At 35.8% G+C, this 144179-nt stretch overlaps 1 protein-coding gene and 1 long non-coding RNA gene across 3 annotated transcripts; both read right to left on the minus strand.

The window, feature by feature from the left end:
• Window positions 1–34178: 34178 nt before the first annotated feature.
• Window positions 34179–53811, minus strand: LOC129881632 (uncharacterized). The gene is made up of 4 exons (XR_008765651.1): window positions 53753–53811; window positions 53516–53589; window positions 53038–53097; window positions 34179–34417 (listed from the first exon to the last, which is right to left on the minus strand). It is a non-coding gene; the product is annotated as an uncharacterized LOC129881632 (long non-coding RNA).
• A 3913-nt stretch (window positions 53812–57724) lies between these two features.
• LOC129882555 (ABC transporter B family member 25, mitochondrial) lies at window positions 57725–107404 on the minus strand. 2 transcript variants are annotated; one of them, XM_055956912.1, is made up of 20 exons: window positions 106983–107404; window positions 106678–106902; window positions 105945–106131; window positions 105680–105741; window positions 104115–104158; window positions 102959–103061; window positions 102716–102823; window positions 102437–102520; window positions 102280–102340; window positions 98741–98886; window positions 98535–98651; window positions 97000–97085; window positions 79558–79646; window positions 78813–78868; window positions 75970–76050; window positions 75815–75880; window positions 75620–75712; window positions 72621–72685; window positions 71406–71541; window positions 57725–58550 (listed from the first exon to the last, which is right to left on the minus strand). In XM_055956912.1, exons 1-20 carry the CDS (start codon window positions 107244–107246, stop codon window positions 58410–58412), a joined length of 2214 nt encoding a protein of 737 aa, XP_055812887.1. In that variant the 5' UTR covers window positions 107247–107404; the 3' UTR covers window positions 57725–58409. The 2 variants fall into 2 exon arrangements, with proteins under 2 accessions (XP_055812887.1, XP_055812888.1); XM_055956913.1 differs by having other exon boundaries at window positions 58441–58572.
• Window positions 107405–144179: the final 36775 nt, after the last annotated feature.

Genomic DNA, 144179 nt, shown 5'->3' on the forward strand with positions numbered 1-144179 from the left:
AAATATATTCCCACACTAAAGAATTGACCTTAACACATATTCACAATTAAGAATCATTTCCTCTATGAGTCGTAGACCCATATCGTCAAACCCAAGCACATGAAATAATAGCTACTAGAAATCACCTTTGTCTTCTACGACTCATCCTTATGATTCATCGACTCTCCTATAAGTCGTACAAATGACTCATCAACTTTCTCCTTCACTTAGTCAAAAATTATAACTCAGGACCCAATCCTATAAGTCCATTCTACGATTTGTCAATATTTCTATGACTCATCTTGTTGAGTCGCAACAAAAATACCGAGGCTTGTTATTTTTATCAAGAAATTTGAGATCTCATCTATGACTCATATTAGTTTCTATGACTCGTAGGTCAACTCGTAGGCCTTGGCACAGTCCATTTTTCTTGGAATTTTCCTTTGTTCTGACTTTTGAACTTGCAGGGTCTCATAAGTTCTGAGGTTCCTCCGACTACTATGACCGAAGTTTATAATCATATTGTTGCTGATAAGGAGTCAGAGCCACCTGATATAGATGAAGAGTATTTTGATGATCCATATCATATGATGAGGATACGTACGAGGGCCTCCCTGATTTAGAAGAGGTCCAACTTCAGATTTTCATGGCACACTCACTCCATGACACCTCTACTATTGGCCCAACTACGGGCCAGTCATCAGCTTCTAGTCCTTCAAGAGAGACACCAGGAACTGACTCCCCAGTTGAGGATGTTCTAGCATTCCAACGATCTCCATAGGCATAGCCTGCTAGGGGGATTCTTATCATCTCTCTTTTACATTTCTATTGATATTCATTGAGGATACTGCAGTCTCTTTTTGGTGTGGTGAAGGTACCTTTGTACCTAGACTTTTAGTTGTAGTTATTTCTTCTTTTTGGTTGTAGTTATTTTCACTTTTGGTTGTAGTTTTTTCTAGTTATAGTTATTTTAAAATGTTTTCGGCATTTCCATTTGGATTGTAATGATAACTTCTTCATTTTTTATTAGTATAAAACTTTTTTTGGTTGTGATTATCTGGTCTCCCTCTTAATCGCTTAAAAGTGGATGTTGGTTAGTATTCTCTTGTACATTTGAGTATCGATTGTGATTAATACCGATGCCTTGAATAGTACTCTTGATGAATGATATGTTTGTGTGAGTCCAACAAGGTAATATGAATTGCATAAGTCTTGTGTGAACTCTTAGCATCTCATTGTGACTTGTTGATTATCAATTTTGAGTCTTAAAATGACCATTGCACATGAACTTAATTTGTAGAGTTGTGATCAATAATTGTATTTGAATGCCATGTGTGGTGAGATTTACTTGAAAAGTGTGCATGAGGATATCTATAACTTGCCCTATTGGTATAATTGATTGACATTGGTGAATGAAAGAAATGATCTTAGGCATAAATTTTTTAGACTGAACCTAATTGATATACCTTTGTATGACCACCTTGTGAGTGTGTGAATCCATCTTTGCACCATTTGAGCCTAACCTTTTCTTTGGAGGAAACCTGGACACAAATATTTAAATCGGTAGTTGAAATCACCAGTTGTAACATTCGTGAACCATTGGTTTCTTTGAATAGTCAACTTAGGCCAAAATCCTAAGTTAGAGGTGTGGTAAGGAATGAGGAAAGAAACTAAGTAAAAAGTTCATGAAATTCATTCTTGAAAACATGTGGTGAAAAAATTGGAACCCCTCCATATAAAACAAGAGAAAAGAGAAGAAAAAATAGAAATAAATGAAATGTATCCATTGTGCTTTGTTGTAGAAATAAAAGGGATGCCCAATGATATATAGCAAAAATTTTGTGTGCTATGAATAGACCAAGGATGATATGTGAATATGGGAAGACTGATAGAAAAATAAAAGAAGTGAATTTGAGTCTTGCTTCAAGAAGGTATAGTCACTGAATCGAAATGATCATACCCTTATCCTCAGCTTAATTACAAGCTTTGAAAGACCTTTGTGATCTTGCATAAGCCAAGTAATGTGTTGGTCAGAAAATAAGGGCAAGCCTATGGGTAAAATTATGCATGTTTTTATATTTGAGAGTGAGAGAGTTGCTTTTGATTCCTTAATTATATTCCTTGATTAGCTTTGAGAGTGCATGGAATCATTCTTGATGTGAGGACATTCTAATACTTTATTTGAGCATAAATTTGCATCTGAAGTAAGATTTGTGAGAATGAACTCTCATTGATAATGGCTAGCCATCGTTTGAATCTTTGAGTGCATAATTGAATATTACATGTTTAGAATTAACCTTGTGTGCAATTCCATGTTGATTCTCAAGGAGCACTGCTTTTAGACATTGTTGTTGAACTGATTGATCTCTAAAAAAAATACTTGAGGAGAAGCAAAAATTTAAGTTGGGGGTGTTGATAACTTCGGAATTTTGACTCATTTAGGATTTGTTATTTCACGAATTAGTATCCTCAATGCCTATTTTGTGTCCATAACTGATGTTAAACTATTGATTTCTAGCTATGAAAGTTTAAGGATAAGGCAATGACATTATATTGCAAAATAATCTAAAAGGTTGGAAAAATAGTAAAAAATGGAGGCCGACACTTGCGAAAGGGAACTCAGTGATTCATCGGGTGGACCATTAGATTGACCTAGAGTTCTAAAAAAATAGGCCAACAGTCAAGCCAACTGGCGAGGCAAAAGAATGAATGACGAATTTCTAACTAGAAGAGAGAGCACGATAAAACTCACTAAAGAATTCTGAAATTTGTACTCAAAAATGTGGCAAAAAAGCGAGAGAGTTGTGCAAATGGTGACTCAACGACATGGAATGCCAGCTCGATGTAGCTCACCAAAAGATCCTGATATTTTTTATCAAACAACATGTCAAAATGGTGAGCCAAATCTCCAAAAGATGACTCGTTGAATTGGAATGCGAGTTCTAAAGTACTTGCCAAATGTGATCAAGAGAACTAAAGAATTGAAGCAATGAAAAGGCGAGAGAAATTCCTAATTGGTGACTCGCCTAACCCTTTGTCTAGAACGACTAATGTCACCGAAGTGGTTCCAAAGTGACTTTTCTGGCATATTTTGGGAAGGTGTAAATAGCTCCGAGGAAAGAGAAAATACATACTTTTCACTGGTTTGAACACTGAAAGAAGAACATTCTAATATTTTGAGGTTTTGAACTTAGTACTTGGTGGATTTGGGGGTCTTTGCATTAGGTAATTCAATTTGTAGTTGGAATTCAACTAGAATTTATGGCAAACAATAATTTTGATATAACTCCTTTTAATTTTATCATGTGTAGCTAAATCCCTGCCTTCTAGGGGTGTGCAAATGTAGTTTAATCTTAGTTTGAACTTGGCTTGGGTATTTGCTCAACATTGTCTTAGTTTGAGATGGGTTTTATTAGCTCAGCATAATTTAACTAATGAATTGAGGTTGCAAACTTGATTCTATTTTATATCTCCATATTTACTTGAGAGGGTTGTATGGAGTGGGTGAGCTAATGAATAGCCAGTGATGCATGTCAATTATTGATTTTACTTGAGAGAGGAAATTATGCTAAGGTTCAGAATGATTTATAATAGTACCCATGGGTAGATTTGATAGAACTTCCATGGAAAGTCGATTAGCGATGGAAAGATGCATGTCGCATGTTTGTTTGATCTAACCTATTCATCAATAATTAACTACATTGAGTTGTACTTTTACCCATGTTCAAACTATGATTCTAACTACGCACATCCCCAAGAAGTTCCTGTTCTACTTGTTCAAATCTTGTGACCATTGTCTTTGTTAACGATTGATTACCAAACTCTCTTAATGTTGATAACTAAAATTTATCAATTAATATTATGTTACATTTTTCTTATTTCTACTCTACAAGAAATTAGAACACATTCATACTTCGTACTCTAATTCTCTTCCATGTTGCTCCTCATGGGATCAGCCCCAACTTTATTGTTACTAAACTCTCTACCTCCATCATTTAAAAACTTTAACTTAAATTAACAAGCAACCCAACATTAATCCCTCTATAGATATTTGTCAATCATGGAGTCACACGACTACAACGGTAACTGTTAATAACTAAATGGTATTCATATTTTATCAAGCACAACATCACACGGGTGTAACGGTAATATTGAAGTACTAAATGACTGCTAAAGACATAGTAATTGTGTACGTTGCTATTTTGCATATTCAAATAGTGTGCATGCATGCAATCATCAATGTATTTATAAACCAACAATTCAAACAAAATTCTTCACCTAGGCAATACTTCTTATAATGTATCAGCGTATGTATATTAACAATTTAACAATATGTTATTTCTAACTAATAAAAAAGTTTTTACAACTTCCAAATTTTCATTCGAACACAGTTTTATACAAAATACAAATAGATAAATATTGGACTCAGGAGCGCACGACATCCAAAAAATCTACCCTTGGAATTATTATTACTTTCTCCATCTCTTTTAATGTGATGTTCTTTTCTTTCGAATCTGTCTCAAAAAGAATGTTACTTTACTATAATTAAAAAAACTTCAACTTTAAATTATTATTTTTTACCTTTAATAAAATGATTTATAACCACACAAATATCTAATGTAAACCACAAATTTCTCAATATATACATATATATATATATATATATATATATATATATATATATATATATATATATATACACACTAGATGGTGGATGCCCGTGCAACACTTGCCTAATATCTATCGATTTGTTTTTTTATAAAACTGTGTTAAAATGCAAAGTTGGAAGTTGTTTAAACTTATTTATTAGTTAGCAATAGAATATTAAAATATTGCTTAGGTGAAATATTTTGTTTGAATAATTGATTTACAAACACATTAATATTTGCATATGTGTACATTATTTGTATAGGCAAAATGGCAACGCAAATGGCTACTATGTCTTTGGCAGTCATTTGGTTCTTCAATGTTACTGTTATAGCCATGTGATGTTGTTATTGATAATATACGACATCCATTTAACTATTAATAGTTCCCGTTGTAGTCATGTGATGCCATGATTGACAAAAATCTGCAGAGGCATTAATGATAGGTTGCTTGTTAATTAAAGTGTTTAAATGATGGAGGTAGAGAGTGTAGCAGCAATAGAGTTGGGTTAGGTTTATAACATACTTTTTTAAGTCACCGAACGCATCACGTATATTCTTAATTTTTTTAATTTTGATTTCGAAAAAGACAACAGAATGTGACAAGAAAAAAATAAAGCAGTGTGAGGTCTTCTTTGCTTCAAAAACCTCTTGAAAAAAATCAAATGATAACTTTATCCAGAAAAGGATAGTAACAAAAAATGCCACCTACAATCATAGTTATAACTCCATTAACAGAAATATCACCTACATCTAGTAAAGCATGTTACTACTAACTTATAAACGGAAAAACCTCAACAATGCTACCGAAATTCAAAATTAAATTTTGGAAGGAACAATGAAAAAAAATCCAACAGAAAAGCAATATTCAGTAAAGTTCATAAAGTTGGACAAGCGCATGAACAAACAATCACCATAACACAGTTGAATTTGAAACAAATAATGGGTATCTAGAAATCATGTATATAGGGGGTAACATGTGATTTCACAACAAAAATAATAAATAATTCAATATTAAAACAATTATCAAAGCCTGAAATATGAATGATTAACGGATATCTCAAAATTTAACGTTAATTCATTAGAATCATATAAATCATTTTGAATCAATCTCAAATATAAGGGACTATTATTGTTATTAAAAATATATCACTAATGATACTAAGTTGTTATATGGTAGGAAAAAGATGGTAAACGGATGAAGAAACTAAAGCACATATAAATAAAATATGATGAAACCAACTAATATCAGGTTTACTCCATTGCTTATAGGTGAGGGAGGAAATTTTACATGATTAGCATTTTTTCTGTTTTATCCAGTATACTTGGTCTTTGTTTAGACACAAGATAGTGTATTTACTTTCTCTGTCTCAAATTAATTGACATGTTCTATTTTATAAGAATTAATTTAATAAATTTTTAAAGCTAAATTAGATAAGCTCAACTCAATATTTTATAAAGATACTCAAAAATCTATGCAAAAGTATTATAAGGTGGAATTTTTTTTGTCGTTATATTTTTAAATGTTGATTAAGGACAACATATGTAATATCTCATTTAATGAGAAAATATTTTTGTGTGTGAAATGACTATTTTTTACTTCTACTTAACATTTTCATTCTTATTATATAATGTGGAATGGTTAGTGTGGTTTTCGATGCGATCGAGTGAGATATTGGTAATTTTGAGCCTTTTGAGTGGAATTATATTGAGATAGCTGACTTTGCTCAACATTCCAAGATCTAAGCATTGAATGGTGATTCTGTCAATTTTTTTGCATTCGAAACGTCAAGTTTGGTCTAGTAGGATGGTTGGTTCAAGAGCCCCGTGTCATGCCTCAAGAGGGTACCCTAGGTGTGGACAGAACTCAGATACTATTTCTAGCCCCCAAGCAAACCACTTGGCCTGTTCACAAAATCATTCAACCAACTCTCTATTAGCTTAAGACTTAACTCATCAAGATGATCAAATAGATACTCATAGAATAAGGCCAAATGCCAACAATCAGTCTAATCCATTCAACAAGACTAGTACGAATGAAACTAGCCAAAAGACAATCTCAAATCAACAATCTAGTCTATAAAGCCTCTATCAACTGTCTGAGTGGTGCCAATGACTGATTCATGGCTACCTCAAATCAAATAAAAGTAAAAGTCTAAACTCTAAAGCCAGATGATAAAAGAATGACATCCTCCAAAAGTAGGGAGGACTCACCAATCAGCTAGAATATGAACGGATTCTCAATATTGCGCCTATTGATGATCTCTAGAACCTGTCTCTGCATCACAAAATGATGCAAATCCAAATGTATGTCAGTACATGGAATGTACGAGTATGTAATACGGCAAAATAAAACATGCATAAGGTAGAATACTATCAACTCAGATAACTCAAATCAAGAAGTAAGCAACTCGATCAAGATGTCAAAAGTCTAAAGCAAGAGTAAGGTTTTAGACAGAGACCAATCATATACAATCCAATCCAATCAAATCAAAGTACTATCAAGACCTATATGGGAGTTTCTCATATCCGACAATAATCACTTATGAGCTAGTGATCATACAACAAGCTCATTGTTGTTGCCACAACTGTCCAATACCTTGCCAGGGTAAAGGACAAATCTATTGATCTGGATCCAAAAATCAATCAAGTCCTATCTTTTTAGGACAATAAAATAGGAAAACATATGACTTTAACGGTTCAATCCTCTCTTAGATTTGGCGACGTAGTTATTGACTTTGAGTTATTACTTAATCTTACCCAATTTGGTGCTATATACTCCTCCCATAACTCAATGCTCATAAGACAATCAATCCCAATCAAACCAATCAATAAGTCTCATATGGACTTTTATCAATTCATCAGTTATATCCAATCAATCCTTTCAACCAATCAATCATCCAATCATTATCAATCATTTAAGAGTAGTTAGGATAATAATTTATGACAACATTCAGTTGAGACCATTCAATTTGGTTCAATTATGAAGATATGAAGGACTATTAAGTTTTATCAAGACTATCATCATGCTTACATCCAATCATAATCATGCATTCACCATTTCAAGGCTCTAGACTCAATATTTAGGCATATAAAATTATTATTAGTCAAAATACTATTAGAGTTATGAAATAAGTAGTTTAAATCATTTGTTCAAGAAACAAGTTCATAGAAAAACATCAATTTCGCAATAATAGGTAAAATATGGAAATTTAAGAAAAATTTCTTGAAACACAATCATGGGTACTCAAATCATTCACAAATAAACCTATCACAATCATGGGGAACATGGAAGAACAATGTACATGCTTAAATTTAGCCTTAGATACCTTAAAATCTCCACAAATCTTAAAGAAAAATCTTAACTTGAAGAAGAACAATCAAGATACTGTTTCTTGAAATTCTTGGATTTATTTTCTTGGAAACCTTATGGTTAGAATTTAAGATTTCTCTTAGTGATTCATGTCTATCTGAAGAAATTTAGTTTGAAAATCTTAAAATCTATGAAGAAGAACTTACCTTGATGAAGAACCTTGAAAGAGAATCCTAACTTGATGTCTTTCTTGAAAATTCTTGAGCATTAAAGTTTATGAGTGAATGAGAGGATTTTTAATGAGTAAAAATTAATTTCAACACATTTAGGGATATTAAAATAACTCCCAAAGTGTTACAGGAAAAAAACACCCTTAAAAAAATAAAACGGTCGTCTTTTGTCTTAGGCAGTGGAATCTGAATTCTCTCCGCATCACAGAGCCATCGCGGACTTCTGCCAGGATGAAGTGTCTACAGTAAAATGGTCAGAAGTTTTTACTCCAAACTCCAAATGAGACAAATTTGGTAGCTTTGGAAAGAGGGCACAAAGATCTTTAATATTATAGTTTATAGTCCACCTAACTCTTAATATTCTGATAGATATGGTTGTTTAAAATTGGCCCCTATAAGATCTTATATGAAAACTTAATCGGTAAAGTATCTTTCAACTCGACTTGTTATTAAAGGTTCCTTATGAACATAATTCACCTCTAATACACTTAAAATACTTAGGAATTGATTTTAACTCATAGATACAATTAGAATTCATCGAGTTTGAGTCTATATACATATGAAGAATGGTTCGAGTCTTGGCAAAAAAATTTAGGGTGTTACATTATCTCTCCTTGGGATCATTCATCCTCGAATAAAGATCAAACAAATCTAGAATAGAGGCATGAATAACAATTGAGACTTAATCAAATCAACCAATCAACCAAATCAACCAATCTAGACAATCAACTATTCAGACTCAAGAATAGACAAATTAGTTCAAGTCAAGAGTAGGGATATTACCTTCAACATTATCACCACACCAATAAAACATAGAAAATCCATCAAAAAAATCATTCAAACTTTTGGATCATCAATCGTCGAACTCAAGAAAGAAGACATCAACTCAAATCAAGAATAGGACGTTACTTTCAACATCATCGTTGATGCCACGAATAGAAATAGATATTTGGTCTTCATGTCATCCTCATAGGACAGACTATCCTTGATTTTAGCACTTTCAATGGGAACTACCAACAAAGAATCTCCCAAGCATTCCTTCGATCATTGAGACATGAAACACAGAATGAATGGCAACTAACTCAAAAGGTAACTCCAATTCATGAATGAGTCACCATTCATTCGGTGTTTCATATCTCAATGATCGAAGGAGTGCTTGGGAGATCTTTTGTTGGTAGTTCCTATTAAATGTGATGAAATCAAGAATAGTCTATCCTCATAGGATGACATGAAGACCAAATATCCACTTCTATTCGTGCCATCAATGATGATGTTGAAAGTAATGTCCTATTCTTGATTTGAGTTGATGTGTTCTTTCTTGAATTCAATGGTTGATGATCTAGAAGTTTGAATGATTCAATTGATGAATTTTCTATATTCTATTCATGCCTAATGATGATAATATTGAAGGTAATGTCCCTACTCTTGACTTGAACTGATTTGTCTATTCTTAAGTCTAAATAGTTTATTGTCGAGATTGCTTGATTTGATTTATTGGTTAATTTTATTGAGTCTCAATTGTTATTCATGTCTCGATTCCAGCTATAGTTGATTTTCATTCAATGAAGAATAATCCCAAGGGGGAGATAATGTATCACCCCAAAATCTTTTGCCAAGACTCGAACCATTCTTCATATATATAAAGACTCAAACTCGATGAATTCTAATTGTAAATATGAGTTAGGATCAATTCCTAAGTATTTTAAAGTGTATTAGAGGTGAATTATGGTCATAATAAGCCTCTATTACTAAGTCAAGTTGAAAAATCCTTTACTGATTAAGTTTTTATATAAGATCTTATATGGGTCAACTTTAAACGACCATATGTATCAGCATATTAAGCTTTAGATGGACTATGACATATTAAATTACAGATCTACGTGTCCTATTTTTAACGCCACCAAATTTTCCTAATTTGGAGTTTGGAGTAAAAGGTTATGACCATTTTACTGGAGATGCTCCATCCTGGCAGAAGTCCGCGATGGCTCCCGCAATGCGGACTCCACTGCCTTAACCCAAATGATGACCCTTTATTTTTTAAAGGGTATTTTTGTCCTGTAACCCAGGGGGTTATTTTAATGTCCCTAAACATGTAGAAATCAGCTTTTACTCATTAAAAACACTCTCATTCATTCATAAACTTTAATGCTCAAGAATGTTTAAGAAAGACATAAAGTTAGGATTTTCTTTCAAGGTTGTTCATCGAGGTAAGTTCTTCTTCATAGATTTTAAGACTTTCAAACTACACTTATTTACATATACATGAATCTCTAAGAGAAATCTTAAATCCTAACCATAAGGTTTCCAAGAAAATAAATCCAAGAATTTCAAGAAACAGTATCTTGATTGTTCTTCTTCAAGTTAAGATTTTTCTTTAAGATTTATGGAGATTTTAAGGTATGTAAGTCTAAACTAAAGCATGGACATTGTTCTTTCATGTTCCCCATGATTGTGATAGGTTGATTTGTGAATGATTTGAGTATCCATGATTGTGTTTCAAGAAATTTTCCTTAAATTTCCATATTTTACCTATTATTGCGAAATTGATGTTTTTCTATGAACTTGTTTCTTGAACAAATGATTTAAACTACTTATTTCATAAATCCTAATAGTATTTTGAGTAATAATGATTTTATATGCCTAAATATTGAGTCTAGAGCCTTGAAATGGTGAATGCATGATTATGATTGGATGTAAGCATGATGATAGTCTTGATGAAACTTGATAGTCCTTCATATCTTCATAATTGAACCAAATTGAATGGTCTCAACTGAATTTTGTCATAAATTATTATCCTAACTACTCTTAAATGATTGGGAATGATTGGATGATTGATTGGTTGAAAGGATTGATTGGATATAACTAATGAACTGATAAAAGTCCATATGAGACTTATTGATTAGTTTGATTGGGATTGATTGTCTTATGAGCATTGAGTTATGGAAGGAGTATATAGCACCAAATTGGGTAAGATTAAGTAATATCTCGAACTCAATAACTACGTCGCCAAATCTAAGAGAGGATTAAACCATTAAAGTCATATGTTTTCCTATTTTATTGTCCTAAAAAGGTAGGATTTGATTGATTTTTGGATCCAGATTGGTAGATTTTTTCTTTACCCTAGCATGGTATTAGACGGTTGTGGCAACAACAACGAGCTTGTTGTACAATCACTAGCTCATAAGTGATTGTTATCGGATAAGAGAAACTCTCATATAGGTCTTGATAGTACTCTGATTTGATTGGGTTGGATTGTATATAATTGGTCTCTACCTAAAACCTTACTCTTGTTTTATACTTTTGACATCTTGATCAAGTTGCTTACTTCTTGTTTTGAGTTATCTGAGTTGATAGTATTCTACCTTATGCATGTTTCATTCTGCCGTATTACATACTCGTACATTCCATGTACTGACATGCATTTGGATTTGCATCATTTTGTGATGCAGAGACAGGTTCTAGAGATCATCAATAGGCGCAATGTTGAGAATCCATTCATATTCTAGTTGATTGGTGAGTCCTCCCTACTTTTGGAGGATGTCATTCTTTTATCATCTAGCTTTAGAGTTTAGACTTTTACTTTTATTTGATTTGAGGTAGCCATGAACCTGTCATTGGCACCACTCAGACAGTTGATAGAGGCTTTATATACTAGATTATTGACTTGTTGATTTGAGATTGTCTTTTAGCTAGTTTCATTCGTACTAGTTTTGTTGATTAGATTAGATAGATTATTGGACTTTGGCCTTATTCTATGAGTATCTATTTGATTATCTTGATGAGTTAAGTCCTCCTCTAATAGAGAGTTGATTGAATGATTATGTGAACAGGCCAAGTAGTTTGCTTGGGGACTAGAAATAGTATCTGAGTTTTGGCCACACCTAGGGTACCCTCTCAGGTGTGACACCTCAATACCTCAAAGTTTATTTTAGATGTTTAGATGAGAAGTTGAAAGTTTAGGCCTTAAGGGAAGTCCATGAGGATAATTTGGCCATAAAAATCTTTTTTTTTGGAAAATCTGAGGACCTCATTGGTTGTAAAACATATTTTATAATCAATTTGTACTATTGGTTCGTGTTTGTAGTGTTCCGAATGAGTTCTGAATTTCAAAAAGATACTTTGGAGGTTGTTGGTGCATACTTTTAGTGAATAGACTTTTAGCGATGGAAAAATGGTTTTAGCAACAAAATTGCTGAGTTAAAAATATATCCAAATCCATTTCGTCTTTTTGATATTTTGGGAGCTAGAAAGGTCCATTTGAGATGATTTTTATGCACCTTTCAACTATAATCATTGGTTACGTATTTTAAACCTAATTTTACTTGTTTCCCAAGAGTATCCGTCTCATATTTTGTGATTTCTATTGACAAAGTGGAGATTTTAAACTCTAAAGTAGAGAAATCAAATATTGTTGATTTGAAGGTTGATTTAGAATGGGTTTTCATTGATTTTTAGGATTTAAGGTCCTTGTATTGTTGGTAAATTGATTTTGACAAAGATTTTCTAAAATTTCTCATTTTAAACCGCATTTCAAATGAGATATTTCGGGTTTTTTTCCTCCTTTTTCTCACTTTCTCCATTTTCACTCATTTGGGAGCTTGGGAGGAGTGAGTTTTGAGAAATTTCTTGAGGAATATCTCTTTGGTAAGTTTATCTATCGTATATTTATTGATTTCTTCAAATTTTATCTTCCAAAACTCTTCAAAATCAAGATTTCAATGCGTGTTTTGGGGTTTTCTTTCCAAGTTGGAAATTTAGTAATTTTTTGATTTGGAGCTCGATCTCTACTTAATTTTAATGGAGTTTTCAACCACAAAACATTTCGCTTGTAGAACATGATTTTTAAACAAAGTTATTATTTTGATCTACTCAATTTTGAAGAGAATTTTGGATGATTTTAACCCTAGTTTCTAACCTTAGTAATATGAGTATCATTAAGCTCTTTTTTTATGAATTATTTATATTCTTGATAGTTAAGGATCATTTTGGAGTCAGTGTTTGATGTTAAAGGATTCGGTAAAGTGTTTGGGTGAAGTTTTTGTCCTTCGAGGTAGGTTTGGTTATCCTTCTTCTAGACTAGATTGAGTAATTGATCATTGTTATGAGTTAGACTATGGGATGGGATCGTAGTACAGATTTGAGTTGTGAATATTACTGTTCCAACTGTGTGGGGGCTTATTTTTATTATCTTACCCGTATAGGGGCTTAGTTGTACTGTGTTGCCAGTGTGGGGGCTTATATATGATGTATAGCCCATGTGTAAGCCTTATGTGATATTATTATTTGCTTTGAGAGCATGTAATTCATGAGTTGTCTAACAGAGGGGCTTGATATGCTTTTGACTTTTAATGCTCGAGTTAGGGGTTGAGTTGGAATTTTGATCACACTTTGAGAAAATGAAATGTTTTCCAAAAAAATGAACACTTATTTCAGATGAACTCCTTCCCATTATTTTTCATATGAGGGTGTATATCATGATTTTGTTGAGTTTTGAGAACTTTGGATATTTTGATACATGTTGAGTTAATTGATGCCTCCATGACATGTCATATGTGTTATGATACATTCATCCTAATTCATCATATCATTGTTCTTGGAAAGTTGAGAAATCTAGAAATTCTTTTTGAGAAAGAAAATGAGACATCTGTTTATATCCTTGACCACGAGTTAGGTGGCAACTTGATGAGATACTGAGATTGTATGATTGATATATGGACTGCGATTCCCTAATGAGTCCTTGTCTGGAAGCCTTAGCTCGACAAGGTGTATGAGACTGGTTGTGCGATAACATTAATTCCATTATACCACATCATCATTGCATCATACTATACATTGCATTGGTCAGTTTGGTTGTATGACTTGTCTTATATTATGTCAAATTATTGTGGCCTTATTTATTTACTTTACTCGTTCCATTCTTTATTAACTGGTGGCATGAACACTAGAGTGGGAGTTTTCTATATGCAAGTGAAAGCGTTCTATATTTTACTTCATAAGTTGGATTAATTCCTTATACTTATTCATTCAAACCTACTAATTACATATGGATTGTACTCACTCAATACTTTTATTTTCCTTTTGATACAAATCCTAGTTAGGGTGTTTCTCATGGCAGTTGATCGGATATAATTAATTGTGTCTATTCATAGCTGTGGAGAGATCCTTCTTTTTTGGATCGCAACTATAGTTCATCTTTCATTTACAGTCTTTATCTTCATTTCAAAGACTTGAATTGTATTTCAAATTCTAGTTATGTAATAGATGTTCTTTGTGCTTATGATATCAAGTTTTGGAAACTTATTTGTTATATCTCATTTTTCTTACGTTTATGGCCTGGATCTATTTTAGGAGTCTCGTATGTAGTTATATATTCATTTTTTTGCAAAATATGAGAACTTATGAGTTAGATTGTTCGGTTGGATTTGGGATGTGTGCCATCATGACCTTAATTTTTGTCAAAGCACTAGGTTCGCCAATCTCATAAGTTAAAGAGTAGGGTGCATGATAGAGTCTTTTGGATTGATACATAGATGTGCATAATTATCTTCGAGAGGCTACAAAACATTTAATAGGAGAAATTCCTTCAATTGATTCATTTTGTGTGAGTTATTCATATCAAGTATTGTAAACCTCTAATCTATTATTTCCCTGTTAGAGGTAATGATTGGGCTTGAAAGGGCAGCTCCAACTGGAGAATGATTTAGTGAGGCCCCACCCAAGCTCGATGATGAGTATGAGGATGTGGAGCATCAGACTGAAGAAGTTGGTAAATGGTTGGTTAGACCTTGAGTGTTGGATTTTAGATTTTGGTTATTGGTTTAGCTCCGCTAGTCATTCCTCTAAGATTTGTGGTTCCACCTATTCTTGCTAGTGCTACTATGTTTGTTTTGCAGTAGAAGAATTTTGGGTGATTCATCAAATTATTTCTTCCCAATGTTGATGGTATGACTGGTGAGGAGGCTTATAACTTTTTGACTGAGTGTCAGGATAAGTTTTTCAACTCAATTATTTTAGAGTCACATAGAGTGTCTTACACCTCTTATCAGGTTTTGGGAGTGGCCAAAGAGTGGTGGATATTGGTTCCTTCTCGTAGGTATGTTGGTTCTCCTATGATGAGTTAGAATAAGTTTACAAAGGTGTTTTTGAGAGGTCTGTGCCATATAGTGTTCGTGATCAACATAGGGATGAGTTTGATAGATTGGAGTAGGGCTCTCTATTAGATTTTGAGTACGAGGATCGATTTCATGAGGTATCTTTTTATGCTTTCTTGAGTATTCCTATGAAGTTTGAGTGGATCTGTAAGTTCGTGATAGGGTTCGCTGGTTATATTCAAGAACCCATAGCCTCTCTTGTGTTATCAGGTGGTACATTTCAAAGTATTATTGACCATTTCAGAGTATTATTGATCATGACAGGATGATTGAGAGTATTCGACAATCTAGATAGCATGATGGTTCCAAGTGGTTTTATCGTCAGGTTAGTTTAGTGGTCCTTCATCCAGATGCCAAAATTTTTTGGATTAATGCACCCATGTATATCAAGGAAGACCATTACATGCAGCATTTCCTGGTAAAAGAATAGAGTTGGTGGACCCAGGAATGGTCAGATTAGTCATGGAATGATATAAGACCCCAAAAGTTGGGAAGTCAAAAAACGAGGGTCAAAAGGTGTTTCCCTAAATAAACTCAGTTTTTAGCACCAAGAGGTCTTCATGAGGACCTCTACGGGCTGCAAAAAGGACTACGGGCCATGAAGGGCCACCGTGGTCCATGTCAATTAGATTTCAGAGGTGATGACCATGAGGGGACATCACGATCTGTGGTGAAGACCAAGGATTGTTATGACTTTCGTGGTGGACACCCACCTGCAGGTCTCTGTCAGTCCCTGCACTATGACCCATGTTATGGACCGTATTTCCCTCCACGGATCATGAAGCTCTCTATAGAGGAAGTCCAAAAACCCTCCCTACAAACCCCTAGGTTCCAAGTTTAAGTTCAACACCACAATCACCACCACGGACTATGGTAAGATTCACGGACTGTGGTGGGTCCTCCATGTAGCCCCAGTTTTCAATTTTAATGAAGGATATTTTGTTTATTCCCTATATTTCACAAATGGGTTTGGATAGTTTTGGGGGCTATATTCGCACCTATTTACTACCCAAATATCCCCTAACCCTCTCATTCTCTCATTAACTACTAAATTCACAAAAATCTTTTCTCCCAAGATGTTATACCCCATATATTTATACGTCAAGTTATTCGCAAAAGAATCGACACGAGTTAAAGACGGAACCCTTCTCGGACACGAAATAGAAACCCTTAATTTTTAATTTCTAACTTAGAACTAATTGTTATAAATCTTATCTAGTGTAAAAATATTATTATTGGAGATTAGGAATTAATTAATTATGGTTATATTATTAAGTGAGGATTAGAGATTATTTTAATATTAAATTAATGTTAATTAAGTATTAGTTGTCTTGTGGACCCACCTATTACACCCCACACTCTTAAGCTTGGAATAGTTCTTAAGCTTCTTAGAAGTGAGCATATGAGCCAGATAATCTACGACACCATCAAATGACTCCAACGAAAGACGAGTGCGATACCCCGTCAGAGGGAAGGTTGGAAATAGAGTCATAAGAAATCCGAAAGGAATTGAAGGCCAAGAAATGAGTCATACGACTCGATTTACCTATGTAAGATACTAATTTAGAAGTATTATACACTTGAGCTACTTAAGGACATACCAAGCCTATGTATCAAGGATTACACGGGTTCTTAAAATAAGACGAGATTACGAACCCACGAAGAAGAGAAAAAGGCGACACGTGGCAGCATAAGAAGGTGACACATGGCAGCACCTCAAGCAAATAGGTGACCCACCTTCTTGGGGTCAAGTAGGTGACCCACCTGCTTGGGGGAGGTGGACCCCACTGCCATGTGGCAGCACCCTATTGGCAGCATGCATACGTGGCCCAATAAGGTCTAGACACGTGTCACCCTATGGGGCTAACACGTTTCACCTCCAAAGCCACCCTATATATGTGTAATTTGTGACTAAGTACTTCATTATTCATCCAAAACTCAGCCAAGAATAAGAGTGAAAACGTGAGAGAAAGAGGCAATCATGGTTTGAAAAGTTCAAGGTGAGTTTTCCAATTTTCCTCCGTGAATTAATTATCTACAGTGTTCTTAAACCACATGGAGATGTATATATGTATCTTACGATATCTACGGAATTAAGTCTTCAACTTATAACTTGAGAGGAAGTTGAAAGAACAAAGAGAGAAAAGGTTAAGAACTAGTTAACAAACCCGTTTTTGGAAGGGACTGTTGTTAGTAATATTCGTATAACGTCTTGTGTACAGCTTCGTTTGGAATGATTCAATATGTTTTGAAAAGGTATTTCATATTTATATAACTTTAATTTAGCCTTTAAAATCCATTTTTGCTTTTATCTTCTCGAAAAAGGGTGATGAAGTATAGAGGAGGTACTGCCCAAATTTTGGTTTTGGAAATCTTACACGGACTGCTGTTGGTATTTTAGGCATATCCTTTTGTACAGAAATGATGTAGGGGTGATTCAAACTTGTATGCTACCCTAAGACACATTTCTATAACTTTCACGGAGGACATAAATCTTGTTTCCCTCAATTACCCCTTCGAAACGAAGCGACAATGCAAGACAGTAAGCTGTCCAGAATTCACGTTTTGATAGTTTTGAGTGAGTTGTTTGGGGTTTGTATTGTGTAATGTTGGTGTGAATTGCTTGTATATATGTTGCAGGTTGTTGTTTTTGGTTGTCTGTAGTTATTAGGGGTATGATTGGAAATTTGGATAGGGCATGTTATAGGGGAAGTGCTGCCCAATTTTCATTAACGCCTTAACTAATTAAAGGACTAGTCGAGGAAACGAACAAGGAAATAGACTTCATAAATACTAAGGTGAAACTGAAGGTGATGGAAAGTACAGAGTAGTTGATATTCGTATTACTTCCATGTTGAATAGGTTCAAAGGATGATGAGGCGAACATGACAAAGAGTAACTCGTACGAGGTATGTAAAGCTTTCTCTTGGCATGTTTTGGTATAAGTACGTACAGCTATCTTTCTTTCCTTTTGGAAAGTCTTAGCCTTAAGTGAATTGTATGTGAAATGTGGGGATAAGTCTATTCCCAGAACTCCAGGTGCGCCTCATAATCCCTAACTACAGTTAGGTGTTGACACCCCTACAAGAATTGAGCATTGCCTGTTAAGGCTTCTACGTGCTAAAGAGTAGTGTATGGGAAACTATATTTCCTTTCTCTTGATATGTACTTGGTATGAAAATGAGATTATGATGCCATAGTTGTTCACCGAGCCCCAAGATGGGTCGAGTACGAGATATATATATAATAACCACCTGAAGGAAAGTACAGACTATATAGAGTTTACTCTCTTTCTTTTCTGGCATGTCTTAGTTGTAAGTTAAATATGATGTGAGCTTCGGAGTAACTCCATTCTTAACATCTTCTATTTACTTTTGAATGTCGAACTTTGATAGTAGTTGGACTATTTCCCTGGAAACTTCTATATGTTAAAGAGGTACCAAATGTACAGGCTCCAAGTCTTAAAGACTATATGAGACTAAGTGTTTTTGATTCCATAAATGATTTGGCCCTATGTTAATACATGTCTAGGGTCCCCGAGATTACTTTTGAGGTAGCCCATAATGGCATTTAGAGGACACTCGAGATGACTACACTGTTACTTGGGTCCTCAACGAAAAGCTTAACTTTCTTATTTTGTCGAGTCTTTGCTAATGATTTAAATTGCATATAGTTACGCACTACTCTACTCGTGTATACTGTAACCCTTTTTTCATCGAGTCCTAGGCTGGGTACGTTATCATGCACAATTTACTACATTGTCCTCCGAGCCCCTCACTAGAGGGCCGGGTACGTATGTATATATATGATGATGTGTTGTAATAAGGAGGTGATGGCACTGGGACCATGATGGTTGTACAGATATGATTCACCGGACCCTTGAAAGGACTGGCTATATGGTATGATATGAGCATGCATGCTTTTGTAATTCACAGAGTACAGGTACAGGCTTCTAATTTGATAATTTATTCCTCTGCTTTTTTATTTCGGATATACTTCCAGTTGTGTTATGCTATGTTTACATACTTAGTACATATGTCATATTGACACCCCTTTCTCAAAGGGTTGCATTTCATGTCTGCCAGTACAGATACAGGTTTTGGGAGTCCGTCAGCTTAGGATTCCACGCAGCTCAGCTAGAAGAGGCTCCATTGAATCAGAGCCTAGTTTTGGATACTGTCCACTGATGTATAAAATTGTTTTGTCTATTCAGGGGTACGGTGGGGGCCCTGTCCCGCCATATATTATCATTAATATTTTTAGAGGTCTGCAGACATATATATGTGGGTTGTGTATGTCAGTTTGACTCAGTTAGGTCTACATGATGTATGATATATGTTATATGTTGTGGCAGCCTTGTCGGCTAGCATGCCCTTTCATATTATGATATGAATAAAAGAGGCTATAGATACACAAAATGTTATAAACTATGGGGGTTCTCATGTACGTATCATGTCATTGTAGTCCAATTTGACTACACTTGATTTATATGCATTGCATGTTTATAATTCGATATGACCATGGCTAATAGATATGTATGTCCAGGTCGGTCCCTAGTCGCAGCCTACAGGGTTGTGTCGTGACACCACCCATGGCATGGCCAATTTGATTGGATCTAGCCTTGAGTAGGACACTTTTCACTCTTAGGAGTTATATATATAATGTAAAATTGGTGACTAAGAGCTAATTTCTTATCTTCAACATTTCAAAAAACATAGAGATAGAGAGAGCTGAAGCTTCGGCCATGGATGACCATGTAAGTTCTCAAGTTTTATGATCAGAAAATTAATATTACTAGGTAATTAAACCATTTAGAAGATCCATAGCAACGTGGGATTTATCCTAGGGGCAGGAAGATTGAATTAATTAAAGTCATTAAATCCAGCAAATTAAGGAGCCAATTTGTTAAGGTAAGAGTTGATCATTTTCTATATATTTTAGGATGAATTTAGATGTGTTGTGAATGTGTTAATGTGAATAGGATGTATGAAATTATGTATATTGGTGTTGAACTGTTGTTAAAACAGTAGGGGCTGTTTTATTTGAAGTTGGTGAACTGATTTAAATTAATATTTTGGTTGTTGTTGTCATGGATTATGTGATGAGAATGAAGGAATTAAATAGTTAAAGTTGAAGTTGTAATTGTTTTGTGGGATGTTGTAGGAGTTAATATGATGTTAGTGTAATTTTCTTGTACATAAGAAGGTGATGTTGTTAACATGTGGTTGCTAGTATAGTTCATAAACTTGGATGGAAAGAATGTATTAAGTAAAGTATAATTAACATAGATGGTTCATTTGGCATGTTGATAGGTGTTCGTGAGATTATCGAGTATCTCTTTACGTTGTTAGTTGGGGGCTGTTTAGATATGTTGTTGTTGTTCTTGTTGAGCTTGGAAGATTAATGATAGTTAAGATTATACGTTGTGTTGTATGTTGGTTGGGCTATTGTAGAGTTGTTTCGATAAAAATGTTAAGACTATGGATCATTAAAGATAACTTGAATAAGTAGTAATAGTATGTGGATGGTTATCGAATATTGTAAATGTGGGCTATTCGTAGTGTTCTCGAGTCTTGTCTTGAATAGCTTCGATATAGTACTTGAACGTATGATTATTGGTGTTGGCTTAGTCGTTGTGTGGTTGGTTTGAATATAAGGGAAATGTTGTCTAATTTCTAGAAAGGGGTTACTAACGTTAGAATGCATTTTGAATCTTCCCGTAGTTTAACCATAGTTTTTGACGTCTTAATATAGGTTGAGACACTATTGGGTAGCATATATGTGTTGTGTTGCGAATAAATGCTAGAGGTATGTAAAGCTATCCCTTCTTTCTTTTGTCATGTCTTAGATATAAGAGATATACGATATGATATTTGGGGTAATTCTATTCATAGGTTCCGAGTATGATTCATGAGTCTTATTCAATTCTTGATGTTAAAACTCTTAAAGTAGTTGAGCTACTACCCTTGAGTCTTCTATACGTTGGATAATAGTTGGTATGTGAAAGTCCCTATTCTTAAAGACCCTATAATAATTAATGTCCTTAACTTTCATAAGTTGTCTGGCATTATCTTGATACGTGTCTATGATCCCTGAGGTTTTATTTAATATAGTTCATAATGACATTCAAAGAGTACTGAACATGACTATCGCCTTGATACTCAAGTATTAATTAGACTACTTATCTATTGGGTCTCAAATGATTATCTAAATACATATGGTTACTCACTACTCTTATCGTGCATACGGTTATTACATCTTTCACTGAATCCTAGGCGGGGTATGTTATCATGCACAGTTTTACTACATCATTCACCGAGTCCCACGATCGGATGGGTACGGTATACATGTACACAAATTTATTCACCGAGTCCCTTACCATAGGATATGGTATATTTATATGATGCTATGATAATATGGTGATACGATTATGGCCTACGGGGTTGGGTCGTGACACAAGTTTCCTCTCAAGAGTCTTCTTCTTCTCCAAGAAATTTCAAAGGATTACTTCAAGGGTAAGGTTCAATTCACTTTAGTCTAGGGCTCTTAAAGGTCAAGGTATGTGGGACTTCATCTATGGGTACTTTTCACCCATGGAATCCCAAAGAGTTCTTCTCAAATCCTCTTATGATTTCTTAAATTAAAAACCCTAATTTCATGATTTTCATTGGATCTTCTTAACAATGATATATTTCAATGCTATTAACCTCCTTATGCATAATTCACATCATATTGAATAATTTTAAGATGAATTTCAATGACCCATGCTATATGATAGTTTCAAGTATAATTTATGAGATATAATCATGATTTTGCAAGTTATTTCAATTGAAATCTCTATGAATGAGATTAAGGATACTTTATGCAAAGAAGTTTATGAATAATGATTCTATGATGTTACAAGCAAGTTAATAATAGGACAAGATGTCCCTAAAGATGTTTTGATGAACAAAGATATGTAATGATGGAAGGCCTACACCCACATTACATGAGTTATATCATAGATGAGCTAATCCTATGATTTTTACTATAATGATGCTAGATGAGCTACTCTTATGTTATCTTTATAAAGATGGGTTGATACTATTATTATCTCTCCTTATGATGTTATTGACTATGTTTTCATGAAATTTCCATTGGGATAATGACTAAGAACCAATAGGACTTTTAGGTGGGGTTCGGTCTGATATTCTAGTGAAGCTACCTAAGAGAATCCTAGCAGAAACCTATAGTCACAAACTACGTTGCTCACATAGGTTCAAAGATGACAATATGGCGAAGCTAGTAGATCCACATAGCAAAGTTAGATGAGTTGCTAATGGAGTATGCCCTGGCAAGGTAGCCTCCCCCATCTCAATGAGGGCATCCTCGGATTCCATGTATTAGCTCGCATGGTCTTATATGTCGATTAAAGGTCCTATTCCACACCAATTTTAGTTGAGTTATGAGTTTTTATGATGATTATGATATTTTGATGCATTGACCAATGATTTAAATGTTTTAATGCTTTTATGACTTATTCTCTATTTTAAAGATATTGATCTTGCGTCACATGATTCATGTTGATTATGTCCTATGCTTATTGTTCATGCATCCTTCTCACATACTTAGTGCATTCCATGTACTAACACATACTTTTTTCCTACATTGTATCATAATATAGGGTCTGACAATCACGTTCATCCACCTCCCGCTCATGGTTAGAGTTCATTATTATTATATTGTTGGTGAGTACTCATGTTCCGAGGGTGGAATATTTACTTATTCATGATTATATGACTTTCTTTTATCTCTCATATTGGGTGACCTAAGAGATTATCTTATGCCCCAATCTAGTAGTAGAGACATGTTAGATAGTAAAAGTCTATGTTGTCGCTTTCTCATTTTGAGGCTTATGCTTATATTGAGTTCATGCTTCTATACCTGTAAGACCTCGTAAGTCAAAAAGTTAGAACCAAGGAGAAAATTCTCAAATATTGAACTGAACCTAAGTTTACGACTGTCTCTACATGTCGTAGAAGTTTACATGACCTATAGAAATGAGTCATGGAGGGACTCATTATTGGTAGTCATGACCAACCTAAAAGGAAGGTCTTACAACTCATGTTGACAACCCGTTCTCACTTAGACGGTCTGTACACACAACTCATAGAAACAGTTCTAAGGCTAAGCTTCATAAGTACCTCAAGGTCAAATCTATGATTTGATAGGACAGCTCGTAAAAGCTATGAAGAGTCATAAGAACCACCCATCACAAAACATCATAGACTTGTAATTTGCAGGTTTTTGGGACTTGCAGGATGATCCAACAAGATGAATCGTAGATAATATGGCAGGCTGTAAACCTTGCCCGTTCCCAAACTTTAGAAACTTGATTTTTAATACTTTTATCAGACATGCAGGATGAGTCATTTAGATGACTCATCATGACATAGATGACCCGTAGAAGAGGATCCATAGTGTCAACTTTCAAATTTTAATGAAGGAAAATTGTGTCTTTTCCCAAGTTTGGTTCAATGAACCTAGACACTTTTATGGCCAACTTCGAAGTCTATAAATATTCAATACTTCAAATTACCCTCCTATTCAATTCATTCTCCTAAAAATTTTAAGGTAAGAATAAAGTCTCTCAAGGTTTCTTCTTCAAGCTAAACCTGGGGTTTTCAGATTTCTACAAGGTTTCTTCTTCAATTCTTAATGAATCCTCGCAGGGTATGTGGGGATTGATTCATGGGCTATTTTCACCAACGAAGTCCCAAAGATTCCTTAAGTTTTCATTCAATTTTCAATTGATTATGAACCCTAGTTTTGAGAATTGCATTGGGCTAGTTTATTTCATTTTTAAATGTTATCAATGATCTTTATATTCATGTTCTCATATGAATTGCATGATTTCAAGTTGAATTATAGATGCCCATGCATAAAGCTATATTTTCAAGATACGATTATGAAGTTAAGATGGGTTTATAAGTTGATCATGAGTTAAATGATTCTCAATGAAAGTTTTATATGAGTTAAAGTTGAGATTTACGATTCAAAAGTTAAAGTTATGGTGATGATCAGAGTTAAGATCAAAATATGTTCAAAGATGGTGATAAGGACAATTCTCACAGAAGTTATGGATTCTTATGAATCACCAAGTAGATGAGCTATTCCTAATATGTTTTTAAAGATGGATTGATAGGAAACTACTATATTTCCCTACTATGTTATGATCATCTTTATGATCTTCCATTGGTATATTGATTCGGTTCGATACTGCAATTAGTTATCCAAGGGAATCCTATTAGCAACAAAAAGTCCCAAACTAAGTTGCCCATGTAGGTTGCCTTCATAGGGTAGCTAGTGGATCCACATAGCCCAGTTGAATAGTTACTTTTGGATTATGCCCTGGCAAGGTAGCCTCCCCTGTTTTGATGCGGGAGTCATCAGCCTATCTCGATGCAGGAGTCATCGAATTCGATGTAATAGCTCGCATGGTCTTATTTATCGGTTAAAGGTCCTATCCTACACAAGTTCAAGTTAAAGAAATGAGATGTCAAGTTATCAGTTGGAAGTTGAAGTTCTTATTATATGTATTGAACATGAGTTTCTTATGTTTTAAATTGCTTTTAAACTATACGCAAGTTCATTATGATTGGTCATGCATCTTATGGCATATTGATTACGTTCTTTTATATTTTTATGCATACCTCACATACTTAGTACATTTAAATGTAATAATGCATACTTTTCCTACATTGTCTCACAATAAAGGGACGGAAGACACTCTCGATCATCCTACTCTTGGCTAGAGATTTCCTTAGATTTCAAAGAAGTCGGTGAGTCCTCGTTCTACCCAGGACAAGACTTTTATTCGTGATTACTATTGTCTTCACTCTCTTTTATTATTAGGGTGAGCTAGGAGCTTGTCCTAAGCCCCCATCAAAGATTAGACTAGAGGAATGTTTGGACGATATATTGGTTTAGTCCCGATTGGACGTTTATAGACTTGATTTTCCTTAGTCTCATTCCCCACTTAATGATTACTTCCGCTCATCTTTATATTGCTCTTTACCTTATGTATGAGATGTATTCTAAGATGGCTTATGCTTGAGGTCCCTCACATCCCGATCGTCGTGTTATGACTAGGCCCTAGGTTGGGTCGTGACAAACTTGGTATCAGAGCATAAGGTTTAGAAGAGTCTTAGGGAGTCTAACATTCCGCATTAAGTAGATTCATATTCATTGGTGTGAAGCATGCCACATCCATGAATAGGAGGCTATGAAACTTCTTAGGAAAAATTTCACTTCTTTCATGATCTATGTCGTGCGGTAGAGTGGTTAAGTCTTTTCCCCTCTAATGCTTGTTCTTTGAAAATTTTAGAATATGCCTCCACGAAGCTACCCTGCTAGAAGGAATGTGGTTGAAGAGGAGAAACAAGCTCTGACTAATTGTTTGAACGGTCAAGTTTCCAATGCCGAGTTCCGAGTGGCCTTTCAAGTAATTACTCAAGCCATTACGGCTCAAGGAAATCGTGAGGTGGTTACTCCTGTGAATCTGAATACTAGTACAACATCAACAAGAGTTCGTGATTTCGTGCGGATAAATCCTCTGGAGTTTTGGTGTTCTAAAGTTGATGAGAATTCCTAAGAGTTTTCTGATAGCATCCATAAGATTGTTGAGATCATGGGGATTAGCCCGATTGAAAAGGAGAGTTGTCTACGTACCAATTGAGGGGTGTTGCTCAAATTTTGTTTGATCAATGGAAAGGTATGAGGCCTAGAAAAGTAGAGCCCGTGACTTGGGATGAGTTTAAGGGGGTGTTTCTTGATCGTTTTTTCCCATTAGAGTTGAGGGAGGCTAAAGTGCAAGAGTTTATAAATCTTAACAAAGGTGGTATGAGTGTGAGGGAGTATGCCCTCAACTTTTCTCAATTGTTGAAGTATGCTCCATTCATGGTTTCTGACTCAAGAGCTCGTATGAGCAAGTTCATATTGGGGTGTCGGATATGGTAGTGATAGAGTACAAAATGACTAACATTGATTCGGGAGATAGATATATCTAGACTTATGACCTATGCAGAGAAAATAGAGAGTGAGAAGCTAAAGGTGAAGAATACGGAGTCCAAGAGGCCAAGGACTGATGATAGTGACTTCTCTCATGCCAAGTCCGAATGTGGTGGACATCCTTGTTTTCACCAAAAATACTCTGGACAAGGGTCTTCTAATGCCACTACTACAAGATTTGACAAGGATAGGCTTCCCAACCCTAAACCTAAAGGAGGTGCTCCTATAGGCTAAGTTACTTTCCCATACAAGAAGTGTGGTAGGAACCACAAGGGAGAATATTTAGCTGAATTGAATGTGTGCTATCAGTGTGGTAAGCCAGGTCATCATGTTAAGAAATGCAAGGTCAAAGATGCTTTTCCTCAAGGACAAGTTGCTCAAGTTGCACGCAACAATAGGTTTTATGTTCTTCAAGGTAGGCAAGAGGTAGAGGAGACTCCCAATGTTGTTACCAGTATATTATGGGTCTTTCTCTATGATGTTTATACCTTCCTTGATCCGGGTGTAAATTTATCTTTTATTTTCCCTTATGTGGCTATGAGAATTGATGTTAGTCCCGAGATATTATTAGAACATTTCTCCATTTATACTCCCGTAGGTAAGTCACTTGTGGCTAAGAGAGTCTATAGAAGTTGTCTGATTACTGTCTTTCATAAAGTTACCCTATGCGATCTAATTGAGCTTAAGATGCCCGATTTTGATATTATCCTTAGTATGTATTGGCTATATGCATGTTATGCTTCTATTGATTGTAGAACTCGAGTGGTTAAGTTTTAATTCCCAAATGAGTCAGTCCTAGAATGGAAGGGTAGTAACTCGTGTTTAAAGGTCAATTTATTTTGTGCCTTAAAGCTTGGAAGATAATTTCCAAAGGTTGTATTTATCATCTTGTGAGGGTTACGGATGAAAACTCAGAAGCCCCTATCTTAGAGTCAGTCCCTATTACAAATGAGTTTCTAGATGTGTTTCCCGATGATCTACCCGATGTCCCTCCCGAAAGGGAGATTGATTTTGGTATAGACTTTTTTTGGATACCCAACCTAATTTTATTCCTCCTTACCGGATGGCTCTAGCAGAGTTAAAGGAGTTGAAGGATCAATTGAAATACTAATTAGACAAAGGTTTTATTAGGCCAAGTATATCCCCATGGGGTGCTCCCGTATTGCTTGTTAGGAAGAAGGATGGTTCACTATGAATGTGCATTGATTACCGGCAATTGAACAAGGTAACCATCAAGAATAAATATTCGATCCGAGGAAAGATGAATTATTTGATCAATTTCAAGGGGCGTGTTACTTATCCAAAATAAAGCTTCGTTTCGTTTATCACCAATTGAGCCTAAACGGCATTCCGAATGAGGTATGGGAATTATGAGTTATTAGTCATGTCGTTCGATTTGATCAATTCTCCCGCGGCTTTCATTGACTTAATAAATAAAGTGTTCAAACAATATCTAGATATGTTTGTGATTGTAATTATTGATGATATTTTGGTTTACTCTCAGAATGAAGAGGAACATTCTAATCACTTGAGGATTGTGTTGCAAACTCTAAGAGACAAGCAACTATTTACAAAGTTCAACAAATGGAAGTTTTTGTTAAGGAAGGTGGCTTTGCTTGGTCACATTGTGTCCGGTGAAAGGATTATGGTTGATCCTAAAAAAACCGATGCGGTTAAGAATTGACCTAGACCATTATCTCCTTAAGATATTAAGAGTTTCTTGGGCCTACCCGAATATTATAGAAGATTTATGGAAGGGTTTTGATCGATCTCATCACCTTTGACCAATTTGACTCAAAAGAAGGTGAAGTTTCAATGGTCGGAAATATGTGAAAAGATTTTTCAAGAGTTGAAGTATTGTCTCACTACCGCTCTTATCTTGAGCTTGCCGGAAGGTTCTGATGGATTCGTAGTATATTGTGATGCTTCAAGGGTTGGTCCTGGTTGTGTATTGATGCAACAAGGTAAGGTAATATCATATGCTTCTAGGTAACTTAAGGTGCATGAATGTAACTATCCAACCAATGATTTTGAACTAGCAGTAGTTATGTTTGCTTTGAAAATTTGGAGGCACTATTTTTATGGTGTCCTGTGGATGTGTTCACCAACCACAAGAGTTTACAATATGTGTTTAAGTAAAAAGACTTGAACCTTCGACAAAGGAGATGGCTTGAATTGTTGAAGGATTATGATATTAGAGTATTGTATCACTAAGGAAAAGCTAATATAGTTGCCAATGCACTAAGTAGATTGTCCATGAGTAGTGTGGCACATGTTGAAGAAGATAAGAAAGAATTGATTAAAGATGTTCATAGATTGGCATATTTACGTGTGTGTTTGGTTGATTCTAATGATCGAGGTGTTCTTGTTCATAATGGTTCGAAATCGTCTCTTGTAGTGGATGTTAAGGCCAAGCAAGACCAAGATCCAATATTGGTTGAGTTAAAGAAGTCGGTTGCTAAAAAATCCATTGAGGCTTTCTCCCAGGGGGGAGATGGTATGCTACGTTACCAAGGTAGTTTCTGTGTACCTAATATTGATGGGTTGAGAGAGTTGATATTGAATGAGGCCCATAGTTCAATATATTCAATTCATCCGGGTTCCACCAAGATGTATCGTGACTTGAGAGAAGTGTAGTGGTGGAATGGCATGAAGAAGTACATAACGGAGTTTGTAGCCACATGTCCAAATTGCCAACAAGTTAAAGTTGATCATCAAAGATTGGGAGCTCTAAACCAAGACATAGTGATTCCTACTTGGAAGTGGGAAGATGTGAATATGGATTTCATAATAGGTTTGCATCATACTAAGAAGCAACATGATTTCATTTGGGTTGTTGTAGATCAGATAACCAAGTTGGCTCATTTTCGACCAGTTAAGACTTCCTATGGCACCGAAGATTATGCTAAGTTGTATGTACGTGAGTTGGTGAGACTTTATGGTATGAACTTTTCCATTATATCAGATCGAGGTACACAATTCACTTCAAATTTTTGGAAGTTATTTCAAAAGGCTCTTGATATAAAGGTTAAGTTGAGTACCACTTTTCATCCTCAAACCGATGGTCAAGCCGAAAAAATGATCCAAACTTTAAAGGATATGTTAAGGGCATGTGTTATTGATTTTAAAGGAAGTTGGGATGAAAATTTGCCATTGATTGAGTTTGTCTATAATAATAGTTATCACTCTAGCATCCAAATGGCTCCTTTCGAAGCATTGTATAGGAGGATATGTAGATTCCTGATGGGATGGTTTGAAGTAGGTGAGATGGCCTTGATTGATCCATATTTGGTTATCGATGCTATGGAGAAGGTAAGACTCATAAGAGAGAGGTTAAAGACGGCTCAAAGTCGTCAAAAGTCCTATTTCATATTAGAAAAAGAGAGCTTGAATTTAAAGTGAATGATTGGGTCTATTTGAAGGTTTCACCCATGAAGGGTGTAATGCATTTTGGCAAGAAAGGGAAATTGAGTCTTAGATACGTTGGACCATACAAGATGTTGAGATGTGTTGGCAAAGTGGCTTATGAGTTAGATTTTCCATTTGAGTTAGCTATGGTTCACCCGGTGTTTCATGTGTCTATGTTGAGGAAGTTCATGGGTGATCCAAACTCCATTGTGCCCTTGAAAGATGTAAGTGTTGAGGAGAATTTGACTCATGAGGAAGTTCCGATGGAAATCTTAGACCGACAAGTTAAGGAGTTGAGAAACAAAGAAGTTGTGTCCGTCAAAGTGTTATGGACGAATAAACAAGTAGAAAGTGCTACTTGGGAGGGGAAGCAGATATGATTAAACGATACCAGTACCTTTTTTCCTCTACTCAAGCTTAAAGTAGTAAGTTGTTCCTATTCAAGATAATTAAATCTTACATATGCAGTTCCTCCTATAGCATTCATATGCATGCATGTTCATGAAAAATTTGATTTTAAAAGTTATGATTTTATGTTAAGTTGAAGTTTCATGTTCCATGCATTATAAGATGTCACCACGTTCATATTGGGTTGCTAGTCCCCTTTCCGTGTCCTTTATATGATAAGTTAATCTCATTAGAGGATAAATGTTTTCAAGGGGGAGATATTGTAAGACCCTGTAAGTCAAAACGAAGGAGAAAATTCTCAAATCTTGAACTGAACCCAAGTTTACGACTGTCTCTACGTGTCATTGGAGTTTACACAACCCGTAGAAATGAGTCATGAAGGGAGTCATTATTGGTAGTCATGACAAACCTAAAAGAGAGGTCTTATGACTCATGTTGACGACCCGTTCTCACTTAGACAATCCATAGACACAACTCATAGGAAGAGTTCTGAGGCTAAGTTCAAGAAGTCCCTCAAGATCAAGCTACGACTTGACAGGATGGCTTTAGAAACTATGATGGGTCGTAAGCACCATCCATCACAAAACTTCAGAGTCTTGTAATTTGCAGGTTTTTGGGACCTGAAGGACGAGCCAACTGGACGAACCATATACAAGATGATGGGCCATAAACCTTGTCCGTCCCCAAACTTTAGAGACTTGATTTTTAATACTTTTCTCAAACCTATAGGATGAGTCATTTAGATGACTCATCATTACATGGATGACCCGTAGAAGAGGATCCATAGGGTCAACTTTCAAATTTTAATAAAGGGCAATTGTGTCTTTTTTAAGTTTAATTCAATGAATATAGACACTTCTATGGTCAGGTTCAAAGTCTATAACTATTCAATACTTCAAATTACCCTCATATTCAATTCATTCTCCTAAACTTTTCTAAGGCAAGAACAAAGTCTCTCAAGGTTTCTTTTACAAGCTAAAGCTGGGGTTTCCATATTTCTACGAGGTTTCTTCTTCAATTCTTAGTGAATTCTAGCTAGTTATGTGGCGATTGATTCATGGGCTATTTTCACCAATGAAGTCCCAAAGATTCCTCAAGCTTTTATTCAATTTTTCATTGATTATGAACCCTAGTTTTGATGAATTACATTGGGCTGGTTTGATTACTTTTTTAAATGTTATCAATGATCTTTACATGCATGTTCTCATATAAATTGTTTAATTTCAAGTGGAATTATAGATGCTCATGCATGAACCTATATTTTAAGCTATGATTATGAAGTTAAGATGAGTTTATGAGTTGATCATAAGTTAAATGATTTTTAATGAAAGATTTATATGAGTTAAAATTGAGATTTGTGATTCTAAAGTTAGAGTTATGATGATGATCAGAGTTAAGATCAAAAGATGTTTAAAGATGGTGAAAAGGACAATTCTCACCGAACTTATGAATTCTTATGAACCACTACGTAGATCAGTTATTCCTAATATATTTTAAAAATGGATTGATAGGCAGTTACTATGTTTTCCTACTATGTTATGATTATGTTTATGGGTTTCTATTGGGAAATTGACTAAGAACCGAGAGAGCTTCTAGGTGGGGTTCAGTCCGGTAACGCAGTTATTTACCCAAAGGAATCATAGTAGAAACCTAAAGTCCCAATCTATGTTGCTTACGTAGGTTACCTTCATTGCCTAGCTAGTAGATCTATATAGCCTAGTTGAATAGTTACTTTTGGAGTATGCCCTGGCAAGGTAGCCTTCCCTTTTTTGATGGAGGAGTCATCAGCATGTCTCGGGACCAAGCCACTCGAACAAAGTTAGATTAGCGGAATGCAACTTCTTGACCGACGAGCGATGAAGGAGTCATCAAATTTTATGTAATAGCTCACATGGTTTTAGTTGTCGGTTAAAGGTCCTATCCCATACAAGTTCAAGTTAAAGCTATGAGTTGTTAATTTATGAGTTTGAAGTTGAAGTTCTTATGATATGCATTGACCATCAGTTTCTTATGTTTTAAATTGCTTTTAAGTTATACTAAAGTTCATATGATTGGTCATGCATCTTATAACATATTGATTACGCTCTTTTATTTATTCATGCATGCCTCACATACTTAGTACATTCAAATGTACTAATGCATATTTTACCTACATTATCTCATAATGTAGGGACAAACGACACTCCCGATCATCCTACTCATGGCTAGAGATTTCTTTAGATTTCAAAGAAGTTGGCAAGTCCTCATTCTACCTAGGACAACACTTTTAGTCATGATTACTATTGTCTTCACTTTATTCTATTGTTAGGTTGAGTTAGGAGCTTTTCCTAAGACCATATCAAAGATTAGACTAGAGGCATGTTTAGACGATATATTGGTGTAGTTCAGATTCGAAGTTTATAAAGTTGATTTTTCTTAGTCACACTCCCCATTTAATGATTAATTCCGCTCATCTTTATATTGTTCTTTACCTTATGTAAGTGATCTATGCTAAGATGTCTTATAGTTGGGGTCCCTTGCATACCGATCGCCGTGTTACGACTAGACCCTAGGTTGGTTCCTGAAAGTACCATTTGATCTTGTTCACTTACTTTATTTACCATATTTATGCTCATGAATGTTATGCTAAGAGGTTAGGTTGGGGTTCTTCGGGATTCTAATTACCGTGTTAGGACTTGACCCTAGATCAGATAGTGACATATGCATAGTGCTTCTTCTGGTCAAGAAAGACGTACAAACTCTTCTGGTATTCTAAAAGAGGTGTAGGTCCTCAAGGTTGTTCTATTTGTGATGAGTTTGGCATAAGGCAAAGGATTTCTCCAGACATGCTTCCTCTACTATCCATCAAGGATCACAGTCTATCCATGATACACTAATTTTAGCTATTCGAGGAGCTTCATGGGGTGCTAGAGATGGAACCAAGGGTGGATATTGGGGTGCTCAAGGAAATTGCTCGTTGTGGTTCTCAGGCTAGTGGTGATCAAAAACTATGTTATGCCATACCGGATAAATATGAGGCAGAGGCTTTAGATGTAGTGATCATAGGTATCTTCCCAATTTGCCATCACTCTACTTCAGTATTGTTTGATACCGACTCTACCTACTTTTATGTGTCTACTTATTTTGTCATGAGTATTGATTATGTGTGTGATACCCTTGTCTATTAGTATTTTTACCTCGGTGGATGATTCCTTAGTGGTGGATCAGGTGTACCGAGGGTATGTTGATTAATTTTAGGTGTGAATCTCTTGCTATATCCATTCATGCTTTTACCATGGTAGACAATTCGTGTGTGGTAATTCGAGTATACTGAGGGGGTGTTATGACTTTCAGGTAGCGAGACAAAAACAAACTTGATTACTCATGAGATGATTGATTTTGGTGTTACTTTTGGGTATGTACTAACAATTTCCCTATCATGAGATTCTTGAGTGATGTGCTGCTACAGTGACTTTAGCTTGCCATGTTTACCTCAATTAGGGTGTGATGGTGCTCCTTGTCACTATTCGAGAGGGGTTTTGTTGTATTTAGCATGTCCCTTGATTGAATAACCTTTTGTGAAATTCATAAGAGTGGCTAGAGATTTTGTAGATATGTTTCCTATAGATCTACTGGTATTCCTCCAGACTGTGATATTGACTTTGTGATTGATTTGGAGTTAGGCACCAAGCCAATTTCTATATCCCCTTATCAAATGGCTCTGATTGAGTTGAAGGAATTAAAAGAACAATTGGAAGATTTGTTCAAGGGAGGGATTATTTGGCCTACTGTTTCACCGTGGGGTGCACCGGTCTTATTCATGGAGAAGAAAGATGGTACTATAAGGATGCATATCAATTATCAACAGTTAATGTCACGACCCAAGCCTAGGGCCTAGATGTGACATGGCGAATGAGGAACCTGAAAGTACCTCAAACAATCCTCTTAGCATTCTTTTAGCCTTTCATATGTAATGATAATAAATAAACAAGCAGAAATCATAATAGTAAATCTTCAACTTATATATGTCCAACAATACCTCTAACTTTTAGATTTAACGGGGCTAAGACAAGTACCTAGCTCACCCTTAATCATAATAGAAATAAATACCATAGTAAGTGTCTAAAGATCTCAACATATCATAAGCTAAAAAGATAAAGGAGTATTGTTCCCAAAACATGGGAACTCACCAAAAATAGTCTTCAAACGAAATCTCAACTAGCCACGTGGAGGAGAACGAGGAGGAGCACAGGTCTTCACATGGTGATATCATGTAAGCAAAAGAGTATGTGTTACTACTTTGAATGTATTAAGTATGTAAGCATGCATGAACATTGAGAAAACATTAAAATATTTATGTAATATGAAACATAATGCAATTCATGCATAATCAATCATATAGATATCCTTTAAAATTTTCATTCTGTGGGAAACTGACCATAACCGACATTTAAGACCATGCGAGGTATTACATGGAATCCAACATAACCCCCTACATTGGCCGGGTAGACTACTTGCCGGGTATAACTCTGTCAACTTCATTCATTTTTGTAACTTTAAATTAAAGGGCTATCATGAATCCATTAGCCTAAGCCTACAAGGGGTCCTATGTTGGCACATAGTTAATGAGACAAGGGGTTACTACTAGGATTTCCTTACCGAATTCCACCTTAATGACCTATTCGGTTCTAAGTCAGTCCCAAGGAATAGTTTAATACTTCAAAATAGTCATAGCATATATCTTGAGAATTCAAAACATGATATTCGGTAGAATAGCTCATTAAAATATTTGGTGATTTAAATATCCAAGAATTATCCCTATAGCATAAACAATCCATCATTTATAGCATTTCATCATTCTTTTATTTTATAAGACTCTTTTTTTATCATAGACATTGTCTTCATAAATATTCATTTGGAGTCAATTTTTAAGTCAAACTTCATTGAAAACATAGTAAAACTAGGTAGGTTCAAATCACTTCAACTTGCAAACATGTATGTAAATGAATATGCATAAATACTTTGAAATCCATTAATTAAAAATCATATTTTAAACAACCCACCATGAATTTCAAGAACCTTTAAAGAAATAAATGGAGAAATTACTTGCAAACCATCAATTCATATATATAAAATCATATTGCATCAAAATAGACCAATATTATTAGTTTAACCATGATTCATGCTATTAAGTAAAAATAAGAATTACCCATGAGAAAATATTACTTGAAATCAAGATATTTAGTTGAAAGAATTTTGGACTACATGGGTGGAAGAACTCATGGATAAACACCCACATAACTTAGAGTAAAGCTTAAAGAAAATAAATATAATTTATCATATAATCAAAATACTTTAGGCATGAGAGTGGAAGAAATACTCTCATTGAAGTCTTACATACCTGGAATCTGAAGCATTACTTAGAATCGAAGAACTTAATAAACACTCTTGAATCTTAGCATTTTCTCCTCGTCGAAGCATTTTGTGTATTACCCGTAGTATATGAATCACCGAAATAGTATTTCTAGATTAGTAAGAACTAAAATTATATTTTGAGAATGAGTAAAGGAGTGTATAGAGAGAAGAGTTGCTTGAAAAAGCTTGATGAACAAAATGATAAAATAAGATGGGTATTTACAGGTGTGAAGGAGGGACCTAACAATAATTAAAATAATTATAAAGAAAAATCTGAAAATTTAATGGAAGATTGTGATGTCATGAGTGATGTCAAATGGAGGACTATTGATGTCATTGGTGATGTCAAATGGATCTAGATCTTTCCATGGTTGGTGAGATGAACCTTCTTTTAACGGAATACCCTTTTTTGGAGCTGCATTTGAAAAAATTAACTTCCTCATTTGGATTTCATATCTTCATAGGAATTTTTGCTCTAGAAGTCTACTTTCATGTCGTTCAAGAATCAACCAATTTGGAGCATCCTACAGTGAGATATGAATTTGTTTCAACAAAAACTCTATTTCGTCATAACACCATATCTTGTAATAATTAATTTATTTGACCTAATTAACCTCCGAAACGTAAAATATACACAAAAGTTGTAGGTATTAATGTTTGGGTTATTCAGAAATTTGAATCACCTAATTTGGACCATCCTATTAAAAGTTATTCCCAAAATACAAAAGTTGTATCATTTTCATCAAGAATTGGAACATCATATACAACGTTTTTAGGGGGTGTTTTAGTTAAACAAGGCTACATTCAAGAATAAGTATCCTCTTCCTCGCATTTATGATTTATGGGATCTGTTTCAGGGTGCATCAGTGTTTTCTAAGATTGACTTGAGTTCAGGCTACCATCATTTGAGAGTTTGGGATTCTGATATTCCAAAGACCACTTTCAGAACTCGTTATGGGTATTATGAGTTTTTATTCATGTCCTTTAGGATGACTAATGCCCCATCCACTTTTATGGAGTTGATGAATTAGGTTTTTTAGCCTTATTTGAATTTTTTGTGATTGTGTTTATAGATGGCATCTTTGTTTACTCCAAGAATGAAGTCGATCATGTTCATCACTTGAGGATCGTGCTTCAGAGATTGAGAGAGGAGAAAATATATGTAAATTTCTCCAAGTGTGAGTTTTTGCTTGAGTCTGTGGCTTTCTTGGGCCATGTGGTGACCAATGAAAGGACTAGGGTTGATTTGGCCAAGGTTTCGGCAATTCGTGATTGGGCGATACCTACTTCCCCTACTGAGATTCGGAGTTTCATTAGGTTAGTAGGCTATTATTGTTGGTTTTTTCAGAGTTTTTCCTTCACCATAGCTCTATTGGCTAAGTTGACTCAGAAGACTGTGGTATTTCAAAGGACAGATGAGTGCGAGGCGATCTTTCAAAAGCTCAAGGAGTAATTGACCTAGGAACCTATTTTGGCATTACCCGATGAGGGTATGGCATTTATGGTATTTTATGATGCTTTAGGTGTTGTCTTAGGTGGTATGTTGTGCAAAAAGAGAGAGTTATAGCTAATGATTCTCGTTAGTTAAAAGTGCATGAAAAGAACTATCCTACTCATGATTTGGAGTTAGCAATCGTGATCCTTATTTTGAAGTTGTGGAGGAAATATGTAACACCCGTACTATTCTAGCCTACACCAAGTCCGAGGACCAAGAGAAAACCAGAGGAAAAGAAAGAAGAGTAGGTTCTCAAGTTCCTACGAGTGGCACGTATGGTTCAAAGGAGCACCTACGGGTCATAGGTGGCCATTTTTAGGCCACCCCAACATTTAGAGAAAATTTGAGTTTCATCAACCCATCCCAAAAGTAGTTTCTATAGCCCGTAGGAGTTTATACGAACTATAGGAGATGCTCGTGGGTGAGGTTCAGAGACTCAGCATATCTTGGGTTTGCAGGACCCTTCCTATTAGTTAAAAGGACAGTCTGTAGAAAGTCCTATGACTCGTATGGTTTGTAGGTCCAACTTCACAAATCCAGGCAAGTTAGTGGACTTCTTACGAGCCCTATCCCTATGACCCATCTATGGTCCTACGACCCCTAAAAAGGTGGTCGTAGACCCCATAGGCAATTGCTAGTAAGTCCCAATTCGGACCCCAAGCCCGATGAGAAAAACCCTATGGTCTATAGAAAGGGGAACGTAGATGGACCAGTCCATTTTAATGAAGGGTATTCCGTACTTTTTCCCACCTTTCTCAAACTTCACCCAAGCCTTTTTGGGACTATATTTAGCCCTTATCAGTACCTAATGTGTATTTTTATCATTAACACTCAGAAATATTTAGAGCACACATTGGAAAAAACGAGAAGAGCTGGGGTTCAAGATTTCACAGCCAAGTCTTCGATTCTCATTTAGTTAATCATCATTTCTAGGTATGTAAGAATATCAAAATGTTAGACTACATTTTTCCTCGTGTCCTACATGTTTCTACAGTCAAATTAAGCCATGAGTTCAAGTCTCAAGTCCCATAAAGTGAATTCTTGAATTATTTATGTAAACTTCTTATTGAGTTATTGGATATACTTGATTATACTTTGTAGAGTTGAGTTTGGATATTATGAATTAGTGTTTGCATTCACCCAAACCCTAGTCGAGTTTTGAATTTAATTATTTATGCACTGTTTGACAATAATTATTTTCATCATTTAATTGAAAACAGTTTGAGCATGAGTTGAGTTTGAGAAGACTCTTAACTATCATTATGTGCATGAGCATAAATTCCTTTAACATTTATTTTCAGATTGAGTTGAGAAGTAAATCCATGTTTAATGCATTCATTGAGTTGAGATCATATCCTTTAAAGAGACAGATGAGTTGAGAAGAGTTGAGCTTGAGCCAATTCTAAAAGAGACTAAATGAGTTAAAATGAGTAAAAATACTTGCTTGAGTTATAAGCATAATAAATTATATTTTGGGAGTAGTATTGAGCACCCAATTGGATAAGAGTATAAGAAAACTTGAATCCCATAAACCACAAAGCCAGAGTAGGATAGGATTGTACCATTCATTCGGGGGACTCTTCATTGTCCCAAGAGAGGACTTCTATTGGATCCAAAGATGAGTTTATGTCTCCTACCCTGACAAGGTATTGGACGGTTGTGGAAATGACAGCAGCTCATTGTATCATCACATAGCTTATAAATCATGGTTGTTCATTAGAGAAACTCCTCAAGAAGTAAAGTATTATATTATCACATATCGAGTTACATATTATATTGCATGCTTTATTGAGTTGAGTTACTTTCAGAGTTGAGTTCCTTGAGTTGAGCATCTTGAGTAAGTTTCATTTTGCCATTTTACATACTTGTACATTTCATGTACTGATGTTGTTTGACCTACATCATTTTAAGATATGGATATAGGTGACAGAGATCCTCAACAAGCACACCGTTGAAGATCATCTTTCCACTCAGACTTAGTGAGACCTCTTAGCATTCAAAGGGCTCATGAGTTATTTGTTTTCGGTTATTTTTATTACCAGTATTGAGGTAGTCGGGGATTGCCTCAGTACCTATTTTAGAGTCAATATTTTAGAGACTTCATAGACTAGTCAAGTAATATTCAGTCTATTCACTTGAGGATATTTTGAAAACATTGATCTATGTCTCTTGTATTATTATATATTCAAATTTTATGAGTTAAATTAAGAGTATTTAGTTGCATGTTTTATTGTGCCCATCTGAGTGCATTATGAGTTAAAAAGTTTTCCACTGAGTGAGTTAGCCAGGCCAAGGATTTGCTTGGAAATCAAAAATGGTTTTTTAGTGTCGGTCACATCTAGGGTTTAGACTTGGGGAGTGAAAAACTAGGTATCAGAGCGCAGTGGTCAAGAGTCCTAGGGTATTTATAAAGCCGAGTCTAGTAGAGTCATTCTTATTGGTGTGAAGCACGCCACACTATAATAGAGAGGCTAAGGAATTTAGGAATTGTTTCACTTCTTTCTTACTCTAGATTGTTCCATAGAGTTTAACTCGATTTAAATATCTTTCTAATTCATGCATTTCATGATTATAGATCATGCCTTCCAAGATACCTTGAGTTAGATGAATGTTGCTGAGGATGACATTCCATAACCATTCGGAATGTAGACTCGAAACCAAGACCGAGCCACTGAAAATGAGGTAGAGAATGGGACGTAGGAAGTTCCACGAATTGCTCAGCCCACAATGACTTCTTAGACTAAATCTAGGGGAGCTATTGCTATGCGTACCCAGTTAATGGTTGAACAGTATATTCATCAGAATACTCCAGTGCCTTTTTTAGTTCATTAGCTACCAATCGAATTTGAGATTTCCTGAGGATGAACCCACTAGTATTCACTGGTTCCAAAGTTGAGGAAGATCTTTAAAACTTCATTAAGGACATGTGGATGATCTTAAAGGAAATTCAAGCCACGAAGATAGAGGGAGTTGAACACATCTCCTACCTTCTAAAAGATATTGCCAATGTCTGGTATAACTAAAGGGAGGAAAGTAGAGGTGGGGATGTTAAGCATGTAGTCAGGGATGAGTTCGAGAATGCATTCCTTGATCACTTCTTTTTACAAGAGAAGAGGGAGGCAAAGGTAGAGAAGTTTATGAATCTGGAGCAGGAGGAAAGGATTATCAAGGAGTATAGCCTTAGGTTCATTCAGTTGTCTAGGTATGCTCCATAAATAGTTCCTGATATGAGAGCCAAAATGAGAAAGTTTTTTTCACGTTTGGGCAGGCATGTGAAGAAAGATTGCCAGACGGCATTATTGATCTGAGATATGGATTCAGACTCATGGTGTATGCCCAACAATTTGAGGACAATAAGAAGAATGATATGAAGGAACACCAGAGTAATAAAGCTAAGAAAGCAAAGTCTGTAGGTAATGAAGGTAATTGCTCTTTTTTAAGAAGAGGTCTTCGTGTTATACACCATCTACAGTGAGTGCACCTGCACCTAGCACGAGGAATGATCAGAAGTCACAGAATTTCAAAGCATAAGGCCCGCAGTCTCAAACAATTATGGTTGAGAGTTCTTTAAGCAAATTGCCTTATTGTAAGTGTGGAAGACTTCACTTGGAAGAGTGTCGAGATGTCACCGATAGTTGTTACAAGCTTGTCCTGATAGGTCACTTCATGAGGGATTGCCCATCAGACATTCAGGGTAATGGGGGAAACAGAGCCCAATCTTCTTCAACACATAGTCCAATAGAGTTAATCAGAAAGGTGCTACTTCAGGGACAGGCAGAGGTCTAAACCATTTGTATGCAATAGCTAATCGGCATGACCAAGAGAACTCACCAGATGTTGTCACTAGTATGCTTTGAATCCTTTCTCAAGATGTCTATGTGTTACTTGATCTAGGTGTTATTTTGTCTTTTATGACTCCTTATGTAGCCATTAAGTTTGGATTTTTTTATGAAGGACTCTTAGAAATATTCAGTATTTCTTCTCCTGTCGGTGAGTCTATTCTAGCTAAGACAGTTTATCATGATTATATAGTCTCTATCTATCATTAAGATACCTCTATAGACTTAGTTGAGTTAGACATGGTTGAATTTGATGTCATTATTGGCATGGATTGTCTTTATGCTTGATATACCTCAGTTGATTATGGAACCTTAATTGTTAAGTTCCAATTTTTAAATGAGCCAATCATAGAGTGGAAAGGTAGCCCAGCCTTGCCTATAGGTCAATTCATTTCATACCTTAAATCCAAAAAATTAGTCTCTAAGGGGTGTATCTACAACATTATTCAAGTTAGAAAAGACAGTGTGGAGACGTCATCCCTTCAATCAGTTCCTATAGTAAATGAGTTTCCTGAAGTCTTTCTTGAGAATTTACTTGGAATCTCTACTGATAGAGAAAACAACTTCAGAATAGATGTTCTTCTTGATACTCAGCCTATTTCTATTCTGCCATATAAAATGGCTCCCACAGAGTTAAAAGAGTTAAAAGAGCAGTTGAAGGACCTTGTAGATAAGGGGTTTATTAGGTCGAGTATCTCACCTTAAGGTGCTCCTGTCCTATTCATGTGAAAGAAGGATGATTTCTTATGAATGAGTATTGACTATTGTTAACTGAACAAGTTTACCATAAATAATAAGTACCCTCTTCTGAAAATAGATGATCTTTCCAACCATTTTGAAGATGCCACCTTTTTCTCCAAGATAGACCTCAGATCAGTCTATCATCAGTTGAAAATAATATAATATGACATTCTAAAGACATCCTTCAAAACCAGGTATGGTCACCATAAATTCCTAGTAATGTTCTTCGATTTGAACAACGCTCCTGCAAAAATTTATGGACCTTATGAACAGAGTGATCAAGAATTACTTTTCCATGTTGGTTACCGTGTTTACCAATGACATGCTGATCTATTCGAGGAATGATAAAGATTACGTCAACTATCTCAGAATTGTTCTCCAAAATCTCAAGGAAAAGGAGTTGTATGCTAAGTTTTCGAATTGCGAGTTTTGGCTTGCATATGTGCCATTCTTAGGCCACATTATTTCTAGTAATGGTATTTGAGTTGATTTGCAGAGATTGAAGCTGTTAAGAACTGGCCCAGACCCACATCCCCGACTGATATAAGAAGTCTCCTGGGTTTGGCCAGTTATTATAGGAGATTTGTTTAGGGATTTTCATCCATATCGTCACCATTGACCAAGTTGACTCAAAAGAGGACTAAGTTTCAATGGTTTGATGCTTATGAGAAGAGTTTTCAAGAATTTAAAACAATGTCGACTACTACACCGATCTTGTCCCAACCCGATGGAACAAATTGGTTTGTGATTTATTATGATGTGTCCAAAGTTGTATTAGGTTGTGTTTTAATGCATAAGGGCAAAGTCATAGCCTTTTCTTCTGGACAGCTTAAAATTCATGAGAAGAACTACCCGATTCATGGTCTAGAGTTGATATAAATAGTATTTTCCCTCAAGATTTGATGTCATTATCTTTATGGAGTGCATGTAGACATGTTCACAGATCACAAAAGCCAGCAATATGTGTTCAGTCAGAAAGAGCTCAACCTGAGGCAGAGGAGATGGCTAGAGTTACTCAAGGACTATGACATGAGTATTCTCTATTATCTAGTTAAAGATAAAATTGTTGATGATGCTCTTAGCAGGTTGTGTATGGGAAGTATCGTTAACATCAAGGAGGAAAAGAAAGAGTTAGAAAAGGAGGTGCACAAACTTGCATGTTTTGGAGTTCGTCTTGTGGATTCTGATGAGAGAGGTGTTATTATTCTAAATGGGGCAGAGTCTTCATTAGTTGTCGAGGTAAAAGAAAAGCAATACCAAAACTCTATTCTCCTCCAATTGAAATAAGATGTTTAGAAGCAGAAAGTAATGTCTTTCTCCAAATGGGAAGATGGAGTGACAAGGTATCAAGGTAGGTTATGTGTTCTGAATAATGGTGGTCTTTGAGACAAAATTACGGCAGAGGTACATATCTCCAGATATTTCATTCATATAAGTTCTAAGAAAAAATATCATGATTTGAGAGAAGTTTATTGGTGGAATGGTATGAAGAGAGATCTAGCAGGGTTAATATCCAAGTGCCTAAATTCCCAGCAAGTCAAAGTTGAGCATTAACGGCCTTGTGGTGTAGCTCAGAATATAGAGTTTCTAGAATGAAAGTGGGAGATGATTAACATAGATTTCATTATGGATTTACCACTATATCATGGGAAACGTGATTCAATTTGGATGATTATGGATAGAATGACCAAATCAGCCCACTTCCTACTTGTTAAGACTACAGATTCAACCGAGGATTATACAAGGTTGTATATTTGGGAGATAGTCAGATTGTATGGATTTCCCCTGTCTATCACCTCAGATAGATGTACCATATTTACTGTACAGTTTTGGAAGTCATTTCATGACGGTTTGGGTTCAAAGGTAAAAGCACCGCTTTTCATTCGTAGATAGATGGTCAGGCAGAGCGTACAATTCATACCCTTAAGGATATGTTGAGAGCCTGTGTTATCAACTTTAAAGGTAATTGGGATGACCATTTGCCACTTATTGAGTTTGCTTACAATAATAGCCTTTATTCAAGTATTCAAACCGCTCCTTATGAGGCTCTTTAAGGGAGGAGATGTAGATCACCGATTGGTTGGTTTGAAGTTGGTGAAGCTGAATTGATAGGGCTAGACTTTGGTTCACCAATCTATGTAGAAGCTGAATATCATTCAAGAAAGACTAAATACTATGTAAAGTCATCAAAAATTCTAAACTGATGTTAGGAGAAGAGGCTTGGAGTTTGAGGTAAATGATTGGGTATATTTGAAAGTTTCACCCATGAAAGGTGTTATGAGGTTTGGGAAGAAAGGGAAGTTGATTCTGCGTTACATTGGCCCTTGCCAGATTATCAAGAGATTCGGCAATGTTGCTTATGAGCTAGATCTTCAACTAGAGTTAGATGTCGTTCATCTAGTATTCCATATGTCCATGCTTAATAAATTCTTGGGATATCCTTTGCTCATTGTTTCTACAGAAAATATTAGAGTGAAAGATAGTTTGTCCTATGAGGAGGTCCCTATCCAGATTCTTGATCATCAGGATTGTGTAGCTTCAGTCAAAGTCTTGTGGCAAAATCAATTCGTTGATAGGAAGCAGAGGAGGATATGAAAGCCAAGTACCTGAGATTATTAGTTCCTCCTAGCAGTGATGTTGAAGGTACTATTCCTATTTCAATCTTTAAGTTAGTCCTTTCTGGAATTTCAGTATTTGAATAAGTTATTCTCGATTTTGATGTTTTGAGTTCTCGCATTGTATTTGTTTCTTGAGTAAATTCTTAAGTTGGTCATCAATTGAGTATGAATGATCACAAGAGGGAGATATTGCAAAACCCTATACTATTCAAGCCTACAGAAAGTCCAAGGACCTAGAGAAAACCTAAGGAAAAGCAAGAAGAACAGGTTGTCTAGTTCCCATGAGTGGAACCTACAGTTTGTAGGGGAACCTACGGGTCGTAGGTGGCCATTAGTAGGACACCTCAACACTTAGAGAAAATTTGAGTTTCTTTAAACCATCCCACAAGTAACCTCTATGGCCTGTAGAAGTTTCTACGGACCGTAGGTGAGGCTCGTGGGTGAGGCTCAGAGACTCACCATATCTTGGGTTTACAGGACCCTACCTACAAATTAGAAGGACGATCTGTAGACAGTCCTAAAACCCATAGGAGGTGGTCCATAGGTCCAAGTTCAGAAATCCAGGCAAGTTCCTAGACTTCCTACGAGCTCTGTCCCTACAACTCGTACAAGGGTAGTCGTAGACCCCGTAGGCAATTGCTAGTAAGTCTCGATTTGGACCCCAAGTCCTATGAGGAGTACCCTATGGTCTGTAGGAGCTCCTACAGTCTGTAGGAAGGGGCCCCGTAGATGGACCAGTCCATTTTGATGAGGGGTATTCTATCTTTTTTCCACCTTTCTCAAACCTAACCAAAGCCATTTTGCGACTAAATTTAGTCCTTATCAGTACCTAATGTTATTTTCTCTTATTAACACTTAGAAATTTTTAGAGAACGCATTGGAGAGAACGAGAAGAGCTAGGGTTCAAGAGTTCCAAGCCAAGCCTTTGATTCTCATTTAGTTATCTTTGTTCCAGGTATGTAAGGCTATCAAAATGTTGGACTAAGTTCTTCCTCGTGTCCTACATGTTTCTATAGTCAAATTAAGCCATCAGTTCGAGTCTCAAGTCCCATAAAGTGAATTCTTGAATTATTTATGTAAATGTCTTATTGAGTAATGGTATATATTCTATTATACTTTGTAAAGTTGAGTTTCGAAATTATGGATTCATGTTTGCATTCACCCAAAGCCTAATTGAGTTTTGCATTTAATTATTTATGCAGTATTCAAGTTAAAGAATAATTGTCTTCATCATTTAATTGAAAAAGAGCTTGAGCATGAGTTGAGTTGAGTTTGAGAAGTCGCTTAACTATCATTTTGAGCATGAGCATAAATGCCTTTAACATTTATTTTGAGATTGAGTTGATAATTAAATCCATGTTTGATGCATTTATTGAGTTGAAATCATATCCTTTAAAGATAAAGATGAGTTGAAAAAAATTGAGTTTGAGCCAAGTCTAAAAGAGACTTAATGAGTTAAAATGAGTACAAAACACTTGCTTGAGTTATGAGCATAATAAACTATACTTTCAGAGTAATATTGAGCACCAATTTGGGTAAGAGTATAGAACAATTCAAACTCCATTAACTATGTAGCCAGTGTAGGATAAGATCGTTCCATTTATTCGGGCGACTCCTCATTATCCCAAAAGAGGACTTTTATTGGATCCAGAGATGAGTTTACGTTTCCCGACCGGGAAAGGTATTGTACGGATATGAAAATGACAACATTTCATTATATCATCACATAGCTTATAAGTGATGGTTGTCGGTTAGAGAAACTCCTCAAGAAGTAAAATATTATATTTTCATATATCGAGTTACATTTAATATTTCATATGTTTTAAAGCATTTGTCCTTTATCATATTGCATGCTTTATTGAGTTGAGTTACTTTCAGAGTTAAGTTCCTTGAGTTGAGCTCCTTGAGTTGAGCATCTTGAGTAAGTTTCCTTTTGCCATTTTACACACTTGTATATTCCATGTACTAATGTCGTTTGACCTGCATCACTTTATAACGCAGATATAGATGACAGAGATCCTCAACAAGTGCACCGTTGAAGACCTGCATTCCACTCAGCCTTGGTGAGATCTCTTAACATTCAGAGGGATCATGAGTTATTTATTTTTAGTCCTTTTTATTACCAGTTTGAGGTAGTTAGAGGCCTCTCCGGTTACCCATTTCAAAGTCAGTATTTTAGAGGCTTTATAGACTAGTCAGACAGTATTCAATTTATTCACTTGAGTATGTTTTGAAAAAATTGAGTTATGTCTCTTAAATTATTATATATTTGAGTTTTATGAATTAAACTGAGAGTATTTAGTTGCATGTTTTATTGTGTCCATCTGAGTGTATTACGAGCTAAAAGTATTCAACTTAGTGAGTTGTCGGTGATGGTTGTCAGTTAGAGAAATTCCTCAAGAAGTAAAATATTATATTTTCATATATCGAGTTACATTTATTATTTCATATGTTTTAAAGCATTTTTCATTTATCATATTGCATGCTTTATTGAGTTGAGTTACTTTCAGAGTTAAGTTTCTTGAGTTGAGCTTCTTGAGTTGAGCATCTTGAATAAGTTTCCTTTTGCCATTTTACACACTTGTATATTCCATGTACTGATGTCGTTTGACCTGCATCACTTTATAAGCAGATATAGATGACAGAGATCCTCAACAAGTGTACCGTTGAAGACATGCATTCCACTCAGCCTTGGTGAGACCTCTTAACATTCAGAGGGATCATGAGTTATTTATTTTTAGTCCTTTTTATTACCAGTTTGAGGTAGTTGAAGGCCTCTCTAGTTATCCATTTCAAAGTCAGTATTTTAGAGGCTTTATAGACTAGTCAGACAGTATTCAATTTATTCACTTGAGTATGTTTTTAAAAAATTGAGTTATGTCTCTTAAATTATTATATATTTGAGTTTTATGAATTAAACTGAGAGTATTTAGTTGCATGTTTTATTGTGTCCATCTGAGTGTATTACAAGCTAAAAGTATTCCACTTAGTGAGTTAGCTAGGCCAACGGTTTGCTTGGGAACAAGAAATAATTTTTGAGTGTCAGTCAGGACTAGAATGTAGACTTGGGATGTGATACATTATTTCTATGTGTATATTGTAAAGTCTTTACCGATCATCGTAGTCTTAAGTATATCTTCTCTCAACCGAATTTGAACTTGAGGCAGCGTAGATGGTTGGAGTTGTTGAAAGACTATGACATTACCATCCTTTATCATTCAAGCAAAGCAAATATGATGGCGGATGCGTTGAGTCGGAAAGCACCTAGCATGGGTAGCTTAGCCTTTCTTAAGGTGAAGAAGAGACCTTTGGAATTAGAGGTTCAATCGTTGTCTAGACAGTTAGTCCGACTATATATTTCAGCACCCCATCATTTTTTAGCCTTCATGAAGGCTAGGTTTACATTGATGGATCAGATTCATGCCCATAAGTTTGATGAAGACAAGTTGACAGTGATTCGTGACAAATTGTTAAAAGGTGAAGCTAAGTCGGCTTCTCTTAATCCCGAAAGAGTCTTGAAGATTAGTGGTTGTATTTATATGCTTATAGTTGGTGATTGGGTGTATATATGTCACGACCTGGACTAGGGCCTAGATGTGACACGGCGATCAGAATTATCAAAGAAACCCCAACAAAGCTTCATAGCATAGCATAAGCATACATAAGGTAAACAATAAGCAGAAACTCATAAAAGTCCAAAAGACCATAGCTTAAAGGAATCAAGACAACATAGACTTCTTACGCATATTCCCAACATGCCTCTACATGAATACATAGGCGGGGAGTAGGGCATGTTCCTAGCTCACTCTTAAAGGAAGTAATGACATGATATAGGATAGTCTCAAAACATCAACATAGCCTAGAAATAACAATAAAAGAGAGAATGACTAGGCTTTCTCTCGATACATGAGGACTCACCACGCAATATTCACAATGGATCACCAACTAGCTACAAGAATAAGATGGAGGAGTGTCCGTCCCTACATTGTGATATAATGTAGACAATAAAGTATGCAGTAATATTGAATATACTAAGTATGTAGGCAATGCAATGAATAATTAAAATCATGTTGTGCAAATTACCATTTCAAATAGCATGATAAGAAAAGTAGGAAAATCATATGTAGGCATAAGAAAGGTCAATGCACATTAAACCATAAGAGTATCATACAAAATTAAAGGTCAGGAAGAGTCTTGTAAAACATCATAAGGACCATACATATCTGGGAAATAACCATATCTGACACTAAGATCATGCAATATACTACATGAAATCCGATTATCCCCACATCGAGAAAGGGGCAGACTACTTGCCAAGGTAGACTTCGTCCAATCATTAACATTAAGTGCTATATATGGATCCACTAACATGACCATATTGGCAAACCTACGGTGGCAACGTAGTTTAATGGAATAGAAATTGCTACTAAGGCTTAGGTCGATCCCCTACCTCAGAGTCCTCTCAGTGCTAAGTCAACATCTCACAAAATACATATCAACTCATAATCATAAATCATACTTCTCATAAATCATAAGTCTTTCATAATCGTACTTCAAAACTTGTTCATAGGAATAGTTCATTGTCATGTGATTCATGTAATGTGGGTGTACGCCTTCCATCATTAAAAATATTTTTCATAAAACATCATTAGGGTTTTTAGTCACCCTCATTTATAAAACTTTCTTGTATACTTGAAATTCATGATCATAGCCTATATTTGAAATTAGGGCAGAAACATGAATATATGATCAATTGACTTGAAAATCATTAAATTGGACCGAAAACATGCATGATCATATATTTTATATCAACTCATACATAATTCATGAAAATAATATCAATTGGATGCATAATTGAAAATACACATATACCATATCATGAACCCTAGAAATTAATGTAGAAAAATTCATAGAAAAATTCTTCCATTCCATGCAATAATCATCAATTTATATTGAAATAGGATCATAATCATAATTGAAAATCATAATTCATGCAATTAGAATAGGGATCATAAACCCATAAAAATACACACTTTAATTGATTAAAAAAGTAGGAAATGTTTTGGGCTCCATGTGTGAAAGTACCCTAGTATCAAATACTCACATACCTTGTGTGAGAAGACCAAAGAAGTTTGAAGAAACTTGGACTTTCAATGAAGATCTTGAGAGAATTTTGAGTGAATGAGGTTTTGGTCAGATTTTTGACTTAGGGAAAAAATTACACTGTGGGGGACCAAGTCTGCACGCGGACTTGCCGCGCACCCTACTGTTTTGTGCAATTTCTTGAAAAAATTATCTTTTGATATATGGGTCCTAAAAATCCACCGAGACCATTATTGGAATGCTTAACCTTATTATATCGTATTTCAACCATCAAACGCCTGGGGTATTATAGTATGATATTAGAGGAGGCTCATTGTTCAAAGTATTATATTCACTCGGAGGCGACAAAGATGAGTTCTGAATGAGTTCTAAAGGCCAAAAAGATATTTTGAAGTTTACTGGTGCATACTTTTAGCAACGGAAAAATGAACTTTTAGCGATGAAAATGGGTTTTAACGACAAAATCGCATATTTAAAAATCTATCTGAATCCATTTCATATTTTTGACATTTCGGGAGATAGAAAGGTCCATTTAAGGTAATTTTTGATGCATTTTTCTCCTATAATCATTGGGTACGCATTTTTAACCTTATTTTACTCAATTCTCAAGAATATTTCTTTCATATTTTATGACATTTATCCAAAAAGTGGAGATTTGAGGAATCTTTTTTAGGTAAGTTCATCTATCGATTCTTTACTGATTTCTTCAAATTTTATCTTTCAAAACTCTTTAAAATCAAGATTTCAATGTGGGTTTGAGATTTTTCTTCCCAAGTTGAAATATTAGTAAATCTATGATTTGGAGCTCGATTTATACTTCATTTTAATGGGATTTTCAACCACAAACTCCTTTTTACTTGTAGAATATGATTTTCAAATAAAAATGATGATTTTGCCTACTCAATGTCAAAGAGAATTTGGAAAAAATTTAACCTCGGTTCATAACCTCATCAATATGGGTATCATAGAACTCTTTTTGATGAATTCTTTCCATTCTTTATAGTTGAGGATCATTTGGAGTCGGTGTTTGATGTTAAAGGCTCTTATAGAGTGTTCGGGTGAAGTTTTTGTCCTTTGAGGTAAGTTTGGCTATCCTTCTTCTAGACTGGATTGAGTAATTGATCATTATTATGAGTTAGACTATGGGATGTATCATATGTGGATTTGAGTGTGGATCTTATTGTTTCGCTCGCTTGGGGGCTTATTTGTATTGTTTCGCCCGTATGGGGGCTTATTTGTATTGTGTTGCCCATGAGGGGTCTTATTTTTGATGTTTAGCCCATGTGGGGGTTATTTTCTTTGAGAGCATATGATTCATGAGTTACCCGAGAGAGGGGATTGAGATGCTTTTGATTTTTCATGCCCAAGTTAGGGGTTGAGTTTGTATTTTGATCAAACTTTGAGTAAATGAAATGCTTTCGAAAAGGATGAACACTTATTTTAAATGAACTCCTTTCCACAATTTTTGATATGAGGGTGTATATCATGATTTGATTTATTTTTGAGAACTTTGGACCTTTTGATACATGTTGAGTTGATTGTTGCCGCTATGTCATATATGTTGTGACGCATTCATCCCAATTCATCATATCATTATTCCAGAAAAGTTGAGAAATGTGAAAAAACAATTGAGAAAAAAAATGAGACACCTTTTTATATCCTTGACCACGAGCTGAGTGGCAAGTTAAGGAGATATTAAGATTGTGTGATTGTTAAATGGACTGCAAGTTCTCCATGAGTCCTTGTCTGGAAGCCTTAGCTCAACAAGGTATATGCGACAGGTTGTGAGACATCCTTGATTCCACCGTACCACCCTATTATTGCATCATCTCATTGCATTGCATTGGTCAACTTGGTTGTACGACTTGTCTTATATTATGTGAAATTGTTATGGCTTTATGTGCTTACTTTACTCGCGTCGTTCTTTCTAAAATGGCGGCATCGATGCTGGAGTGTGAATTTTTTGTATGCAAGTGGAAGCATTCTGTAATTTACTTCATAAGTTGAATTAATTTGTTATACTCAGTCGGTCAAACCTATTGGCACGTTTGGATTGTACTCACTCCCTACTTCTAGTGTCCTTTTGATACAGATTCTAGTCAAGGTATTTCTTGTGGCGGTTGATCGGATCTAGCTAATTGTGTCCATTCGGATCCGTGGTGAAATCCTACATTTCGGATCGCTACTAGACTTCATCTATCATTTATAATCTTTATCTTCATTTCAAAGACTTGATTTGTATTTTAAATTCTAGTGATGTAATTGAAGCTCTTTGTGCTTATGATACCAAGTTTTGTGATCTTTTTTGTTGTATCTCATTTTTCTTTTGCTTATGGCCCGAATCTATTTTAGGAGTCTCCTATGTAGTTATATGTTTTTTAGCAACATTTGAGATAATGTGTGAGTTAGATTGTTCTGTTTACACACCAGGTTGGGTTTGAGATATGTTCCATCATGAACTCAATTTTTGAATCTGTCAGGCCACAAACTCAAGGACCACAACTGGAACCTATTGCCAAAACTTAGGCCAAAGCCGACCTTGCTTAACCACTTGTTAATTGTGCGTGAAAGCCACACAATGTCAAGAAAAAACACAAGTATATCTCAACTTAAATACAAGCCCTCGACCTGTAAAGCCCCTATCAACATCTCTACAAAGAAAATAGTTATTCCTAATAGTTTACTTAAAGAAATAACCAACTAGCACACAAACCTGTTTTGGCCTTCAAGACTACCATGATATCTAGGAAAGCATAAACGCTATTTGGGTTGTCAAAGCCACTATGATCTTTATACAAAGCTTAAAATGGGTACATATCTAAGTAGTATCAAATAGCTACCAAATTATAACCAACTAGCATACAAGGCCAACATGGCCAATAATATGGCTATACAACCCAACACACTAGTCTGCAAGCCTCTATGAATATACTTGGACATAACAAGGTCCGACCTACCCAAAATGTATAAATAGTAAAAAAAAAATACCTCTGAGACTCTAGAAATCCCTAGAAGAAAGGAGTCAACCAATCAGCTGAATAGGCGGTTGTGCTACTCGACAGGTCTATCTAGTCATCGCTCAGGACCTGGAGGCACGAATGTAGCGCCCTAAGGCAATGGGGCGTCGGTAAAAATTAATGTACCGAGTATGTAAGACAACTGAAAGCTGAAACTGAAGTATAAGTACTAAATGAAAAGGGAAGGGGTGAAACACAAGTACAGTACCTTATCTCCCTATAACAAGGCAATACAAACACATAACAAGCAATAACCTGACATGTCCCCCATAACCCCAGCAGGTACAAACAGCATGCAATCATTATAAGTTCTAACGAGTCCAAACAGTTGCTAAATATCCATATTAGCCCCCTTATCTTTATTTCAATGATAATCTGATCTGAACTATCTGAATGTACATGTGTCATGAATCAATGTAGATAGACATAATTGATCAAAACATAATAATAATTGATCAAAACACAATCATAACATGCTTTTCTAGTCCACTAGGCAAGAAGTAGAGTGTCGATGATAGACATTAATCATACGGTGGTAGCAAACTCAATGGGATAAGGCTACAAGTCATATAATGACTATAAATAGGCAATGACAAGCATAGGCCATCAGAATCATGCCTAGAGAGAAATAATAACCATAACATACCTTTCAACCAACTCCAGCTTGGCCAACCAAAAAAATGCAACAATGTAAAAATCAACATGGCTGCAAAATAAGCCATAACTAATCAATAAAACACTAATGCCACTTCTGACCAGCCAAGTCCAAAGCCTTAAATGAGTCCAATAACAACAATAATCATCAGCAGCTAAATCCATTTAAGACACTCCAATAACATCTCAAAGAAGTGACAAGCTCCTGAGGCAACATAACTAGGCGTCTTTCACGTCGTTCAACCTAATAACCATCAAATGCGATCAAATAAGAATCACACTAATCCCCCCCCCCCCCATTACTTCCAGCACCTTAAAACCATCAATACACAACAATAATATCTCAAATATCTAAGATAAAGGGGTTGTCCACAACCATAATATCAAAAACACCACTATGTGGCTCAAAAATCAATAAAAATGATACTAGGATATGAAATTACGAAGGAGGATTGTAAAAATAAGATTACCTCAACAAAAATGTTAGAAATAATAAGCTTAAGATTTTTCCTCGTTGTAGCAGAGTCACGGCCCAAAGTAAGACCTAGATATGGCACGACGATTAGGATTTCCAAAGATACCCCAACCAAGCCTTTTAGCATAACATAAGCTACATAACATGAAATAGTCTTAAAACATCATCATAGTCTAAAAATGACAATAAGAGGAAAGATAGACTCAGTTGCCCTCGAAGCATGAGGACTAACCACACGATCTTCAATAGATCACCAACTAACCACGAGAAGAGGATGAAATGCCCGTTCCTACATTGTGATATAATGTAAGCAAAAGTATGCATTAGTACGTTTGAATGTACTAAGTATGTAAGAAATGCAATGCATAATAAAATCATGTTGTGCAAATGACCATTTCAAATAGCATGATAAAAGAAGTAATAAAATCATAAGTAAACATAAGAAGGATCAATGCACAATAAATCATAAGAGTATCATATAAAAGTAAATGATAGGATTAATCATTTAAAACATCAAGGATCATACATATGTGGGATATTAAAAGGTCATTTTTGAAAACCATAAGTCTTTGTGAGATATACCCGCTAACCGACATATAAGACCATTTGAGCTATAACATAGAATTTTGATATAACTCCCACATCGGGAAGAGACTTGTCAAGGTAGATTCCGTGATGACTAAGTGGATCCATTAAGCTACTATGGAATCAAGCCTCAACTAACGGGTGACCCTTTCTAAGGAATAAAGCCTTTGCTAACAGGTGATCCTTCTTTCTACGGTGGCACGTAGTTATGGGACAATGGAATTTCTACTAATGGTCCCCTGTCTCTACTAACGAGTGAGCCTCTATCCCAAGGTCCACTCAGTGCTAGGTTAACTCTCAATGGAATATCATACATCATCATAAATTAAAACCTTTTCATAAATCATACTTCATAAGAATATCATTAAGGTCTTAAGTCACCTTATCATTAGCTTGCTTGAAACATCATTAAAACATCATTCAAAACCTTTCATGAGTCATCAATAACATTCACTGAAAATCCCTTAAAATTCATGATCATAACTTATACTTAAAAATAAGGTGAACACTTATGTTCACAATTAATTGATCTAGAAATCATGAAATTCGATTGAAAACATGCATGATAATATACTTTATATCAACTCATATATAATTCATGAAAATAATATCAATTGGATGTATAATTCAAAATACTCATAATCCATATAATGAACCCTGAAGATCAATGTAAGAAAATTAGAAAAACTCTTCAATTTCATGAAATAATCATCAATTTATATTAAAATGGGATCATAATAATAATTAGAAATCATAATTCATGTAATTAAAATAGAGATCATAATACCCACAAAAAATACATACTTAAATTTATCAAAAAGATGAGAGTTTATTGGGCTTCATTGGTGAAAGGTACCCTAGGATAAATTACCCACATACCTTGATTGAGAAGATCAAAGAAACTTGAAGAAATTGGAACTTTTGATGGATAGCTTGAGAGATTTCCTTGAATGTCTTCAGTGGAGTTTTTGAGAGCCTTTCTAGGGAAAGAATTATTTGAATAGATGAATTGTAGTAGAATGAAGAAGAATAGGGGTTTAGGTTAGTTTATAGGGTCGAATATGTCCTAAAAACGTTCAGGTTCATTAACTAATAGTTACAAAAAGGTCTAAATTGTCCCTACTTAAAACTAAAATCGAACAAAAAAGCTAACCCAAGTCTACAATGCGGACATGGTCCCTAACATGCTAATTTTGAGCGAATGAGAATTTGTCCACATTTTAACTTGGAAAAAAAATTGCACTGTGGGGGAGCAGGTCCGCGTTGTGGACATGTCAAGCACTCTTCTGTAAAAGCAATTTTTAGAAAAATTTATCTTTCGAGATACTTGACCTAAAAATCCACTGAGGTCATTTTTGCAATGCTTAACCTTATTGTATCATATTCAAACCTTCAGATACCTGGGATATTACAAGAGCAAAACACGGAGCCTAATTCTACAAGAAAGTATACCACAACGATGAGCTCGCAACTTAGAACAATTTTCGTTAAACTTTCAAGTTGAGAATCTAAGCACCCAAGGAGTATTTGAAAGGTGGGTTAGATTTTTTCTATGTTTTCATCTGTTTTAATGAAAGAAATAACGAAGAAGGTGATCTTTTATACCACCGACTTAGAGATAGCGGAACCCACCTCGAGGTGTCTGCTTATGCAACCTCACGGAAACATGCATATCTCACTATTCTAAAGTCGTATGGACAAACGATTTAGTTCATGGAAAACTAGACTCATAGACATTTAATTTGATTATGAGCATTCTAACTCCTTATATATTACGAGAAAAATGTTAAGACATTTGACCCAAAATTTCAGAGAATTCCTTAGCAACATTTACAATAACTTTTTCCGACTTTTATTTTGTAACTTCCTTGACTTTCACACTTAACATACGAACTTTGTTCAATTAAAGTAACCCATAAAATATCTTCCCTAATATATTAAGAAGTCTTAGTCTTATTCCAAAAGTAAATGTTAATTCCAACATTCAAACGGACGATGTGCTACAGGATCGTGACAACATAATTTAACCTGGAGAAGCGAAAGCAAACACTTACGAATACATGCAACCAAAAAATTCAAATATAAAAGAAAAGAGAAAGAATAGACACAATATTTAATTTTCACAATAGATACCTAATTTTTATGACAAAAACAAAGCCCTTACTTTTTCGTTTGGCATAATATTTTTCCTTTGCTCACTATTATACTTAGTTTCTACTCTTTCTCTGTTTTAAAACTAAAAATATTCCTTTCGCATAATATTTTTCCATTGTTCACTATTTTTTCTCATTCTTTTTCTACGCAAAATTACTTCTTTTCGTCTGTAAATATTTTTTGATACTTTACAAATCAAAATCTATGAACCAACTAAATTTCAAAGGTTGGGTTTGATTTTCCAACCAAAGAATAAAAATTAATTAAATTTATGTATAAAAGAAGTATCAATTTCTGTAAATTACAATATCAACTTTCAAAACAACTTTAGACTTAAAAATTTGAGAAATATTTGAGAGAATGTCTAATTAAATTAAGATGAAGATCCAAAACAGATGAGAAAACCATGAATGGGAGAAGAATAAAAAATCAGCTCCTATCTTCTCTTTCCACAATCAAAATTTTATCAAGCCTCATAACCAAATACATTAGATTCCCAAATAGAAATTCACGCAAACCAAGAAAAAGAATCTAAAAGATGAAGGCAAAAGAGTAAATTGGACAGCAACCAAAAACAATTACTCCCTCCATTCTAAAATAATTAAATTATTAAATATGACACATCTTTAAAAAAAATAAAGACATAAATTAATCATCTTTTTTCATTTTTGCCCTTTTCAAATTTCATATTAACTTTCAATACTCATTTAATTCATTCTTGAAATTTAACTTTAGAAATTTAATTAATGAAGAATAAAATTAAAAAAAAATTCCAATATCTATCTTGAATAGTGAATAATTTCATTATTTTAAATATTAAAAAATATTTCAACAATTTAATTATTTTAAAACGGAGGGAGTAATAAAAGAATACCTGAAAAATTGCAGTGGAGAAGTGGAACATCACGAATATCAAGAGAGAGAATAGGGAAATTAAAAGAGCATTGAAGAATGAAAAATATAAGAGGATCAACACGTGTCCCAAAGTAATCAAATTAAAGGGCTGCAATTCTTGCTTCTAGTGACACGTAAAATTACAGACATAAATTAAATATAGCTAATTTAGCTTCAAACATGAATTGAATTACAATGAAGCACACATATTGTCGTATATATAGGGTGAGGTTAAATGTGTGCATCGATCATTTTAATACTTACTTTTTTAGATGGATATTTTTTTATTGTTAAAAATGTTATCAATATCACGCCGAAGACGGTTTGAATGATAGCATTTCCGGATTTGGAGATCTACTGTGGAATCATTTAGCACATAATTAAAGAGATTGTTCGCCAATTTTTGTACACAAATGAAGGAACAGAAACCAGCATAATATCAAGTTTTGTTCAAACAAGTTACTTTGTGACCGTAGATGTCTCTACATTCGTAAAAAAAATAGTTTAACGTGTTAGACTAAATATCTAAAAAAAAATTCATAAAATCAACAAACAAATTTAGATGTGCTAATTCTCTAAATCACAACATCTTCAACTGCATGCAGCAAAATGCTTTAGAAGTACAATATTTAAGATTTGAAACATATCGAATAAAGACTATGAGAAGCCTACACTAACATTATTATCCCTAAGTGAGCGACATTTAAGATGCTAAACACTATTTAATGTGTTTTGTGGAGGTGTACACTGTCTATTCCAGTATTCCACTACAAAGCCAAAGAATGGATCTTAACAGTAAGCTAGGGGTTCTGAACTTCATAAATCACAATCCTTGGCTCTCGAAAAATAACAAATGAACACTACACGGATTAATACATCGCTATTTCTAGTTAATTGCAAATATCACCACTACTAACAAAACTAAATGCCTGTATAAACTATAATCATTGAGAAGATTAGTTTGACCTGTTCCATCCTCACAAGAAGCGTATAAAGCAAGAAATAGGGAGAACCATAAATTTCATCCTTCCTTCATATTAGCAGTCCTTGGGACTGGCTTCTTTGTCCTATAGAATCTGAGGAAGTAAATCCTGCCCCACTACTTCAACGGATTAAATACGACAAGGGAGGGTGAAAGTGGTTATCGGAAATTGATATCCTTTATTGGAATTGAAGAAAGAAGTGAGATGATTGGGCGAACTCGGTGGTCAAATCATAATTTGTTCATTTCCTGAAAGAACAAGAAGAGGCGATATTCATGTGTTTAACTTGATCGCCACATCAAGTCCATCCACTGTATTCTGCTGTGACCAAAGTTGTGCATACCTCCCAGGCCTTGATAGAAGAAATTCATGTGGCCCTTGTTCCACCACTTTCCCATTCTCCAAGACTATGATCTGATAATCAAAAACCACATATCTAATACAAATATCATTAAATGTACTCAACTAGTGAAAAGGGATACGTTGAACTTCACAAATCGTAGGATGCAACACATCTTAACCACAATAATGGGAAATGTCAACCAAAGGACAGCATATCAGATTCAACTTTTTGCATAAGTGATATAGTTAAACAGCTTATAACCAATCGTTGTCCATTAATTATAATGATTGTTTCACATTAAACAAAAATGACTATATTCTCAGCCAATACAAACAAAACATCTTTCTGGTTTTGCAAGGTCCAAGAAGAAAAGAAATCAGTTGGAAGAAGAGAAGATTTTCCAACTACACAATTCTGATGAAAATCTGCGGAACATATTATATACCAGCCATAAAAAAAACAAGGCAATGCACTCCTACAATCTCGAATTGTTCACTTTATGCCAATGATTCGTCTTATTTATTTCTCAAGATACAAATTTAGCTTATATTCCCTATGTCCCAAAGTTGGTTTCAATTTGATTTAGGCACGATTACTAAGGTATTAGTTCGAATTTTGTAGTATCCAAGTGAAGGTTGGTAAAAGGGTAAACGCTCTTAAGAAATAAGATAGTGTTCGCAATAAGATAGGGTCCTAGAGTTACTTTAATAATAGAGTATTATGAAGTATTACTGTAGAAAAAAACTGTAATGTCCCAATTCTTGAGAAATTACTCTTTGGTGTGAAATGACCATTTTGTCCTTCCCCTTAGCATTTTCATGCTTTGTTTGTGTTGTGGGAGTGATTGGTACGGTTCCTGATGCGATCGGGTGAGAATTTGGCGAATTTTAGCCTTGGGCTAAAATTTCAATTGGTCAACATATCAAGATTCGAACGTCGGGTGGGAATTCTGCCAGTTCCATTGTATCCAAAACGTCGAGTTTGGTCTGGTTGAATGTTGAATTGGATCCCCGAGACCTTAGAATGTGCTTTGGAAATTTAGGCTAAAAGTTGAATTTTAGGCTTAAAAGTGGTTCGGGAGGGTATTTTTGTCATGACGACCTTTTTTCAAAAATCCGACGCATTGGGTCCAGAATATCAAATTCAGTGTGGAAGCATATCCAGTTTATTTTTATCGGGCCCCGAACGAATCTCGAGGGTCTGATCGGAGGCATTTTGGAGTTGGTGTTTCAACTATTATCTAGTTCATCGCTATCGCGACCTGAGGTCGCGCAATCGCAATGTATCATACATGTGTGCTTCATGATCGCGATCAGAGGGTCACGCAATCACGAAAGGTGGGTCTGTAATCACGATGGGTAAGCCCTCTTGTGCTTTGCGACGGCGAGGACTAGTGGCTCGCGATCACGATGAGTAAAACAGGCCTGAACAGTGTCAACTTTGGGAAGTATTCTCATTTTTCACATTCCACCATTGATACTCGGTTGGAGGTTAGGTGAGACAATTTTTGAAGCAATCTTCTGAAGAAATTCATTGGAGCAAGTCCCTTTTTCATTTCTAAATCATTTTCTATCAATTTCATCTTTCAAAAACATTTAAAAATCAAGATTACAATGTGGGTTTTAGAGTTTTACCCTAAATTGGAAAATTGGTAGTTTCATGATTTCTAATCCATTTCTTGCTTGATTTTAATAGGTTTTTCAACCATGAACTCCTCTTGATATCTAAAATTTGAAATTCCATTAAAATTCCAATTTTCTCCTTTTCGTTTCCAAAGTGATTTTTGGACGATTTTGACCCCGATTCTTAAACCTCACAATATTGATATCGTTGAACTCCTTTTGATTAACTCTTTCTATTCTTGATAGTTGGGGATCGTTTCAAAGTTGGTATTTGAGGTTGAAGCTCTGGTAGAGTGTGTAAGTTAAGTTTTCGACTTTCGAGGTAGGTTTGGCTATCCTTCTTTGAGACTGAGATTAGGTAATTGATAATTCATAGGCTTTGGGATGGAATCGTAATATGATTTGGGATTGTTGATTATATTGTGATGCCCGTGTGGGGGCTTGATTATATTGTGTTGTCCATGTGAGGCTTATTTGTGCGGTTTAGCCTGTGTGGAGGGCTTTATTTGTCATCCTTTTTGCTTTGTGAGCATGTGATTCATGATTTACCTGTGAGAGATGTTTGTAACACTTTGATTTGAAATGCCTGAGTGAGGGGTTGAGTTGGGGTTTTGATCACACTTTGAGTAAATAAAACGCTTTCCAAAAAAGTGAACACTTATTTCAAATGAACTCTTTCCCACTATTTTTCATATGAGGGTGCATATCATGATTTGGTTGACTTTTTGAGAACTTTGAACGCTTTGATACATGTTGAGTTGATTGTTGCCTCCATGTTATATGTGTTGTGATGCATTCATCCTCATTCATCATATCACTGTTCTTGGAATGTTAATAAATGTGGATATTCTTTTTGAGAAAGAAAATATGATACCTTTTTATATCCTTGACCACAAGCTAGGTGGCAAGTTGATAAGCCATTGAGATTGTGTGATTGGTATATGGATTGCGAGTCCCCCATGGGTCCTTGGTTGGAAGCCTTAGCATGATGGGTGTATATGATAGGTTGTGCGACATCCTTGATTCCACCATACCACCACATCATTGCATCATCACATTTCATTACATTGATCTTTGAGTTATTTGACTTGTCTAATGTTATGTGGAAATGTTTTGATCATGTCTTTACTTTACTCACGGCATTTCTTATAAATTGGCGGCACCGATGCTGGAGTGGGATTTTTTAGTATGCTGGTGGAAATGTTCCTTAGCTTATTTCATAAGTTTGATTAATTTCATATACTTAATCGGTCAAACCTACTAAGTACATGTGTATTGTACTCACCCCTACTTCTCTGTCATTTTTTATGCAAATTCTAGTTAGGGTATTCCCTCACGGTAGTTGATCATATCTAGCTTTTTGAGATTCACATTCGGAGTGGTGGTGAGATCTTGTGTTCCGAATCACCATCAGTTCCATCTACTATTTCAGTCTTTATTTCTATTCGTAGATTCGTGATATACTTCATACTCAAAAGTTGAATTAGATGCTTTTTATACTTATGACACCAGGTTTTTGAAAATTCTTCGTTATACTTATTTTCTTTTCATTCATGTCCTGACTTCCCCTTTGGGAGTCTCGTATTTGATTTATTGTTCGGCTTACACATCAAATTAGATTTTGGCATGTGGTCTATCATGACCTCGATTTTTGGGTCGTGACAAATTGATGTCAAAGCACTAGGTTCACCAGTCTCATAAGTTAAAGAGCAGGATGTCTAGTAGAGTCTTGCGGATTGGTGCATAGACGTCCATAATTATCTTTGAGAGGCTATAAGACACTTGATAGGAGAAATTCCTTCGATTGATTCCTTTCGTACGAGTTATTCATATCAAGTGTTGTAAACCTCTAATTTATTATTTTCGCGTTAGAGTTAATGTCCGGGTTTAAGAGGGCAGCTCCTACTTGAGGATGATCTAGTGAGACCCCACCTGAGCCCAATTATGAGTATGAAGATGTGGAGCAACAGACTGAAGAAGTGGGGGAAAATGGTAGGTTAGACTCCGAGTGTTGGATTTCAAGTTTTGGGTATCCAATTAGCCCCGCTTGTCATTCCTCTAAGATTCGTGGCTCCACATCTTTCTGCTAGTGTTGTCATGTCTGCTTCAGAGAAGAAGTGTTTTGAGAGATTCGTCAGAGTATTGCATACCAAGTTTGATGGTATGACTGGTGAGGAGGTTTATGACTTTTTGACCGAGTACTAGGACAGGTTGTTCAAACCAGGTATCTTGGAGACACATGGAGTGTCTTGCTTCTCTTTTCAGATTGCGGGAGTGGCTAAGGAATGGTGGAGATTGGTACTTACTCGTAGGCCTGTTGATTCTCCTATGATGAGTTGGGAGCAATTTACAGAGGTGTCCCTTGAGAGGTTTGTGCCATATAGTCTTTGTGATCAGCATAGGGATGAGTTTGGTAGATTGGAGCAGGGTTCTCTATCAGTTTCTGAGTATGAGATTTGTTTTCATGAGTTGTCTTATTATGCCTTGTCGAGTATTCCTACCAAGTTCGAGCGGATCCGAAAGTTAGTGAAGGGGTTCGCTGGTTATCTATCTTCAGGAGGCCATAGCCTCTCTTGTGTTATTTGGTGGTACATTTCAAAGTATTGTTGACCATGCCGGGATGATTGGGAGTATCCGACATGCTAGATAGGGCGGCGCCAAGAGATTCCTTCGTCGGGACCAGTTCAGTGGCCATTCATCCAAGGTAGAGAGTATTTGGGTCCGAGCACCCAGGGTTTTCAGGGCAGACCAGTTCATGCGGCGATTCAAGGTATAATCGGTGTTGGTGGACCCAGGCATAGTCAGACGAGTTAGGTTATGCATAGTGGGTCATCGGCCTAGGCAGGACGTACAAACTTTTCTAGTTATGCACAGCAAGGTCCAGGTCCTAGAGGTTGTTTTATTTGTGGGGAGTTTGGGCATAACGCCAAGGATTGTCCTAGGCATGCTTCTTGTGCTGTTCAGTCAGAAGTTGTTCGTGCTACGCCGGCCCCAGCTGTTCGAGGTGCTTCATAGTGTGCTAAAGGTGGCACCAGGGGTGGAGCTCGAGGTAGTGATCATGGTGGTTCTTAGGCTGGTGGTGACCATGACTATGCTATTCTATATCGGGTAGATCTGAGGTAGAGGCCTCCAATGCAGTGATCACAAGTATCGTTCCAGTTTACCGCTCTGCTTCAATGTTATTTGATCCCGGATCTACCTACTTTTATGTGTCTACTTATCTTGTCGCGGATATTGATCTTTTGTGTGTCTCTTGCAGTACCTATTAGTGTCTCTATCCCGATAGGTGATTCCTTAGTGGTGGATAGGGTGTATCGGGTGTGTAGTTGGCACCAACTTTCACTTAGACACTTTAACTAAGCATTGTTCATTTTAGACACGAATATTAAGCGCGTTTGAGAAGTTTTTTCGTATACATTTTTTTTTCTTTCTTCTTCTTCCTCACTCTCTCTCTACAACCTTACATCACCCTCCATTCAATTTTTTTCTCCTTCTTCTTCCTTCTCACTCTTTCTCTCTGCCATCATAGACCCACCCTTTATTAGGGCTGGGCATAAAATACCGAAAACCGAATTACCGAACTGAACCGGCTATTTCGGTATTCGATAATTCGGTATTTTGGTTCGGTATTCGATACTGAAATTGATATTTCGATATTTCGATTTCGGTATTCGGTATTTCGATTTCGGTATTCGGGATTTCCCGAATACCGAACTTTTTAATTTTTTTTTATTTTTTTTTTTACAAAAAAATTGGAAAAAAAATTACCAAAAGAATAAGAGTATAGTAAGAGGAAACTATCTCATTTTTTCATTTCCCTTACCATTTTCATTTCAACTTTCCCACGTTTACCGTATATTATATGCACACTTACACGTACATTATGGATAACTGCTAAAATTTAATTCATGTACATGTAAAAATTATAAATTCTAATTTCAAATTTATGCAATTGATTAAGAATTCTAATTTCGCTTTGCATGATTCCCACGTTAGTTATCTACATAAATTGTTTGGTAGTTACATTGAAAACGAAAGATTCCAATTCTTTCATATCTTTGCAGGAACTAATTAATAATTAGTGCAGTGATGTAGAGTTTTTCGATAATTCAAAGAAAAACATGTATAAAAATTATGTATGATATATTAGAGATTTTTGTTCACTCTTTTTCATTATTTTTATTACATGGTAATTTTTTTTATTCTGTATCGATTCATAAATTATTTTCTCTTTGTTTACGATGTATCATTTCTCCTCCGTAGAATGTGGCTTACGAGCAATTTTGATTTCGATATTCGGCAAGTTAAAATGCATATATTACTTAATTATGGTGTAGTAATAAAAATGTAAGTTAAGATATGTATTCTTTAGGTTAATGTAAATATTAAATGCGGATAAATTTTTATTGTATATTAACTATTAAAAAAATATGGTATTACCGAATACCGTACCGAACCGAAGTTTGATTTACCGATTATCGAATTACCGAACCGAAGTTTGAAAGTTCGGTATTTAGTATATACTTTGAATTACCGATTACCGAACCCAAACTTTGAAAATACCGAACCGAATACTGAACGCCCACCCCTACCCTTTATCACCACACAAGAAGAGAAAATAAAATTAGAAACAAACAGGAATGAAATCACTGAGAAGAAAAAAAAATTCAAGGAATAAAATAAGAAAAAGATGAATAACGAAAATTGAGAATGAAATAGCTGGAGATTCTCGTGTTTTGCTGGAGTTTGGGAAGAAGAAGAAGATGAAAAGGGGTGTGGGGCCATGGGATTAGAGATTTGGAGAAACAAAAGAATTAAAAGTGAAGTTTTCCTTTTTCTTTTTTAAAAATCCACGTGTCACATACAGATTGGTCTATTTTTCTACGCAGAAGCTTTTGTCAATACGCGCTTAACTAGATCTATGAATATAAAAAAAGTGTCGAAATGACACAGCGCAGCACTACATAAAGTGTTTAAAATGAACGAAGTTTGATTAAGGTGTCTAAGTGAAATTTGGTGCCAACTTTAAGGGGTTGTTGATGTGTTAGGCCATCTTTTGTGTGTCTCTTGCAGTACTTATTAGTATCTCTACCCCGATAGGTAATTCCTTAGTGGTGGATAGGGTGTATCGAGTGTGTAGTGACATTTTCGAGAAGTGAGACTCGGGCAGACCTAGTTGTTCTTGATATGTTGATTTTGATGTGATATTGGGTATGGATTGGCCATCTTCCTATCATGTGATTCTAGATTGTTATGTCAAGACTGTGAACTTAGCTTATCCCTGTTTGCCTTGGTTAGTGTGGAAGGGTAATTCGAGTTCGTATCTGAAGGTGGTGATATCTTATATTCGTGCTCGTCGTATGATGGAAAAGTGTTGCTTATCTTATTTGGCTCATGTTCGTGATCTTTTTTTTGATGAAGTAAAGGTTTTCATTGTTGGGATCAAGAAGATGCATATACGTTACAAAAGAGTAGTAGCAAAAATAACTAAGAAGCTCCATTACAGACTACTAAAGACAAGGAGCTAGCAAAGTTCAAAAAGGTATCTGAGAATCTATAGGGGAAAAATAAACCCATCTATAGAGATACGTAAGGCATTTAGCTCTTAGAGATCGGTAGGTAGTTGATATCCCATCAAAATATCTTCTATTTCTCTCATTCCAAATGCTCCAACAAATAGTTGATGGTATCATCTTCCATATTATCTTCATGGGGCTATCAACATTCCATTTGCTCCCCCGCTTTCAAATGCATCTTTGATGTTTTGTCTTACTAGAGAGTCATCTCCTTTAGAGACCACGAGAGTGGTGAGAGAGTTCATGGACATGTTTTCTACCGACTTATCGGGTGTTCCTCCAGACCGTAATATTGATTTTGTGATTTATTTAGAGTTGGGCACCAAGCCAATTCTATTTCTCCTTATCTGTAACACCCCATACTATTCTAACTTAGATTATTCCAAGAAATAATAGAAAATTTGTGAAAAACCAAACTGCTTTTTTGATTTAGATAAATTTTAAAACAATGGAGTACGTGACGTTTTAGTGTCACAGAGAAGAAAAAAATAGAAAATAGGATCTAGGGACCAGGTCTGCGACTATGTTTGCCCGACATTGGTTTTAATGAAGGACGTTTCGATCTTTTCTCCATTTTTCCCAAACTTAACCCACTACGTTTTGGGACCAAAAACCATCCCTTATCAGCACCCAAAGAGGTTTTTCCCTCATTAAACACCCAAAACTTTTGAGAGCAAGAACTAAAGAGAAGATGAGAAGCTAGAGTTCAAGGTTTTCAAGCCTAATCTTCAGTTTTCGCTTAAAAATCTTCATTCCAGGTATGTAAGCCTATCACAACGATGGATTAAGTTCGTCCTCATGCCCTACATCTCGATATAGTCAAGTTGAGTTTCAAGATTGAGGTAGGATCTACATCCGTGAGATTGTTCGATTGCATGGACCACGCATTTCTATTGTGTTTGATAGAGGTACGCAGTTTACCTCTCATTTCTGGAGCTCTATGCACGAACATATGGGTACCAAGCTGGAGTTGAGTACCGTTTTTCATCCTCAGACCGATGGTCAGTCGGAGTAGACTATTCAGCTGCTTAAGGACATGCTCCGAGCTTGTGTCATAGATTGTGGTGGACATCGGGACCAGTCCCTAACTCTTGCAGAGTTTGCCTACAACAACAGTTATCATTCCAGCATTCAGATGACACCGTTTGAGGCTTTGTATGGGGGGAGGTATAGATCTCCCAAGGGATGGATTGACTCCGTCGGGGTACAACCTTGGGGTATCGATTTGTTGAGAGATTCTATGGATAGAGTGAAGTTAATTCAGCAGCACCTTGTGACTGCCCAGAGTAGGCAGAAGAGCTATGCAGATAAGCGTGTCCGTGATATGTCCTTTGCCATTGGTGAGCGAGTGTTGCTCAAGGTGTCACCCACTAAGGGTGTGATAGGGTTTGGGAGGAAAGGAAAGCTCAGTCTTAGGTTTATTGGCCCTTTTGAGGTTTTGGAGAAGCATGGAGAGGTGGCCAATAAATTGGCCTTGCCTCCAAACCTTTCAGCTGATCATCCCGTGTTTCATGTATCGATGCTCAAGCGTTACCAGCACGATGATTCTCTTGTGATTCAGTGGGACTCGATTGCTTTGGATCAGGACTTGTCCTTTGAGGAGAAGCATGTTGCTAGACTAGACAGTTAAGATCAAAGTATATTGATTCAGTGAAGGTATAGTGGAGGCACCGGCCTGTTGAGGAGGCTACATCGGAGGTGGAATCCGACATGCATCACAAATACCCTCAGCTTTTCACTTCTACTGTACTTTACTTTTCATTCGAGGATGAACATATATTTTAGTGGTGGATAGTGTATTGTCCCAATTCTGGAGAAAATACTCTTTAGATTGAAATGACCATTTTGCCCTTCCCCTTAGCGTTTTCATGCTTTGTTTGTGTTGTGGGGATGGTTGGTGCGGTTTCAATGCAATTGGATGAGAATTTGGCGAACTTTAGCCTTGGGGTGAAATTTCCATGAAGTAGTTGTCCTTAGTCAACATATCGAGATCCAAATGTTGGGTGGGAATTCCGTCAGTTCCATTGCGTCCGAAACGTTGAGTATTTAGTAGGAGCCCCGAGACCTTAGAATGCGTTTTGGAAATTTAGGCTAAAAGCTGAGTTTTAGGCTTAAAAGAGGTCTGGAAGGAGGCTTAAAACAGCATATCTAGTTCAGTTTTATATGACCCCAAACGAATCCCAAGGATCTAACAGGAGGCATTTTCGAGTTAGTGTTTCAACTGAGATCTAGTTTCTGGTGCACGGTATTTTGTTCATTGTGATCGCAACCTAAGGTCGCGCGATCGCAGTGTATCATGCATATGTGCTTCTCGATCACGATCGGAGGGTCACATGATCACGATGGGTTTCCTCTATCTGTGTGTTTCGTGATTGCGAAAAGTTGGGTCCACAATCGCGATCGGTAAGCCCTCTTGTGCATCGCAATCTCGAAGATGAGTGGCTCGCGATCGCGATGAGTGAAATAGGTCTAAAAAGTGTCAACTTAAAAATTCTTCTCATTTTTCACATTCCACCATTGATACTCGGTTGGAGCTTAGGAGAGAATTATTGAAGCAATCTTCTGAAGAAGTTCGTTGGAGTAAGTCCCTTTTTCATTTCTAAATCATTTTCTATCAATTTCATCTTTCAAAAATATTTAAAAATCAAGATTTCAAAGTGGGTTTTGGGGTTTCTCCTAAATTGGAAAACTGGTACTTTCATGATTTTTAATCTATTTCTTGCTCGATTTTAATGGGGTTTTCAACCACAAACTCCAATTGATGTGTAGAATCTGAATTTCCAATAAAATTCCAGTTTTACCCTTTTCATTTCTGAAGTACTTTTGGATGATTTTGACCCTGGTTCTTAAACCTCGCAATATGGATATTGTTGAACTCATTTTGATGAACTCTTTCCATTCTTGATAGGTTGAGATCATTTCGGAGTCTATATTTGAGGTTGAAGCTCCGATAGAGTGTTAGAGTGAAGTTTTTGGCCTTCGAGGTAAGTTTGGCTACCCTTCTTTAAGATTGGGATTGGGCAATTGATCGTTCTTAGGTCATAGGCTTTGGAATAGGATCATAATATGATTTGGGAATGTTGATTATATTTTGATGCCCGTGTGGGGGCATGATTATATTGTGTTGCCCGTATGGGGGCTTATTTGTGCGGTTTAGCCCATGTAGGGGCCTTATTTGTTCTTTTATTTGCTTTGTGAGCATGTGATTCATGATTTGCTTGTGAGAGATGTTTGTAACACTATTTGACTTGTAATGCCCGAGTTGGGGTTTTGATCACACTTTGAGTAAATGAAACACTTTTCAAAAGGGTGAACACTTATTTCAAATTAACTCTTTCCCGCTATTTTTCATATGAGGGTGTATATCATGATTTGGTTGAGTTTTGAAAACTTTTGATACATGTTGAGTTGATTGTTGCCTCCATGTTATATGTGTTATGATGTATTCATCCTCATTCACCATATCATTGTTCTTGGGATGTTGAGAAATGTGGAAATTTTTTTTGAGAAAGAAAATGAGACACATTTTTATATCCTTAACCACAAGCTAGGTGGCAAGTTGATGAGACATTGAGATTGTGAATTGGTATATGGATTGCGAGTCCCCCATTGATCCTTGTCTGGAAGCCTTAGCTCTACAGGGTGTATGCGATAGGTTGTGCGACAGTCTTAATTCCACCATACCACCACATCATTGCATCATCACATTGCATTGTATTGATGATATGTGGAACTGTTCTGATCATATGTGTTTACTTTACTCACGTTGTTTCTTATAAATTGGTGACACCGATGCCGGGGTGGGATTTTTTAGTATGCTGGTGGAAGTATTCCTTAGCTTATTTCATAAATTTGATTAATTACTTATACTCAGTCAGTCAAACCTACTAAGTACATGTGTATTGTACTCACCCTTACTTCTGTGTCATTTTTTATGCAAATTCTAGTCAGGGTATTCCCTCACGGTGGTTGATCATATCTAGTTTTTGAGATTCACATTCGGAGTGGTGGTGAGATCCTGTGTTCCGGATCACCATCAGATCTATCTACCAGTGTTGTGAAAAAGCGCCGAAGCGCTCGCTTTAAGCGTGAAGCGAAGCGAGGCGAGGCACTAGCGCTTCAACACCGTGAAGCGAAGCGATTTCAAAAAAACGTGCGCTTCATGGGAGAAGCGAGAAGCACGCTTCATCTAGAAGCGAGAAAAAAGGTCACTTTTTTTGAAAAAGCGGCACTAGGGTTTTTTAAAAAAAAAATCTGTAAAACTTATAATTAATTGTTCCAAGTTGCTGCGACTTCTTCTTCAACTTCAACAGTTCAACCAGGTTAGTTTTTCTTCTTCTCTTCTTCTGTTCTTCTCTTTCTATTTCTATTTTTATTTCCATTCAGCAGTTCTGCCGTCTGCGCAACTGTTGCGATGTTCTTCTCTTCATCTCTTCTTCTCTTCTTCTTTTTCTATTTCTGCGCAACTGTCGTCTGCGAAGAATTATTTTTTTCAAGTTTTATTCAGCAGTTTGGCTATTTTTTTTGAAGATAAAGCATATGCTCTGTTTTTTTCCACATAGTCTGGCTGCTTTATTATTTTTTTTTAATTTTGCTGCAGTTACTCTTTTAATTTTGCTGCAGCTGCTCTGTTATTGTTTTGACAATTTGACTTGTGTGACTAAATTATTATTCTATTTTTTCTTTGTAGTAAGTTGTATTTTCTTAATGGCACAAAAAAAGAATCCAGCTTGGGCATATGGAATTGCCATGGAAAGTAACACAAAAATCAAATGTGTTTTTTGTGATATGACATATAATGGGAGAATATTTCGTCACAAGAAGCATCTTATTGGTGGTTATAAGATGTTAAAGTGTGTCCAAAGGTCCCGAATAGTGTGAAGGAAGAAATAAAAGAGTATTTTACGAAAAAAAATGAATTTAAAACTCAAATGAATCTTGAAGCATCCATGGTTAATCTTGTTGATGATGATGAAATAGATGATGAAGTTGAAGTGAATATGCCAATGGGGCATATTTTATTATCTACGCATATTTTATATTTTTATACTAAATAGCGTTTTTTTCTGAAAAAAGCATGCGTTTCGCTTCACGCTTCTCGCTTCTGTGAAGCGAGCCCCTATCGCTTTTTTCCGCTTCTCGCTTCTCAAAACACTATCTACTATTTCAATCTTTATTTCTATTCGTAGACTCGTGATGTACTTCATACTCAAAAGTTGTATTAGATGTTATTTATACTTATTACATCAGGGTTTGAGAAATTCTTCTTTATACTTATTTTCTTTTCATTTGTGTCCTGACTTCCCCATTTGAGAGTCTCATATGTGATTATTGTTCGGCTTACACATCAGGTTGGATTTTTGGATGTGTGCAATCATGACCTCGATTTTTGGATCGTGAAAAAAACTCACTTTTACGAGAGTGAATATAATTTTGGGACAACCCAAGAATAGGAAGTAGGGTAATTGGGTAGTGGGGTTATCTATCAAACATAAAAGATGCATGGAATACTAAATATCCACATCTCATTACCGTATCTTGAACTCTAACTAATATTAAATTTGATGTGGATTACAGTTCCTTCAACTCTGGACTTATCAAAAGACATTTCAAGAGAGCACCTAAATTATTCCAAACATGAGCAAAACTAGGTATAATTTGCTCCAAAAAAAAGAAGAATATATAGTGGAGAAAGAGTATTCCATATGGAATTTACTAGAACACATACCTCATCGCATTGCATAGCTGTAGTGAGCCTATGGGCAATAAAAACTGCAGTTCGATTATTTGCTAGAGACTTTAAAGCACTTAATATTTCTGATTCTGTCGTGCTGTCAAGTGCACTCGTGGCTTCATCACAAAGCCTAACAGAGAAGGAAAAAAAGGGTATAAAAAATTTACCACAGGAAGAACAAAGGATAAAGAAAGGAAATCAACAACAATCCTCTCTCAATGAATAGATGGTCAGTCAAGGCCTTGCTGCCTGGTTTGAAAGAATTAAACTCCAGTTAACATGATAATCATCAGCTCAAGATTATTCCCAGGTTAAGGGCCTAAACACAACATTAAAATGCTATCAACTCAAGATTCTGACAATAGAGATTTATTGAGCAACTAAAAATAGAGGCAGCAAGTTTCATGACAAATGATGCCAATATATGCTCTCTGTAACACAGTATTTATGTGTGGATGAAGAAGAAAGTACTCCAATGAATGGAGAAAAACGCACTTCTGAGAAGATAGGCAGAACCAACCAAAAAGAGACATCTAAATTTGTCGTAAAGACGTGCTAGAATAATGGCCTAAACACTGTTACATTCTGAAAAGAGGATGTTTGTGTTAAGCTGTCTGAGCAAAAGGTCTCGCGCGACATGCCTTAGATGAGCCGTTTGAGCACAATACAGGCCAGTACCAAGGGCAGGTGAATTTATACACAGGAGACAAGACTTTTAAATGTGTGTTGTGAAGGTAAGAAAGACACTCCGGGTTAAGCCAAGCAATTGAAAAGAGATGAAGCTGTATAGACACCAAGAAGAGAGATGATTTAAGGTGACATGAATCATTGTCGCATCAGCCAAATTGTACTTGAAACAACTAGTCCAAAATAATAAAATCAACATATTTGCTAAATTTAATTCCTCTTTCCAGGAAAAACCTTTGACCCCAAATGTCATGGAAACTGTTTCTGACAGTGAACAGCAGAAGAATAAGTTCTTATTTGTCTCAAGTACCTAATCCTCATGATTAAAATTGACTCTGAAGTAAGGAGATGCGCAGGAATGATTCCTAAAGCAAATGTTATAATTCCTTAAGATCAACAAACTGTTGTTCTTTTACTTGGAAACCAAGGACTAATTTATGATCCCATACAATAAATGAAGTAAAGGGAGATCCCTGAGCCAACACAAGTCCATTATACTAGTAGGGTGACAGATGAACTTACAATATCGCAGGTGCTTTAAGGAATGCACGCGCTAGTGCAACTCTTTGCTTCTCACCACCGCTTAACTGCAGGAGATGGAAAAGAAATGATAGATGTCACAGAATGTAGTCAGAAGCATATATGACTTTCTGAAAAAACATAGAATAATTGAAAAGTAAGTCCTGTTGATAAAAAGAATGACTATTTGGACAGGAAGCGTTATGTAATCCAAAATGATTTCCAATTTATTTTTATGCCTCACCATAACAATAATACCTCAATCCTAAGCTAGTTGGATTGGCTATATTGATATTCACTATTCATGGTGCTCCATTTAGAGCTGTCTCAATCCAATATTCAATAATTTAGTTATCAGAATTGAAGTTCTTGACATCTTCTACAGCATATACATTTCTAACAAGATCAAAAGACATATTGGACCTAAATTAGAGTAAGCCTTCCCATATGAATTTCATTTGTTTGCACTTAATGAATGTTTTAATCTTAATCATTCAAATCTCAGTCATCAAGTCTGTCTGTTTTCAACATCTAAATCTTAATCATTGAGATCTTAACCACTAAGTGTGTTTGTTTTTCTTATTTTACAACCACTTAATGGGAATGAATAAGTGTGAATGATTAAGATCTATAATAAAATTTTAATACCATTAGGATGTCTATTTAAGAATTTCTACAAAAATGGCAGTTCACCACTTCTCCATCTACTTTCACCCACCACCCACAACCACCATTTCAGCCACAACTACCACCACCATCTATCACCACCACCTACCATCCACAACCACCATCCTGAACCCAACCACAACCACCACTACCGTCAATTACCAAAATTAATCGTCATCACCATTAGCCATGATTTGCAATCATACACCAACCATTATTACATCCACTAATCACTATCAATAATTACCATCATTAATGAACATTATATATTGCTAACTGTCATCCTTATTCACCACCATCACTAGTTATCAGTATCATTCCACTACTATTTATCAGCCACCAACCACGGTTAATCACTACTGTCAACCACTATCATTAGTCAACACCATCCCAAATTGACACACACAATCTCCATCGTTAGTCGTCCACCACCAATTGCCATATAATAATTTTAAAATATTTTCTTCAACTAATATTGGATCAATTTAGTATTTTATTTGAATTTTATATTTATTATTTTTTAAACAAGTACAAATTTTATACATTCATATGTTGAGCAAACAGTCTTAACTATTTAGTATTCAGATATTAGTGCAACATCTTAATATTCAGATTTAGACCTCATAATCTTAATGCACATCTTAATATTCAGATATGCACGCAGATTTAGACGTTTTAATCTTAATGAAAACAAATGAGACATAACTCTTTATCCCCTCTAATTGGTATCCCCTATAGGAATTTTTTTCTCTTATTGTGCATCATTTTTTGTCGAGTTTTCTTTGCATTCCAAGAGATTGTAGATCTTTGAAGTAATTCCTTCCTTGTGATTTTATGTCTACCTCATCCTCTTTTGACACCCTCCATTACCATGGTTCCACACCTATGGACCGGGACATTTGGAAATCGACATAGAACATGACAAACCATCTCAAGTGAACCTGCTCATTTATCCTCTATGTGTTATTTGCATCTTTTAACAAATATCATCATTTGAAATCTTGGCTAATCTTGTATGACAGCACATTCATCTAAACATCCACATGTCTACAACATATGTTGGACCTTAGAGGCCCAACATTAACTCCATAACGTTGTTGGTCTTTTAACCATTAAATCAAACTTGCCTTCCACAAGGTAGGTATTCTTAGGGGTGGCAAAATTAGTCATGAAAACATGACCCGCCCAACCCACCAAGTCTGAGCAAGTTAATGAACTACTCATTTAGTAATTCAATCCATTTTGACCTGCCCAAATTCGCCCTTAAAGTAGGGCTGATTTAGGCTTAAATATGTTAAGCCCTAATTGTCCCATAAGAAACCTTCTCAAAATATTTTTTAAAAAAATTGTTAGTTTTGCTTGGTAACTAAAATCACAAGAAAAAAAATCAAAACTTGGTAAGAGTTGGGTAGGTTACAGTGACCCATTGTTTGCCCATTTTGAGCCAACCCATCTCAGCACAAGTATCACTTGGGAGGGTTAATGACACGCCAGTAAATTAACTCAACTCATTTTGACATTGCCCAAATTTAGCCCAAACCAACACAATTGTATCCTCCTATCGTATAACCTGTAGCACTTCTCTACTTCAACTTATCCTATTTTAATTTGATATGCTTCGTCTTATTCCATCATATCATGATCCTGAAATATCAAAGCTAGATATCTGAGATTTTTGCATTTAAGTCACCACAATCCCCTCTAATTTCATCTTATTTCACTCGGGTTAAACATGTAGTCCATATATTCAATATTACTTCTACTTATCCTGTAACTCTTATTCTCAAGTGACTCCCGTAATTTAAGTTTTTGGTTGACGCCATTGCTAGTTACATCACTTAACACAATATTATCTGCAATTATCAAACACCATGACCCTATCATGTATATTCTTTAACTAGAATAGATAAGTACGAGCATAATGCAAATCCCTGTTGTAAAATGGTACAACCTACAATCATTAAACCTCAACTGTATCTCCTACCATTATACTCACATTAATGACAGTTCCTTCATACATAATTGGTTTAGTAAAATGATCATGACAGAAGTATAGAATGTCTGATTTCAATCCGCGCAACTCTAGATAACCAGAAACTGTAACTTCAACTTCAAATGGAAAATGTTGAAGACTTGTACTGATAAATCTTTCGCTACAACTATAAGAAGGTCAATTTCAACCTATATCTACATAGGTTATCTTAGTAAGTGATGAATATGATTTTGTGCCAACTATGTACATGGATAAACTTGGAGGCAGGGCAAAGAATAGACCTAAAGGCACCAACACATGTTCCTGCACATAAATAGAGAAAAATGGACTGGAAAAACTCAACCTTTAGTCCACGTTCTCCCACCACTGTAGCATACTTCTGTGGGAATTTTATAATAGTTTCATGGATTGCAGCTTGTCGAGCAGCATTGTAAACCTTATTGAACCATTTCATTTTGATACAGGGGGAGAGTTAGATGATGTAAGAATTGCCAAAGTTGAAAGAGAAGCAAGTACAAATTCTTAAATCTCAACAGACCTCCTCCTCGGAGGCAGAGAGACTCCCATAGCGGATATTGTGAAATATAGTATCATTGAAAAGAACCTGGAAAAACAAAGAAATAGTTGTGTTTAACCCACACGTTTTGCAGCGACCATGCTGAATATTAAGCTTGATAACTTATGACAGCTTACAGTATCCTGGGGAACAACGCCAATAGATTTCCGAAGACTCTCAAGAGTAACCTTCCGAATATCTTGACCATCTATTCTTATCTGCGAACAGCAAAATGTCATAAAAACCCTAAAGATCTAACAAAAAGAGAAGAGAACTTTCGCTTGAAATGTAAATTCACTATTCCCATGTACAATCAGCTACATGAGAGCGTTTACCATCACATACAGGTTTTCAAGTTTGCTTCCATGTTTAACCAAGCTAACATTCATCACTTCCATTTTGTGTTCTAATATTTCAATCATATAAACATCCAGTGAAACAGGATCAGCATGATTATATGTGGAATATGACAAAATTCATTTCCTGATATGTGCACATAAGAGGATGAACTTTCACCACACATGAATTTGCAAATTGATTTATGAACAGCTCATGAAAGTGCAGCCTTTCAAAAGTAGGGCTTATCAAGCACAAGGACAAAGATTGATCAAGACATTGGTCCGATTCCTTCTCACAAACATACTTTAAATTATATGCCATGAGTATTTCATTGCAATAACAGTCCCTAATCAGCAGTTTGACAAACAGTGCAAATAGAATTCAGCCAATGATTTGTCAACATACGAGTTGTAGTAATTGTCAGTCGTTCTTCTCTCGAGATAAATGCTAAAATACCAGTTTCTACATCATGCATACCATTTAAGGCTTTTTAGTCCGTTTTCAAAAGTGATTATTAAATAATTGAAAAATAAATAATTTTCCGGGTAAGATTAGCAAGGAAACTGATATAATTCTCTTATTCTATAAGGTTAAAGTTGTGCAAACCAACAGGCCCTAAAATTGCTAGGGCGAACAATCCAAGTTTAATATAATGAGAGACGCCATAAGGCTCTCAATGTTGCCATGAAAAACAGGACCAAGCAATATGAAACCAGATCTCAGTTCATTGATTTAGCTTCCAATAAGTAGTTACTGAGCATATATTACTAATATACACAATCCTAAGAATTTTGTAGTCCTTAGTTACATTATAACTATCTTGTTAGCTTGCCAATCAAAAGGAGTTGCTCTTCCAAACATACCCTTGTATTTGATATTTGTTACTTCATATACTTAAGTATGTTTTCAATAAATCAAGATATTTTCAAAGCCTTTTTGGTAATAGATAGCCCCTTAGTCTAACTTTTTGCTTTTGCATTTCTATTCCTTATTTTATACCCTACTATATTTTTGTTCTACTTATAGATTGACACATTCAATTTGATAAATATATTTAACTTTGAGCCCTTCAAAAATGTTTGAGAAGTTGTGAATGGTGATGATGTCATCTAATAGAAATAACCATGCACAAAGATAATTTAAATTTGTGATAATAATAACTTTGAAGAACTCATTTGGTACTGGGAGAGTACTCCGTCCATCAAATATAATTTATTAGTAATTCTAAAATTTCATTAATTTCTCTTGGTCTTATTTATAATTTAAAAAATACATTTTGAAACTATAAATATAGGTTTAATGATTTAACATGATTATACAATAGAAAATATATTTCAGAACTTTTTAAGAATTAATAGATTAGAATCTTGAAAAATAAATGAAAAAGAACCTTTAAATTTAATTTAATTTGCTTAATTAAGTGGGGGTAGGAAAGAGAAAAGGGAAATGTCTTACCAAGTGATCAACATCTCAATCCCACATTTATTAAATATTGTTCATGGTCACATATTTTGAAATAAAGACTCTTTTTTCTTGCAAACAAATTAATTTGCCATATTTCATTTAATCCTTAATTGGTTGTGTTGAGAATACAATTAAATGATAAAATTGTGTTCTCTCTAATAGCTTAAGCTTTTAAATGAGATGGTTGGACACTTCAACATGGTATTAGAGTAGGCAAAGGTCCTGAGATCGAATCTCACCACCACCCATATCAAAAAGAGTTTCCACATGCTTGGCCCATGAAAAAGAATCAGGTCTGCACGTGAAGGGGTGTGTTGAGAATATAATTAATTAATAAAAGTATGCTCTCTCTAATAGCTTAAGCTTTTAGATGAGATGGTCACATACTTCAACAAGTTGGGTAAGAGAATTTTCTTTTAAGAATAAAGCATCAATGAGTCGATGACAAACTAAATTAATTCTTGAACTTTGTTTTAATGAATTTTAAGTTTTTTCTGAATTTCATCTCAACCTAGACTTTAATCACCATGTTCTTTTTAAGCATAAACCGTTGTTACATGAAATTATGAGTAGTTAACCACTAAATATCAAAACAATCTATTACTAACTCTAACTAGAAATTATATGCCCACAAATTCATAAAATATTAAAATATCTTCTTCAATTTATGATAATAGTCAATTTGAAATCATTTTGTATACTTTAATTTATGTTACAACATCAAGTTATCTTTATCTCTTTGATATCTGTTTCTTCCCTAGCAAACTTGCTTTCTTACATATTATGCTTTTAGTAAATAACCTAATGATCTAATTAGAAAACTTAAATAATGAATAATACATGATTAAGAAGGGATCATATTTCTTTAATGTGCCCAAACAATGGAACACAAATTATTATTTTCCAACTTAAACCATTATGAAGTACTTTATTATCTCGATCTTGGGCCCCAACTCAGCACGGGCTTTCCAGGATTAGTATAGATAAGAGACCACAATATTTATCAACAACATAACCATTGCATTCCCAAGTGTTGTCTAGGGAGAATAGAGTGTACACAGATCTTACCTCTACCTTTGGGAGTTAGAGAGGTTGTTTGCTATAGACCCTCTGCTTCCATAAATTTATCAAAAAAAAAAGAATAAGATTCCGCAATGAGGAAAGCTTTTAATCTTACATTTCCAGAATGAGTGTCAAAGAATCTGAAGAGCAATCTAAGAATGGTTGATTTGCCTGTAATCAGAAAGCAATATGTGGATCAGGATTCAGGACTTGTAAAAAGTAGCATAAACAATACCTAAACTGTGCGTAATCCCTAAGGTTCCACACAAACATCCAATAGGAAATGATATCCCACACACTTGAATATTTATAGTACCTCTTAAAAAGGATACTACAGTCAGCTAAGAGGCATCTCATATATTGGTCAGATCTGGGGCAGGCCTACTGAAAGAATGATGTTTCCAGAAAGCTAATGAAGAGAAAAGGAAAAACAAAAACAACCTTTCAGTTGTTTGCAGCAGAAGTCCTACACCATATTATCATACTAGTCAAACTTCAACAAGTATACACACATATACAATTCGATCAAGAGAGGGGCATTATCATAAAAAACTTATAGGAGCATCACTAGCTATTCAACTTCAAAATTTATCCCTCATTTATGCATCCTAGAGGTTTCAGAAACAAAAGTAATCTATGCCACAGATTGGTTCCTTTAAGTGCTGCCATCCTAAGATCTTTACTGCTCAGATATCTTTTCCCTCGGGCCTGTTAGATTAGATAACTAAGATGATTTGTTTTTGCTTAATATGCGGTATAATCAGGCCTAAATGGAACAGTCGCAAGATTATAGAGAAATTAAATTCAAAGTAAATATATAAATTAACACTGAAAAGTCGAAACAGAATTAGAAACCATACCACTGCCACTTGTTCCTACAATAGCTACACTTTTTCCAGCTGGAACAATGAAAGAGATCCCATCTAGAATCTTCCTTTCTGTCAAATAACTATGAAAAATGGAAATAACAAGCATCAGCAAGCATATTCACTAGTCCATTAGGTGTGCACAGTAGTAAAAGCAACCAAGCCTATCTACTTAAACAGTTGTACATCATGCTGAGTTGCAATATTCAAATGAAGAGCAGCAGCTGTTCCATCAACTTAACAACAAAGGCTGCAGAACCTAAAGTGATTTAGAAAGCTCCTACTTCCAAAGTACTTGGAAAGCATTATGTCAGAATAGCATTGCTAGCTAGCAAGACTTGTAAACGAGCCCATAACATGACTTGCCTTGGGATGAAAATGTGACAAAAGAAATTAAAAAGCTCAAAGCCCTGACATCATAGAGTGCTTATACGAGCAGAAAAAGCATGATTGATGACTATGAGATAGAAAATTTCTTTTAGATAATGATAACAGTGTATTCATCAGCATTTAGGGAATGCTGGCCACCCTATTTACAAGTTCTAAACAGAGACCAAAAAATCTGTTCATCTTCCAAGAATTAGTTACAGATCTTTACAGGGAACCTGTAAAATCTACCAAGGATTTCATCATCCTCTACAAAGCTTTCTTTACACCAAAAGTACAGAGACAAAATACACTGACTTCAATCTTTCTATGGAACAACTGTTGTCTTCAAAACACCTTTCATCCACCGACAGAGACAAAAATCTTGTTCATCTTACAATAATTAGTCACAGATCTTCACAGAGAACCTGTGAAATCTACTAAGGATTCATCATCCTCTACAAAGCTTTCTTTACACCAAAAATACAGAGACAAAATACACTGAGTTCAATCTTTCTATGAAGCATCTAGTATCTTCAAAACACCTTTCATCCACCGTCAATGAAGCCATCCCTTACAATACACCATGTGAAAAAAGTTTCTTCTTCTGGAGCTTTAATGCCCACACTGTTTCCAACGCCTTTCTTCTCCCCTTCATCCATGAACTCCCTGTAGCATGATTTTACAGGCAAAACATTCCTCATCCCCTTCCCCTCCAATTACAGCTTGTCCTCCCTCTAGCACTCCATGATATCTCATTCAACTCCCTGATCCTCCTTGTTTGAAACCATCCACCAGTATGGTAAGTTTACTCTAGGCTAGTATTCCCACACCATAACTCCTTCCAAAATCGAACGCTTGTGCTATTACAACCACAAACCCAATATGTGCCACCAACATACTTCTACCTTCAACAATCCCCTTCCGAAAACGAACTCTTGTGCTATTACAACCACAAACCCAATATGTTCCACCGACATATTTCTACATTCAATAATCACCTTCCATACACTTACCCTATGCGCCCATTGTTCCACTTGAGAACCAACCATTATTGACCACGCTACATTTAGCAATTATTACCTTACGATATAACATTTTCCTCATGGATGAATATCCACAACCATTTTACATCAACATTATGTTAAAAGATAGAAATTCTCTATTGGTGCTACATGTACAAGCTGACGGCCGAGGATACAAATCACCTATTAGTGTACAAAGTAGCAAATCAGCTAAGCTCGAAGTCGTGGTTGATGTAAGCTATGGTTAACGATGTCATGTTAGGTCAGGGTATTCAAAAGTAGGAAAAGAAGATGGTTGTCATGGAATGTAGTGCCACTCACAATCATATGGACTCTTCCGAGAGAGGAATATGAGGACTTTTGAGGGAGCAAAGAATTATCTTTGAAAAAATTATGGTAAATTTTTGTTTCTTTTACACTTTTGGCGCAGCCACAAGATGCCAGTTTGTGTTGATGAATGGGTTGTCTTTATAGAGAACTTGATTTTTGTGTAGATTCTCTACCAAGTGTAACGGCTTATCTCATTATATCGATAATATTATTACCTTATCTTAAAGAAGTAGAAAATCTATGTATCCCAAAGATCCGTCAACACAAATGAAATTATCTTCCAATCTACCAAATATAACAAATATAATTTTTCCCCTCCTTTAATCCTACAAGAAATCCCTCAGCATCTTCTCTTGTCTAACCGAAATAGCTATAGGCATGCAAAACAGAGACATAAGACCTTGCGCAGATGGACAACTGGCCATGGAAGAATAATTGTCCTAGCTCTACCATATCTCTTGTTTCATTTCTTTGGGACCAATCACAAACACTTTTTTGATTATGGATCTACTACTAGAAATTCAATGCTTAATCTCGACATTCAATGTGTATTCTTGAATAATCTCATTTTTCAATGGCCATGGAAGAACATATGAAAAGTTGAAATATCCTTACAACGTAGAATGTTTTAACCAGTTGTTAGCCTGGGAAGCGGTGGTGACACATCACAACTTTAGCAAGAGAAAAATCAACATCTGCTCGATGTGTTACATGTGTGGTGAAGAAGTTGAGCCAGTCTGTCATCTATTTCTAATTTGTAGGATCACAAACATGCTATGGAAGATCTTCATTACTCTTAGAGGTAATGTTTAGGCAATGACAGGAAAAAACAAGTACAAGATTGACACACAAAGATAGATCGAGGATTGTCCTAGACTGCATTTGGTGGACAATCTGGAAAGAGAGAAATTCCAGTTGTTTTGAAAACATTAGCACTTAAGTTCAAAGGATTAAGTTGAATTGCTTTAGACTTTTCTTTTTTGGGGCTAACCCGAGATACATTGAAGATACTGCTTCAATGATAGACACCCTTGCTTTTTTTAGTTGCTTTTTTTAGGACATTTAACAAATAAATGCTCCCATGTTTCAGGAACCTGATCAGTACAACAGCAACAAAGAACCTCCTCTGCTCCCATAGATCTAAGCACTTCACCAATGGGAATTCTCTTCTAACACAATCTCCATAAGAAAAACAGAAATTTAAAAGGAAGCCCTTTAATCCATATTGTTTATGCCCTTCTTTAATAACACCTCTTTGCCTAACCATTTCCCAAGCAACCCACTGAGAATTTCCCAGAGCTATTACTCATCCACTAAGGAATATCTCAATTCTCATAATCATCTGTGACATTAATATCTTGAGTAATATGCGGACACACCTCTGGTGGAAAAAGATCCAGTCACAAATCTTCATTCCATTGCCCATCTTGTCTAAGTTGACAAACATCCTCTACTCCCATGTGAGATTGATGAGAGATAGGTAAATAGTAATGCATAGAGCCCAATTGTGTCCAGTTGTCATACCAAACACTAGAATGACCACATCTAATTTCCCACCAAGTTTCCTGATCCATCATATCCCTAGCCTCCAGCATACGCTTCCATGTCTGTGAACCTCCCTTCCATTCTACTACTTGAGGTCACCTCTTGCAATATTTATTCCACATGAAATTGGTCCACATAGATTTCTTGGTCCTGAAAATCCACAAAAGTTTTGCAAACAGACTTACCACATCAAAAAAAGATCTCAAACCAATATTCCATTCTTCCCTAGGTAAACAAATATCAGCCCAAACTACTCAATGCTTACTACTCCCAGACTCTTTAAAATTCAACAAGAACCTTGCAAGAATTCTATGGAGATCATGAATTACACACTTGGGAGAAGATATAACTATTAACAGATATATAGGGATACTCTACAAAACACTATTAATAAGTACATATTTTCCACCAAAAGACAGCAACTACCCTTTCCAAATATGCAATTTGTTATGAACCTTTTTAATTAGCTCAGTAAAACGTCCTTCCCTTTTTCTAGTTTGTCCACTAGGACATCCAAAATAAGCAAATGGAAAATTACCTTTAGTAAACCCTGTGATGTCTTCTATCTCCTGAACAATGTTCCCAGCAGTCTTATGTAAGACATAAAAGAAGCTTTTTTCTCTGTTTACTTTCTGTCCTGATTGCAATTCATAGTCCCCAATAATCATCATGATACTTTGTAGGCTGGTTTTGTCTGCAGATGCAAAGATGATGGTATCATCTGCATAGGCTAAATGATTCATATTTTCACTCCATTTAGGCATCCCAAAGCACTTAAAATTACTGTTTAAAAAACAGAGCATTTAAGGCCCTAGATAACACCTCAGCAGATAAAACAAATAAAGCTGGGAATAATGGATCACCCTATTTACCCCTCTAATAGCGTAAAAGAAACCATGAGCCTTGCCATTAATAAGAACAGAATACCAACTGTTTGCTAATAATCTCCAAATCCTATCTATCATCCAATTATTGAAACCCATTTTTTGCAGCACCTTTCTCAGAAATAGCCAATCAACTCTATCATAAACTTTGCCATATCTAGCTTGATAACCACATTTGCTGGCTTGCCTCTATTTCTGATATCTGAAATGATTTTCTGAGCCAAAAGTAGATTCTCTGAAATGTTTCTCCCTTTTACAAACCCTGACTGATTATGAGAGATCAGTTTAGGTAGTAAATTCTCCAACCTATAATGAATTAATCTAGAGATGATTTTATTAAGAAAATTGCTAAGGCTAATAGGCCCCATAGCTGAGAAAGTCTGAACAATTTCTTTCTTTGGTAAAAGAACTAAGCTGGTATGGGTAATAGACTTAGGCAATGTATGCCCATCAAAAAAACCAGTAACCACCTTGCAGACATCTTGACCAATAACATCCCAACATTTCTGAAAATATATATCATTGGAACAATCAGGTCCACATGCACTATCTCCATTGAGATCATCAACATCCCTCTTTACTTCCTCTGCAGAAACAGGAAGATTTAGGAAAAAGTCATCTTCTTCAGTTACCAAAGTAGGCACATGTTCCAGTAACGAGTCATCCATCACATACTGAATCCCTGTGAATTAGTTTTGGAAAAAGGAAATAGCTTCCTTCGCAATTAAATCATCACTTTCAACTCAATCTCCATTAGCATGCTGCACCCTTTTTTAAGCAAGTCTTTTTCTTCTTCCCTGAACTAGGCAAAAAAACCTCATATTTCTATCCCCATCACAAAGCCATTGAAGACCTGATTTTTGCCTCTAATATTCTTCCTCATATTTCAAGTACTGAATCAATTCTGCCTGAGCATGTTTTAAAGCAATTCTGTTACCAGCAGTAGGGAATTCTTCATATATAGCTTCTTTAATTCTAACAATATCTTCTCTGATTACTAACTGTTTGAAAATATCTCTAAAAGTGGCCTTGCTCCAGCTAGTTAAAGCAATCTTGGTCTTTTTCATCTTTAGTTTCAGATTCAGAAAAACATCATCTGAATATACAGAATCCCAAGCCTCTTTGACATCTTTGAAATTAGGATCATCAACCCAAAACTTCAAAAATCTGAAAGATCTACTCATAGTATTAGACTGATTACCACAAATCAAAAGAAGGGGAGCATGATCTGATCCAGTCCTGGCAAGATGCTCCATATCTACATTGCCAGAGTAACCCAAGAAAGCTTGATTCACCAAAGCTATAACAAGTCATTTAAAAATACTCTTCATCTGCTATACCATTCTTCCAGGTGAAAGGACTGCCTTTAAACTGAATATTGAAGAGCACACAAGAGTTAACACAAAAGGCAAAGTCCTCATTCCTGAGGTAAAACTGGTAGACCTCCAATTTTCTCTTTCACATCTAAAATAACATTAAAATCTCCTCCCACCAACTTATTATGTAGATGATAAATCTCAGTCCAAAACCATTGTCTATCCCCTGCATCACAGTTAGTATAGACTGCAGTCATTACCATAGTAAGCCCAGATTCAGTGAAAGTTAATTGTAAGGATATCTGTTGATCTGAATTTGCTATAACACCCATATGTGCATTATCTTGGACAAAGATCTAGATCTGTCCATTCAAATTACAATTAGCATACTGCATCCCTAATTTTCTCTTGTATTTTTGTAACTGACTAACATCTTGAAAAGGTTCCATGAAAGCAATAACACCAAACTTATGGTGCCTATGCAACATTTGAACTCTATAAAAAGAATGATGGGTTCTCACTGATCTAATATTCCAAAAAAAAAGTTTTCAACATCATTTAACAATTTGTTTACTCCCCTCAAAACTCTATTGGATTTTTGAATGTCTGTCTTTTGTTTGATTTCCTCCCTTTCTCCAATGGCAATGGAGATAGACCAGCTTCTTTTCTAATTTACTTCAGATTTTGTATCCCATCCTCTTCCTTATCCTCCACTCTCTTTGCTAAACTGGTATCACTTAGTTTTTGTACTTTGTAGTCTGTTACCTGATGAGAAACAATGTTATGAAGAGTTCTCAAAGGAGATTCAGTCTTATGCTCAACAATGCTACTTTTCTCATTCTTCTCTTGAGATTTATCAGGTAGATTAGTGTCTGTCAATAATAGGTCTTCATTGACTGGAGGATCATCTTCTGAGGAACCCAGTAATCTGGCATGAACCCCATCTGCATCTTCATCTAGACTGTCTATTATTGCCAAGGGTTTCATCTCAGTGCTAGTAAATAAGACAATTTCGGTATTTGATTCATTCTCCACGGCTTCATTTTTCTCAACATTATCTGACAGTAGCTGTTGTGTTTGTAGGTGCTTCACTGATGGCCAAAGCATTATTGACTGATGCACTACTGTTGTTCAATCCATGTTGATCCACCTTTACTCTTCTTCTTTACTAGCTTGTATATTGTAACACCCCGTATATTTTAAGGCGACGAACTCATTAAGCTAAAGATGTACACGCCAAAAATTGTATTTTTCACCTTACATAGTTGGTTGACGAGTTGTCGGGAGTAAAAGATTTTAAATGGGCAATCATATTGAGTATTACTTATAATATTTCACAATAAGTGTTATACCAAAGTTAGAGGCCCAAGGAAATCTTGGAACAATACAAGTTGAAGGTCACATTACGACGGATTATTTCATATGATCTCATATATAGTCTGACTTGGGATGGACATATCTCCCAGTATATAAGGAGTTAGAAAGCTTATTATATATCAAATTAAAAATATTCGAATCTAGTTTCCAACAAACAAAATCGCTCATCACTACGACTTCGGAGTAAAAAGATATGTGTGCTTTCCTACGAACTATGCAGAGGCCAAAATTAGCCGTGGTGGGCATGTGCCCGGCACATGTTAAGTCAGTCTAAATGCTTTAAAACTGATATGAACGAGTTTAATTCATGTGAGATAGATCTTAACTTATTTTAGAAGCTCCTCCTTGTTGTTTCTTCAAGCCTTCTCCTCTCCAAAAGCCCTATTTGAGAAATCAACCATGAATCAAGTGTTGTTCTTCAACCAAGTTTAGAATTCACTCAATTCTCTCTTTGGATTGAAGGGACAGCCTTTCTCCTTTATTATTGTGAGCTTAAGGGACTGTACATTCCTCAATTAAGGTATGACCAAGTTCCCTACTCTCATGTATTTCTTGATGTTCTAGCTATATTCTACGGGTAGGACTCACGGAGCGGCGATAGGAAGTAATGAGTCCAAGTTTCGCCCATTTTGATTGATGGTTTTGACAAGGAGGGAATGTGTGGAGTGGTCTGGTAGCTGCTGGTTATTGTGTTGGAGTCATTTAAGTGTAGTGTATTGTTGTTTGTAAAGCAAAGGATTGAATACTAACAACATAGATTGATTTGAATGTCTTTTGAGTTTATGCTCATCATGTGTTTGTTGAATTGACAACATGACTTGGATGTGTTATCTGTTTAAAGTGAGATTGTCATTGGTTGTTAGTTTCTATTGAAGGAGTAAGGGATAATTCAACCGATGTAGTACATTAAAAGACTCAAATCAAGGTATGTAAAGACGCCCCTTTTCTTCATTTTCAAGTACGAATCTAAGTCATTGATAGGACTAGTATTTCTATGTTTAAAACTCATATTGAGGTATGGTATGGTTCTGTTAAAAGGTTGGAAAGACATAGTGATGGTCTATAGTTGTTTAAATGTTTATGATATATAAATGCAATGCAAATGACGATATATATACAATTGTTGTCGTAGTTGTAAATTGAGTTTGGAGACTCCTTATCGTGGGCACTGTGAGCTGGTCCTATATGTATTTTCATTAAGAAGTAGTTGCGCCTATGAGTTCCATGTTTCCATGTGAGTAAGGCCAAAAAATCAAGAACTGCTTGTGATTATTGACACGATAAGTTAATAATGGAATTCCAATTGTATAATTGAGGCATGTGTAAAGGAAGCACCTTATGGGCAAGATACATATGTATATATGCAGATCCTAAATGTGAGTGGATTATATATAAATAGAAATAGACGTTCTCTTGTTAAAGCTATACCCTAGGGCAGTAAAAATATCTTTAGTACATCATTCATAAGCCAACTAGATTCCTTATAACATTTAAACCTTTTTAAGGTTGTTTAAGTGTTGAGTATGTATACTTATATGATATTTGAAAGCTTTATATGTTACATGTACATAATTGCAATTCACGAGTCTTGAAGAGTCCTATTGAGGCCGCAATCTTAGAGTCAACTTGCATATGTGCTATATAAATTAGATATACCCAATATAAGCACAATCGACTTAGTAGGTGATAATGGTTATGACTTTATGTTACGCTACCGATAAGGTAATGTCGGTAGGCAGATACAGTAATAGTTGTAGCTATAGTTCACTACACCACCACGTCAGGCATGTTTGGTGGGTAGATGTTTACCCAGTTATTACACCATTACGGCGGCATGTCTGATGGGTAGATGTTTATTCAATTATTACACCACCGAGATGCCACTCGACTAGGCAGGGTCACCATTATGATGAGATTATCATATAGCTCAACATTAGGGCAAAATATGATTTGTATATGTGCTTGCTTGGTTGTATTCACATAGAAAGGTTACGTTGTTATCAAATTTCAGCTCCAAGAGTCGCAGGTTGTTTCTATCCCTAACTCTCAGTATCTTTGATATACTCTTGTTTATAGCTTTCAGCCTTACATACTGGTACATGTTAGTTGTACTGACGTCCCTTTTCTTGGGATGCTGCATTTACAAGTGCAGGTAGAGGCTCTAGTTGTCAGTTGTAGTAGGAGTCTAACTTCATATGAGAGTTGGTATGCTCCTTTCTTTAAAGGACCTATGTTCTAGTTTGACAGTATTATGTTTTGATGATTTGTATGGGTAGGTCGGGGCCCTGTCCTTTGCACTATGTTTGTTACTCTTTAGAGGCTTTTGTGGACGTGTATGTACAATTTAGTTCATTTTGGTTTTATAGTATTGTCGACTTTCGTTGCTCAGTTCAATTATATTATGGCCAACCTAACCTTATGTTGTTTCTCAAATTTTATGTAGTTGCGACCTTGTTGGCCCAGGTGGTTGTGATAGGTGGCCTGATTGGCCTAAGTGTCACAGTTTCAGATGTTATATAGCTGACTTCTCGATTCAATCAATATCAAGGTCAGTCGCACCCTCCCCCAGTTTTGGGGCGTGACATATATCTTGTTGAATGTTTTCTGAATTATTGATGTGTGCTAGACTTTGTGATAGTGGCAAGGTTTGCGTACACATTACCCTCCCCAGACCCGACTTTGTGGGATTTTTTTTTTTGAAAATGGTAATTGTTTCTATTTCTGTAAAATAGTACATCGGTTGTACTAAAAATCATATTTACATAAGGAAACACTAATAAAATTGACCTATCCATATAATGAGTCTAAGACATCAATGATAGAGACAGTATCATTAGAGTAAATTTGATTACACCAAAAAAAAAGTCAAAATGCAATTCAATTTGAACTGTCGCATACTACTCTCCCTATTCTCAAAAACTCTACGGTTCCTCTCTTTCCATATTGTCCACCATATAGTGGCAAGGACAATTCTCCAATTACTTATGTTTTTTGCTTGTGTCCTTGCTTCTTCCCAGCTATATAGAGCTATATAGAGCCTCTGAAATTCTCCTAGGCATGAACCAGGAGATGTTTTTAAGTCTCAGGAACAAATTCCACAACGAGCTAGTGACTTCGCATTGGATGAACAAATGATTGACTGTTTCTGCAGTTTTCCCACAGAAAAAATATCTAGAGCAAAGTGTAAGAGCCCATTTGGATTGGCTTATAAGTTGTTTATAAGTTATTTTCAGTTTTTTTGAGTGTTTGGCTGGCCAACTTAAAGCCATTTCGTGCTTAAAATAAGCCCAAAAAAATAATTGAGACTGTTTGGCTTAGCTTATCTAAAGCAGCTTATAAGCTGAAAACAGCATATAAGCTACCCCAACTCATTTTTTTTAGCATATAAGCTGCTTAAAATAAGTTAAGTCAAATAGGCACTACTTCCCCTTTTCATTAAATTCTCCTGCGCTGCTTCTTTAGCCAGTAACCACACAAAGAAAACCAACTTGTAGGGGATCTTCGCTTTCCATATATGTCTCCAGGGCCATTTGAGTAACTGCAGATTTTGATGGTTCAACTTCTTGTATGTTGCACCTACTTTAAAAATCCCTTTACTGTTTCCCAACCACTGCAATCTGTCCTGTCCTGTTCCAGACCACAAAACTGATCAATGCTTCTACAAAATTCTGTTACTCTTGGAATTTCCAGTCACTGAGGTGTCTTTTAAATACAAAATTCCATCCTTGAGGAGTACATAAGTCAACTATAGTACTTTGTTGCTGAAGAACTAAATTGTGGATGTCAAGGAAGAGGGTCTCCAGATTTCCTTCTGCATGCCAATCATCCTTCCAGAATCTAGTTCTTATGCCATCTACCACTTTAATCTTGGTGTTTGGTTTGAATTCATTCCAAAGTACTCTAATGGATTTCCATAAGCTAACACCATAAGGGGTGGTAACCTCCTTTGTCATCCAACTATCACTCTCTTCATATTTTGCCTTTATGACTGAGCCCCACAGATTCTGATTATCATTTGAGTACTTCCAAAGCCACTTCATTCTCAAAGCTTTGTTTTGGTTCTTCAGGTTCTTGATCCCCATACCCCCAACTCTTTTTTCAGTGATTAGAGTTTTCCATTTGACTAAGAGCCCGTTTGGATTGGCTTTAAGTTGGTTTTGACCAACTTAAAGCCCCTTTTCAGCTTTTGGACGTGTTTGCCTAATGTTAACTTTAAGCCAGAAAGTTCTTAAAGTCAGTCAAAAATGAAAAGTTAGGATTCCTAACTTTTTTTTTCCAAGTGCTTAAAGTCATTTTCTTTGACCATAGAAATTACTTTTATATCCCTTATATTTTAACTAAATTTTCAAACTACCCTTTTTATTTTTTTAACCCTAAAATTCACATAATTTTTCTCATTTAAGCACTTTTATCCAAACATTCAACTGCTTATTTATAAAAATAACTTTCAGCACTTTAAAGTTCTAAAAACACTTCATACATAAAAGTTACTTTTTTTAAGCCCATCCAAACGGGCTCTAAGTGATACCCTTTCCTTTCCTTGTTCCCTTACCACAAAAATTTTCTCCTGATGCTATCCAACCTATTGATGATTCCTGGCGAGACAGGAAATAATGACATCATATATGTTAGAAGTGCATCAAGCACAGAACTAATCAGTCAGTCTTCCCCTAGTGAAAGGTACCGAGACTTCCACCTTGCTAGCCTCTTCCTCACACTTCCCAATCACCCCATTCCAGATTTTCATAGACTTGGATTTTGCCCCCAGAGGCAAACCCAAGTATGTGGTTGGGAGGACACCCACTTCACCTCCAAGTATTGACTTCAAAATTTCCATGTTTGGTACTTCATTTACTGGATATATGAAGCTTTTCATCCAGTTGACATGTAGCCCAGACATACCTTCAAAAATAACTAGAATCAGTCTCAGTATTTTAAGGTGGTTTTCCTCAGCATCACAAAAGATCAGGGTGTCATCTGCATACTGTAGGTGAGTGATCTCATGACTTTCCCTTCCAGCTCTAGAAACTTCAAAACCTCTCAGCCACCCTTCACTGCTTGCATTCTTGATCATATTGTTGAGTCTCTCCGTGACTAGTATGAAAAGGAAGGGTGATAGGGGATCACCTTGCCTAAGACCTCTCTGTGACCTAAAATATCCTGTTGGAGAGCCATTTACCAATACTGAGAAATCCACAGAAGATGTGCAACATTTGACCCACTATCTCCATTTGAAACCAAAGCCCATCTTCTCTAGCATACCCATAAGAAAGTCCCAATTGACATGGTCATATGCTTTCTCAATGTCTAATTTGCATAGAATTCCTGATTTTTTTAGACTAACCTGGATTCTACAGCGTCATTAGCTATGAGGACTGCATCCATTATCTGTCTCCCTTTAATAAAGCTAATTGTTGTGAACCAACAAGCTTGGACATCACTTTTTTCAGCCTTTCAGTAAGCACTTTTGAGAAGATCTTATACATACTGCCTATCAAGCTAATAGGTCTAAAGTCCCTCAATCTTTTGCACCTTTCTTCTTTGGGATCAAGGCTATGAATGTAGAATTCAGACTTCTTTCAAACCTCCCTTGTTCCTGGAAGTTCTGAAAAGTCTCCATTATATCACCTTTCACCACCTCCCAGTATTTGATATAAAAACCCATAGAAAAGCCATCTAGTCCTGGTGCTTTATGAGTTGCACACTGCTTTAAACACCTCAGAACTTCTTCCTCATCAAAACTTCTTTCAAGATCCTCCTTTTCCTCCCCTATCAACCTTGGGCAGTTAAAAAAATTGTTGGCAGGTCTCCACTACACCTCCTCTGCATAGAGTTTCTGATAAAACTCCACGATCTCCCCTTGGATTCTTTTTGGTTCTTGGATAATGTTCCCTTGTACTAGCAATTGGTCTATGTTGTTGTACCTCTTGTGTGCATTAGCCATCTTATGGAAGAATTTGGTGTTCTTATCCCCTTCCTTTAACCAAATTGATCTTGATCTTTGCCTCTAGTAGATCTCCTCATTTTTTATCAAATCCTCCAAGTTCTGAAGTAAACCTGCCTTTTCCGTTGCCTCATCCTCTGTTAGACCTCTATCAGTAGCAATGTTATCCATAGTAGCCAGCTTTTCAGGTAAAGATTTCCTCTGTTGGCCAAGATTTCCTTGCTCATTTCTGCTCCACTCCTTCAATTTGTGTTCCAGGGCTTTTAACGTAGATGGAAGGATGTAATCACGTCTCCCGGTATAATCAAAAGAATTCCACCATATCCTTACTTTGTCAATGAAGCCTTCAGTTCCTAACCACCAGTTCTCAAACTTAAAACAGCTCTTGCTCTTCTTCCCAAAACCACCTAGGAGTATGATTGAAGAGTTGTCTGACAATATTCTCTACATAGCGTACTGTTTCAGGTTGCTAAAAGCATCATCCCATTCTTGAGATACCAGGACCCTGTCAATTCTTGAAGCTATCAGGTGGTTATCCCCTTTGAACCAGGTGAACTTAGCATTTTCCAGTTGAAGATCAACTAGGTTTAGGTCTTCGATCAAATCCGAGAACTCCCTCATCGCTATTGCTCTCCTGCTACAATTCCTCTTTTCTGAAACATATCTAGCCACATTAAAATCACCACAAACTGCCCATGGACCTTCTATTAAACCTCTGATGGAGCCAATTTCTTCCCAAACTAGTCTTCTTTCCACATAGCAATTTGGAGCATATACTCCTGTAATATGGCGTGAGAAATCCTGCACTTGTGATTCAAACTTACAGGTAAGGGTATATGTCCCTATCTCTAAAACTTCCCCTTTCCATATTCTACTATCCCAAAGCATCATTTTCCCTCCTCTTGTCCCACTAGCTTCCAAACATGCCATTTTGATCCATCTGCCACCCAAAATTTGCATTACCAGCCCAGTGAGATCCCCCTCTAGTTTGGTTTCTTGAAGACAAATAATGTTGGCTTTCCAATCCCCTTAATGTTCTTGACAACACTCCGTTTGTCCCTACTACTCAAACCCCTTACATTCCATGAGACAAGTTTAAATTGCATTAAGAAATAATTAGGAAGTTTCTCCCATTTTCTCTACTCCCCCCACTTTTGAACTTCACATCAAAAGCTACTAAACTTTTGAACCTTGTCTTCTTGTATACAGATACAGCATCTTGGTGTCTAGCTTGTCTGGCACTATCCACCAGTAGTAACAGTTCCATAGCTTCCTCTTCATGACCTTGGTAATCAACCCCCAACAATTTTCCCATTTTGATCAAATTCTGTTTCACCCAAGCAGAAACTTCTCTCTCTTTTTCTGTTATTAATAGTCTTTGTTGCGTGCATAGTGGCTCTGCTTCTTCGACTTCCCATTCTTCAATAGAGGTCGATATTCTCTGCTCTACAACATTGCATACCTTTTTCCTCCCTCCCAATCATCACCTCCCCAATCAGAACTTGCACCTCTGATTCTCCCATATGTAGTACATCCACGTCACCCAAAATACCACTTGAGTCTGCTGTTGTTTTCTCCTTCTCGATATTCCGTTCTGCTCCCTGTATTGTCTTTGGGCAGAACTGTGTTTCTTTATCTTGAAGAATCCAATCTTTTACTGAGTTGGGCTGGATGGAATTGGATATGCTATTAAATATAAATAGGCTTGCTGGATCTGGCCCATTATACTCTTCATTTAATTGTTCTGGCCCTGACCTAAGGCCCATAATAGATTCCTTCATTAAAGAGGTCACATGGTTCTCACATGACTCAGTGGGTACCACCATAGTTAACTTTCCATTCCCCACATGGGTATCTGTACTAGGACCCCTAGTAATAGGGGATTTCTGTACTGCAATACAGATGTTACTCCTTATTATCTGCTGGTCCATAACACAACCTAATTTCAAATTGTTATCTTCTTCTTTGGCGAGATTCAATCTTTTTCGGGCAACATTTCATATCTCGCTTTGCTTTCAACCCATATCGAAAAATGGTATCTAATTCCGCCGTGCGAAATCAAAAACTCTTTCGGTGTATTTCTACCATTGTTTGCAACCAAAATTCTTGCCCACTTCATATGGTTCTACAACTTTGTCTCCTCTTCTGTTGCCACCCAACCACCACAGAGTTGCCCTATTTCTGCAAATACTTGTTGTGACCACAGATGTAGGGGGATCCCTATAATTTTTTTTATCCAAGTTTTTTAACTTCCATAGAGTTCGTCATGCAACCTACAACTAGGCTCCACCATTCTAGGTTGAAACTGAGGTTTCTCCATTTCCACTGACCTTGTAGAGTTTGTTCCGCCACGAATTTATTGGGAAATTCAAAAAGGAACATGTCACCATATAGCTCATAAATATTGACTCCGAAAGCCTTCTTCCATTTAGAAGTTGACCACCTTCTGATTTCAGACAAAGAGGGTTTCTCTTTGCTGATCTTTTCCAGAAACCCTACAAGACACCTACCCAAAAGCCCATCCTCTTGCTTGTTTGATGAGCTTGTCTCCTTGTGGTTTTTTAATAGCCATTTACTGTCCCTCACAACCTTTGAATAGGGGTATCTGGAGTTTACAAGTCTTGGTAAATTCGCTGGTATCGATCTTTTGGAGCATTTAATAAAGTTTTCTATCTTAAATGCCAAACCGTACCAACCAGCATTAAAGACTGGTTTTGGAATAATGATAACAGATCTACCCCCAACATTAATGGCTACAATGTTCATATATCTCCCATATTCATTATGTTTCCTAGTGCAGAAGTATTCCTCTTTTCTTTCAGTATATCTCCATCTCCTTGTGACTTCTGATCAGTGAAAGCTTCTCTTAGCAGGAAACAGATCCATTCCATCACCTTACTGCTCACGGTAGATCTTCTCATCATTCTTCGACTTCTCTCCACCCATTCGTATCAAATGGAGCCTTCATCATTCCATTTGGTAATATCAAAGGACTTGAAACCAGCATTAAAGTAAATTCTATTTTCCCCCATGGTTCAACTCCGGAATGTAAAAACTGAGTTGTTTGAAAGAAAGATGATCAATTTCCGGCAAGCCTACAGGAAAAGGGACCGGAAAAGGGAAGTTCTGCAATCCTAGAAAGTAGGAGAGAGAATGTCATTGGTAAATGTGCCTGGGAGCATATCCACTTTGTGGGATTTCACTGGGTATGTTATTGTTGTTGTAGATATAAGTGAAGAGATATCTGCATCTGCACGATTTAAAGTTCTTCCCCCTATTTTCTGATGCATCCCTCATTCCTCTGCATAGCCGTATGGCTCCTTTCTCAGAGTTAACCTTCTAATGGAATTCCTGGCATTCTCCACCCAATCAAAACAAAGTACTGAATCTGATGAATACATAGAAATGTCATAAAATTTTCCCCAGATCAAAAATAAAGGCCTGTTGACCATTGAAAGAGGGTAACTGGTGCAACACAAAAGAGTTTAAAAAAAGGTAGGAGAACTGGACTCCGGTGATATCGCTAGAAAAGGGGAATAGAGGCCCAGAAGGGACCTCTAAGAAACAAGCCTATATACGCTTGGGAGAGAGAAGAGATAGATTGTGGAAAGCATAGGTAAATCTTAATGCTCCATTTACACCCTTGTTTTTTGTTAGGATTATGGAGCAGTTTTTCTTCTTGTTTCATTTGTAAATACAGCACAACCTAGGTGTTGTATTGATAAATACATACAAATTGTTGCCTTCCCAAAAAAAAAATTAGTGGGGATGTTACAAAATGTTGACAATCATACTGCTCTAAAAGCACTTGTGTCATAAAAGAAGCTACAAGCAAACATCAGATGAATTATACCGTAAATATGTTGACTAAGAATAAATCCAATCACAATTAACTTCAACTACAAATTGCAGTGATCAACAAGCAAGAATGCTCTAAGCAACATGTGATAGTATCGTTGAAGGCCAAATTGATGAAACGGCTCATAGTTCAACTAAGTCATCAGTCTAACCCAGATTTGTCAAAGGCGTGCTTAAGCCATGAAGCGAGGCTCAAAACGTGTTGAGCGCTTCGCCTCGCTTTATGTGCGCTTCAGTGTGGTCATCAAGTTGTAAGGCAAACTTTTCCTTGCCAATGAGCCTCTTTTTGAAGAAGTGACACTAAACAATTGATATTTCACTTTATCGTACTTTTTTTTCAATTTCTTGGTCATATATTTGTCACTCATGTTTATAATTATTGGTCTTGGATTAAACATATATATTTGTATATTTTTCTCCCTTTGCACTTTTTTTCATTAAAGCCCATACTTGATTTGTGCTCTGTGCTTAAAGCTCCAATGTACCTTAGAGTTTTTTTGCGCTTTTCACCTTTGATAACACTGGTCTAACCCAGATTGCGATTGAACATTCAATTTTCTTTAGAGATTATACCTTGTTAGAGTACATCATAGATCACCAACCAGAATATTTAATAATGTACGTCTATCACCACACCAAAATGTTTGCTAATGCATGTGTATCTATCTTACATAGAATTTGTACAAATTGATGACTAAGTAAAAACATGCGCTTTAAGGAAAACTATAACTATTCTAATACACCATAATTCATCCAGAAAATATCAAATGAACAAAGAATATGAAATGCACCTGAAGTGAACATTCTCAAATTGAATGCTACCCCCACTTAACTTAAGAGATTCCGCATCGGCTGCATCTCTGATTTGAGCTCTTTCCTGTGTATGTTAGTCAGAGATCTGCTCAAAACATTTATATATATGCACAAGACATATAGAACATGCACGTAATTATTATTTTTTTGATAAGGTAAATAGACTTCATCAAAGGAGAACCAAGGATGTACTCAAAGAAACACAGGTTACAGCAAAACTGTAACAGTTACAGAACCAAAACACCTATGAAATCCACAAGCTGATCTAAGTTTTCCAATATGTTCCCCTTACACCAAAAGCACAAATTTGAAGGCATCTACTCTTTAGAAAAGCTATATTACTCTATCATTCTCAAAACATCTCTTATTCCTTTCCAACCAAATGGTCCAAAGCATGCACGTAATGTATCACTATCATATACATGAATTAATTCTATATCAGAAAAAATGGTTCCTCAATGTGTATATGATGTATTTCTGGTGATCATTCTTTTTATTGTTTGTGACATGAATAATGATAGTTCAATATTGCAAGGGCATGCCATGGCAGGTTGAGAAAATATGTTTGTAGCCAAATCACCATTTCTGCATCATCCAGGTCTGCTATCAGAGTGATATAAACGCTGTAACAGATAAAGAGTTACATGGCTAGATGTTTGGAAACAAAACGTTTAATACTTGTTCTGTGGAGCCTGGCATCATATTGGTGCACATGAATGAAATTTCTCTTGATTTATCAAAAAGAATACTGAACAGGATAATGCACAACGCAAAAAAAGGGCATTAGGTTACCATTTACCTTTGATCACACATTGCTTCCTAAAAAAAAAACTGAAAATAATTCTAATATATCACAAGCGGGCAAATCAAATGATTCACAACATAATAATCCCCTCAGAATACGACATCATCTTTAACACTTCGATCAGTAGTGTGCAACTTATTCAGTTTGGGGAAAATAACTTTATTTTAGGAGAGCAGAAGATGTAAGGAAATTAGATTAGGCCTCAAGAGATCATGTGCTTTCAACAATACCAGCAACTTATGTTTGAGTAGAATATTTTATGTCAGCAAAGAAAGACACAAGAAAGAGATGGTATATATCACAGCAAGAGTGGACTAAATAAAGAGCAGATACTGCTTGGAACCACAGCAGACAAGAATGAAAGAGGTGTCTATTCCATAAAAGAGCCAACACTATCATCATTTATATCCTATCATGACTGGGTAAAATTATAATAATTCTTGTATATCCAATTATTTTAAGCTGCAGAAATAAAGCAGACAGTCCCCTAGAGACACAATAAGAGGTACAATATCTTATTATGAACTCAAGAAGCAAGATTCCAGAGGCATCACCTGATACCACAAATCTTACAACGTCTGCAGATTATGTTTCTGCTCAAAATTCGATGTCACGTGGCTAACTGTTTCCTCTATAATTGTTTACATAGCACAAATGCATTTAGCAAATAAAATAAAACAACAATGATATCAAGGAACTGGCTGATACCTCTAGTAACTGAAACATTGATTTCATGTCCACTAGACTTTGGACAGTCTCACGATATACGCTTCCAAGGAAATTCAGTGGAAGCGATAGCTGGAACAGCAGCCCATTTACCATGACCTATCAAAAATAGTAATATTTCTTATTAGAGTGCTAGCACTGCAGAAATAATAATCACTCAGCTAAGGTAATTAGAGAAAAAGTTCTACCAAGTCACCAACAGTCATGAGACCATTCATAATCCCATTTGAACATAAAACCATAGCAGCTGAGAGAGCTATGCTGAATATTGCATTTTGCCCAAAGTTTAAGATTGCAAGACTACGTTGTGTCTTTAAGGCAGCATCTTCATATCCTGGAGACAACAACATAATATCATGATTGCTTATTCCAACAAAAGAAAATGAGGAACAACGTAACGTCAAAGTTTTGTATATCAAAAGTCAACAAATATATATATATATATAAGAGGATCCTCAACCCGGTGATGTGGCATGCTCAAATGATCAGGTATCTATCTTTTTCAGATTTTTGGAAACTTTCACAATAATTTAATTATTAAATATACACAATATTAAATATCACAAAAGACGTGTCTTTCTAAATTCTATACAAATCTTTCGCACCAAATTCTAGTCTCTTCGAGTATTGCAAGTGGGATACATACCCCATCACAAGCTAGAACAAAAAAATTGGTTCCTTCGGTAAGAATACGGTGAGAAAATTCTGAAAAATTTGACTGTGATGCTGCTTGGAACTTTGCACCTCAAACTGTAGTTTCAACGGGCGAACCAAACACAATTTCAACCGGATAAACTAATTTTCGGGGGAGGCTATGGTTTTTACATTGGCCGGAGGGAGTGTGATTTCAGGCTGTCAGAAGATGAATTGATCAGAGAAATGGTTTCGACAGAACTAGGTTTGTTTCTAGCTATCATAGAAGAAGATGAATTGGATGGATGGTGAAGATGATAGTGGTTCCCAGCTAATTTTGCAGAGATAGATTCGGTGTTTGATGGTGTTTTGGAAGTGTTAGAATAAGAATAGGAATAAATATAGTATATACAATCCTACTTAGAATAAGAATAGTATATAGAATCCTACTCGGTAAAGGATTATATTATAGTGTCTATAAATAGGGTCTTTATGTAATAATACAAATACACAATTCAATAATATTCTTCTCCAATATTTTAAACATGGTATCAGAGCATTAGTAAGAAACTTCTGAGGAAGAAACTTAGTCAGACAGGTCATTGTGCGTCAATGTCCGACAACTGCCAGCGCTATTTGCTTCATCATCTATTTCCGTCAGTGTTGTGAGAAAACCAACACTACCACTAGATCCCCCACTCTCCGGCGACAAAAACCCAACCAAACCCATAGGAAAAGGACACCTCACGCACCAATCAGAGGTGCGACTTTTCCGGCAAGATTCCAACAATTTTTCCCAGTCAGATCATCTGTTCATTCCGACGTTGCCCATACAATTATTCCCTGATTCCGACCAATTTTTGGCAATTAGATCTAATTTTTCGGCAACCACTACCTTTTTTATCAGATTCCAACGTTTTTTTTTATTTTGGCAACATATTTCCAAATTTTTGGCTACAAAATTTTGATTTCACAAGATAGTCTTTCCAGATTGAAATTTTTGGCTTCAAAAATACAGGAATTGGAAGTTCAAGTCCTAGGATCACTTTAGAACCATTAATGGGAAGCTCAAACTATTTAGATTGGGCTTCCTCGGTTGAGTAGTGGTGCAAGGGTCAAGGTGTTCAAAACCACTTAAAGAACAATTCTTATGTGGTAGATGAAGGCAAAGGCTAGTGAGGAAGATGCAAAATCCAAAGCACAATGGGAGAAGGTTGATAGCTCAATTATGCAATCTATTATGGCAATCTATTGATTCCAAGTTAGTGCCTTTGTTTCGCCCATTCCAGACATGTTATTCACTTTAGGAAAAGACTCATTCTTTATACACTAATGATATATCTCGGTTCTATGATGTGATCTCTTAAAAGACCAACTTAAAGAACCAAGAAATAGATGTCTATTTCAGTGTTTTGGACGGCGAAAAGCGACAAAAGGCGACAAGGGTCTGCCTTGCCACAAGGCGAGGCGAGCGGCGAGGTGCACGCCTTTTTGAAGTGCGGCGCCATTTAACATCAAAAAATTAAAATATTTAATTGCATATATAAATAATCAAAATCTCAATAGCAATAACATATTAGCAAATATTTCAGTTCAAAAACTGAATATAGATAGTACATACTAAAAGTCTAGAACTTGATGAGAAAAAAAAGAACAAAAGTCAACAGTGAGAAAAAAACAGAGGGAGAAGTAACTCTGAAGTATGAAGAAGAAGGAAAGAGAAACAGAGGAAGAAGAAATTAGAAGAAGAAAAGAAGAAACGAATTGGTGGGAATTTGGAGTTGCCGAAAAAGTCTAGTTGGTCGCCGAAGAAGTCGAGACGACTGGTTGGAGTCGCAGTCTAAGAATGCAACTGTGCAAATTTGGAAAGGAAACCCTAAAATTACCTTTTAACTTTAAAACCCTAAATTGTTCGCCTTTTTTAAGAAAATACAAAAGGCGACACCTTTCTTGCCTTCGTCGCCTCTCGCCTTTGTCACCATGGAGTCACCATTTGAAGATCGCTTTGCCACAAAACTAATAGGCGATGAAGGGTCGCCTCGCCTCTCACCATTGCCAATGAGGCGATCGCCTTTCACAACACTAGTCTACTTGGGACAGGTATAGGCAGTCAGGAAGGAATTTGAAACGTTGTACTACAAACTTAGAAAACAACAAGAGCACTGGCAGACGTTGTTTCTAGTTCTTACACTTGTTGGACTTCTTATTGACCATGATTCAGTGCAATTTTAGCTAGTCCTACAGTTCCTACAATTGATTAATTATTCTCTTGTCTACTTCATCTTGCCGCACCTCCCAATCACAAAATAGTTTCATCACCCACTGTTGACTCCTTTGTTCTCGCATCTCAAACCATAAAAAACGAAGACATCAATCTATGGAGAATCAGACGAGGAGGAGGTCGTTTTGGGAAACCTCGACCCAAGTGTAGTTACTATTATAAGCTTGGACACACTTGTGACATGTAATAAATTTTGCATGGTCCACAACCCAGTCATGATCCTATTACTCTAAAGGAATATAATGAGTTCTTTCCAAATAGAGCAAGTAAGCAAACATCTCCATAAGTAGCCTCTATTGCTCAACCTGACTGACCATCCAATAATGCTTATATTGCTCAGACAGTATATGATGAGTTCCTTTAGTACATTACTATATAATAGTTTTAAAACCACAAGGGAGAAAGAACATATTCTTATGTTCTGCCTCATCGCTAGATTCCAGAGCAAAGCGTACACTTACAATGAAGCAAACCCATATTTCTATTTTTCTGATAAGGTGAAACCAACCCATGTTTTGTTGAAGGGAAGCCATGTAGACATGGTATCACCATTCTGTGAAACTTAATAAATTTCAATGTTTTATGTTTTTCTTTATCAGGTAACTTTAATCATTATAAGGTTCAACGACTTCTCTTGTACTTTACCTGAAATTTGGACTTAAACTAATTGCCAAAAACCGAGTTAAATCATAAATGTTAGCACAGCTGATGCAATCTGATTCACCCAACATATACAAAACTTGACAACATAACATAAGAGTGCAGAAGAGCTTGACAAATGACAGGAAATAGCCATAAGGCAATACAACTTACTCTTTAAAAAGTGATCGTACTTCTCAGCTTCATACACCTCATTGTTAAAGTACTTAACAGTCTGAAGAAAATGAAAATTGCCAACACAATCAAGCATATTGCACATCAGAAAATGGTTAAAATAAGCTAATCATGGTACATAGAAACAGAAGCTTACCTCATAATTGATAAGAGAATCTATTGCTCGTGTGCTTGCATCATTATCAGCTTTATTCATCTCCTTCCTAAACTTAGTTCGCCACTGTAAGATACAAAATGGACAGGAAGCTTTGGACAAAAGATACAAGAAGCTAGACTCGCTAAAAGTTACTGATATATCAGCTATCACCTAGCTGCCACTAGTATGACCGATGAATAACTAAAAGATGGAAAGGGGCATGAAATCCAAAAATAGAAAACCTTTCAAAAGACTTGATGGGTTTAGCTAGTAGATAACCTGGGTAATACTTAAGGTGAAAGCGATATATGCAGCCACAGACAGTGATGTGATCCATGCAAAGGGTGCTCCAAACTTGTATGCAAGTATACCTGATACCATTGATATCTGAAAAGGCTCATGTTAATACAGTTGGAGTAATACTTAAAGAAACATGAGTATTTTAGAAATTTTTAATCAAAAAATGCTTCCTTTGAATGATGGAATAAATGAATATATATATATATATATATATATATATACCTCTAATATCGTCGGGAAAACATTGAATACCATTGACGAAAGAATAAAATTGATTGCTCGGCTACCACGGTCAATGATCCGATTAAGACCACCCGTTTCTCGACTGCAAAATGCAAGAAGAATATAAAAACAACTCTATCACCTTCTCAAGATCACAACAGATGGAATAAAATTTTAACACTGGGATATTTTCAAGAAAAATAAGATATAGACAGTCGCTGTCTTAAGCATCTTATTATGGTGATGTGGTACCCATTTACCTGGGTCCTTGTGTCAGGAAAGAAAAAATCAATATAGAACAAAGCCACAAATAGATGAAACTTAACATAGAACTAAACAGAACTAAGTTCACAGGATAATAACCCAACTGGCATGCCTTATTTAACTAGGTCTTTGAAGGAAACACACTATTCGACTGATAAGGCCGATTGCATTAGTTATCCACCCAGACTTCAATCTTGAACAAAGGTTATATTTTCAAGGAAGTAGGTACTTACTGTAAGTCATTATAATAGTGAGTTCTTTCAAAGCATAGCCTTCAGAATACATTGTTTCCAATGCTGGCAGAGCAGCAAACTACATCTATATCTTTGCTTCTTTTTTTGACCATTTTGGTCTCTTTGAAGCTAGAATGTGATATGGCAACAGGCACAGTTTTAGGCCTTCTATTCAATCATTGCACCATGATTCTACAATGGGAAGTTAAAATCTTGTATGAAGTGCAGACGCATTTGCTTTGGTATAATATTCTGTAACTGAGTTTCTGCAGCAGCAACATACCTCACATAAAAAAGAACTACATGACTATTCCTACTTCTAAAAGATAGAGTCCAAGTGTATAGATAAACAGTCCAGGCTGGTGTTAACTTTTTTGCAGCACCGGAAGTCAGAAATGAGGGGATCTTTCTCCCAGAAACAAGAGAGATACTGTATGACAGCTTTTAATCACTTTCAAGATCCAACAATTCAGCTGTTCCCCCTATTTAAAGACAAGTCACATGAGAGAATGGGGGAAGGAGAAGGAGAGAGAGAAAAAAGATGTGGCAAATGCTATTTATGAGGCAATGCAATAATAAAAAGCACATAATTAGCTGCAATTCTTTAGAATAGAATATGCATAGTCATCAGGTTAAGAAGAGGGTGTTTCAAGAAATACCTAAGGTGATATTGCAGGTCAAGTTCATGCAAGTGCGAAAAGACCTGCATACATTAGAGCCTGTTATGTACATCAGCACATTAAAACAGAAGATTGTTTAAAGACCTTTTCAAAAACCACTTTGTAGAGGGCGGGTATCACGCTCAATAGAACCATTAAGTTAAGTAAAAACATATGACGCGATCAAGACTCAAGCAAAGCATAAATGCAATTGAAAAGCAAACTATCAACATTATCTGATGTCAGATGGACCACGGGCATAATATTTAGCTAACATACTAGTTTGTCACTCATCAAAAGGACACCATTTTTTTAGTATAGTAGTTAAACTCAATCTGGAGTTTGCACAAGGACTAATGGACATATGCAGAATATTCTTTCAAAGAAGTAGTGTCCAGCAAGCAATGGAGACTTGAAGAGTTCTATTCAACTTTGTTATTGAAGATACACCCTAAATGGAAAGAGTGGCAAATGTGCATACAAGCAATATTCAACACATCAACTGCATCTTATAAACCTCTGCTAACTAGACTGCTACAATTCTTTCGTTCTCACATAAGAAGCAACAACAAACTAAGGAGATCAATTTCTTACTTTGAACACTTCAATGGAAAATATTTGATCCCCTAATTTGAATTCATCTTTTGAAAACTTTGCAATTGTCACCAGTATTTCACAAGAAATTAAAACAGCGGAGACATTCAAACTGTGAACTACTGTTCAAACAATAAAAATGGATGACAACATGATCACTGGTGGGTCAGTGATTTGAAGTGTGCTCAATTATTCACCTTATTATCTTCCCAAGTCAAGCCAGGACGACCAACTTGAGACAGAGTATTGAACAACACATTAAAGGGTATACACTATACAGGGACTAGCGACACTGAAACCCTAGACCTGCTCAGTTCTAGGCTTAACCAGATTATTTCATAACATAGTAGGAGAAGAATGGAAATTTCTATTATAGTATGAGGAGGGTACTATACGAGAAAAGGATGAAAATCTTCCTCATTTTTCTTTATCTAATACATACGTAGAAGAGATTTAAGTCTTCTTAAGTCCACTTTCCCACTTTGAAATGCCCACATTTTTCAAGCTGTAGACACGGGAAAAAGATCAGGGGTAAATTTCCCATCTCAATTTATCTTGCATAATTTAACACAACCATCCAAGATGGTCTCTAACAGACTGACATAGACCAATATTCGCCTTTTAATTGAGAAAAAAAGAGTCTAACTTTGGACAAATGCATGAGATACTATTGTGATAGTTGTTCATTGACAAGAACCCATTGTAGACACAGACAACGTAGCGTAAGCATCTTATTATCTCACACGTGTCCGAAGATAAGAATGTAGACTCTATCTCCCAATAAGCACATCATCTACAATTAGTTTGGATCTCAGGTCAATACCCCCCAAATTTACCCTCCATTCCTTCAGAATTCTGTCATGATTACGAAAATTACCCAAGAAAATCTAGAAATATTGTGGTTTTTGTCAGTGACGACTAATCTAAGGAGACACGGAGGAAAATAGGCTGGCAAACAAACTCCTCGGTACCTTCCGTGAAACTGACCGAATAGTGCGGAGCGCCACCTTTGAGAAAATTGCAGTTCGCAATTCTGCACACAAAAGAAAGATGAAGACATTTAGAAATATTAAAAGAGGAAAGAACAGTAAAGCACTTACTGATGAGGAAAAGGAAATAAATATCTATCTTCCACTGACACATGAAAATTATATCTTTTAATGAAAGAAAGAACAAAAACTAGTAACTCTGAATCTCAAGACAAGCACAAGCAATTACTTCATAGGTGTGAAGTACCGTTGAAAGCGGATGCCCCAGATCTTGCAATACCATACCCAATCAAAACCGCAGCAGGACTTGCAAAAAGAGCCAAAACAGTAGAATTGGCAGTAGTAAACTCCGCAAGAGCGCTAGCATTACCAGTTGCTGTTGTCAACCAATCAACAGCAAGCTTAAACAAGAATGGCACTTGAACATTCACAACCTGTTGCATGAAATGCACAAAAGGTCACTGCTTTGCAATAATTAATCAGCAGAAAAATCAATATTCATCCCCCCTTTACATGGAAGGAAGTTTGGTAACAATCTCCACATAATGCCCATTCCCTTAGAAAAAATAATAACACAACTAACTCCTGAAGTGCTAGGGCAACAACCTTGGTTCCCAAGATCGGAATCCCATAACCTGCCTAAGCCTTGGTGACACTGGAGGTCGAGGTCTTAGTGTCCTCCTAAGCCTGGGCGGCAGAGTTAAAGGATCCGTATGTTGATGGGAGCAGCAACGAATTATCTGCACTCAAGTTGAATCAAGCACAACCATATTATACTAGAGTAAGTGCCCATTTGGCTTAGTTTTAGATAAGCTAAGCCAAACAGGTCAAATTATTCTTTAGGGCATATTTTAAGCACACAATGGCTTTAAGTTGGCAGCCAATCACTCAAAAAAGCGGACAACTTATAAGTCAATCCAAACGGGCTCTAAGTACATAAATAAATAAATAAAGCAACTGGAAGAGAACAACTCTCACACCTTTGCACCAACTAGTAAACTCAAGGCAGCAATGACCCGAAACCGGAACTCAAAATTATCCTTCATCCACAAGTATTTAGCCAGAGTGCTTATAATTCTCGCATCAGATATTTGATCGCCTTCCGCTGCAGCCTGAGTTTCTTCCTTGTTGACAACAGGCTTTTTTGAGCCATCATCATCACTTGAAGATGTTGAAAACATGGCATACCCATTTGGCTTCCCATCCTTTTAACCAAAAATACTCAATGATCAAACACAAAGAAGGCAGGTTTAAAACTAATAGTAAAAATTAGTATAACACATACAGGGTTTTTAGCAGGGAAATCGGAAATGAATGCCTTGATTTGCTTAAAGCCAGTAGAAGTGGTTCTTGAAGAATCCCATGGGTTTCGTTTATTGATTGAAAGACGTCTTGTAGCAATACGATATTGATGATGAAGATAAGTTGAGGGTTTTAGCGCTTGTGAATGTAAAGGGCGAGAAGGGATGTAATTCAAAATCATGTTTTCTGCTTTGTGAAGCAGCAACTCCCCAGCCCTAAAACACCTTGAGTAGATACTACCTTGCATTTTTATCTGATACCTCAGTAGTTGATGAAGATAACAACTATGTGTCTCCGATTACTTATTAGATCAAACAAAAATTCGCCGCCGTCACCACACGGACAAGATGAGGAGGGTCGCAACCGATTTATTTGGGGGCAATTTTTCTTCTTTACGTTTTTTGTTTCCCACCCTCTGCTACCTGTTAAAATTAAGTAGTATTTAATTGAATTTTTAGATATTTTATTATTATTCAATATAATTAAATTGTTCAAAATTCAAGAATAATATTTAAAACTTTTTTCATGTTTACATTTTTCATTAATGAAGGTTTATAATTTTTTAGGAGTTAAACTATACTACTTATAAATTTATCCTCCAATAAATTACTATTTATATTTATGATTTTACATTTAATCATTTTTATGAGTTTGATTAAATAAAAGAATAATACAGGAAAATATGATTCAAATTTTGTCATTGAATGTTTTTCTTAATATGTCTGCATTACCTTAGAAATTCAATTAATATGGAATAGAGGAAATATTAATAATGTAGGTATTAGTTATGAATAAATTTACGTATTATTTTACATAGATATTAGTTAGGATTAGTTAGTCACATTTTATTTACATAAAAAATAACTAAAAGTCATAGAAGTAATATCATTCGCCAAAAGTAATAAAAAATATACACTAACTATATCATATTGCTTACCTATACATGAACTATAGTACCCCCAAATGTTCCTAGTTCATATCATACTAGAAATTCAGTTTGCACCAGATCAGGTCTTACAGACACCATCTATGATCCGTAGAAGAAATCACGAGCAGTAGATGTGTCTCATAGACAAACTTCAGAGAATTAGAAAACTTGACTTGACCTTTCACGACCTACGTTTATGGGTCGTAGTTCAGTCTTCGGTTCATAAACACCAGTCATGGACTAAAGTTCAGAAAGTTGGAAAATTGGGACATGCACAATACGAGTTAAGAGTACAGGTCGCAATGTTTTTTATGGCTCGTGGTTGGGAGTCGTGGATCAACATTTGAGACTTAGTATTTTAAGTACTTGGGTTCTATGTGTACAGTACAAATCGTACTTTGATTTACAGTCCATAATTAGGTCTCGTGCCTTGATCTTCAGAAAGTTGTATTCCAGTACCTTGACTTCTATGAGAGGAATGTACGGGTCGTACAAAGGTTTACGGATCGTAAAGAAGTTTGTGGTACAAAGGTCAGATATTCATAAATTTTAGTTACTTTTTACAAACGGGCTTCTACGAGTCGTAGAAGGTTCTACGGACCGTAGATGCCTCCCATAGAAGTTGTCTGGCAAAAAAAAATTCTCAAGGTTAATTAGGTTTTTTTCTACTATTTTAACTCTTATAATATGTCATTTTAGGCATATTTGGAAGAGTATAATTGATTCCTAAGACCTCTAACCTCCTCATTATCTCATAATTTGACAACTCATGTTTCTTCTTTCTCACGACTTCTCCCTCAAGCAATCTAGGTGTAACATCCCAAAATATTCTAACTCAATTCAGTCGTGAAAGTCTAGCAAATAAACATCAGTTATGTAGAAGCTTGACTTTTATAGATACCCTCTATGGCCCGTAAAAGCATCTACAAACTGTAGATGGGCTCGTGGAGTCAAACTTTAGAGAATATGTTACACCCCACACTCTTGAGCTCGGAGTGTCTCTTAAGCTTCTTAGAAGTTATCAAGTGAGTCAGATAATCTACTACACTATCATACAACTCTAAGAAAAAAAGAATGCAATAACCCGTGAGAGGGAAGGGTGGAAATAGGATCATGAGAAGTCGGAAGGAGTTGGAGGCCAAGTGACGAGTCGTAGGACTCGATTTACCTACGTAAGCTACTAATTTAGAAATCTTGAATACCTGAACTCCTCGCTTTAGTCCGTTCTTTTCCTTCTTTGGGCTCGGGTCGATAATAGCTGACTTGAGTACATACCAAGCTTATGTAGAAAGGATTACATGGGTTCTTAAAATAAAATGAGATTACAAACCCATGCGGAGGAGGAGAGAACGACATGTGGCAGCAAGAAGAGGCGCCACGTGAAAGCCTAGGAAAGTGCCACATGGTAGAAGGTGACCCACCTGCTTGGGGGTGGAGAGAACGACACGTGGCAGCAAGAAGAGGCGCCACAAGGAAGCCTATGAAAGTGCCACGTGGTAGAAGGTGATCCATCTGCTTGGGGGTGGGCCCACCAAGGACACGTGGCAGCCCCTAATTGATTGCATAATTATATTGGTCCAATAAGGGTTGGACACGTGTCACCCAATGGGGATGACACATGTCACATCCTAAGACAACATATATAAGTATGTATTGTGACTAAGTACCTCATTTCTTATCCAAAACTTCAGCCAAGAAAAGAAAAGGGAGCCTAGAAACTAAGAGAGAAAAACGTAGAGAAGAAAGGAGGGCAGCCATGGTTTAGCAAAAACTAAGGTAAGTTTTCAAGTTTTTCTTTGCGAATTACTTAAATAAGGTGTTCGTTAATCATGTGGGGAGGTATATATGTATCTTACGATGTCTACAGATTCATTTCTTCTGCCCTACACTTAGAAACTTGAAGAGAAAAATATTGGAGGGCAAGAAGAGGGAGCTACGGGTTTGGGGCTGCCAAGATAAGCCTCCTAGTTTTGTTTCGTGAATTAATTATTTAAGGTGTCCCACGGTTATATAATAGTGTTTGATAACATAAAATTCCATTTTGGGGCAGCAAGGAAGTGATACAAACAGTCCGCTCAATTTCAACACGTTTAGAGAAGTTCTGAGTCACAATTTGGCAGTTTTGGCCAATTTCGGGTAAGGTAAGGTTTTTCCTTTCAATTTGGACTTTATGGTGTTGTTATGAAGTGTATTACACGTCCTATAGGTGGCTGAAAGTATGAAATTTGTGTAGAAATGCTTGACGTTGAAGATGATCTAAATTGGAGTCGTTATAGTTGAATTGTCGTCGAAGTAAAGTGTTGTGCTTGTGGTGTGCTGCTGAAGGTGTGGGGTGTGTGTTTCAGGGCCCAAATGTATTCTAAAAGGGGTGTGGTGCTTCTGGTTTCAGCCACACGACCCCTCATTTTGTATAATTAAAGGTTTTGTGAAATAAAGGCTAAAAACCCTATTTTGGTATCGTAATTTTCAGCAAGTTGTTTAGATCTTATGTTGTGTAATATTGCCATGTTTTAGTTGTATATGAGCTGAAGGTTGTTGTTGTTGGTTGGCTGTAGTGATTAGGGATCTAATTGGAAATTCGGATAGGGCATGTTATAGGAGAGGTGCTGCCCGATTTCCGTTAACTCCTTAACTAACTAAGGAACTAGTCGAGAAGGCGAACGAGGAGATGAGCTCTATGAATGAATACTCGTATGTAACTTAAGACGCTGGAAAGTCGAGGGTTGTTGATGCTCATATTTCTTTCATGTTAAATAGGTTCAAGAGACGACGAGGCGAATATGTTAAGAGTAATCCGTAAGAGGTATGTAAAGCTAACGTTTTCTTCTTTTGGCATATTTTTGGCATAAGTATGTAAGGCTTAGACTTTCTTTTGGCATGTATTCGTCATAAGTGTATTAAGCTTATTATATCTCTTGGCATGTGTTGGGCACAAATATGTAAAGCTAATCTTTCTTGTTGAAATTGTTTTTATGAAGCAAGTATATGACTTTTATATGATTCCAAGGAAGTTCCTATTCGTAGAGCCGCTAGGATGGCCAACTTCTTGATTTTCCAAAAGATATATGTTATGCCTTGATATGTGTATATGATTCTCAAAAGTTCTATTTTGATATAGCCCATAGTAACTTTCCAAAGGTACTTGATATGACTCTTGTCTTGATTTTGAATAATAGCTCATTTTGATTATTCCATCGAGTCTCAAATATGATTTAAATTGCATATAGTTTCTCACTACTCCACTCATGGATGCCTCAATACTTCCTTCACTGAGCCCGGCCAGGATTTGTTATCATGTGTATTTCTCTGCATTGTTTGTCATGCCCCGACGTGAAGGGGCCGATACGACCTGTACATGGGATTTGTGGAGTTATGATGTGTCATGTACATATATGATATGATATGATATGACCATCTGATATGATATGATCTGTTATGGAGATATTCCCTACTCTGTGCTGTGGCGCCGGTGACGGGGCGGCGACCATGATTTGTTCATCAAGTCCCATAATAGGACGGATATGGCATATATTTTTCTGCATATCTTATCTGTGATTATGATAAGCATTTTGATATTTTTGGATACTTTGCTCATTTTTGCACATTCTGCTCTGGTAATGACTTTACTTATTATAGTCCATGCTTTACATACTCGGTATATTTTCCGTACTGACCCCCTCTTTTTGGGGGGGCTGCGTTTCATGCCCGCAGGTACAGATACAGGTTTTGGGAGTCCGTCAGCTTAGGATTCCATTCAGCTCAGCTGGAAGAGGCTCCATTGTATCGAAGCCTAGTTTTTGGCACTAGCCACTAGCTTATATAATTGTTTCTGTTTATTCAGGGGTACGGCGGGGGCCCTGTCCCGCCATATATTGTCATTGATATTTTTAGAGGTTTGCAGATATGTATATGTGGGTGGTATGTGTAAGTTTGATTCAGTTGGGTCTACATGATGTATTATACAAGCATGTGTTATGGCAGCCTTGTAGGCTTGCATGTCCTTTCATGTTATGATACAAATGAAAGAGGCTACAAATATATGAAATGCTATGACCCATGGGGGTTCTCATGTACATATCATGTTGTTTGTAGTCAGGTTTGACTACACTTGATGTATATGCATTACGTGTCTATAATTTGACTTGACCACAACTGATAAATATGTATACGGGGGTCTAGGTTAGACCCTAGTCGCGGCCTACGGGGTTGGATCTTGACAGATTAATAAAAGAAAATTGGGATTTACGAACCAAGTGTACGGGTTGTAAAACTTTGTACAAGCTGTAGACTTGATTGATAGATCAAGTTCTAAAACCCCTAAATTCTAAGTGTACAAACGGGTCAGTCTACGAGTCATAGACCAATCTACGGACCGTAGATGGGTCCGTAGATCAAATTCATGAAAACTCTAACTTTTTCTAACTTTCATGATCACTCTTTACGATCCATAAAAAAATTACAGACCATAGAAGGTTCTCTAAACCTAAAGCCCTGAAACTCAATCTCAGTACTATTTCTAGGCCCTAGGCTTAGGTCGTGACAAACTTGGTATCAGAGCCTGAGGTTTTGAATGTTCCTTGGAAGTCCAACATACCGCATCGAATAAGGTCTTGTTCATGTTTGTGAAGCGCGCCACAATTATGAAGAGGAGACTATGAGGCGTTTAGGAAAATTTTCACTTCTTTCAAATTCATGTCGTGCCTTAGAGTGTCCTAAGCTTTCCTTTAACTAATGACCCATTTTGTGTTCTTTAGATAATGACTCGAGGAAGAGCACCTCGAAAAGCAAGGGTTGACGATGAGGACCAAACTCCTCCGATTCCTAATGCCCAACATCATGAGGACGGGGTAACCCATGCCGAGTTTCACAGTGTTATTACTTTGTTAGCCCTATTTTCTATGTTTTCCCTTTTTAATCTCAACATTTCTACTTTCCAACTTTCAGGCCTCACAATATTTCCCCTTGGGAATATTTGTCCTCGACTGAGACTTGACTAGCATAAAAGGAGTAAGAGAAGAGACATAACAACCCAAAATGTATGCAATAACATAGCAAAATGCACAAAACATGGAATATTCAATCCCAAGCTAAAACATGAATCTTAAAACTCATTTAATAAGCATGAATGCATATGAAAGACATGGAAAAGCTTAAACTTAAGAATTTGTGAGAGTGTACCATGAATGAAATTAATACCTCAACTTGGAATGGAAGGAAAGAGATGAGGAGAATGTGATATCATATCGGCTTTGGCCTCCCGTGTAGCACCCTCAACCTCTTGGTTCTTGATGTACTATATATTTACAATACTTTCGATGCTTAAAATAGTGAATTAGTATGAGTATCAAACATGTTATTGTAAATATGATGTGCATTTTTTCATTTTATAGAAAAACTAAGTCGCACATGAGTTTTAGGCTTATTTTTGAGTTCTGATAGTTTTTGCTGAGAAAAAGTGTTGTAGTCAAGGACCATGAGTGCCATCGCGATTCGTGATGCCTTATACAGTCTCTGGTGGATGGATGTTATGCTGAAGATGCTATAGAAGAGAACCTAAGGAAATTTTCTAAGGGAAACTCCACGGGACCCTTCACAGGCTAGGAGCCCACCACTAGTCGTGGCCAATGATCATGAAAGGCATATTGAAACCTAGTTGAAATTGTATAAGTAAAGAACCATGGACCCCATTACGGGGCATGATGAGGACCACAAAGTATGAAGAAAACCCATGAAGGAGAAGAAGCCCATGTAGGTGTAAAGCTAAGTCAGACACCACAGAGCATAACCACGGGATGTGAACATCAATACGGCCCGTAAAGCCTGGACGTGAACTCTGCAGACTTAAGTTTTCCTAGTTGGTTTAGGATTTGGTTTTGTACTTCTGTAAATACCCAAACTCATTTTTTAAGGGTTACGTAATTTTAGTGATTTTTGAGTATTGTGAACATTGTGAGAAGCATAACTTCGAGTACTTTCAAGATTCAAACATTTAATATAATCTTTTGTTTGTTATTGATTCATTCTTCGTTCTTGTGATTCAAGGTTTACTTTTGCATAAACTTAAGTGTTGTTTTATGAAATCTACATTGATTCTTAATTCATTCTTTACGAAAATGAGTAGCTAAACCCTATAACTAGGTTTGTAGAACTATGACGGAATAACGAAGTTGGCAATCATATAGGTGATTTTTGGTAATTGTTTAGCATGCATTATAGTTTTCTTTATTTTTTTTCCTTTTGACTAGTGAACGCGTTAAAAGTTGCCTGTATTCATTACTTGCTCGCTAGAGGAGGTAGTGATTAGGAAAATAAAATTACAATAAAGATTCGGGTTCAAAACCTTCATCTAAGAAATTGAGCCCAGGAGGGGATAGTTTTCTGAGGTTAAAAGCAAGGGTTAGTTATACACATTCGGAGACTGGAAGGTAAAGAATGAAATTTATCTAATAGGACTAGGAGGTGTTTTGATGTACATAACTTGCTAGATTTTGCATGCGATGCGTTGATACAATATCACTAATATAAAATGACTACTAAGTTATATGTTACGGGGAACATAATCCTAACTATCTTTTTATATTATTAACAACCTTAAATCTATTTCACCCTGTTACTACAACATTGATAATTGTTAAACCCTCAATTTACTTTAATTACCTTAAGTCTATTTCACTCTATTACTGCATTGGAGAACCATTGTCAAGGCTAGAAGCTGAAAAAAGAGATGCGGATGAGCTTGAGATTGATGATTCATTCCCAGATGAGCAGGTATTAGCTGCTACTCTTGACCTTATTCCTTGATATTCTAACTTTGCCAACTATTTGGTTAGTGATATAATGCCCAAAGACCTAATATTCCAGTAGAGGAAGAAGTTCTTATATGATGTGAAAATGTACTTTTGGGATGAGCTTTGTTTATCTAGAATGTGTGCTGACAATCTGATTAGGCGGTGTATATCAAAAGCTAAGATGTTGAGTATTCTTGAGGCATGTCACTCTTCTCTCATGGGTGGACATCATAGTGGATCCCGAACAGATCAAAAGGTTCTCCAATATAGATATTACTGGCCCACCATCTATAGAGATACATATGATCTAGCAAAGAGTTACGAAAAATGACAAAGGCAAGGTGCTATATCAAGGCAACAAGAGTTGCCTATGACTCTAATCTTGCAGGTTGAGATTTTTGATGTCTGGGGCATGATTTCATGGGACCATTTGTGAGCTTAAATGGGATGAAGTATATTCTGGTTGCAGTCGACTATGTCTCCAAGTGGGTTGTAATAGTTGCCTTAGTAGACAATGAGTGTAAGAGTGTAGCGGGTTTTCTGAAAAGAACATATTTTCCATATTAGGCACTCTGAGAGCAATCATTAGTGATGTGCGGTCCTATTTTTGTAATAAGATCTTCTGGACTCTATTGGCCAAATACGATGTAAAGCAGCACAAGGTAGCTACTCCATATCATCCTCTGTCGAGTGGGAAAGTTGAAGTGTCTAATAGGGAAATAAAGGAGATCTTGGCTAAGTATGTGAATAGAAACATAACTGATTGGTCAAGAAAGCTTGATGATTCTTTATGGGCATATTAGAAAACTTTTAAAAAACCCATTGGTATGTCACCATATCAGTTTGTATTTGGAAAGGCATGTCATTTTCCTGTAGAGTTAGAACACAAAACGTTGTAGGCACTAAAGAAGCTGAATCTGAGTTTAAGAAAACTTGAAAATATACAGCTTGAGCATATCAATGAGATGGATGATGTAAGATGTCGAAAAGTCAAAATGAGGGAAAAACTTTAGAAAAGTGGACTGCCTCAAGTTTATGAGTTCACCTACGAGTCGTAGATGCTTTACGAGTTGTAGGAGTGACTTGTAGAGAGGGGCCTTAAGGAAATGAAAGGGGCTAAGGGTCAGGGATACTCTACTAGTCGAGTTGATGACTCGTTTCTCCTTTGATGACTCATAAAACCAAACCATAGGGAAAGTTCAGAGACTATTTCTCAAGGTGTCTCAAACCCTGTAGAACGAGTCCTTTCTACGAGTCATAGAAGCATTTACGACTCGTAGAGACAAGTTGTAGAGAAACTTTAGAGACTCAATCCTCTGGATTTTATTAAACCATGTAGGACGATCATTTTTACGAGTCGTAAGGAGGTCTACGATTCGTATGGACCATTCGTAAGGTCTGTCTGGAAAGATTTTTAACAAAGGCATTTTAGTCTTTTCCTACGTTTTACCAATAAAGTGTGGTCATTTTGGGATAAAAATCTACCCTATGTAATGACCCTAAGCCTTCCTAAACCCTTCATTCTCATATTAACTCCTCTACATAAAACCCTTTCCTCCCAAGATTTCTCTCAAGGCTTCTTCCTTTATTCCCCAAGCTGATTTCTAGGGTTCCTCAAGATCTCATGAAAGTGTGATCTTAAGGTTATAGACTCCATTTAAATGTTATGAAAGTCAATGTTTAAGGTTATGGGAGTCTTTGAATGAAAAAATGAATGTTGGTGAGGGGCTTTCTCACCTATGCTAATGGATTCTTTATGCAATAAGGATAATTCTTGCATACTTGAATCACTAAAAGTTTTAAGGAGCTATTCTACTGAATGATGATTTGCTGTCTCAATATATATATATATGTTTATGTTACTGTGATATACTATTTTGTGGGATTTGACTTAGCACCGAATGAGACTTGATGTGGGGTTCGATAAGGGAATCCTAGTAATAATCTCTTATTTCATTAACTATGTGCCAACATAGGAGTCCTTCTATGTTAGGTTAGTACATCTACAAATGGCCATTAAATGTTAAAGAAATGAATGTTGATGGGGTTCTACCTTGGCAAGTAGTTTCCCCTTTCAATGTAGGGGGTTACGTTGGATTCCATGTTATTGCTCACATGATCTTAATATCGGTTATAGTCATCTTCCCACAAATGAATGTTTCAAATGTTATTTACTTGATGTCTCATGCATGAACCTACTCATAAACTTTACATTATAATGCTTTAATGGTTTTTATTGTATATTCCATGTCTTCATACTTAGTACATTCAAAGTACTAACGCATATTGTTTGCCTGCATAATATCACCATGTAGGGACCAGCGTTCCTCCTTATTTTCCTCTATGTGGCTAGTTGAGATTTCGCTTGAAGGCTATTTTTGGTGAGTTCTCATGTTTTGGGAACAAAACTTCCTTATTTTTCTAGATTATGATGTGATGAGACCTTTAAACATCTATTATGACCTTTTATTCTATTTTGATTGAGGGTGAGCTTGGGACATGTCTTAGCCTCCGCCAAGTTTATGATTTAGAGGTATCGTTGGATGTATGTAAGTTGAAGCTTAACAACTATGGTTCTTAATGTGATGTTTCCCTTTAGTCCCTTTTTTCCCTTATTTTCCGCTTACTTATTTATTGTCATTATCTGTAAAAGGCTAAACGAATGTTATGAGGCTTGGGTGAGATACCTTTGGGTCCCTCATCCGCTGTATCACGTCTATGTCCTAGGCTTGGGATGTGACAGATGAGTTCTACCTGAGAGCATATGAGAGAGCATATTTGTACAAAGGACGAATGAAGCTATATCATAGTCGGCGTATAGAGAAATAACAATTTTTCCCTGGTGACTTAGTATTATTGTTCTACTCTAGATTGAGATTGTTTCCAGGTAAGTTGAAGTCCAAATGGTCTGGCCCTTTCACTATAGCACGAGTGTTCCCACTTGGTGCAATTAAGATCGAAGCACCGGATGGGCGCAATTTCAAGGTAAATAGGTAGTGTGTGAAGCTATACTTGGGATTTAATGAAGAAACAAGGACAGTTGAGTAGCTCCAGCTTGATGAAGTCTGAGTAATCAAGGAACCTGTGTCGTGTTGCGACTTTTATCACACCTCTTTTTTCGTTGGGTTTTTTCATTCTAATTTCTAAGTGACGGTATTGAAAATGGACTATTTAGTTGTTTATTTCTGAGTTACCACTTGAAATTGAGTTTTTAGTGTCCAAATCACCTTTTTTGAATCTCTAATAAAAAGAAAATGACTCTTTATTTTGGTCTGTGAAAATAAAAGATCGAGTAAGAAATTCTTTTGATTGGAAGGAAAGTATTAGGCACCACTAGAGTCTCTTGGTTCTAGCATAGTCGCTTTTGTTGACATATACTTACCGTAAAATATTTTTGGATAAATTGTGTCTACATGTCATAGTTCATTTGCATTTTTCATTATTGAATTTTATTGATCTCAACCTAGATGCGTAATTGCATTCTTGGAATGTCAATTTAGACTGTCTTCTTTTCTTCACACCTAATAATCTCTGCTTACACGACTTAATCATAATTTATAAAGATTATTATTAGAATAATTTGTCCAAGGTGCGTCACCACATTCTTGAATTTTTTTAGCATCTGGAAAAAAGAAGAAGATGTGTAACCACATTTCTAATTGAGACAAAAATTCATTATATTTTATACTCGTTTAATATTTAACAAATCCTAATGTTTGCGTATAATTATGTAAAAATAGTCTATAAAATAAATATAAACATCAAAATATTACAGTATCCAAAATCCTTTTAAGTATTTCAATTACCATCATACGATCAATTAAATTCAATTAGTTAAACATTATCACTTTAACACAATTGTGCTTGCAGATATTAACAAAACATAGAATGATTAATTCACAAACCTTTTTTTACTATTCTAACTCTAAACATTAATTTTCAATGAAGCATAACAAAAATAAATTAATTAATTAAGAGAACACTTCAACTAATAATTAACGTCATGTGTATCTTATTTAACAAAGATTCATCTTAAATAAAGAAATGACTTTTATTATTTGCAAGTTATTAAACCATAATCTAATGTCATTATTAGTTAACTCAGAAAATATTCCTTTTTAAGAAAGAAAAATAGTAATTTAAAAAATAAAATTTTTAGTATTTACACCGAATTTAAAATTATCATTAGATCCATGTCATATAGAATATCAACAACCTTAGATACTTTAGCTGACAGAAAATAAATTGTATGAAGAAATTTACTTGGCCAATGTACAATAATTTACTTAATTTATTTTTAAATTATGCTCCCAGAAATAGCTCAAACCTATGTGAATTATGCAATTTTAATTCATAGTAATTCACAAATCATCTCTCGGCTTGACAGAGTCGAATGAATTAAGAAAACTATTGGATCCTAAGCGAGCAAGAAACAATTATATATTATACCATATTTTACTCTAAATTTAACATACAAATATTCAAATATAGTTCAATATTATTGTGTCAAGTTTAAACACACATAGACTTTAAATAATCTCATAATATTGGAATCACGTCTTATAATTATATATGAAATTAAACCATACAATAAAGATCAAGTGTTACCTTTTGAGAAAATTAATTCACTAGAAGAAAAGACCGCAATAAAAAACCATGAACTGGATATCGCGAAAGCAAACTTCAAACTCCACCACTATGTGCAAGTGATTTTCTATCTCTTTTTTTTATTTGGTGCTCATTTTATGCATGAGTTTTTTTGTGTGGGGTGTGTTTTTATGTGTATAAGTGGGTGAGTATGTGTGTTGTTTAAAAAAAATGGGTGAGAGAAGTGAGATTTTTTTTTAATTCTTGTCCATGGGTTTTGTTCTTTGTTTTTGTGGTGTATATGGTGAAGTGGTTATTGGAAGAAAAAACGTGAGTGCAGTATCATGGGTATGTGGTAAGATAGTGTAGGGTGTGTAGGGAGTAGTGGAGAGGATCATGTGAGGGAGTGGGGGAATTGCAGTGAATGTGAGGGAGAGGTTTGAGGGTAGTTAGGATAATTTTTTTTTATTTGAATATAATAAGAATTATAATAATAAAAATATTAGCTCACTATTTTGAATTAATAAAATACAAAAAATGTTAAATAGGTAATCTAAAAATATAATTAAGAAAACACTAGCTTATTTATTATACCGAAATTAAAAGAAAAATATTTTTTAAATTTTTTTTGTTTCTTTTGAAAAAAATAAAATAATAATAATAATAAAATTGAAAAACAAAATTTATCTAATATATGACTCTGTTTTTGTAGTTTTCAAATATTTTAAAATAAACTTACCAAAATAAGATTAAAAAATTAAAATATTTAATTTAGATTTAAAACAAATATTTAAGCATTAAAAATGGTTTAAAATTTCAAGTCCGGTCAAATATTTCGTGTCTATAATGTTAAATCAGACGTTGCATGGGAAGCGACCCATGGGGGAATCTTGATGAAGTCTAAGTAGTTAAGTGACCACATAGTGGGACGACGTTAAATCAAGCGCTGCTTGCTAGGCCACCTAAGGATTGTACTTAATAGATAGGCTAAATTACATGTCCACAGTTTTCCCCCTTTTCATTGAAAACACGAAGAGTTTGTAGATAAAGAAATAGACAACGTGACAAGTTTTGATCGAACTTTTATTTAAATGGAATAAGATGCAACCGAGTCTTGGTTTTGGACAGCCTGCATATTCCGAGTTATAAGGGAATCAGGTCACGTGTAGTTGAAGAAGATGAAATGGTGGTTTGGAATTCTTGTGAGGTCATATCGAGACTCCAGTTCACGGCTCCTATTTTTACATGAAAATAAAAGATAAAACAATTAAAAAAAAATACAAGTACAAGATCCTATTTATATTGCTTCTCTTGAATCTTGACTTGGGTTTTCAAGCCTTTCAAGTGGTGAGATATTCGTTTTTATCTCGAGTGGGCTTGAAGATGTGAACTTGTTCTCCAGGTTGGTTTTTGCTAATCGAGCTCGATAATTGACCTTGTTTTTTTAATGCGAGCTCCGGCCACTTGAATTGAAAATGAACTTGAAAGTTGATTTCTTTCCAGATAAGATCCTAGCTTGAAATGTTGATTGACTTTATTCTGCAAGCGGATCCCTGAAATTAAAACAAACAAAAACAACAACACAAAATTTTTGCCCCAGTTTACAGTAAAGAATTTTTTGGAGATAGTGCTTAGCTTTGAGTCGAGACTTTGAACGACTTGAGATTTATTGCAATACATCCTCTAGATGGCTTTCGACTTGTATAAAGTAGCTCCATTAATTGTGAAGATCCATTTAAATTTAATTCTGCTAGTTTCATTGTTCAGGAGGGTCCTGTTAATCACATTATGTAGGAGGGTACTGCTAAACTAAATCTTATTATGTAGGAGGGTCCTACTAAACTAAATCTCGTTATTCAGGAGGTTCCTGCTAGTCCCATTTTGTAGGAGGGTCCTGTTAATCCCATTATATAGGAGGGTCCTGCTAATTCCATTATGTAGGAGGGTCTTGTTAATCCCATGATGTAAGAGGGTCCTATTAATCTCTTTATGTAGGAGGGTCTTGCTAAACTAAATCCCATTCTATAGAAGGGTCATGCTGAACTAAATCTCATGGACCGACAACATGAACACCAAATTTTCCCCAGTTTTCACAAAAAAATAAAAAATAAAATTGTGAGTTGTATAAGCAACAGTGAATTTTGAATAAGAAACTTAGACAAAGAAGTGCTTGTCCCAGGAGAAAATAAATAAAAAATAACTGTCTCACACTAGGAAGTGTTTATCCTAGAAAAAATAAAAAATAAATGCCTCAAACTAGGAAGTGCTTATCCAAGAGAAAAATAAAAATTAACTGTATTAGACTAGAAAGTGTTCATCCTAGGAGAAAATAAAAAAATTAACTATCTCAGACTAGGAAGTGTTTATCCTAGGAGAAAATAAATGGTCTTAGATTAGGAAGTGTTTATTCTAGAAGATAATGAAAAATAACTATCTCAGACTAGAAAGTGTTTATCCTAGGAGAAAAAAATAAAAAATATTTGCGCAGCATATATGTAAACAAAAGAAAGATATTCCTTTTTTTTGCAACCGTCTTTTCAAACTTGAGTATTCAAGATAACCTTTATGTCAGCAACATGGTCCCTTTTTAGAAAAAAAACAATGAAAAAAATAATTGTGAGTTTCAAAAATGGTGGTCAATTTGTGGTCTTGGCTTTGAGGATGACCGCTTTTGTTGTTCCCATATTCGACCCTGATTACAGCTTGAGTGGATCTTGTTTGTCGCATAACTAACCTATTTTGGTAGCCCTTATCATTTATGGCCTCTCTAACGGGTTTCCAAAACTTCAGACCTCATATTCGATATATTGTTCCCCCATTCTAACAATCATTGAATCTCAAACTTGTCAACTACAATAAATTATTTTGAATATCAATCCTTATTAAATTCTGTCACCTTTTTTGTGTTGGCTAGACTTTATTTTTTACAATTGGAGAGTTTGTAGAAGATTTTGAAGTCATTTCTTGCTTGTTTTGACACAGAGTGACTCATAGAAAAATAGTAAAATCAATACAAAAATAAAAAATATATTATTTAACACGAGGTGTCTTGATTGAAAATAAGAAAAGAAAAGACTCTTCAAAATGGTGCAGTCAGCTTCAATGATCATGACATGCATTTTGAATTAAATGGCCTAATTGTCCAATCAATCTAAACTTCATTCTTGTTGAACTTTCAACTTTTGAAGTCAAACTTCTATAATTCAACTTTTGCGCTAAATTCAGGCTCATATTTTATTTGTGGTGCCTCAAAATGTTCTCACTAACAAGTCTCTTTCATTTTGTTCTTCTTTCACTCACGATTGACTTATAGTGCCCTTGAGGGTTTTCACCAATAAGACTTCTCATCTTTCATTTTTCTCGACTTACTGATGCCTTATGGTGTTTGTGGGAATTTCTCTCGTTTTTCACTCTTTATGCAAATGACATGATATTTTCCCTTATATGATATCAACACTAAAAGTTTGCTTGACTTGTCATTCTTAAAAATTGATCAGAAGGTCTTTCTTTAGATTGTAACATAACTTTTGGATTGGTTTAGAAAAAAAGGAAAAACATAAAAGCTCAAAGATAATACTTGTAACAAGACTTACAACTTTTGGAATCGACTCTTTTTGCAAAAAATAAGAACTCTTTTTTGCTCCTATTTTTTATGGAGACTTTTTAGATTTTTTATCTTTGGTTAGCCGAACCTCAGAATAAAGTTGCCTACATATTTCGTCAAACCAAGAATCAGGTCGAACGTAGTTCAGGAAGATTATTCTCTTGTGGTTGTTGGGTTCTTTTTTTTTTTACCTTTCTTTTTTTCCCTCTTTTTCTTGACTCTTTTTTTTAAAACTATATTTTGATTTCAAGAGAGGGGTATGAAAGAAAATAAAATAATGCTCAAAAGGGATAGCAAAGGATTACATAGTGTTTGAATAGCCGAATGAAATGCCTTCATCATATCGATCATTAAAAATGTCAAATACAAGCAGGCCCTTTAAGATAAGAAGTGAAAATCATACAACGTACGCATTGGTGGATATGTATATTATTTTAATTTTATGCTTGTCAACTAGAATGCTCCATTTGATTAGTATCTTCTTTGCAACAAATGACATGTGTCAATATTGCTGGAACTCGTCCTTTAACTTCTTTCGATACTAATGAATGTGTCAAAAAGTTTCAGTCCTCTGTATACAACAACAACAACAACAACAAATCCAGTATAAGCCCATAATGTGGGGTCTGGGAGGGTAGAGTGTACGCAGACCTAACCCCCTCCTTGAAAGATAGGGCGACTGTTTCCGAATTTCAGTCCTCTGTATCTTTCTTCAAATGTTTTTCTTTCATTTTTAACTTCTTCGGTATATCTATTTCATGACTAGATATGATTTTAGGATATGGCCAAATTCTGCATGCATATCATGTCATCAAAATCGAATTTAAAGAGATTTTTATATAAGAAAAGCTATATAAATTGAGACAAAATGACACAGAATGGAGGTTGTATTTCATTACGTAAAAGATTATTGACAATAAGATAACAAACTAAATTTTAGGTTATAACCCTACAATAACCCAAACCGCGACAAGACATAATAATAATAAAAAGTATAAAAGGGTTTAACTCACTAAAACAACACAAACACAAAATATAATTGCATAGAAGAAATGACAGCAAAATAAACTACAAATACAGTCCTTTCTAATGAAGAAAAGAGTGTCTTCTCAATCGCCAAACTTGAAATCTTAGCCACTATTTTTTCACATTAGTCTTTATAGAAGCTTCACTAATTTCAGTTGTCTTTTCTTGAGAATCCAGAGAATTGTCAAACTCTTTGTAATCATATATCATTTTAATAAAATGTACATTATTATGTTCCGAGAGCGGATTTTGAGTAACGTTTGGGGGTTCATCATTTTGGATCACAATCATCTTTGATTGGATCATCTTTTCTACTTCCCTTTTCAACGTTCGAAAATCTTTAATACTATGCTTAGGGCATTAGAATGGTATGCATATGTGTTGTAGGATTGGAGCCTTTTGCATATGGATCTGCATAATTTTGAGAAATTGGCTCTATCATATTGAAATGTTTCAATTTCTCGAATAAACTTGTATAAGATTCTCCAATTGGTGTGAAATTATTCTTAGGCCTCTGATCTCCTCCAAATTCCTGCCTTGGACGAGGCTTATAGGGTTTTCGAAAATTCTAAGAAGAAGGACGATTGTATTTATGTGTTGCTGGGGCTCTCCATTGGGGAGAGTTTGGTGGATATGCATATGAATGTGCACTATAGACTACATATTGAGGTGGGACAATAAAGTATTGTGAGGGGCTTCCTCGATCACAGCTTCTTGCTTAGCTAACTACTAGACAAGGATGCAAATCAACTCCTTATATAAAATGCAGATCGACACATTCAATGAAGCAGCCAGTACGGCAGATAGGCTACTTTCTTATTCTAGGACTGGAAGATCCTCTATCTATTAGCATACCCATACCGACAGTTAGACTTACGGATAGTCTAAGCGTGTCCAATGTACTTGAACAAAGAGCGGAATAGAAGAGGCCTAACCGCGCACATGGTTTAGCGGTTTGCTATGCTCTGTGATCTTATTCGAAGCATCACTCAATCTATAGGTCAAAGACAGAAACATAGTACAAGTGACATCTATAATGTTTTGAGAACATATTCCCCATATTCAGGGACAAGGAGAGGAACGACCTCTCGATCTACTTACTGCAGCCCAGGAAGAAAATCCGAACACTTATAAACATCACTTAGGCCTTTATTCATGATACTCTGCTATGATTTATAGCATTTCAGTAGGCCCTAGGCACTGATGTGAGAAATAAAGAAAGATTGTTGACTGTTCAATAATGTGAAGACCGTAATCTTGACTTAGAATAATCAAATGCCCATCACGAGTCACATAGGCACCCCCCTTTGAGATTCATCTGAGTGCTTCCAAAAGGGTGTGCCCAAAGGTTTGGGAATGGAAAAATCTCTTTCTAACGAACCTTCTCTCCTTTCGACTGAATCTCCAGGACAACTCTTTCCTTTCTCTTGTGCTTGTACGAGTTACTAAAAAAAGAAGTTACTACAAAGAAAACTGAGACCTGGTTCAATTTATGGTCATTCACTCAATTTCCTCAGTGGCTCTGCTATCGATGGATCAAGATATGCTTCCTAACAAAACACCAAGCCCACAGGCTCTGCAGAGTCAAGCCGCCCAGGCCGCAATCGACAAAGAGGTAGATTCTCAGACTAAGAAGCAGTGGCTACCATTGCTGAAGTCCCCGGTATACTATACTAATATGTGTAGGTTCCCATAATTAGAGTGAGATTGTCATGGTGCAAAAGCAGATATTATCATTCGATAATAAAGATTCACTACTTGCCTTGTCGATGCTAAACTCAGTACCTCGCTTCCTTACTAGTACACTTCTTATCCAGTGTATTGAACTCATTTATTCCACTCACTCCCTAACTCTAAGAGCAACTCCTCTTTTTAGAATTGTTGAAGAAACTACTATTTCTAACTATCTAACTGCACTGATCGAGGTTGATCTTACTAACCCCTTTTTTCACCACGCCCAAGCCGGAGGCTAAGAAGAGCAGAATAAGGTGAAGGTGGATACCTCTCAATTCACTCCCCACTCTCCAACATAAATTTTTTTCCCACTATATCTCAAGAGTAGTCAAAGGAAGTACGGCGTGTCCGAGTAGAAATAAATTGGCTCAACCTGAAGAAAGTGCGGTCAGATTCAGAATCCCTAATGTATTGGTCTTTACCTTCGCTTTGAGGGATAATCACCGCATCTAGGTAAGCGGAATCTAATTGAATTGATTCACAAGACTGAGGCTCGGGAAGAGCTCAATAGGGTTGAGAAAGGGCATAAACTCCCATAAAAGTGAAATGTGGTAATTGTAAATGGAAGTAAGTTCAACCTGTAGCAGGATTGTATGCCAGCTTGGTCCGATTCCAATTCCTAAATCCCACGGAGAAGGGTGTGGAGCCTTGCTTCTATGGTTAAGCGGAAATAAAAGAGGAGGTTGAGGGAAGCTACTAAATTGAGGTCTTCGCTCGCTCACTCTAACGCCCATTTAGTAGACAGCGAGTGGAGTGCATAAGCCCTTTAGAGATAGGGGTGAGTAGTACATGAGCTCGTAAGTAAAGTACAGAATGAGCCTTGTCTACGAAGTAAAGTGACCTCATCTTGCTTGCTTCTGGCGAAGCTTCTAGCTCTAAATAATATGAATTCAAGTATGGCAAGAATACTGTCGACCATTATGAGCGATAGCGAAGCCAAGCCGTATAAAGATGAGGATCCCTTATAGCAATAGGAAATGACCTACTTATAGCCTATCAATAGGTCAGTCAATATCAGTTGGGGTCATCTTGCATGGGGTGATAGTGATGGAATTGAGATGGTGGATATTGATAAAGTGGACCCCTTAGACTTTTTTGTGTGCCTGACATAACAGTTTATACATCTTTCTTTATTTTTTTCCCCCAAGACTTCCCGATCCATTTTTAGTCTCTTGAGTCGTGGCTGTCAAAGCAGCTTGACATACAATCTTTCCAGACTTAATGCTAGTTTTCATAATTTCCCCAATCTTAATAACTCCGTCTAATGTTTTCCCAACAACGGAAAGTAAATAATGAAAGTAGTCATGTCTTGCGCCTAAAGAAAAACATTAATCAATTCTGACTCCTTTATTATTGGCTTAATCATAACAGCTTGCTCCCTCCACCTAATAGCATATTCACGAATTGTTTTAGTGGTCTTTTTTCTCAGGTTGGCAAGCAAATTATGATCTGGCATAATATCAATGTTTTATTGGACTAGTTGCAAAAAACATTGAGTCAAATTATCCCATATATGCCAGTTAAAAACATCTTGATCTATGAACCATTCTGAGGCGATTCCAACCAGGCTTTTCCCTGAAATAAGCCATGAGCAATTCCTCTTTGCCCTTAGCCCCTCTCAAATGATTGCAATATCTCTTCAAATGAGATATAGGATCCTCATGGCCATCATATTTCTCGAATTTTAGAGTCTTAAAACTGATTGGTAAATGAACGTGAGGAAGAATGCACAAATCACTAATGAGACACTTTTGTGACCTCCGAATCCTTGCATATCTCTCTAACTCTGCTCTAAACTTTTCATTTTTCTTGTCATCTCCTTTTGTTCCTCGCTCTTAGCATTTTTCTCAATCTCTATAGGAGAACAATCATGACCAATGTTTTATTGAAGATCATTTTTGGATTTGTTTATCAATGGTGGTTGTGAAACTGCATTACTCTGCTCAGTGGGCATGAAAAGTGGATTGCTTATTAGGGGTGCATTTTGAGGGTGCAGTGTGGAGGTTCCCACGATATGGGATACATTAATGAATGGGCTAAAATCAAGTAGATAAAATGGGTCACTTGTCGAGACTTGAATGGGAGCTGACATAGTTACATTCACAAATTTAGCAATTGAAGAAGGTGGAAGTTGTCCATTCATCTAGACTTGATACATTTCAGCCATTTGTTGTCTCACCATCCTTACTTCCTCCTCTAATTCTAATTCACGTTGAGCAAACTCCTTTCAAACTTCTTCATTATATGACTTTGATCCATCTTTGCGAGTCATTCTCACTTTTTCCTTCGACCTTGTATTGTATAACTGAGACGCTAGTATAACCACAAACCAACCAACCATATTTTAAGTTAACTGTGTGCATGTACAATGAAGCTTGTTAGGATTAGACATTCTTCAGTTATAACCACATGTTGCACTTCATGCATATAAATGTCTTTTTATTTATAGAATGAGCTTAGACAACTGAATGTGTAATTTCGACTTGCTCAACTAGATCCATTTTTTAATTTTTTAATTTTTAAAAAATAATAATTTGAAATTGCATTGATCGAACTTGCTTGGGATTGCCTACGTATTCATGCTTAAGAACATGAATAAGATCTTTGCGTAGTTCGATAGTTTCAAAATAAAGTAACCAACACAACTCTTTTTTTTTCTTTTTGAACATTGAAAGAAAAGTAATAATGAAAGACTATAAAAATAATCTTCTTTTTTTCTTTCTTAAGGACAAGCAACATTTTTTAATTAAATGTTATTTTGAGTTTGAACTTACAAGAAAAAAACCTACAAATAGCAATTCAAAATTTTTGTTTCAAGTGTGCTTTAAAAGAGTGTTGGCTACAAAAGATTTGTTTTGTTTGAAATTTTAAAAAATGAAAGACAAAACTCTCTGTTTTTTTAAAGTTCTTTTGGAATAATGTTTAACTTTTTCTTTTTATAAATTTTCGAATAAGGACCAAAGCTAAAATTTTAAATAAAGATCACCAAACCCGAGGAGGATTGCCTACGTATCTTATCAAGGTGAAAATCAGGTGTGCGTAGTTCGTGAAGTTTGAAACATGAAGTAAGAAAATATCTTTTTATTTTTATTTTGAAGAAGGATTTTTTTTAAACATGAGTGAACAAACTTTTCATTTTTTTAAAATTTTGAATGAGGATTAAAATTTATTTTTTTTGAACTTATATCACCGAACCCGTGGAGGTATGCCTATGTATCTCATCAAGGTGAGAATCAAGTGTGCGTAGTTTGTTCGGATTGGATAGCTAAAAAAAATCTTTAAAATATTGAAACTTGACTTGACAAATGAAATATTTTTCAAAGTATTATGAAAGCAAAATATTTTGAATTTTCGTATTACGAACTATACAAAAGAAACTAACAGATTTTTTTTTTGTGATTTTTATTAAGAAGTAATTTTTTTTTCTTTGGAATTTCTTTTTTAATAAATGCATAAGAACTTCTAAAATAATAATATTTTTTTTCGACTTTATTTATTAGTTTTGATAACTCTTTTTTTTCATTTTGTTGATCATTCGAGAACATGAAAAGACCTTATAAATAATTTTATTTTCAGATAGCACATAAAATTATCTAAGTTATCAAATAAAAGAGAATCGACCCTTGTGTGAAGTGCCACTCAAACAAATGCAAGTGATCCAAATAAGCGGAGCCTGCTAGGATAACCATGTCTATATTTAAGTTTTACTAGGTTTAAACCTAAGAGAGATATGTGTCTAGGCTGGTTTACTCAAGTGGACACTCGAGCCAGGGAGGAGCAACTTGTTGATAGCAGTGCTATTTCGACTTCATTGCTAGTCCAATCCCACCTAACATGTGTGACTAATAATCCTTCACCAGGTGCGAAAACAATCTAGATTTATCTCAATAGAAAGTAGGATGCATAACTGTATTTCTATGATCGTGTGTGAAGTGGTTTTAGAGACCTAGATGAGTGCGCAAGAGAAGACAATTTAGTACAGTTCAACAATATCAAAACGGTAAATGAGAAGCAAGTAATACATTAATTAAGCCATCATACACAATACATCCAAAAATAAATAATAAAAACAAGTAAAAGCTAATATAACAAAGCTCAAATTCTGGTTAGTCCCCAGCAGAGTCGCCGAGATGTCACACTCTTTTTTCGTTGGGTTTTTCCAATCTAAGTGACAGTATTAAAAAGAAAATATTTTATTGTTTATTTCTAAGTTTCCACTTGGAATTGAATTTCGGTATTCCAAGTCACCTTTTTGAATCTCTAATCAAAAGAAAATGACTCTTTATTTTGGTCTGTAAAATCAAAAGATAGGATAAGAAATTGTAATGACCCTCCAGATCATTTTTTAAATAAAGCATTTATTTCTTCATTTAGAGTGTTTCTGTTGCATTCCCAAGTATTTCATGACTTTTTGCACCGACTATTCAGTTTTCTATTTGCTGGTACTAACTGTTCGATCGCCTGATCATTCGTTTGGGTTTTAGGCCCATTTCCCTATTTGGAGCTTTTATAACTTAAAAATTTGACTTCTTCCATAACTTCTTGTAAATGATGTCATAATGGAATTCTGATGGTTCCATCATCTCTGAAATAACCAAATTAGACTAGTAGCTTGGTTGGCATGAGTATCGAGGCAATCATTATGAGTTTGGGGCTATTTGACGCTTTTGCCTTCGAAAGTTAGCCTATGGTTGAGTTTGGTCATATTCTGGGAGAACATGCTCGGACGAAAAATTTGACAGCACGATTAATTTTGATATGTTGATTTTGGTCTAGAATGATCCTTCATTCCTTTTCGAGGCTTCCGATCTAATCTCGAGGCCCGCTGTGGAATTTGGCTTAAAATGACACTTGGGTGTGGGATCCACTTTTCATTTAAATGAACTCGTATGGGAATTTTGAATGCTCCTTTGAGTCTGAAACATTGAATTTGGAGGGTAGCATGACTCATTTGTGTGCACGTGGTTCTTTATGAATCCCGAGCACCCCGTCGGAGATTTTGGTAGGTGTTGTAGCAATGCACCGTCAAGCTTAAAATCCCATTTTTGAGTCTTTTCTCCAACTTCAAAACCCCATATCTTGAGTTATAGAGCCCCAAGTTGGGTGGTTCAAAAGGTAAACTTGTGAGATTTTATAAGAAGAACACATTGGTGAGCTTGTAAACTGATTTGGGGAATTCGATTGAGGCAAAATCTTAATTTTAGTTGTAGCACTGGGTAATTTTGAGAGTTAATTTTTGAAGAACTTTGAGAATTAATTTCTTGGTCTATATAAACCTGATTTTGGTGATTCAAAGGTTGAAATTGAAGAAATATTCGTGAGGAACATCGTGGTAAGATTAGAAAGTTAATTGAAAGCTTCATTTGTGGTAATATTTGTGTTATAGTTGCTGACCTTTCATTTTCGGATTAGATATCTGATAATTTTTGAGATTTTATATCTTAAGCATTTTGGGTGCGTTTTCAATGATTCTTGAGGCTAAGTTATGTGTTTTTCCACAAGGAACATCGTGGTGTAATTAGTTTCATCTGTCGAGATTTTGTTTTGGTAAATTTGTTGTTCAAAGCTGTTGTCCCCTTAATGTGCTTAGTTTAAAATTTGAAATTCTTGTTGCATGATCATTTCTTGATGTTTCTCAGCTCCGTCTTATGTTTAAAATGTTACAAGAACTTGCGGTGCTATTTAGAACCAACTTTTGGGGTCAATTTTGAAATTTTAAATGTGGGCCCATAATTCTTGATTTTGACTTCTAAATCAGCCCATCTTCGAATTCAATAATTTTAATGTCATTATGACCATATTAGCTTTTGATTCTATTTTTGATAGTGTGGTAGTGTTCGGAGACCATTTGGAAGGGAAAAGCTCCAATTTTGTGAGTTGGAGAGCGCACGATCGGTATGCTAGTAACATACAGTTTTTCCCTCTTTAGACTGAGCATGTTTAGGCATTTGTATACTGAATTGTATGAGCTTGGAAGGCTTTGGGCATCGAGCATGCTAAATTCTTAGAATTCATGTCCTAGGTGCTATTTTTAGGGAAATTTTGGACTATTAAATCATTTCAACTATTATTGTTGATCATCCATGCCTTGTGGCATGTGATGTGTCGTTGTTTTATGTCTTTGGAATCATGTTTGGCCTTAGTGTAGGCTTAGACTAGTGTTGCCTTAGATTTGCATAATTTTAGTGCCGTTGGGCCTTAGAACTTCTCCAACGTTGTTTTGGACAGCTTAACTCCCTGTAGATTGATATAGCAGTCTTGAGTCTGATAGTTTGAGCTTTAGATAGGTAGTAACACAATTTTGGAACCTTATATCCATAATGTCTTATCTTTCTATCAGTTCTGCATCACTAGATTCTTGTTTTGGGAAGTGTATTCGTCGATCTTGGTTGGATGTGGTTTGGGCTGGAGTGATTTGTTGATTGCAATCGGATTGGTGGTACTCCCATGACACTCGGTTGGCCGCCAATATTGATGTTGACCAATTCGCCTCTGTTTGTGGTTCAAGTCCCTAATTCACTCCAATGGATGGGGTTCAAGTCTTTGCCTTGGTATTATTGTCTCGGTTCAAGTCCCTGGCCTTACTTAGCCGTGGTTCAAGTCCCCTATCGATATCAGCCTTCGTTCAAGTCCATCTGTCCTTACTAGCTTTGGTTCGAGTCCTTAACTACTATTTTCTTGGTTCAAGTCCTGGATCTCCCTTGCATGTGGTTTAAGTCCATGATTATCTATTATCTTTGTTCAAGTCCTCGGTCTCTTTTGCACGCGGTTTGATTCCATGATTATCTATACCTTTATTCACGTCCTTCGTTATTATCAAATCCCAGTTCAAGTCCCTAATATTCTTATGATTCTTCAGTTCAAGTCCTTAACTCTTTTTAGCTTTGCGATAAAACTTTAGGATTATGGAATGGTTCGGTTTAAGTCTGCGGGAAATTATGGCATTATTGGAATTTCATCAGATTCTCTCATTTTACTTCAAATATCCTTGCTCCTATCGGGCTTATGGGAGTCCATTCAGGTGGTTACTTTTGGACTTGTGCATGAGCGTACCCGTCGGATTTATGGGAGCCCGACGGATTTAGCTAGTTTCTCTCTATTTTATGTGTTGAGTACACTCGTGTACGTAACTACCTTACTTTCTTGTTCTAGCCCCGATTTTTTTAGTTTCTTGCATTTTATTTTACTTTAGCTTATCTTGCTCAGTCAGCCCATGATGCCTACTGGGTACCTGTTGTTTTGATACTCATACTATACTCTGCATTTGTTTTCATGATGCAAGTCCGAGTACTAGTTATCTGCGTTAATTTGAGCCAACTACGGTGTTGATATGAGGCGAGGGTGAGCACACAATGTCCTAGATTTACCCATTTCCTTCTGTATATATATTTTGTCTGTTTTTTGCTTTTTGAGACAATCTTATTTCTATGGTCCAGTTTTGCGACTTGTACTCTTTTTGTAGTAGCTATGTATATGTAATTTTCAGGTTCTGGGATGAATATTTTTGTTAGTATATATTTCATTGTGCTTCCGCCGTTCATTTGTGTTCCTATTATTTCTTTATTATTTTTAGTTGTGTTGTTGGTCTTCTACCCCGACATCCCACTACTCAAAGTTCTAAGATATGGGTCGGCTTGCCTATTGGTGGGTCATATTAGGCGCCATCATGATCTGAAAAATCAAGTTGTGAAAGGAATTCTATTGAACGGGAGGAAGGTATTATGAACCCTCGAGTCTCGCGATTCTAGCACGGTCGCTTTTATTGATATATACTTACCTTAAATTATTTTTTGGATAAATTGTGTCTATATGCCATAGTTCTCTCTCATTTTTCATTGTTGAATTTTATTGGTCTCAACCTAGAAGCGTAACTGCATTCTTGGTCTTAACATTTAGATGCATCAGTGCCTTCTTCGCATCACACTTAATAATCTCTGCCTATACGACTTAATCTTAATTGATAAGGGTTATTATTAGAACAATTTGGCCAAGGTGCGTCATTACTTTCTTGAAATTTTTTTAAGCATCTCAAAAAAAATTGAAGAAGACGTGTAACCACATTAATAATTGAGATAAATATTCATTATATTTATACTCGTTTAATATTTAACGAATCCTAATATTTGCCTATTATTATGTTAAAATAGTCTATAAAATAAATATAAACATCAAAATATTATAGTGTCCAAAAGCCTTTTATGTATTTCAATTACCACCACACCATCTATTAAATTCAATTAGTGAAACATTATCACTTGAACACAATTGTGCTTTCGGATATTAAAAAAACATAGAATGATTAATTCATAAACAAATTTTTTACTATTCTCAGTCTAAACATTAATTTTCAATGAAGCTAAACAAAAATAGATAAATTAATTAAGAGAACACTTCAACTAATAATTAATGTCATGTGTATCTTATTTAACAAAGATTCACCTTAAATAAAGAAATGACTTTTATTATTTGCAAGTTATTAAACCATAATCTAATGTCATGATTACTTAACTCATAAAAGGTCCCTTTTTTAAGAAAGAAAAATAATAATTTTAAGAATATAATTTTTAGTATTTACACCGAATTTGAAACTATCATTAGATCCATGTCATATAGAATATCAGCAACCTTAGATACTTTAGATGACAAAAAATAAATTGTATCAAAAAATGCACTTGGTCAATGTACAATGATTTACTTAATCTATTTTAAAATTATGCTCACACGAATAGCTCAAACCTATGTGAATTGAGCAATTTTAATTCATCGTAATTCACGAGTCATGTCTCGGCTTGATAGAATAGAACGAATAAAGAAAACTATTGGATCCTAAGTGAACAAGAAACAATAATATGTTATACCATATTTTACTCTAAATTTAACATACAAATGTTCAAATATATTTCAATGTTATTGTGTCAAGTTTAAACACACATAGAATTTAAATAATATCATAACATTGGAATCATGTCTTATAATTAAATATGAAATTAAACCATACAATGAAGATCAAGTGTTATCTTTTTTGAAAATTAATTCACTAGAAGAAAAGATCTCAATAAGGAACCACGGAAACCACGAAATCAAACTTCAAACTCCACCACAATGTGCAGGTGATTTTTTGTCTCTTTTTTTATTTGTTGCTCACTTTATGCGTGAGTTTTTTTTTTGTGTGTGGGGTGTATTTTTCTGTGTATAAGTGGGTGAGTATGTGTGTTGTTTTTAAAAAAATGGGTGAGAGAAGTGAGGTTCTTTTTTTTTTTAATTCTTGTCCATGGGTGTTCTCTGTTTTTGTAGTGTATTTGGGGAAGTGGTTATTGAAAGAGAAAAAAATGAGTGGAGTATCATGGGTATGTGGTAAGATAGTGTAGGGTATGTAGGTAGTAGTGAAGAGGATCATGTGAGGGAGTGGGGGAATTACAGTGAAAGTGAGGGAGAGGTTTGAGGGTAGTTAGGATAATTTTTTTTAATTGAATATGATAAGAATTATAATAATAAAAATATTAGCTCACTATTTTGAATTAATAAAATACAAAAAATTTTAAATAGCTAATCTAAAAATAGAATTAAGAAAACACTAGCTTATTTATTAAACTAAAATTAAAAGAAAAATATTTTCTTAAATTTTTTTTGTTTCTTTTGAATAAAATAAAATAATAATAATAATATAATTGAAAAACAAAATTTACTAAAATATATGATTCTGTTTTTGTAGTTTTCAAATATTTTAAAATAAACTTACTAAAATAAGACTAAAAATCAAAATATTTAATTTAGATTTAAAAGAAATATTTAAGCATTAAAAATGGTGTAAAATTTCAAGTTCGGTAATAAATTACGTGTCTACAATATTAAATTAGGCGCTGCATGGGAGACGATCCATGGGGTGCAGCTTGATGAAGTCTGAGTAGTTAATTGACCCAAATTGTGCCGCGACATTAAATCAAGCAATGCTTGGGAGGCAACCCAAGGATTATACTTGTAATAGATTGGTTAAATTTTGTTGTTGATGTTTTTATAGTATCACAGTGTGTTCTTTGAGTGTTGGGATTCAAAGAAGGAGAAAACACCTAAAATTTGGCCAAGGCACTCCACCACGGGCACCTATACGGACCATATTGGGCATCACGACCCGTGGTGCAGAGGGGGTTACGACCCCTGATAGAATTCCAGTCCAAAGGAGCTTCTACTTATCAACTTTCACCAAAATGTCGTAGAGGATGCCCATGAGACACTTTATTGAATGGTTGGCCATAAGGAGTCGCTTTGTGGTTTGCTTGGCCTCACCCAAGCCAAGTTGCTTGAATATGACATTTGGCATCAAGTTTATACTCGCACTCTATAATGACCCTCGAGATCATTTTTGTGTTTTTCCATGATTTTACTATTTTGCTCCTTTTCGTATCTTCCTTGTAACATTTATGCGGTGTTGGGATGGGTAGCACGCTCCCCAAGGTTTTGGTTGAGTTTTGAAGTGGTTTGACAATTTTTAAGACTTAAGACTTGAAAAAGTTGACTTGAGTTAACATTTGGAGATTCTCATGTCGGATGACGAATCCGTCAATTCCATCAGCTTTAGAAGAGTCATTTTGGTCTAGAGTAAGTGTTGGTTCAGGTTTTGGAGTTTTTATTTTGAGTTTGTACGATTAGGAGTTTTAACATTAAAGTTTTGGCCAAAGTTTGACTTCGGTCAACATTTTTGGAAAATGTATTTGGATTGAAATTCCGACAGCACGGTTAGCTTTTGAATGCTAAGTTTGGTCTAGAACAACCTTTGGTTCGCTTCTCGAGGTGTTCAAAATGAAGATTTGGCCGTTTATGTGTTTTATGTGTTTTTTGATTTATTGTTGACTTTAGACAACATTTCGATGAGAAGACCTTCATTAGTCATTTCTTCTATTTTGTTGAGTCCGAAATGCCGTTTACAAGTGGTTTGCACTTTTGGTTTGCGTCATTTGGACTCCGAAGGATTTTTGAGAGGTGGTTTGAAGTAGCGAGCCTAAGGCTCAAAACTGAGTTGCAGGCTACTGATGCGGTCGCTTTTGGACCCTTGGACACTTAAGCGATGACCGCTTTAGCGAAGACCACCTATGGGTCGGGGGCCCCTTAAGCGACTAGCCTATCGCTTAAGCGATGGTCGCTTTTGTGACTTGGCGTCGCTTTAGCATCAAGTGCCCCTAGGCGGGGTTCGCTTTTGTGTAATTTTCTTCTCTTAAGCAATGTTCGCTTGTTATCGCTTAAGCGAACATTTCTTGGCTTTTATGAAGATCGCTGGGATTTAATTCACATTCTTCCTCTTTTTCTCAAAACAAGACCCATTGTTGAGCGGAGCTCGTACCAAGGTGATTTCTCCCATTCCTTAGCCAAATCAAGTGATTCAAAGGTAATTCTCTTCCTTCTTGTTTCCTAAACTTGATTATAGCTTCAAATTCATTATTTATTCTCGATCTTGACCCCAAATCCCTCGAGTTCTAGTCTTCAAGAATGGTATTTGGACAATTTGAGGTCTAAATTGAGCTCCATTTTTGCCCAACTTTTGGGCATGTGATCCTTACCTCAAGTAGAACATTATGAAAATTTTGTTTTATAATGTAATGTCGATTCGAGGGTCTATTTTTGATGCATTTTCAATCTAATTTTTTGTAATTGTAATATGGTTATCCTTAGATTCATTTTGACTTGCTCGTTCCATTCTTGATAGCTTGGCAGTAATCCAAGGCTATTCAAAAAGGAAAAGCAACTAGGTAAAGGTTCGAGTGCGGTTTCAACCTCGAGGTAAGTATGGTTTATCTTTTTAGACTTGGCGTAGTTGGTTATGTATATATTTGAGTGGTTTTATGGTTAGGATGGTGTTAGGACTAGGTTATAGGTATGCTTGATCCCTAGTAAGATTCATTGGCCATTTTGGGTTATTTTGCTTAGTGGTTTAGCCTTAGAGCCTTAGTTTAGGGTGAGTTTTGGCTTGATTGATGCTTAGATCCTTAGACTGCTCGTAGGTGGTGTGAAACTTAGCTTGTATGTGTTTGATTGTTACATTTGGGTTGTGTGCCATTTTCGTGTATGTTAAAGTGTAACATTCCCCTTTTTGATTTAACTATTGGGCCTAAGGCCATGACCTTGGACTACCAGGTTAGTATCCTTGAGTTGTGGTGAGTGTTTTACCCGGTTATATGCATGAGTTGGATTGTTTTGAGATATTGATTGGATTGCATCGGTGCATAAGCATGGTCATGGTATACTTATATCTAATTTCTGAAAGTAAAGAGGTTTTGAACTATTTTTGAGATATACGACACTTTTCTATGGATTTGAGCTCTAAGTGAGCGGGGTACCTATTTTTACTGATTTTATCAATGGAAACTTGGTTTTAGGGGAAAAATATAGTTACACTTGATTGTGCATATGTTGATGAGCTATGGTGGCCTGCAAACTAAATTTCGGGTTTTACTTTTTTGATAAGCTGAGGCGGGGTTCCGTAGTTGTTTCGGGGGTACACAGGATAGACGGTGAGACAACTTCAAAACCTTTGCATTTATTCTGCATTGGCCACATACGCATTGTACTTGATTCTTGTGTGAGTTATGGGTTGCATGTTAGTTGTTGTGGTAGCTTGATTATTGTTTCATACTTGTTCACGATTTAGGTTGCCTTTAGCTTATATGTAAACCCTGTTATACCTTTCTTACTACTTATATTTATGTATGATCCTTTTGAGCTCGGTTGGCCTATGATGCCTACTGAGTACCCCATATTTTGGTAATCATACTACATTTCTGTATCTTTTCTGATGTGGCTTCCAGTATGAGCCGCCCTCCTTGAGCCTTGGATCTCCCTTGGCTGTCACTAACTTGGATCGTGGTGAGCTCCTAGCGTCTAGAGACTTGCTTCCCTCTTTTGTACTAACTTATGTTTTGTATTTTGCTTAGTCAGTTTTCTTGTATATGTGGCCTTTGTATACGTAGTAGCTCTTGTATAGGTGACACCAGGTCTAGGGATTTGGTCTTGTATTGGTTTGTCTTCCTGGTCACTTTGGGGCCTCTTTTGTATATTTTGTATGGAGCTACAAGTTTATGATATGACCCGTTTTCTTATATGTTATTCTTAGCATTCTTTATTATTATCATTATATTTAAACTATTGGTTTCAGCGAATTTGTATCCTTGGGTTTAGCCTTGCCTACTTGGTGGGTTGTAGTAGGGGCCATCATAGCTAGATTTTGGGTCGTGACACACCCAAATCACAAAGTGCTTTGGTAAATTGATACAACCCAATGGTACATGGAATAGTAAATGCCCTGGGATCATCCTTTTTCACCACAACATTACTTAACATGATGGCGCTATACGCTGGGATCATTCTTCTTCACCACAATATTACTTGACATGATGACGCTATAACTATGAGACACCTCGATAGTCTAAAAATCCATGCTACACTTTTTTGTCACCAATTCTTTCATAAATTTAGCATACCATACCCAGGCATCTCCAACAACGCCTCAACCAATAGAAGATTAATGGAAAGAGTCTTGAAGACAAAAAGAAACTTTTGAAATTTGGCCTCTTCATCCTTCTTTTCCAATCATTGAGGGAATGAAGGCTTTACCTTGGGAAGTGGCTTTTTAGGAACCACCGGTGAAATTTCTCCCACATTAGCCTTTTTGACCCACCGAAATCAACAGCCGTCGGTGTGTCATTCACTTCAATATATGCTTCAATGTTTAACTCTCCAGCTAATTCATCACTTTCAAACATAATGGCCTTCCCCTTGCTTGAGCTAGCGCTTCATCATTGGGCACCTCATTTTCAACAACCTTTCCACTTCTAGTCAATATAGCCATACATTGTGCATTTTCGTTCTTTGGATTAGCCACCGTATCACTAGAAAGACCACTCTTAGGCCTCAAATTTAAGTGGGCTGAAATTTGGCCCATTTGAGCCTCTAGTTGCTTTATCGACATCCAATGAGAGGTAACCATTTGGTTTAATGAAGAGAGGTCGACTTTTGTCTCTTTGAGTACATTATCTGAACCTTCAACCTATTGAGACTACGAGAAAACATGTCCTCAGTCTAGAAACTCTCAGGTCGGCATTTGATTCTTTGGGCTTTGGACGATCATGAGGAGGAACATATACCTCACATTCACCATGGTTTTCTCTTCAATTGTTACCTTGATCATGCCAATCCCTTTCACGCCACCTTCCTAGTCCTTTTTCTAAACCTGATTCCCACCCAACCTTAGATAGGTCAGACGGGAACCCCCTGGTTGATTTCTAGAAATTGAACCTCTTCGTTGTACATAATATCAAACTTGGTATCCTTTGAGTTCAACCCAATATTTGCATCCACCACAATCACAGTCTTTTTTCCTCCATCCATGACATGTTTAGAGAGCAAATCAAGTTGAATCATCATTTTCGCTATGTTCTCATCTTGCTCATGGTTTTTTCCTAGTTGTTCCTTGCTCAGTCCAACATTGAGAGAAGACAATGGTCCTCTCTTGTGTGCCATGTATAGTTGATTTTAGTCATTTCATCAAGCAACACCGAAGCAACAATGAATGGTTAGTGCATGATATTACCCTAATAGGTTGATCAGCCGTACCTTTATTCACCGTATCAAGGCTATGATAGAAATACTGTAGAAACACATTGTCCGGTATCCCTTAAGTGGGACATTGCAAGAGCAACTATTGAAACCTTATTTAAGCCTCATAAATCGGTTGCCCATCAACTCTTTTGAAGTTTTGGATACTATCCCTTAATTTTAGCATCTTGGAAGGAGGGAAAAACCGTTCATAAAAGATAGTAGTGAGCTCTTCCCAAGAAGTGATTGAATCCCTCGGTAGTTCGGCTAACCACTTGGTTGCCTCCAACAACCTTAGCCAAATAGACTCTTGTGAGATATTCTTGAAAGAGAAAGGGCTGCACATATCCATGAAGGTTCGGATGTTGTCATGAGGGTCCTTATGAGCGAGGACCCCAAAGAAGCCCTTCATTTGAAGCAATTGCAGCATCGTATTGTTAACGTGGAAGATTTTATTGCCCATAGTTAGGAGTAACCTTATGGCTCTGACACTACCCATTTGGTTAACATTGACATCGTTCATGTTCCGATGTCATCATTTTGTCCATGAAGACTCCCAACATTACTTCCGTGAAAGCTCATTTCATTACCTAACAAATACCAAAATAAGAAAACAATAGTAAGGAGTTCTACTACAAAAAAACTAGATCACAAAAAAACTTTACTAAAAGAAACCTAATCATCGTTCCCCGACAACAACGCCATTTTTGATAATGCTCAAACTACACCTTTTAAAAGTCAAAGTTTAGACGCTCTTTAACAGGTATAAATCGAACAATGAGTTGGGGTTGAACCCATGAGAAATGATATTGAAGAGAATTCAGTCTCGAAGTATGCAAGTGTTCTAACTTTTTGTAGAGTAAAACTAAATAAATCATGACATGATATAAATCAATAAATTTCAGTTATCACTTTTAAAATTGTTTTAGTAGTCTAATGTTAACTAAGACAATGGATGCATGATTAGAACTAGTAGAGAGGAAACCTTAAGATTATGTATAATTGAATACTAATAATGCTTAGCGGGTATTAACTAATTTCTTTAAGTCGTTGAATCTCAATGGGTAAGATGGATTATAATTATAACGATAATTTGTCAATCAGCTATTATGTTTCAAGCAAGTTCTTTCGAACCTCAACAAGTCTAATGATGCAAAGCAACTCAAATCCTTAGTTTAACCCACTTTATCAAGATGGGTTGTAAAGATAAGAATTAATACAACTATCAATGATTTATTCCACCCTAAGATTCTTTCACAAGCAAAAACATAGAGATCTAAGGCTAGAATAGAATTTACAACTTCAATTCATAAATGAAAACATAAATCAATAACTGAACCCATTTCAAAACTACATTAAATCAAGCAATTACTAATACCCACAAGCTCATTTGTGTATTCAATCACATAATCACACCCCTAAGGTAAGGGGTTTTAGCCAAGCCTAATCAAACCAAAAATATTATCCATCAACAATGACAAATTCTTCAATACTCCAAATCAAATACTACAACAAAATCCTTAAACCTCAATACTATATCTTATAATTGTTAAGAGAATAAAAGTTTTTTCCAGCGGAAAATTTAGTTGTCAAAATGTCCTTTCTCTCACTTCAAAAATCAATTTATAGGTTTCCAAAAGCTAGGCAAAAATTTCACTCCTGGACCACTTTGGCGACGTAAGTCATGCCCACCGAAGTGGTCGGCGAGTTGCCAAATGGGATGACATCTCACATTTCAGTTCATAAGTACTTCAATCTTTAGGCTAACTAGTTGTCTAGAACGATCTAGGCTACAAACATGTTCGGCAAGTCGCTGTTTGGAGATGCACTTCATGTTTTAGTTTCTCAGAAGATATGGAGCTTTTGGGCGAGCTCAGTCGAGATCGCCTTCTAGGTCGGCGGGTCTCCTTCCTTTCATCATGCTCACCATTTTGTTCCTTCACTTAGCAATAGTTTCATCCCCTTTCTGTGAGCACAATTTATCTCACTTTCCACCTTTAGTGGATCACCATTTAGCGTCCTAGCTCGCCAAATTTCCTTGATAGTTAGCCTTGGCTTTCAGTTCCTTTAGGTGATCATAAGGTCCACTTGGTGAGTCACCAAGGGACTCTTTGTGAGTTCCAATACTAATTTTCATCATTTTTGCCACTTTTTGGTTCTTTTCTTCGAAGTAATGCCCATGCCTTGTCCTTGATCCCTTACATTTGCAAATCAATACTTTAAGGTTAGTTTTGGACATAATATAGGAAAGAGGACATTATTTCATTGGATTTTGAGCCCTAAATGAGTCAAAATTCCCAAATCATCAGTAGTGATTACGAAAAGAAAACTATAATAGTGATTCGAGGTTTAAAAGCTTAGTCTAAGAACTTGATCCCAGTAGAGGATTATTTTCTGAGGTCAAAAGAAAGGGTTAGTTAGACACATTCGAAGACCATTAGGTAAAGAATGAAATTCATCTAATAGGACTGGGAGGTGTTTAGATGTACATAACTTTCTAGATTTAGCATGCGATGCATTGTTACGATATCACTAATACGAAATGACTACTAAGTTATATGTAATGGGGAACACAATCTTAGCTACCTTCTCATATTTTTAACTATCTTTAGTCTATTTGACTCTATTACTGCGACATTGATAATTGTTACTTCTTCAACAAAAAAAAAACCCCATTTACTTTAAAAACCTTAAGTCTATTTCTCTCTGTTACTGCAACTTTGATACTTGTTACTTCTTCAACAACAAAATCCCCCCATTTACTTTATGCATTTTTGCTTTCTAGAAATAGTGACTACAACTAAATTTAAGAGCTAGTAGACTTATTTCCTCTGATTCCCTATGGGATCGACCCCAACCTAGTTGGATTCTACATTTGACAGTGACAGCTTTACACTCATTAATTGGAATGCAAGTTTGGGTGTAGCACTTCCCCACAACACCTTAATAGATGCAACTTCTTTGTTCCTTAAATTTTGAACTTGCCAGTCTAGAAATTCAACCGAAATCTCCTCATAGGATAAACTCTTCTTTACTTCAACGCTCTCTAAAGGTACAATTGGGCTAAGATCACCAATGCACTTTTTCTATAATGAAACATGAAACACCGAATTCACCGATGCTAAGTCGGAAGGAAAATCCAACTCATATGCCACCTTGCCAAAATGCCTCAAAATTTTATACGGGCCTATGTATCAGGGACTAAGCTTCCCTTTCTTACCAAAATGCATTACACTCTTCATGGGTGAGATTTTGAAGTAAACCCAATCATTAATTTCAAATTCAAGTTGCCTTCTCCTTACATCCGAATAGGACTTTTGTCCACTTTGGGATGTCTTCAATCTTTTTATAATGACTCTAACCTTTTCCATAGCCTCATGAACTAATTCAGGTCCTATACAGGCAACTTCACCCACTTCAAACCAAAAAACAAGGGGACCTACATCTTCTACATTATAAAGCCTTGAATGGAGCTATTTGAATATTAGAATGGTAGCTATTGTTATGGTAGCTATTGTTATAGGTGAACTAGATTAATGACAAATGATCATCCCAATTTCCCTTAAAGTTAATGACACAAACTCTCAACATGTATTCCAATGTTTGAATTGTATGCTCGAATTGACCATCAGTTTAAGTGTGAAAAGATATAATCAACTTAACTTGAGAACCAAGATCCTTTTGGAAAGATCTCTAAAAAGAAGATGTAAATTGAGTACCTCAATTCGAAATGATAGATAACAGAACCCTGTGAAGCTTAACCAACTCATGAACATAAAGGGTAGAAATCCTCGACTAAATAGGAAGTCTTAATGGGAAGAAAATATACCAACTTAGTCATTAGGTCAACAATAACCCAAATCAAATCATGTTGCCTACGAGTATGAGGCAAACAGGTAGTAAAGTCCATATTCAAGTCTTCCAACTTCT

The sequence above is a fragment of the Solanum dulcamara genome, chromosome 3 (genome assembly GCF_947179165.1).
Source record: "Solanum dulcamara chromosome 3, daSolDulc1.2, whole genome shotgun sequence".
NCBI classification, from domain to species: Eukaryota; Viridiplantae; Streptophyta; class Magnoliopsida; order Solanales; family Solanaceae; genus Solanum; species Solanum dulcamara.

What these genes read in the sequence shown, in the direction of transcription:
- LOC129882555 (XM_055956912.1), bottom strand. Translation starts at nt 107,246, where the DNA reads ATGCAAGGTAGTATCTACTCAAGGTGTTTTAGGGCTGGGGAGTTGCTG. An exon ending in TTTGAGAATGTTCACTTCAG is followed by an intron (nt 79,647 to 96,999) that starts GTGCATTTCATA and finishes CATTTTTCATAG; the next exon opens with TTATTTGACAGAAAGGAAGA. An exon ending in TCTCTGCCTCCGAGGAGGAG is followed by an intron (nt 75,713 to 75,814) that starts GTCTGTTGAGAT and finishes TGGTTCAATAAG; the next exon opens with GTTTACAATGCTGCTCGACA.